Here is a 144179-nt window from a genome sequence, read left to right on the forward strand (position 1 = left end):
CTTCCAAATATGTTGCCATTTGTTTTTTGATTATGATCTTTAGCTTTGTTTTTTCCAACATGGACCTCTAAACACTTTTTTTTCTATTTATTTATTTTTGTAGAGACCACTGTAAGATAGTTTTTTTTTTTTTTCAGCAAATGGAGAACCTGAAGCAATGCATTTAAGATATTTATGTCACAATCAATACATTATAAGAATCTTAAAGGATAGGGAAGGGGACTAGTTCTATTTTGTAACCAGTTTCTCATGGCACCTAAGATTGGGTAGGCATTCAGTCCATGTTGAAAGAATTATTGAATGACTCTCAGCTTGAGCCAGAGGTGCCTTTCTTGGAGTCAAAGGAGTTTCTGTTTCATCATTTATTCTCTAGGACAAATGAGGCCAGATTTCTCTGTGGGCCTTCTTCTTCCAGAAGGGAATATGCTTGGTGAGAGAATCTGGAAGCTCTGTGTTGTTCTGGTGGATTCCTTTAATAATCAGCTGGCGTGGATGAGAAGGTCTTTTGTGGTGGTGGTAATTAATGATGATTTGCACATTTTAGTGATTTACAATTCCGTAGGCACTCTGCACAACATAAGAAACACCTCTCTTTTGTGAACCACAAAATCTAGTGCCCTGGCTATTTAAATACATGGCCTTTTATGCACGTGTCAGCCCTAGAGACAACTGGCACTGAGTGATTGCTCTACTGAAAAGAATTCGGTTTGGGTGATTTTAATGATTTTAATGCAGTTCTATTTTTTTTTTTTTTTTTTTTTGCAGGTTGTTCTTCAGGAAAAAAAAATGATTATTTCTTTGAATTCATGCCTGAGCCTTGTCTGTTTACTGCTGTGCCACTGGATTAAGACAGCATTGCCTCTGAATCTTGAAGACCCTAATGTGTGCAGCCATTGGGAAAGGTAACCATTCTCAAAGCAGCCTGAGGAATAATTGCCCAGAAGTTCCTCTGTATATTATCATTATCACTCTGACATATAAAATTAGAATTCAAGGAGACTGTGAAATTGCTTTTCTGTAAAAATCATTAGGCATATCTAATAGGTTGAGTAGTATTACTCACTTTGGTCTTATAGAATATATATTGTGTAGAAAAAAAAACCCTTGATAGATCTGATTCTAATACAGGTGCAATTGAAGACCCGGGGAAAACATTAATACCTCAATTAGAATGAAGTCCCTAAGGTCTTGCCTGCTCTGAATCTATTTTGCAGTAATTTTGGAGAGCTGGGCCTATGCTTGGGAACAATGAGGGAGCAGCGTGAGGCAGCAGGGAACAAAACACTACAGTGTTGGAATGTATGAGATAAAAAAATTGTGCCTTTGATGGCTTAAAAAGAGAGACCCCAGTTTTGGAGGATGGGGCAAGGCTCATGGAGGTAGTTTCCCCTGAGATGGTTCTTGAAGAGCTGAAAGATGAGTGGATAGCAATGGTTGGGAGAGATCTAGGAATCAAAGATAGCTTGAAACCCGTAGCTGTGGACCATTAGGACTGTGCCCAGAGCAAGTACAGTGCTGGAGGAGGGGGAGATTGGATGCATTGTGGGAAAAGCAGCTTATAGGTACAAAATTTGTACTGATTCCTTGCTCAACATTTGCCCAACATTTGCAGTGTCCAGGTTTCTGCAATTTGCAGTAGGAAACACAGAAGAGTGAAAAAACAAAAATTAAAACAAAAACAAACAAACAACAACAACACAAAAACCAGTCAACCTCAGGGATCTTGCCTTCCTTTTGGAACCAAAAATAACACAAGTGATTGGTGATATGTAGGACAAACATGATTGGTAGCACAAATCGAGTCTGCTCTGTTCTTATATGTTACTTTTATTCCCAAGAAATTATTTTTATTTAAAAATAACAATGTGAATGCAAGCATTTCAAACAAATTGAAGGTGCAAAGTACTAAAGGGTAAAATGTATTTGACTAGCTGGGAGTACAATTACATCAAACACTTGGTCTGGTTTTCATGTTACCCTCAGTACCATAATTAGCAAACCAGAGCTCACCTGTTGTCATGCTGTTAGGAAGCCCAAAGTCCATGCTGTTAGGAAGCCCAAAGTCCAGAAGTTCTTCTAGCACTTCAGTGGTGGTTCTTCTTTGGGATCTCTGGTTCCTTCCTCATAGCATTACTCTTTGGTAAGGCCTGGTCCTCCTCTCATTGATAGTGTTACAATAAGGACAACAAAAACAAAATTACTCATTCCATCAATGAAGTCATATATCACTATGAAATGTTAAGCTGTAAATATGTGTATAACATATTTGTAATATTAACTATTTTATGTAGAACTGAAGAGGAAAACAGCCTATTAATTATCTTTATGATTTTTACAGAACCTCCCCTAAGACATCTCACGAAGAGAGTATGCAATTAATATTAAAATAATAGAAATGAGTTTATGAATACACAAGTGGGTACATATCAAATTAGAAAAAGGAAAGACTACTGGTTGTTTAATTTCATAGAGGATGATAGCAGGAAAAGTCAAGTTTGTGAGATGTTCTGAAATAAGAATCAACAGATCTTGATGATGCATTGACTACAGGATGTGCAAGAGGTCTGCCGGAATTCAGCACCTACTGTGTGAAAGAGTAGAGGTTCATTGCACATAGGGAAAACTAAAAGGAGAGCGTGTTTGAGAGGGAAGAGAGTGTGTTTTTGCCATATTGTGTTCATAAAAAACAGCTTGAGTCATGGGCCTGGAAGTGTTTGGGATAGTAGATATGGGAGCAGCCAACATGATAAGATATGAACAAATAGGTTCTGAAGGAAAGAGTATTGGAGGGAAAAAATCCAAGGCTTCAAATAATCTAGTACCTGTTTATAGGTACAAAATGTGTACTGATTCCTTGCTCAACATTTGCCCAAGGCTGTCAATACATAAGAACTGTTTACCACTGATCCTTCCCTCTCTCCAGAACATATAATTACCATGTGAGTGAGTCTACTTCCTAGTAGTGTATGAGATGACCAAATACAAACATCCATTGGGATGGGGTATAGAGATCATGACAGATAGACAAGGGGCACAGTAATCTTTAAACTTCATATAATTCTGCAGTTGCACAACTGACTAAGGCAAACTCTCTCTTTGAGTGGGGAGAAATAGGGAAATGAGTTTTTAAAACGACTGCTAGAAAGGATTCAAATTGTAGTCTTATTGATAAGGTTCCTCTTTTAAGACTAATGATTTCTAGAGAAAAGGTAAAAGAAAGTGGAATTGTTTCTAAAGGAATGAAAAAGGTATACAAAGGTAAATTAAAATGATCAAATAAAGGTGCAGGTGATAGGCTCTGTATTTTCAAAATGGGCTTGAATTAAAATGAGGAGAGAAAATTAGCTCCAAGAATACAATTCTTGATAGTAGGGGGTCATTGTAGCCTTTTTTATTTAAAAGTCACCTGTACCCCATGGTTCAGAGCCATGGAATCACCCGGATCCTTGCTTCTCAGTGTGATCTGTGGACCTGGGTCCTGAGCTCATGAGAAACTCACTCTGGGCCCCACCCCAGCTCCATGGAGTCACAATCTGAATTTTAACAAGCTCCCCTGGGGATTTGTCTGCACATTAAATTTGAGAAGCATCAAACAAAAATGCTTCTATTAGTGCCCTTTAGTTGCACCCCCACTGATATCTGAATATTTATTTTCAAATAGAGTTGTGCCTTGTTTGAATGTGGCAATCGTGAGTCTAAGAAATTGTGCATAAAATGAAAAGAAAGAAAATGAAATCATTAAAAATACACAGGCATTTTTGTGATTAAAGGAATTCTGCACAACATCCTTTTGGAAAATGAATAATTGTGTGAAATTCTCTGTTCCTCCTTCCCATCCTCTTTTTCTATTCTGTGAATTGGAGCTCCTCTATCTAGTGAGGATTCTTCTCAAAAAAGCACTAAGAAAGAGAAACCACTCTTTGCCCAAACGTTCAATTACTAATACAGAAGTGGTAATAATAGAATCAGCAGTACTGAAGTGAGCTAAGAAATGATGATTATTACCATATCTGATTAAAGTAACAAGATAATTTAGGCAGATAACATGTAATTAACCACTTTGGAATGTGTCCAAGTGGTAATGGCTTCTCCCCACCCCCATTTTTTGACCTTAAATTAAATCTTGCTGGGGTTTCTCCTGGATAACACTTAATAGGTTAAAATCATGATGATGATATGTTTTCAGTGTGTTTGAGAAGATTCAACAAACAGCCAGGAGATAAGGAGTTTTGCATTCTAATGCTGAAAATAGTGCTGAATTGGGATCAGATTCCTTTTGCACCAGTTTGCTCCACACTGTCTGCTTTAGAGACTCTAAGTGTTTTACATGGTGACATTTGAGAGGTGATAGAGGTAGGATGGTGCCTGGTTATTCTGGTGTTAGTGTTGAATCTAGGCTGACTCACTAGCGCTGGGAGCTCATTTACCACAAAAACCAGAGTAGACTAGACAGTGGGAAGGTGTCTTCCCACTTTATGACTTGAGGAGCAGCTGCTGGAGAACATGGAGTTCCCTGCACTGTCAGCAGAGGAGCTAATTCAGTTCAAATAGTAGCCGGGCACTGGCCAGAGCAGTGATGATCAGAGGAGGTCAGCCTGCATCAAAGACATTTGTCTTCATGCTGCAAACTTAGGGCCTCCAGCAAGTGGGCCCATGAACAATGACAAACTAATTACCTGATGATAGGTGGGTATTGAGCAAATTAGATAAAGTCACTTACAGAACACTTGGCAATCATCATTTGAAGACCATATTTACTAACATGAAAAATGCTTATGATGTAGCCAAGTTTCAAAAATATAGGCATGGCATGATTACAATATGGAAAAAAATGTAAGTAAAACCCTCAAACTAAAAACTGAAAAACCCTAGAGAAGAAGAAGCAGAGCAAAACAGTATTGGTGGTTATTTAAAAGTTATAGAGTTCTCCGCTTCTTAAATTTTTTTTCCAAATTTTGCAGTATAATACCCTTAAAAATGAAGAAAGGGAGAGAGATAGAGATAGAGAAAGAGAAAGAAAAGAATTCTATACAGAAAAGAATGTATGAAAAAGTAACAGAAATGAAATTTAAGTTGGAGAGACTTGGCACACTTCTCCTACAAACTTAAGTGGAAGTTTCAGTTCCTGATTAATATGTTAAGTAATTTCTATCCAGTCAGTTCTGAATTTATTTTAGTGAAAAAAGTCAAAAATAAGGAGAAATGCTCAAAGCATAGTAAATTTTATACTTCTATTTTCCCAAACTTTATATATTTCTCTATGAAAACCATATCATATTACATTTAGCTTTTATGTGTTGACCTCTTTAAGATGGAGAGCGCACAGAGGGCAGGAACTGCATAGAAGTTGTCCAATAAATATTTGTTGAATTGGAATCCTAAATACTTTGACCACATTTTATAGAGAAGAGCTGTTTATGTCCTACACCAGAGAGGCATCCTGTGAAATGTGTGTTGTTAGTGAGCAACAAGTGGCAAGATGAGGAAATTAATGTACCTGAACATTTCCCCTTATTTAAGGAATCTTCATGGCTGGTAGAAGGGAAATGTTTTTCATGTTTGATTATGGAATCAGTTCCCCCACCCATCTCAAATGGAACTGGCCAGCATGCATTTGTTAATGATTACTTTTGCTTTCCAAGACATACAGACCTGAACATAATAATATAGTCTTTGGAACTTTCTGGGAATGTTCTATCTGGTCTAGATCCAACAAACTGATTGAGTTCAGCTCAATCACAGCCTGGTGGAAGAAGTGCTTTTCACCAGATTCATTCAGAGTGGTGGGAAGTCTCTTTCCTGCTGGTAGGACTGCACCTATACATCAGGTCCAGACATAGAAGACATTTGTTCACTCACCACTACTAATGCAAAAGAGGTTGATACAATTAGTCTGAAGATTCAGTTATCTATAAGTAGCTGGCCAGGTCAGAAAAAACTATTGACATGCAAGGCTTAGAATTGCACCAACTGGAACTTCAGGACACTGCTTTGGATCTGAGGAAAATATCAATAGCTTCTTGTGAGAAACAATTACAAGAACATTAATATTTTAGCAGAGGTCTCCTGTTTTACCCCAAATGAGTTATATCACAGTATACAGGCAGTTGTACGAACTATTCTCGTGTGAATCTATGTTTACAGGTAGCAACAAAGATCTTTTGGTGGGGTAGAAATATAGGTTGTATGTTAGAAATTTAGGATTCCAAATGGGAAGGGATCTTCAACACTGTCTGACCTCTTTATGTCAAGATGAGATAATTAAGACCCAGGGAAGTGAGGTTTTCTGTTGAAGGTCATCCAGTTCCTAGTGTCAGGTCAGATTATGACCTCACCTTCCAAGCCAGTGATCTTTTTAATAAGATCTTTTCTTTTGCCTAACATTTGTGAAAGATTCATGAATTTATCTAGAAATCAAATTGCATTATCCCCCAAAATGAAATATATACAAACATGTATAGTATGATTATTTCATATATCTCCTACTGAAGCCTAACTATATAAAAACTACCAGAAACCAGTTTCAGAAAGAAGACCCATTGTTTGTGAGGCCAGCACCACAGAGCTTTTTAAATCACAAGTTTCTGTCATTTGTCTAACCTGAACTCTTCATGCTGAAATCTCAACCTCATTCCCCCCATACCTTCTCTAGTGGATAGTTCCTATTAATGAACTTGAGCTATTGATTTGCTGCAAGTGGGTGTGTAATTGTGGCCCATTTTGTTTGTTAGCATGAAGACTTTAGTGGAAATCTTTAAGAAACTTAAAGCGAATAGAATAAATTGTTTACAAAAATAAAATTCTCCTGGTTTTCTTGTAGGGAGACATTAAGCTCTTGAGTATGTAGTAAACTTTAAAATTAAGAAGTATGGGACCAAGTATTGAATGTTCTTTGTATTTCATGGAAATAATCCACTCACATTTTGGAGCTGACAAGACTGTATGTTTTCACTCTAACAAGAAGCTGTTAGTGAAAACGTGTCAGAAAACAGAATGTTTAAGTAGCAACAAGCTGTTGGTATGATTGTTTCAGATTAATTGTCTCAGACATATGTTTAGAGCCAAGTTTAAAGAATTTTTTTTGTAGTTTTTATTTAGATGTTGTATATTCTCTTCTGCTGCCTGAGAAATAGAAGTAGGACAGGAACATGAAAGCAAATTATTCCAAATTCCCACCAGAGAAAAATGTTCTTTCTGATTTTTCAGAATCAGTAGCAAATATACTCTGTTATGAATACTTGAATTGTCTCTTTGCTGATTAACCTTATTATCTGCATGCAGAAGTAAATCAAAAACTTTTTTGTCGAAGGCCTTTGCTATCCCTGGAGCCCTGGGATAAGGGGAGGGAATTAAATACAAAAAAAAAAAAAAAAAAAATACAGTGAAATTCTTTAAATTGGTGAATATTCGGGTTTATAGTGAATAGTAAAAGTTGATTTCCTTTGAAATGTACAGAATGAAATCTTGTCATTGAAAGATATTGTTAATATTGGTCTTTGGGGGCTTCTTGTTCAAATAAAAACCTAAGAAAATATAGAGTTTCTCTGTTAAAAGTCAGTATGGAGTTGCAAACAATTTAGCCTACAATTGTTTTATAGTGTGGCTTATGTCATTATTGTAAAAAGGAAAAAATATGGATACTTTATTTTCCTTTTTTTTCCCCCCCAGCTATTCAGTAACTGTGCAAGAGTCATACCCGCATCCCTTTGATCAGATTTACTACACCAGCTGCACTGACATCCTAAACTGGTTTAAATGCACACGGCACAGGTAATGAAGACTCAGATATGCTTATGAGTTTGGCTATCTGGCAATGGAGTCAGATACCATCTAAGGTATCAGTTACTTGAGAACGTACAGCAATGCGTTCAGTGGCTAGTTATGGAGGGCTTACTATTGTCCTAGCCTTGCTCCTGATACAGGAAGACAGAGAGGTGGCCCATGCCACCAGGTTGACTTAAGGAATCACAACATAATCTCAGAAAATTTTCTGGAGTCAGCATAAAATAGGTTAAGACAAATTTTCTATGTTTCTTCTAATTTTTAAAAAATGTTTTGTTTTTTAGTTGTAGTTGGACACAATACCTTTATTTTATTTTATGTGGTGCTAAGGATTGAATGAGCTAGGTGCGCGCTCTACCGCTGAGCCACAAACCCAGCCCCCCTTCTTATTTTTTGAAAGTACTTTTTTTTGCCTACTTTTATTATACTTAAGAGCTCTTTTTATTAAAATAGAAATTTATTCTGACAAAATTGTGGGTCAAAAGAACTAACGTGTGATTTTTTTTTTTTTCTCTTTATATAGAATCAGTTATCGGACTGCCTATCGACATGGGGAAAAAACTATGTATAGGCGCAAATCCCAGTGTTGTCCTGGATTTTATGAAAGCAGGGACATGTGTGTCCGTAAGTAAGACGTTCATTCCTTATGAGATGCCCTTGCTTTTCTCAGTGCTGGTTTGCTTCTGTCAGTGACAGTGAGATGGAGGCCTGGGGAGATGGGGCATTGGGAACATTCCCTTTCACTCTTGATTGCTACTTTCTTGGCTTCTCTAAGGAGTGAAGCATCGACTGTATCCCCCTGTGGTATCAAAAGCCTTCAAATAAATATTGCTTGGAGAGAAAACAGCTCTTGCAGAAAGATGATTCAAGGTTGGATGTGGCCTTGCAGTTCTTCCATAAATGTTTCTTTGGAAATTGGTCAGAAGTCACTGCACTTAGGTCACAGAAGAGAACGGAGACTTAATTTTGCTGCTGCTGACCCCAGTTAACTTCTGGGAGGCTGATGTATTCTTTTCTGGTGCATAGAATGATGGGGGTTATTAAATGTAGGGGAGTGTTCACATTAAGAAATAACTAAGTATGAGTGACAAAGTACAACCTCATTTTTGGGGTCATTTCCCCTCATTTCTCCACTCTGCATCTCACCAATTTATTCTGAGATGTCCTGAGAGAGGTTTGGTATTTTATGACACATGTGGAAAATCCTAGAAGATTATAAAGGATGCAGTTTGCAGTTGAGGTTTCTTATTATTGTGCACAGGTCTCTTAGAGATCCTCAAGAACTATTTTACTCAAATTTTTTGGCTTGACATATAGCGAGAGGGCTACCTCCACTTTCTGAGTGGAGACACTAACGTTGATTAGCATAGAGACAAGGTTCTACTGTAATTTGCAGGCAACAGAAATGTCTGGACAGATCTGAGTTTGTGGAACTGGCTCTGCCATCACTCAGCTGGGTGGCCTCAGATAAATCATTTGGACCTTTTGTGTCTCATAGAAGACTTGGGTTCAGTACATACCTCAATTTCCTTCCAACTTTTAGATTCTATTCTTTGTGCAGATAAGGGCAGCTCCTCAACTTTGATTTAGAACCTATAGAGCTATACATGATAATAAGTGTACAAAACAATAACACCCCCCCCCAAAACCCAGAACGTGTAATTTGATAAAAAGAAGAAAATTTAAAAATACATTGTGAATGGCTTTCTGGGTCAGAAAATGTACTTTTGAAACATATTGCAATGCCAGTATATTATTGCATTATAGCTATTTATTTAACTTATTTCAACATTTAAATATTTATATAATTCCAAGTTAGACCTATTATGAACTACTCTGAAACCCATCATTGTGGTTATATACTTGTTCATGTTTTTAATTGAGAAAGGCTAAATTCCTGTAAGGAGAATTGCTGGGTCAGAAGCGTACATATTTCTAAGACTTTTGAATATTTCCAGTTTATATACACACTGACAGCAAATGAGAATGCCTTTTAGCTTTTACCGGGTGCCAATTTTCCCTTTGCAATTTTTTCTTAATTTGCATGTCTTTGATTAATAATGATGCTGAGTAAGAAAAATTACATGTTTATATCAAACATCTTAGAGAATAATCATGAACTGATCTCAGTTGGCCCTGGGCTTATGTGAAACTTTGAAAAGAAAGCAAAACTTAGCACACAGTGCTGAGGTGTGGAGACCTGGCTGGCCAGGCTGGCCCATTTCTAGAATCCTCTGTTGTTGTTATTTTGATGTCTGTAAAGCATACTTGTCAATACACAGAGACACTACTTTTGTCTTCCAGGATGCATTTATATTAACTCAGATCATAGGACCTATTCAGAAAGCCAAGATGCTATGTCACACCTTACACAGAGTTGGAGGGGTTTTCTTCCCTCTATCTTTTGGCCCTGCATCATCTTCTTGAAGGCCGGCAGGCAGGTGGGAAGCAGATTTTATTGGCCACCTGTTACAGGGAGTGTGGATCCAAGCAAGGTCAGTTAGAGTTTCAGAGTTTCAGAGCCAGAGCCTTTCATAGCTCAGCCTCTCTGTTATTTGATTCAATAGTGCAGCCATTCTTGGAAAGTTAAGGAAGTTCATATAGTGCCTGGAATTTTATTGGTCAAAATAAATCTTTGTCTTCTATCAGACAGATTGCAAGGTGACCCCTGGACTGCTTGGATGGACACCTTTGGCATTTTCCATTGGAATTCTCTTTTTCTTAGGCCTCCCAGCTGACCAGCTGCCCCTGGAGACTAAAACATTTTCCCTTTAGATATGTTAATATATTTAATCAGCTTACTTTCTCCTCTCACAGCCTGGGAGCTATTTGGTCTCTTTAAGAGTATTTTGCATCTCTTGACTGTGATATCTTGATTTCTTTACTGAACCCCCAGAGATAGATTGCCTTCTTCTCTCACTTCCCTGTTTTTGGGGGTGCCTGGTAGTCACTCTTCTGTGCTCTCACAGCTGGCTCTAGTGAAGCACCCTTGTGAATGGAGAAGGAAGAGCAAACACAGGATTTTGGGTCGTGTTTTTTATCAGCTCTTTTTCAACCAGGTTTTGCTGGCAGGAGGATAGCACAGTCACCATGTTTAACTGTTTCCAGTTCCCAAAGGAATGGAAATGCAGGAGTCAGTCCTTGTTTTAGTTTAATGTTTGGTACTCAGTTTACCTGCAAGGCAAAAAAGGATGCTTTTATACAAATAAATGCCTGTATTTGAAGAGAGTTTCTTTTGTGTAGCCCCTTCAGGGGAGCTGAATCCCATCCTCCTGTTCCTCCACACAGCCTGGGCACAGTAGATGGCACTGCTGAGGGCTATTCTGGAGGCTTGACCTGGGCTTACCTTCTGCCCTTTCCTGTGGGGACCTGGCTGGCCCACCCAGCTCTACTGTAAGCAACCTGTACTTTTGGTTCTTACCTTTCCCTATCCTCCTTCCTAGCTTCAAAGATTAGAAAGCTTTACAAATATTAAAACTGAATGGGAATAGGAAAGACAGTAGAATGAATCAGACAACTTTCCTGTGTTCATATATGAATACACAACCAGTGTAACTCCACATCATGTACAACCACATGAATGGGAAATTAGGCTCCATGTATGTATAATATGTCAAAATACATATTTTACTGTCCTGTATAGCTAAAACAAACAAACAAACAAATAAATAAATAAATAAATAAATATTCTGTCTACTTGAAAACAAAACAAAAAACCCTAGCTCTTCATCAGGAAATTGTTAAGGACATGCATGCTAAAGTGTCATCTTTTCTAGTCCTCCTCCTCTGGAGAGTTGCCTAATATTTCAGAGCTGGCCATTGTTACAGGGCAGAGGCCTGCTGTGAAAGTGAGGCAGCGTGGAGACCCATTCTTACATCAAGCCAAAAAAATTTCAGACATGTTGCTCAGAGAAACAGGTACAAGTGTATCCAAAGGATAGGCAAGGGGAAAAGGGGATACCCTCAAAGGAGAGAGTGGGTTCTTTCAGATGGGAGAGGGACAGCGTGCCCTTCCTGCCCTCCAGTTTTATTGGGGATCTCAGGGAAGTTTCGAGAAAGTCCTGCCCAGGTCCACCTTTTGACTGTCAGTATGGCATCAGACTTTCAAGTCCCTACCCCACATGACAGCTCTAGATTAGTTTGGCTCATGCTGCTAGTTCTAATTGGAACCTGTTCAAAGATTTTGAAGTTAGGGGGAATTACTTATCAGGAGGGCTGAAGGTAAATTGCCTTTCCTTTCTTTCTTTCTTTCTTTTTTTTTTTTTTTTTTTTTTTTTTTTTTTGTGGTGCTGGGGATTGAACCAGGGCTTTGGGCATGCGAGGCAAGCATTCTACCACCTGAGCTATGTCCCCAGCCATAAATTGCTGTTTTAAATTGGGCGCAGTGGCACATGCCTGTAATCCCAGTGGTTTGGGAGGCTGAAGCAGGAGGATCAAGTGTTCAAAGCCAGCTTCCTTTCCTTTTAAAAAAAGAAAGTATGTGGGGGCTAGCACAGTGGGCTCTGTTTATAGAATTATTCCTTTAAACTCATGTTCCCACCACTCAAGTCTGTTCTCTATCAGCAGGGACAATGGAGGGGTGGCCTCAGAAAACACCTAGCCAGGCTCACCTTGGTGAAGGGTCTATTAATAGTGTCTCAGAACTGTAAGAATAGTGTACAGAGACCACAGAATAGGGTGCTAGGGCCATGCGGTTTAGTGGAACTTCTGCTTGGGAAGAATGCAGGTTTCTAGTCTACTTTTCCATGTAAGAGAATTCATTGTTTCTTATAACAAGTCATTTCTTCCCCTTCTTCATAGGAAAAATCAGATTCAGCACAATGGATTCAACTCAATCAATTTTAACATTCATTGATTTGGTATCTATAATGTAAAAACCAATGGGCTGAGCTCTGGAGATTATAAAGGTATCTGAGTCAGATATACTTCCTGATCCTAAAGTGCTTCTCCTAAGCTCTTTTAAAATGTATTTAAGGCAACAACAAAGTTATAGTTAATCCTACTGAGTGCTTTCTATGGGGCGGACACACGTATTATCTTATTTAATTCCTAGAAGATCACTTTGAGGCAGATATAATTATACTCATTTTATAGATGAGGAAGCTGAGCCTTTGAGACATTAAATAACTTTTCCAGTTTGATCAATTGGTGGTGAATGGTGGGGGATGGTGCTGATATATGCTCTAAATGGAAAATGAGATGCTTAACCAAAATAAAAGAAATGAAAGTGACAGAACATTTGTATGAACCAAGGGTTATCTAACACCTGTGTATATTTTGTTAATAATTTCTTAGTTCCATTATGGTTACCTGACTTCATAGATTAAAACAAACAAACAAATAAACAAAGACTTTTATTAGCTAATTTGAAAAGCAGTCAATAAATTTACTTTTATTCACAAATTCAATTCTATGTACTCTACATTCAAGTCTTTCTTTTTTTTGATATGGAATGCACATCTTTTAAAAAAACTTATGTTTTTATTAGTGAGTTATAGTTATATAATTATAAATGCACCTAACATAATTTACTCCATTTCAATCCCCACTACTTGTTCTTTTTTATCCCTTGTTTTCCTTGATTCCCTTTTTTTTACTCCTCTCTTCTCCCTTTGATTTTTATGAGATCGCCCTTTTTTAATCCTTATTTCTCTCTAGCTTCTGCATATGAGAAAAAACATTTGACCCATGACTTTCTGAATCTGGTTTATTTTACTCAGCATGATGAGCTCCAGTTTCATCCCTCTACCAGCAAATGACATAATTTCATTCTTCATGACTGGGTAAACTCCATTGTGTATATATAGTACATTTTCCTTACCCATTTTTATTGATGGGCACCTACACTGGTTCTGTAACTAGGCTATTGTGAATTGTGCTGCCATAAACATTGGTATGCATGTATCACTATAGTATGCTGATTTTAGTTCTTTTGGATAGAAACCAAGGGGTAAGATGGTTGGGTCATTTGGTGGTTCCATTCCTAATCTTTTGAGGAGTCTCCATACTGCTTTCTAGAGGGATTGCACTAATTTGCAGCCCCACCAACAAGGTGTAAGTGTATCTTTTCTCCCACATCCTCACCAGCAATCATTGTTATTTGTATTCTTTCTTTTTAAAGTAACTATAATCAATGAAATAGTGTTCTTTTGAAACTGGATTTTTAAAAGTTCTCTAAAAACAAAGAACTTTAGAGAAACTAAATAAATAGATCACAAATGTGTTGATTGAGGCCAACCAACCTCATAGGTGTACTTGGTGGGTGTTCAGGATAGTGCTTACTGCTACATAAGTACCTTCCAGAAATCTAGCACAGGAGCCTAGGCAGGTGCTTCCTCCTTCTCCGTACTTTCAGTAAGAAGGGTAGCTCAGAAAGATCTTGAAATTTCTTCACTTACACTTTCATGGCTGGGGTGGCCTGGGGTTTATGGAAACTGTCTCAAGATATGGCTCCTTTTCCATGTTCACATACAACAGGCAGCTGGTACCCACTGAAGTGGTAGTTCATTTCATCAGCTGTGGGGTTTCTTGGAGGGAAAAAATCTAGTTTTCTTATGTATGAAGCACAATGAAGAGACCAGCTCTGCTTCTGACTGAAATGTGCCAGCGGAATATCTGGGAGGCTGTTAAAATTCAGGTTCTATTTTTGTAGGTCTTGTCTGGGGCCCAAATATATGTATTTCTATTGAATTTTGAGGCTGTGCAGAAGCTGCTGGTCCACAGAGCACACTTTGAGGAACAGGCTTTTTTTCTTGCAGATAAAGGCCTGTTATCAGGCATGAAGAACAAACAAGAGAGTGGTGTATGGCAAGGCAAGAAGCCTTTTCTAAGAAACTGGTTGACAAAGAGAATGGGTTGGAAAAATTTTCATAAAGAAGACTACTAGGACATAAAGAAATCTGTGATTGAGGAGATTTTACTCTGGTCATAAATTTAATTAAACCCTAATTTAATTCATCCTTGGATTAGTATTCTTGCCTAATCTGTGTTAAGAAGCACTATGGATGTGTTTGTTTATTTTTTATTTGGAGAACTTTAAGTATTAATGAGGAAATGTTTTTAATGTATATGTGTATGTGTACATGTATATATGTGTATGTGTTTTCATATGTGTGTGTGTGTGTGTGTGTGTATACAGATACATGTTTTTTAATGCCACAAAAATGACCTCTTAAAAAGTGCTATCAATTAAAATCTCAGGTACCTAAATAAATATTGACTCAGACATGCTCCAATATATTTTTATTAACATAATCAGTTTTATAATAAATATTCCTGTTGTGTACATTGCTATTTTCTGTGGTTCTTCATGAGATGGCTGCGAGTTAGCCAATACTTTTTGTTACCTACATCGATCCTAATGAATATATAGATCTACAGTTATGTTAAGGAGAGAGGGAAGTAAGAAGTGTGATAGTTTAAAAGTTTGTGGTTGAGAAACCTCTGGATACTGTTCTCCTCTTTCCATATACTCATCATCTGACCATAAATGCACATTCAAGCACCTAAGCATCATGTGCATGGCCACATATAGTTTTCCAAGGAAAACTGTTACATTTATTACTTAATCTTCCTGGCTTCCTAGAAAAAAAAGGCTCAGATTCTCAACCTAGAATGGAAGAAACAGGCAAATTAAACACAGAACAAATCCCAAAGCTACCTTGTATGTACAGTATCCTTGAATACTGGGTTTAATTTCTATGAACATTACTTTCTTATGTGTAAGGTGTGTTTTAACAGCTATTAATCACATGGACTTACTGTTAGGATCAAGTAAGACATGAAAGTGTTTTGAACATTGTGAGACACTTGCATGTATAGTATTACAAACTGAAAGTGAGGGTTCTTGCTTTGGTTTCAATAGTGTTTGGATATCAGTTAAAAATACTCTGGAATCATTCTACCATAGCTCTAAGTTATATAAACATTAAGTTGAAAGATTTTCATGAAATTAAATAATTCCATGAAATTTCTTTTTGTTCTTTATTATTATTACTATTTCAGCAATGAGTTGAACCCAGGGCCTTGCACATGCTAGGCAAGTCCTCTGCACTGAGCTACATACCAGTCCTGTTTTAGTATATTTTGAGACAGGGCATCCCTAAGATGCACAGGCTGGCCTTGAACTTGTGATTCTCTTGCCTCAACCTCCCAAATTCAGATTACAGGCATGTGCTACTGTGCCCAGCTTCACAGCAATTCTTTATCATGAATATCAAGCTGACTTGCCAAAACTTGAAGTGTGCATCTCAATTAATTAATTTATTTCCATGTGTTTGTGATTACTGTGATTAGAGATAATTAATATAATCAGTTCCTGTCTAGTCATATAAAATGCATTTTCATTTGCTTTTTCTCTGAATAGACAGCGTGTTCTTGAAATGAAAAAGCCCATTTTTGTTTTTTGATTCTAAATCTGTAATACACACATAGCCATTTTAAATTTGAAATGCAATCAAGTTTAAATGTGGAATTAATTTTTATAACAAAAATACTTTGAAAAAATTTTGCTTCAAAATTATAAAGGCAATGATTTCTTGGTACAATAAGCCAGACCACCTGGGTATTCTAATTGCTATTTAGTATTGTTAAATGTTTAGTTTTTGGTGTGTGTGTGTGTGTGTGTGTGTGTGTGTGTTGGTGTGCCTATGTACATGAGCATGTGCAATGTAGGAAAGCCTACCTAGAAATTCACTTTGAATTTATAATTAATATTTGACTTACTAGCATTATACATCCAAAAATCTAGTTGCTTTTTATGCAAAATTCAGCTTATAGATGTTTTTCATTCATCAGACTCACAAATTTTAATAAAATATGGAGGACTTTGTCTACTGCTTTACAAACTTAAACACCTTGAAGTTTTTAAAATGGAGTTTACACATTTTATAAGTTTGATTTTCATTTTAATTAACTCATCTTCCAAACTGACAGAACTTCCTGTGTATTTAAATAAATTTTATAAATCTTATAAGGCTTAATTGTAAATAAAATGAAATCTTAGATTTTTAAAAATGTTTTAATATTTAGTATTCAACTCTAAAGTAGCATTGTACATCAATTGTTTTATAACATATTTAAAAACTGAAATTAGAAGGCTGACCTTTTATTCTACAGACATATTTTCTTAAATATTACAAATAATTTTTTAAAAGTAAAACTATGAACACTATACATTTTGATTATACATATAAGTAGATTTCTGTACATAATTCAAAATCTTAACAAGGTCAAAAGATAGTTACCCTTTAAGCAAATAATCATGCATCTTATGTTTTTTAGTTTATTTTTTAATATAATTTGGTAATCTCCTTTTTTACTTGTTGACTTTTTCTGGATACCTACCTTTATTGTGGTAAAAAATGACATTACATTTATCATCTTAACCATCCTAAAGTGCACGGTCTAGTAGTGGTAATATATTCACATTGTTGCGCAACAGATCTCTGGATTTTTCATCTTGTGAGACTAAAACTCTGTACCCATTTAACTCTTCCTCCCTCTCTTTGCCCTGCTCTTGGCATCCATTCTTTCTACTTTCTATGAGTCTGACACTTTAAACACTTCATGAGTAGTCATATGGTATTCATCCTTTCATGATTGGCATATTTCACTTAGCATAATGCCCTGAGGTTCATCCATGTTGTCACATGTGTCAGGATTTCCTGCTTTCTTAAGGCTGCCTGGTCTTCCTTTGTATTGTTGCTGACTTTTTAAAGAACGTATCTTTGATTACTATCTAGATGCAGCATTCAGAGCCCATCTTCTATTCCAGATGGCCTATCTTGTATTCTTTAATGGAGACATTATTTCTTAGTATGTTTCAAGTTCAATAAGAATGTTCAACCCAGTTGACTACCTCAGTTTATTGAATTTTGCATATCTTTGTTAAAATAAATAAATGTACTGTTTTTTTTTGCCTAGCTACCATGATAGCCAACATAGTCATGTATTCTTTTCATATAATTCTTACCTTTTATAAATGTTATAAATTTTGTAAATGTTAAATAATATTAATTGCATTTCTCAAATCTCATGGTTATTTTGGAAGTGAAATCACAACCTTTCAGGTCATCTTGTGTGCTCTTTCCCTTCTTGGTCTTTGGCTCATCCCACCTATTGTCTGAAGTTATGAGAGTAGCAGCTGTGGGGCTCTTTCTGCAGGATATTAATTTCCTCTACAAATATCAGCTATCTCTTATCTTCTCATTGTCCTCATTCTGCATTTTGCCCGAGACTCCATATAGTTGTCTAATTTAGAATTTTGATTGGGTTCTTAACATGAAAAGAGGAAAAGCACAAACAGGTCAAGTGTGTCCCCAAATCTGTAGTGTCTGTTCTGTCTTTTTTTTTCTTGCTCACTTCCCTTTTCTGTTTTCTTCCTTCATCCTTCCTTCCTCATCCTTTCTCCTTTCCCCTTTCTTTCCTTCTGTCCTCTTGCTCCCCCCTCCCTCTTCCAGTTCTTTCCCTTTCTTATAGCTGGGTCACATGGTGGTTCCCTTCTAAGTTTTTTAAGGAATCTCCATACTGCATCATTTTGCAATCCCACCAGCAATGAATCAGTGTACCTTTTTCCTTACATCCTTGCCAGCTCTTATTATTGCTTGAATTCTTGATATTTGCCATTCTATTTAGTCTACTTTTAAACAGAGAGGAATTTATTGTGTTTTTAAAAAATTTTCATAAAATTATCTTTCACACGGAAGCCATTTTTTCTTTTGGCCCGTGGAAAACAGAGGGGGAAAATAATTAACTCATTGTCCTGTCATTTTGGTGTATAGTTTTATAAATATTTTTCCATTTCTTTAAATCCAAAACAAATATATAGATTGTATCATGCATACTTACATTTTTTTCAACAAACTGTTTAGTTCATTAGACATTATATTGTGGATATATTTCCTTATAAATAAATTACATCTGATAAATTAATTCTTAATTTACATGACTAATAAATTAATCATTTTGTGGCTGGGTATTACTATATTGACGTATCTTAATGCTAGTCACTTAAATAATTTATTTATTACAGTGAGCATCATTTTATATATTTCTTTGCACACCTAAGTGATTCATAAGATAAATTATTTTAAGTAGAACTTCTGGTACAAAGGGTATAGTAGTCTGTTTTGTGTTACTATAATGAAATACCTGAAGCAGTCTAACTTTATAAAGAACAGAGGTTCATTTAGCTCACAGTTCTGGTGGTTCATAGGCATAGTTATCACTGGCATTGGCTCAGCTATGATGAGGACTCTCTCGATTGTATCACATGGTGGTGGGAGTATGAGTGGAAACGAGATCACATCATCAGACAGGAAGCCAGAGAGGATGGGGAGGGCAGGCTTAAAACTTTTATAATTACCCTTTTATGAGAACTAGCCAGGGTCCCAGGAGAACTACCTCAACCCCTTTTAAAGAGCATACCACCACCAATCCAAAATTCCCACCCAACCCCATTTCCTAAAGGTTTATACATACTACTTCCCAACACCACCATCCTGGGGACCAAGCCTCTAATACATGAACCCTTTTTTGGGGGACACACTAACCAAAACCAAACTATTGGGAGGGCCAAACCACAGCGAAGAGTTGCCCGGAGGTGGGGAAGCCAGTGAGGGACATGGGCCATTTGTAATCTATCTGTTCCACCATCTCTGGGTCTTTATTTTCATATGCCATTATTGACCTTCACACCTCAATCTAGGTCCCAAGTAGCAGATGAAAAAGGTGGGAGAAGGAAGCAAGTAACAATTCCAGCTGTTTCCTAAGGAAGGTTCCTAGAAGTGATCACATTCCATTTCCTCTTATATCACATGGTCACAATTTAGTTACATGGCCTAACCAGGCTACAAGAGCATCTGTATAATATATTTCTGTGGGAAGGGGATATTGCATATTGAGAGACAAGAACAACCCTAACCATGTATTAATGTGTTTTGATACAAATTCCTAAATTACTGTTCAGACAGGTTGCAACAATTTACCTGCCCTCCCCCTTCTGCCCATTTCCCCACATCTCTGTCAGCAGTATTATTATTACTTCTGATCTGTTGGGTGGAAAAAAAAAATAGTATCTTGTTTTATTTTGAATTTCTCTAATTACTAGTGATACTGTTCTTCTTAAAAATTTTGTATTTTTTTTTTAAGCCATTTTTACTTGGCTTAAAGATAAGAGCAGGGCGGGAGATCAAAGGGGACAACTTATCCTTCAGAAAGCAACAGAAAGGCTTGAGTAGAAAGAACAGGTGAGAGCAGAAAAGGAAAACAAAAGCAAAAACATAAAAAGCCTGTTTTGGCAGCTGGTATAGGAGATAGCTTGAGACTGAGACTTGATTAACGAAGGCCCCGGGATCCAAACCGGCAGGAAGGCCAAGCCCCTACCCTCAGCAACAGCATGGGTGCCTGTTCTCTTCTCCTCTCAAAGTCCCACAGGGCTCCTTTCCCAAGACTTCCACTATTGGCAGGCCTAGGGGAGCTTGGGAGCCAGAGGGGTCTCATGGTCTCCCACTGTCCCCAACCACAAGCTCCATAGGGAGAGGAGGAACCTCTCATCCCATGGCAGGGAGGGGAGCTCTCGGACAAACTGAAATGCACACGTGCTGACCCGTGGGGAGGAGTGGACAGTCATGATCCCCACACGACCGTGGTTCATTTAGGAGCATTTTGAAGTAAGTGAGCTTCGGAGGCTGCCTTGGGGATGTCACAATCACTGACAACACTCTCATGTGCTTGGAGCTAAATGCAGATCTTTGGAAACGGACTCTTACCAAGTTGGAGATCGCCTGGATATTTGGTTACATGGGACTTGGAAAAGCTCACAGGAAATACGGCAGAGTGGGAAGTTGGCAACTACCCCTGTGTGGGATGGATTGGTAAATCCAGACACAAAGCCAGCCATACATTCTCCCTTGGATGTCCTTGGCTTCATCTTGGCTGATGGCAGACAAAGAAGATCATTGTAAGCAGGGCTGCCTGTAGCGGAATCATGAATGGACAGAGGAGATGGTCAGGGGTCCCTTCTCCAGTCTAGCTCCCATTCTCTTTGCCCCAGATGCCTTGTCTTCCCCTGCTGGATGCTGCTGTGAAGGAAGCGACCATTTGACAATTGTTTTCCTTGGGGTAGACTTAAGCATGTTACCCTATTTTTTTGTTCAATGGAAGTCAAATGCCCACTCAGAGTTAAAACTCTAATGGGGCATTCAGGCTATGTGACTTGCAAGGAAGACTGTGGGAAGAGGTTTGGGAACTGGGTCGCCCTCCCTACTGCCTTGCAGGCTATCTCTGATGGTGAGAGATCAGTTCCCATGGAAGTGCCCAGTCTGTCTTTGGCACTCGTTAAGAGAACTTTGGGACCGTAAATAAGAAGCCTTAACTCCCACACACTGAACTCTATATGATTTCCTGTTCTTAGCAGAGAAGAGTGTGACAATTGATTACCAGAGCAGTGAATAAATATTCACAGCTGATTATTAACTTGGCTAACTTTATGCAAAACTGAACTGGCTGTAGGCAAATAAGGAGCTGGAACTGTGGTTGGTGTTTATATGAAAAGATGTTCTGCAGATGAACTCTGCTCTTGTTTGAATGTCATGGTTCAGAAAGCAGCGAGTTTAAACCCACACGCTGGGGAGAGGGCTTGCAAACACCTGCAGCCTATTTACCAGGCCCCCTTTCCTTCTAGGAGACAGATAGGCCACACATTAGGCTAGTTGCCCTCTATCCCATACCTCTTGCCCTATTTCTTCTTTTTATATTGAAATATTAAGTTATATTATGCTGGAATTAACAAGAAAAAAACACCTTTCTTTTTGAGAGAGCCACTCTTAGAAATGGCTTCCTAAACATTGTGTTTAAAGAATTCTGAGGCTTCGTCAGGATTAAGAGAGGAAGGGCAAGTGATGTAGAGTGACACTGTAGTGGCAGTGGGTGGTTAGAGTGCCCCCCCCACACCCAATACCTGGAGTGTTACCTTTGTAATGACTGTCTGGCATTCTGAGGCATTTTGGACCTCCAGAATCATGGAGATACAAATTGTGGCTCCTAAATCACTTACCAGGTTGTAGACTTCTATTGTACTTAGCTTTATCATTTAATGGAGAAATCATGTTTACTGTGCCTGCTATATTGTCCCCAGGAAAGATTAACTTCCTCTTTGTAAGCCCGAATACTTGTTAAACTAACCGTTGCCCACAGTTTTGATTGGGGATTGAAAATGATTGTCAGTAGTCACATGTGTCAGCCACAGGGGGTGTCTATTTAGGAGCAGGATGGACAGGCTTGAACAATTGGCCAACCAAGCAAGGCTTTGGGGCAAAGCTGCACAGAGGTCTTTTCTTTCCCGCCCGGCGATGATGTAAGGACACATTTCAGGCTTTGTGCATTTTGGAATTTTCCTGCTAAAAATCTTTGGGCCCGGACTGGGAGTTGCTGAATGCCAGACAAGATCCCTGTTTTGAGCCATGAAGATTCAGCCTATGGCAGAGGATTGTTTAAGGGAAAGCTTGTGGATTTAGAGAGCCAGGTGAGGGCTGTAGGAAAGCAGAAGCACTTCTCTTTCAAGTTCAAGGCAGGCAGGACCTTCTGTTCTGGGTTTGTTTGATTCTCACAGGCTTGTTTAATAATAAAGTTGTGATCTTATCAAGTATTTCCAAAAAAAAAAAAAAAAAAAACTTGAGTGTACAGGCTCTTTTTAGTAGACCCTTTTGAATAGAGATAAAAGTGAGGTAATCCTGTTAGGCCAGCCAGAGACCCTGAAGTGACAACAATCAGATGGCATGCCCCTAAGTATACCTACCCATGATGCCCTTCCTGCCACCGACAGTGGATTTTTTCACGTTTCCATAGGGACCCTGCACTCTGTTGCTATGGAGTCCGACTTGGTTCAGAGGAACCTACCAGTAAATGCAGGGAAAGGCCCTTTGTCCACAAACTGCAACAAGCAGAAATGCCAATTTTCCCACACATCTACTGGAACTTAAACTTATGTTTTCTGGTTTGGGTTGTTGGACTCTGCTAGTAATGAAGATAGGATCTAATAAATAATGCAGGAAACCTTTGTTGTTTCACTGATTGCCAACGCTTGCTTGCTACTTAAAATTTTATATATAGAAGCTATGAGTTTAATTAAAAAATCCTCTATGAATTCAAGATAGTCCCAGTTTAATCAGATGGAAATAAGGTCTGCTGCCTGTTTTTTTTTTTTTTTTTTTTTTTTTCTTGCTAAAGCAAGCCTGACTATAGAGCACCATGAAGACTGGACAAAGAGAAACAATGAGGAATCCTGCTTTATCTCTGGAAAGTGAGTTCCTGAAATTGCAGTCTTTGTAGGACAGGTAGAATTTTTACAGGCTTAATAATTTATGCAATATCCTTGCAGGAACAGATAATAGCTAATATAAAAGCCCAGAACTGAGAAGCAATTTTTATTGTACTACGGTTCAATCTTTTTAGGGCAAAGTAATTTAAAAATAATGGGAAAAAACACATTTTGATCTGAATGAACCACCACAAAGCATTGACATGACCAGGTGGTGACAGACTTGCTTGTTTTCAGCCTGGGATAGCGACTGCCAGCATTTTTTACAGATAATCTGGTGGTAAACGTAGGGCATCCATCTGGGCCACACACAGAGATGCCAAGGGGAGTGAGAGACTGATGTGCTGGTAGAATCAATGCTACATTGACCCTGGTTTTTTCTCAGCTGTAGCTTTATCCTAAGTTCCAGAACTATATTTTTTTTTTCCTTGATAAATAATTCTAAAATAAGCCCTGGGGGAAATCAGCTAGAATGCCTAGAGAGTGAAAAGAAGACTTCTTTTTTAGGTCACAGAGGGCAGCATCATCTGGAGGTAGGCTTCCATGAAAGCCCAGCTGGATACATTGCAGTGGAAAAGGCAGTTACAACTGGTTTAAAGATATGGTAGTCAAACTAATGACTGTTTAAGCTTAAAAACAATAACTAAGTTAGTTTATTGCTTAGCACGGAACTAAGGGACTTAAAAGGAAATGTACCCCACCTCCCCGACCCCACCCCAAGAAACCTGTTTGTTGATCCCAGATCATAGCTTTCCAGAAAGTTGAATCCTGGGCATTGCCTGTAGTTTCTTGTCCCTGGCATGAGCTATGGGATACTCATCCTGCAGGGTTCACTGTTGCATTATTCAGTTAGGCTGTAAAGTGCCACGTTCTGGATCCAGTTCTTAGAGATTACTTTTGCCTGTTAAAGGCTCCCAGAATGCCTGCAGTAAAGGAGTGTCTTAAATTTATTTGACCATGAAATTTTTTCCCTCCTCCCTCCCCCTTTTCTCCTTAGAGTCTGATGAAACAGCTAGTTTCATCAGAATCTACTTATTTGCAAAACATTGCTTTAAGGGATTTAGTTTTCTTTTCTATAAATTTAGAAATAAAAAATTTACATTTGACTAGAGATTCTTTCTTTGGGTCTTTACTTTCCTGTAAGGACAATCATCTGTTTTAACAACCCAAGAGAGGGAAGATGGTAGTTAAGTCTTGAGAGGATATAACAGACACTTCCTTATTTTTGCTGGGGCAGGGAGGGAGACCCTGATGGGAACAGTGTCAGCTGGACCGCTCCTCCAAATTTTGAACTATTACCAATAGAAGTATTTCATGGCCAATTGTTCCAAGTAAAGTTGTCAATATGTATGGTATAAAGTGGCTCTTGATGTGAAATTTAGAATAGCTATGTAAATAACAGATTTGGCAGGGTCAAACACTAAAAATCAAGGAAAAAGGACAGTTAAGTTTAAAATGTGACCTCAGAAGAACTTGAAGGCCTTTTATCACATGTTCTTTCAGGAACTTCCCTGATATTTTTGTAAATAGTTGTAAATGAGTCTGTGTTTCAGTTTTCCCACTAGCAGCTAGATGATCTGACATATAATCATGTTTTAGATTTTTTTTTTTTTTTTGAGACAGTCTCTTGCCATGTTGCCCAGGCTGACCTTGAACTCCCAGGTTCAAACAGTCTTCCTGCCTCAACCCTTTGAATAGCTGGGACTGTCAGTGCACACTATCATGCCCATCTTATGATGTAGGATCATGTTTTGTTTGGTCCATACAATGTCTTGTATTTTAACATATTTTACCATAAAACTTAGAACTTTCATCTTCCAACTTTCATCAGGCCACTTGGACACCGTCTTTGATGTTCCCATGTGACACTAGACAGGAGACTGAGGACAACTCAGCTTGCTGATAAGCAAGCTCTGTGAGTTTTCCTGGGCCTCACTGATGTATAGTACTCCCCTGATTCATCCAACCCTCTGGTTCCTGAAGGCACTTGAGTTTATATTCTCTGGATTTTGGTAGGGCATCCAAGTAGCAAAAACACTGAAGCCTGCTTTTGCTCTTCTTTCTGAAGAAATTCTATAGCTTAACTAATACATTTGGCTTAAACTTTCTATACTGAAAAGCAAATGTTTCGGACGAGGGGAATAATATTAGCTGTCATTATTAGGTATTGCGCCTTGGGCAAGAAGACTCCATGTATTCTCAAACTGGTGTAGACATGAAAGGAGAGGGGAAAGAATATGAGATGTCCACAAGGAAATGTTCAAAGGCCACCATAGGGGAGACAGGAAGGTGAGGAGACTGAGTGGGAAAGTGGTAGCTCCAACTGTGACCTCCCTTACCTCTTAGCTCTGTCTAATGCTGGTCTTTTTTTTTTTTTTTTTTTTTTTTTATCATGTGATTCAGATGTAGTGGGCAAAATGTCTGGAGACAAGTTCCAGCAAGACCACGTAGGCCAGACCAGGGGAAATACCATGTGGCAGAAAACATGCTGTGGGAAAGGGTATTTCTGAAAGAATTTTGTGCCTGCACAGAGAGTGGTCAGACCAAGAGAAATGCCATTCTAAAATCAGAAGTGCCTGGTATGGCACTTCCTGTAGGATTCTTATGCATTTTTTACAGACAGAACAGGCCAAGCAGGAGATAATTTGTCTCAAATGTAAGCCCTTTCATTCTGGTGTCTTTTCTGAACTGTTTGTGGATGATTTTTAAATCTTTCTCAGATTGAATTAATTTACAGTTGTATCATCCGACTGTTGTAGGCTGAATTGTTAGTAATTTCTACTAAGCAAACTAGAGCCTATTTCAGTACTTGTCACCATTTTGAAACTGTGGTTCATTAGGATCATGTTACTTATGTTTCTTAAATCTGATTCAACTCAGAGACCCAGTGTGAGAGTTATGGCCAAAATAGATAATGCCTATGTCAGTGTGGAATTAGACAAAAACTCTTTCCATTTTCAAATAAGTGAATAGGATTATGTGCTCCACAGATGGTATTTCAATCCCTTGTGCAGGATCCATTACAAGTCTATTTCAACACAAACTTTTTTTTTTTTTTTTTCAGTACAAGTAATTTAGTTTGTAGAGGAAAAGCTTGGTAGGAATTCACATTGTGATTTTTTTTAATGTATTAGCATTTCCCCAAACATATTTCTTGAGAGAGTTTCAAGTCAATGCTTCATAGGCTTTTGAAGACTCCCCATACCCATAACTGTGGACTCTTACTGAAACTGCAGTGTGTGCAGCGTTTTAATGTTAGCTTAAATTTTCCTCCCTGACAATTTTCCTATATTGAGAGAGCTCTTTGCTCCTCTCTGGACGTTCTATTCACACTCTAGTTACTTAAAAACAACAAACAAACAGTTTTATTGAGATAAAATTTACACAAAATAAAGTGCTCATATTGAAGTGTACAATTTGGCAAGTATTGACATACATATACAGCTGTGAAGCTCTCAATCATGGTAGTGAACCTGCTCATCACATAACAAATGTTTCCTCGCAACCTCTTTGTAATTCCTCTGTCTCCTCCTCTCTTTTCTGTCTACCATAGGCAACCATGGATCTGCTTTCTGTCACTCTAGATTATTGTGTATGTTCTAAAGCTTTATATAAATTAAATAATACAGTATGTTCTATTTTGTGCCTGGTCTCTTTCATTCAGAATGGTCCCCTTGAGATTCATCTGTACTGTCCTGAGCATCATTAGTTCATTCCTTTTTATCACCAAGTAGTTTGCTATCATGGATATACCACAATTTATTTATCCTTTCATATTGTTATGCACATCTTGAGAAGATCCTGGAGATTGAACCTTGGGCACTTTACTACTAAGCTACATCTGTAGCCTTTTAATTATTATTGCTTTTTAAAAAATTTGAGGTAAGGTCCTGCTTAGTTGCTTAGTGCCTCACTAAGTTGCTGAGACTGATCCCCCTGCCTCATCCTCCAGAGTTACTGTGATTACAGGTGTGTACCACTGCACCCAACTTGCATATTTGGATAGTTTCTAGTTTTTGATAATTATAAAAGAGCTGTTTTGAAAATTTAAGTACAAGTTTTTGCATGGACATATGTTTTCATTTCTCTTGAGTGATACCTGGGATGGTATGGCTGAATCACTTGGTGTTTGTACACAGGTGTTCAGAGCTGCTTTATTTATGACAGCCAAAATCTAGAGACAACCCAAAAGTCTATCAGTTTTTTAAGAAACTGACAAACTTTTCCAAAGTGGTCGTTCATTTACATTTTCACTAGTCATATGTAAAGAGTTCAAGTTTTTCTGCATCCTTTCCAGCACTTGATACACAATCCTTTTAATTGCTATCATTCAAATACATGTCTATTAATGTCTTGCTGTGTTTTTATATTGAACCGTTGTAGTGACTAATGGTGTTGAACATCTTTTCATGAGCTTTACTTATCCTTATTGTGTCTTCTTTAGTGAAAGGTCAAATCCTGTGCCCATTTATTTATTGTTCTGTTAACAGAACTTTTTTAAAAAAATTATCTGTTTATTTTTTTCTTAATTGTTCTTTGTTTATTCTGAATGCAAGTTCTATATCAGATATGTATTTTTGAAAATACTTTTTCCAGTTTGTCACTAGTCTGTTCATTCACTTAGTGGTGTTTTTTGAAGGGCAGAAGTCCTTTAATTTTGATTAATAAATTTATTAGTTTGTTCTTTTGCAGATTGTATTTTGTTGCTATATGTAAGAATTCTTTGCTCAAATCAAGATCAGAAAGGTTTTCTGCTCTATTTTCTTTAAGAGATTAAAAAATCCCATTTTTATTTAGATCTATAATTCACTTTGAGTTAATTTTTGTATGTGTTATAAGATTGTATATTCAAGTTATTTGTACATGGATATTCAATTTTCCCAGCATTGTTGAAAAGACTTCTTTCTTCCCTGAATTGCCTCTGTGCCTTTGTCAAAAGGTAATTATCTAAATTTGTGTGGACTTATTTCTGGATTATCTATTTTGTTCCATTGATTTATTTGTCTATGTTTATATCAACATTACACTGTCTTGATAATTTTAGCTTTGTAACAAATCTTTAACTCTGGTGATGTTAGTCCTTCAATTTTGTTTTTTGTTTTTCCTTTTCTGTAGTGACTTTTACTACTCTAAGAAATTCATATTTATATAGGAATTTTAAGATCAGCTTGTCAGTTTCTAAAAAAATGTTTCTGGAATTTTGATTGGTATCATATTGAATCTATATATCTATTTGGAAAAGAATTGACATCTTAATAATATCAAGTCATCTGACTAGTAAGCAAGGTCTACCTCACTATTTAATATGCATATTCTGCTGTTTGGTGGAGTGTTCTGTAAATATCAAATAGGTCAAATTGTTTGATAGTTTTGTTTTATACTTTAATTTTTCACAGCACTCTTGTTAGTTTTTAGTGTGTGGATCTTTCACATCTTTGGTTAGATTTATCCCCAAGCATTGCACATATTTGATATTATTATGAATTGCTTTTAAAAGTTCATTTTTGATGATTTATTACTAGTATAAAGAATGTAGGTTTTATATATATTGATTTTTTATGTGAAACCTTATTAAAACTTTCTTGTTATTCTTAGTACTTTTTTGTTGATTCCATCAGATTTTTTTAATAAACACAGATATTTACAAAAAGTCTGTAAATTAAGACAGTTTTACTTCTTCCTTCTCAATGTGGCTAACATTTATTTCTTTTTCTTGCCTTATTATACTTGCTGAGCCCTTCAGGCTAGTTTCAAATACTATTAAGAGCAGACTTTTTTTTTTTTTTTTTTTTGCCTTTTCTTCTAATCTTAGGGGAAAGCATTCATTCTCTTACCCCTGAGTATAATATTAGTAGCAGGCTTTTTGTATTTGTCCTTTGTCAGGTTGAGGAAACTCCATTCTGTTTATATTTACAGAGAATTTTCATATTTGTTTGTAGTTTTCTTTTACTATAAATGCCTTTATTTTGTCTAGTTGAGAAATATTCCCTGTTCTACAATTTTCTAAAAGAAGTTTTGTAGAATGGGTACTGTTTCTTTTTTAATATTTGGTAAAATTCACCATTAAAGCCATTTGGAACTTGGGTTTTCTTTATGGGAAGATTTTAAACTATATTTTAAAATATGTAAATCTATTCATATTATTTATTTCCACTATAATAAGCTTTGTAGTTTCTTCATTTCATTTGGGTTATCAAATTTATTGGTATAAAATTACTAATGATATCCCTTTATTTTATTTTTAATATCAGGAGATTCTATAATAATATCACTTCTCTCATTTCTGATACTGGTATTATTTGTATTTTCTCCTGATATGTCTCTCTGAAAGCTGATCCATTTTACTGATAAGTATCATATTTTGTTTATTAATTTTTCTTTTGCCTCTATTTTTGTTTCATTGCTTTCTTCTGTGATTTGTATTATTTTCTTTCTCATAAGGAAAGAAGCCCCTCCTTTGGGTTTAGTTTGGTCTTTGTTTTCTAGTTTCTTAAGATAGAGACTGCAATAATTAATTTGATAACTTTCTTCTTTTGTAATGTAGGCATTTAGTCCCACAAGCTGCTTCAACAGCATTTCACAAATTTTGACATGTGATTTCATATTCATTCACTTTAAGATATGTTTTAATTTCTTTTTTTATTTCTTCAATGACTTATGAGTTATTTAGGATCTTGTTGTTTAGTTTTTAAGTATTTAAGGGATTTCTCAGATGTCTGTTATTGATTTGTAGATTACATTGTGATCAGTAGGTATTTTTATGCCTTAATTTTTAAAATATTTATTATTGCTTTATTTCTCAGAATATGATATAACCATGTAAATGTTCTATATGCACTTGAATATGTATTTTTCTGCCATTGGGTGGAGTGATAGTTATGTGAAAATCTAATATATCTCTTCTGATTTTCTGTCTAGTTGTTCCATCAATTATTGGGACTAGTGATTCAAGTTTCCCAGTTTAATTTTGTCTGTTTCTAATTGAAGTTTCCAAAACTATGTTATTCAATGGACAAATGTTTAGGATTATTATCCTATTTTGATGAGTTAAACATTTTATAATTATAAACTGACTTGCATTCTCTATGATAATAGTCTTTGTTCTAAAATCTTCTTTGATGTTAATTTAACTACTTCAGCTTTTTTGATTAGTGTCAGTATGATATATCTTTTAAAATCATTTTACATTTAACTTGTTTATGTTTTTATATCTAAAGTGTACTTCTTATAAGTAGCATATCTTGAAACTTGCTTTTTAAAAAAAATCCAATATGATAATCTCTTGTCTTTTAAATGAGATATTTAGACCATTTACAATTAATGTGATTATTGATGTAGTTAAGTTTATTTTCTGCTTGTCCCATCTGTATTTTTTCCTCATTTTCCTTTTTTATGGCTTCTTTTTAAGTTAAATATTATTTATGACTTGATTTTATATTTTTGTTGATTTATTAGCTATAAATTAGTTTAGTTGTTTCTGTCATTGTTTTAGGGTTTATAGTGTCCATATTTAACTCTTCTCACATTGTAATTTGAGTTAAATGGTGTTCAGGGAAAAGATAGGATATATATATCTAATGGTAGGATTTTAATTTTTCTCACATTTTTCATCCATCCCACTTAGATTTAGGTTTTGACACCTTTACTGCAAAGGTCTGGTAGAAATTCTGAATGCTTTTATCTTCTCCTCAGACAGATGCGTCTTCAATTTATTCTTTTAGTATAGTTGCTTATTTAGTTTAGTAATGGACTCAACTGAAAGATCTCTCAAAACAGTAGTGTATTAGGAATTATGTTTGGCTGCAAGAAATAGACATCTGAAACAGAAATCTCTACATACTAGGGTTTATTATCATCATGTAAGGAGAAGTCTGGAAGTGTTTTATGACATTCATTCATCCATGGAAGGAATTCAGAGTACAGAGTTCCATAGTTCTCTTGTCCCGTTTTAAAGGGTCATCAATGGATTTTGAATTCAGTCATTTGTCCATATACCAGGTATCAGAAAGGAAGAAGAGTAGGGGACCTGGAATTACCAACTGAATCTTTTACCCTGCACCATTTTCCACATGGACACTTCAGTCTAGAAAGAGAGCCAAGAAATGTAGTTCATTGCTGGTCACATGGCCATCACTGGTAAAAGTGGGATTCTGTTAATAAGGATAGAGGGAACATTGGATGAAGAATTAGCAATGTCTGCAAAAGATACTGTTAATATTAGTCCTTTGTACTTGTCCTTAAGAGACATAGAAGCCTTTTAAGGAATGGACAGAAAAGGGATTTTAGATATAGAAATTTTTTTCATTGCTTTTACTATATGTAAACTTCTAGGATCCTAGTGTTCTCTTGCTCTCTCCATGACTGATTATTCATCTATGTACAATCAGCCACTAGTGGTTGAGAGGTAAGAGCCCATAACCCCAAGCGATGTTATGCAACTTTGGAAGGGTGCAAGGAGGATGAAGTGTGAAGCAGTTGTCATAGGCCACTTTTCCTTGAAACTTTGTTAAAAGGTATCCACTTCCTCAGATCAGGTGTTCTCTCTTTCATGAGATCCTCCTTGATCTCACCCCAGTGATAATTAATTATTCCCCTCCCTCAAATCCCATAGTATTTTTATGACAATTTAAAAAATATATAATTGACATATCTTGCATCTGAACAATTTATATCATTTAATGGGTTCTAGTGTATTCACAGAGTTGTACAATCATTGCATGAAACATTTTCATCATATAAAACAAATGTATCCATCAGCTATCACTCCACATTTACCAAGTCCTTGATAACCAACTAATATATTTTCTGTTTATATAGAGTTGCCTGTTCAGCCATTTCATACTTGTGGAATCATTCACTGTACTCCCACATTATTTTGCTCATATCTCTGTTATTACCCCTGCATCATGTATTGTGTTTGTTGGATTTGGTGATCCTATATTTGATTTCCTCTGCAGACTAAGAGTTCCTAATCTGCCATCTTTGAATCCACAGCAGTGCTTAACAATGTGCCTGCTACATTAGTAAATATTAAGCAGAAGAAAAAGAATCCCCATTCCTTTTCACAAATACAATAGTGTAGTCTATAATATTATGTTTGAAAACATGAAAACAGATGACTCCTGTCTGCACTGAACCTTATAGTACCAATGAAATTATGTAAAGACTTTGCACATAATTGACCTTTGACAAAAGTATGAGGGCATGAAGTTTACCTTGGAAGTCCACTTTCTTTGCTTTTTCGCTCTTCATCCTTTGAATCTTCTGACTCCTGGTTCCTAGCCTTGTGGTACACCTGTCTTAGTAGCTGGTCCAGCACACCTTATACCATCTTTTTATCGGTGCTCCTCTCCCACCACCATTAAAACCATCATAAGGTTTTGGACTCCCCAAAATTAGAGATCCAGTTTTAATCCTACTTCTTTTTTAAACACTAGCTACATATATTGTTGAAATTATTCACTTTCCCTGAAAAATACAAGGATGGTATTCAGTAAAGCTACCTTTAATTCTAAAAATTTATGTTCTTTTATAGCAACTCACTGAATAAATTCAAAAAATAAGATTTGTGACTCATCCTCTTTATTTATAATATCAGAATAAAAGGACCTTATGAGAAAACATAGATTAGCTGTAAGGTTGTGTCTATTATATAGTGACTTTCAGGAAATACTTTAACCTTAGAAACATTTTCCAAATTAATGTAAATGGATTTATTACATTATATCCTTTAGGACAATGGCTTGTATTTTCTTTAGAGATATAATTGGGTTTTAAAGGAGTTTTTATTTTGCTCACTCTTCCTTTCACATATATTCCATTCCTAGGTGTAAATCCAAAGAAAAATATATGTGGTAGAGGAAAAAACAATTGACTATAGTTAATGGCTTTCGGTATTAAAGCCAAGTATTTACAAGTGAAACAATGAGGTTCATGGCATTGGTAATGGGATTTAGATGGATTTAGGAACTAAGGCTGAAACAGGAGCCTAATTAGAGAAGATTCCAGGGTCATCATGTCAGTCCTCACCTGTCCACCAAGCAGACAGACTGTCCACAGCTTTTACTTCAAAGACATGGCCTGCTCTTCTCATTAGTGCCTGTTGTCTCCCAGTTCTTGAGGGAGAGGAGACCTCTGCCTCCTGCAGTTTGATGTGTCTACAGCACGGTACTAAGTGTGGGCGGAGATTCAGCTTCCAGCTTCTATCTGGCCTCAAAAAACAAACAAACAAAAAGTCACCGAAAATTTATTATAAAATATTTAGTGATTTTCTTAAAGAGAGATAGGATAAAATAAATTATATTGGATAGAACATCTTTAAAATATTTGAAAGAAAGGACATGGATAAGGAATCTCTCAGGCATGAAAAAAACCACAATTATGAGGGTCCTTTGTACCTGTGCTGGAGAGCCAAGCTTTGAACATTTGCTAAAGGGGACCTCTGTTTCCTTTGTTCCTTTCTAGTTCCCTTTGGTATGTCACAGGATTCTATGTCTGAAGCTTGTTTTGATTTTCCATGTGGATTCTGTTGGAAGCTCAGCACTTAAGCTTGGCATCTAAAGCTGAATAAGGAAAGATGAGCCTGGGGTAGGATCTAACTCTGCTGAGTCCCAAGGGGGTCAGTGTTATCACATATTTCACAGTGTTTCTGTAGCTTGGTGAGTTGGGACATCAGAGAACATACAGTTCCATGGCTCTCTTCTCTCTTGCTTCCCTTTTCTTCTGACCATTGTGTGAGGACTTGGTAATAGTCCAGAGATGGCAGAAGAAGAGAATGGGGCAGAGATGGCACTTGAATGACAGAGTCTAATGCTGCATGAAGTTACTATATCACAGAAGTAGAATTTTGTGTTCCTTTCTTTTAGAGTGGATCCCAACAATCTTTCCCATCATTAAGGCCATTATTTGACTACAGGACTCAATTTTTAAAGGTGATTCCATTGACTTGAGCTGTAATTGAGAAAAAGGAAATCACTAGGAAAGCAGATTCTCCCTTTCAATTCTTAAGTAACTTTCAGGAAATTTCTTTTCTGCTAATGACCTACCCAATTGTGTTCCAAATTTTGCCAAATGCTAGCCCAAGTTTTTATTAAAAATACCCCAGTTTCTTTTATAGAAATAATCTATATTTTAAAAATTCTGTCTTTTTTATTTATTGCACATGATTAGACTTTAAATTTCTTTCATAAAAACACAAAGTTTGCACTATCAGGAACACAAGAAAATTTGTATAATTACCGAACAATCTAAAAGCATTCCAAAGCAGGTCTATTTTAATTATGTATATAAAAATATACTTATTGTCCTTTTTCAGAATTAAAACAATAAGAACAACAAAAGAAAACAATGGATTGAGATCCACGAATATGCAATTCTGATTCCTAACTCTCTAGAACATAGGCTTAATTTATATACATTTATTTGCTCATTTTAATAAATGTTATCTTGATGTTGGAGCAAAAGTACTAGGCCTTCTTGCTCAATCTTCCTTAATAATTTTTACCCCTCTCCTTTTAACCCAATATTACCTTTCACGTGGTGCAGGGGAAATCATTTGGGGTCACCCTGGGGTTAAGACTGAACCCAACTACAACTGAAATCAAATTTTAATTTGTAGCCTCTATGATAACTGTGTATATCAAAGAAATAGTTTGTGGTGAGAGAAAGATGAGTGATAGAAAATAAAAAAGAGGGTAAAGAAAGAAAAAATGAAAAAAAAAAGGGAGAGCAGAAATTGAGACCAGTCTATAGAATATTCTAAACATTTTCCCTTCATAGCCAGCCCCAACACTTATGAAACCTAGGCGGTTCCCCCCAGATCCAGCTTCATGGGAACCCAGAGATTTCCAGATTTTCAAGTGCTTGAATTTTTTTGGTGATATGGAATCTTGTATAGATTTCCAAGATATAAACACAAATAAAGGAAAATTTTTACCAATATAAATTTACTTTAGAGATTAACTTTATAACATTCCTTAGTAAAAAATTAATTAGAGAGGACTATACTATTATATTAAACAGACACAAAGATTTGAACTTTGAAGATTTAGATGACACTTTTTTCTTTTTTTTTATTGGTACATTATGCCATATTCTTACAGGCACATAACAAAAATTTAATAATCTCATTCCCCAGTACTTCCCCTGTTCCTCCCCTCTTCCCACCCCCACCCACTTGCTCTGTTCTATTGACTGCCTTCTGTCATTTAAATTAGAGCATTATAATTATACATGTGTGTATACACATGCAGACACACACGCATGCATGTGCATGATCTGTTGTGTCATATTTGTACATGGACATAGCATAGTTTGGCAAATTTCATTCCCCAGTACTTTTCTATGCCCACCTTCTCTTCCTCCCTCTTTCCTCTACTCTATTGGTTTCCCTTCTATTATCCCGAGACCTTGCTTCCCTTTTTTTCATTACTTTTTTCCCCGTTTCTCTCTCTAGCTTCTGTACCTGACAGGAAGCATTCAACCCTTGATTTTCTGAGTCTGGCTTATTTCACTTAGCATGATGTTCTCCAGTTTGTATGGCATTTTTTTTTTTAATCATCCACCACATACAATTTCTGTTTTGGTTTAAAGGTAAACTAAATTACTTTCCCTTAGATCTCTTCACGTCAAAGATCAAGATTTTAGAATTGACCATCATTTTGGATCATCATCTTTTATATATATATATTATATACATACATATATATACATTACATATACATTATATATATACTACACATATATAGTGGATAAAATATATAAAAGAATATTTCATGACATGAAAATATTTTCCCCATTGTATTGAGTAGAAAATCAATTTTAAAGTTTTATTTTTATTTTTTATGAAGAGAAAAATATAGAGGAAAAACAATTCCTGCAGGATTCTACAACCCGGAGAATGTTACTAGTTTGTGGAACTGAGATGAGGTCTATTTTACTTATTGGTATTTCATGTTTGGGCAGGAAACCTATTCTACTTTTGTAATAAGAATATTTTAATGAGACACATCTAGAGCACAGGGTGTCTTACCTCACCCTTAAATAAAATTTTGAATTATCTGAACCCCAAACTCTTCCAAGTTGCCCTCATAATTGCTCATCTACTCAGATATTTTGAATAGGGTCTAACCAATGTGAGAGGGATAAGGTGGAAGATAATGTCAGTATTCACTCAGAGTATTTTGATCCCTTTCTTGTCATCCAGCTGAATTCTCTTTTTGGAAATCAATCTTCAGACCATTCACTCGTGTTTGCAGTGATGTCCCCTTGCCTCCAAGTTCTGGTCATGGCTGAGACAGTCACTTATGGAAGAGAATTGAGATTTAGTATTTTCTGAAGACCCAGGTGACATTTGTCAAGTATTTTCCTCAACAGATAAAGACTGTGCAATTCTGCCATGTCAGAGTTGTGAACAGGGTCTTCACAATGGAAGGTGACTTGTTTGTGGTGAATGCTTTGTGGAGGCAATCACCTCTTGGTCTGCTGTGCTGCTGTGGTCCTGGTGTTTTGCTTTTTGGTTTGTTTCTCCACATACACTCCTCCCCAAACAGGATACATTTGGTGGTCTTTTATAAATTTTCTTTTTTTAAAAAAAAAGTGGATTAGGCAATTTTCCTTGAAACTTCTTTCCTAATTTAGCATGAAGTAGAATTAAGCAAGTAGAACTGGAGGAATTTATTTGGAGATATCAAAATAAGAAGGGAAATTGTTTAGTTGTACCAGCGGACTATAAGAGGACTGAGGAATGGATTGAAGAAAATTATCAAGCATGCATGTTGTTTTTAAGTGACACTTGAGCCTAGGATGTGCAACAGCTGTGTTGTTGGCTTTTTTTTTTTTTTTTCTTGTGCCAACTTTCTTTATTTGATTGATTTTCTCTCTGACAGCTCACTGTGCTGATAAATGTGTCCATGGGCGCTGCATTGCTCCAAACACCTGTCAGTGCGAGCCTGGCTGGGGTGGGACCAACTGCTCCAGTGGTAAGTTTCCACCTGCTGTTGTCTGTCTTGGGGATGTTTTTGCTGTATGAGCCCCTTGTCTGCAGATTACCCAGAGCTACAGTTTCCCTCTTCATCCCAAACAGAGCATGGTGTGGATTCCAAATCCAATTCATTCCAATGAGTTCCTTTTAAACACGTTCATGTATTACATACAGAACTGTTGTTAATTAGGTATAAAGAAAAGTATGTATAAAGGAGATTTTAATGATCCGATACTCATACTTTCATGAGTAAATTAATGTGTTTTCTAGAGTAGGGTCCAAAATTTATATTCTTTACTTTAAGGCAGTTGGATAATACTCTAACTTTTGTTTTTAACTTGGTTTATCTAAGATGCTTTCCTAGTGATTAAAATTTATCACCCGTTGGTTTTAACTTAGAAGTAAAATTGATATTTCTGATAGTAATATATCAATTTGTCTTTGAATTCTGAGATGGAAATAATGAGCGTATGTCCAGTTAATTTTGGGGAGAAAAATTTGTAATATATGAAAATTCGAGAATGTTTTGATACTTGCTAAATGAAATCATAACATGGTGTACAATGTGTCTTCATTATGCTAGAGTTGTAACTCTAAAATGATACGAGCAGGCTATATCTAAAATCCTATATTCATTGTTGTGCAGATTAAATAATGGAATGTCATGGAATACAGTTGTTTTTCTAAATTTCATAGTTAAAATTTAAGTCTTCTGGCTAATTCATTCTGCCCACTTAATTGTGTCCACTTCCTGCTCTTCCTTTTTGACCTTGAAAAATGTAAGAGGAAATTGAAGTGCAACTAAGCTGTAGTGCACAGAACATTACATACATAAAAAGGAAATAATAGTTTTTAAAAATTAGCATGTTCCTGTGATAGCACAAATTTTTCTTCATTGCTACTAAATGATTTTCTGAGATTAGTTTGAAAGGACTTTAAGCTGTCTAGATAAACTGGTTTTAAGAATTTTAGTTGCTTACTTTGGAGTATGGGAAGCTACTCTTGACCTTGTTGGGACTGCTGGTTTTGAACTTGTGATCTCTTGGCTTTCTCTGAAGCAGCATCTCCAGGGGAAGCCCTTGTGCTGCCTGTGCACAGAACTCTTGGTGTGAAAGAGCCCTGCTATTGTACCTTGGACAGGGAGTGTGTGTGTGTGTGTGTGTGTGTGTGTCTTTCTGCTCCTGACAGGCATCTCAATTCCAGTGGGTAACTGTCTTGCAGGGCTTTGTTTTGCTTCTGTTGGGAAGCAGGAGGAGAGTGGGCATTTTGTTCACATGCCATTGAGGCAGAATGTTTGGGATGTGGGATTTGGCTCATGTCCATCTTTCTGGCCGACTGACCTCAAATGCAATATTGCTTTCATTAACTTTTCCAACTTAAAAATCAGTCGAGTCCAGACATTTTAGAGAAAAATAACATTATTATAAACCAGTGGGAAAGGAGAGAGTGGATGTATTCTTTGTTTGAAAAATGAGGTTTGTTACTACTTCCAGGGCAAAGAATGCCGTGGAATAATTTCAGTTCTACTCATACTTTGCTAAAAACTGTAGCCTACCTCAAGTTAATAGATCAGACTGAATAGTGTTTGTGTGCAAAACAAAAGCCTACATTGGTTTTGGACTATAGAACTGATTTGGGCCCTCTAGTTTTAAAAAAAAAAAAAAATCATTGCTTTGTTTTAGAGTTTACTGACTTTTGAATGAAGACTCCAGAACTCTGAGGACATATGCTCTTTTAATACTGGAAAATGGTAATTAATACTACTTGCGATGTATTCTCTACAACTCATGTTTTGGGTTTATAATGAACAAAAGCATAAATAAGCATTAACAGATGTCTAAAGTCTTTAAAGATGTTCAGAAAAAAATCATTTCTAACACTTTTCTTAAGCACAAGAAAGTGCTATACTGGGTTTTGTTACCTGGATTTTTGTCTGTGGCAGTTACCCCTATCTCAAAAACTGTGCTGAGTTGTTTACTCTTGTCCAGGTAACTCTGGAAACAAAATGTATGTTCTAGTCATCTATTATATGTCAGAATTAAAACTGCCTAATTTCCAATGATTCTATTTCCATTTTTCCTTCTCTATGGTTACTCCTCTGCATAACTTTGATGATGTATGTTAGATTCATAAAATGACTGCTTTTATAATTAGATGGACTCTTGATACCTGGTAAGGTTCAATCAGGAGACAGAAACCACAGTCATTTTTTTTGAGTAAAGTTTTTATTTTGAAAGAATTTTAGATTTACAGAATTGTTGCAAAGATAGTACAGAAAGTTTCTATATCTCCATATCCAATGTCCTCTATCATTAACTTCTTAAATTACCATCAGTTTATAAAAATTGAGAAACTGACATTAGCACATTGGTAGTAAATAAGTTCCAGAAGTTGTTGGAATCTCATCAGTTTTTCCACAAATGTCCTCTTTCTGTTCCAGATTCCGACCCAGAGCCCCATACCATGTTCACATCTCCCCAGTATCCTCTCTCTGTGACCGTTTCTCAATCTTCCCTTGTTTTTCATGGCCTTGAGAGTGTGGAGGAGGACTGCACAGGACCCCAGTCTGTGCTTGTCTGGCATTTTTCATGATGAGGGTGATGAATTTTGAAAAGAACAATGCAGAGGGCTGGGGATGTGGCTCAAGCGGTAGCATGCTCGCCTGGCTTGCGTGCGGCCCAGGTTTGATCCTCAGCATCACATACAAACAAAGATGTTGTGTCCACCGAAAACTAAAAAATAAATATTAAAAAACTCTCCCTTTCTCTCTCTCTCAAAAAAAAAAAAAAAAAAAAAAAACCATCAACAGTGCAGAGTTGAAGTGTCTTTCTCATCACATGAAATCAGAGAGTCACAGGAGATTCACCCATGATGCCATCACCTGGTTAGCCTTCACTGCTTGATGAAGTTGTGTTGGCCAGATTTCTCCATCTAAACATAGAATTTTCCCCCTTTCCTATGCTATTCTGTGAAAGCAAGCCACATAATCTACCCATTTATTGAGGAAGGAACATCTACCTATAGTGTCTGGAATTCTTTAAAAAAAAAGACATGTTTCTTTTCCTTCATTTACTTAATAATTTATATCAGTTTGGACTCATGTACATTGGGTTATATGACAATATTACATTATTTATTTTGTTGTTTGAATAGTTTCAGCCTTGGCCATTGTGTCCTTTGGACATGCCTGTCCTTGTGAATTTGAGCACTGCATTCCTTTCTGTTACTATAAGATACTCCAGGCCCCTGGTGTATTTTTTCCTGTCTTAGCCTTGGAATGGGCCATTTCTGAAAGAAGCCCTGGTTCTTTCTATTAGAGAATGGTATTTGCAAACCAAGATCTGGGTGCTGGGTGTGCCCATTGCTACTAGGACTCACAGGGAATTGAAAAGAGAAAGTTTGATAAAAAGAATTATTAACTGTGGTTGGAATGATGAGGGATTGAATGATGAGGTAGATTGAGCTATAGAAGCTCAGAAATAGTAGATATAAGGAACAGTCACTACCCTTACAGTGTAGATGGATTGTCCAGAAAGGAAGTTCCAGAGATATGTGGGCTAGACCTCACTGGAAAGGGCACAGCCACAGCTCACTGGCAGGGAGGTCGCTGTGGTACTGCTCTAGCAGAACTTGCTGGAAATCTGTCCTAAATGATGCCCGAGGAAGCTCTTCATGGAGTGGTATCTCACCAGAACTCTGTTTTAAAAAAAAAAAGGCAGAGGGATAGGGAGGGCAGGTGTTGGCTGATGGTTGCTGCTGGCCAGTGTACTACAGGATTTGGATGCTAAAGAAGCTGCCCATGCTTCAAGATCTTGGTGCTGGAGCAGCTCCTTGTGCTGCAGAAATAGAGCACTGTAGAAGCTGTAGGTGCTGGGGAGCAGGTCCTAGATAAGCCTTTGGCATTGTACTTAGACTGTAGGAGTTGGCTGCAGAGCAAACTCACTGGGACTAGAATAGACAACTCCTTATCTGCAGTGTCCCTCCTGCGCCCTCTACTGAAAATGCTTAACATTCAACTAGCAGGCAAAGAAAAAAAGATTTAAAGGGCCCATATACACTTTTGTAGAACAGGCAATGAAGGATAAATTTAGAGCTAGAAGGCAATCAATCGATAGCTGTTGCAGTCTACACCTTTGGTTACTTGGCTCCTATATGCATTATTCTATATCCCCTTGAATTCCTACACACCAACAAAACAACTCTGCATTCCCACTTAATATGAAATAGTTATTCATTTTACAAGGTGTTTTTACTCTCTTATCAGTATAAGGAGATGCAAATCCCAATAATTTTTGTATCCATTACTGGATACATTAATTTTTTTCAAATCCAATCACAGTTTGACTGAATATTCTGTTTCCAAAATACTAAAGTTAACTTCCAATAATTTGTATATAAGATAAAATAAAAATGGAAAGAAAGAGAAAATAGAAAATAAAATAAATACATACATATAACAAGCAAATGGAAAAAATATTAAAAGCTACTATATCCCTCCTCTCTGCAATCAGTAACAAGGCTATAAGTATGGTTTCTATGGCCTCCTTCTTCTACTCTCCATTCAGTATTTCCCCTGTACTTAAGAAGAACCTTAGACGCTTGAAGTTCTTTACCTGGTGGATTGGCTCAAACCTTCATCCAGAAAGGTTTCAGTTCCCACCTATCCTGCCTCTTTTGGGTTGTTGATGTTTTCTATTAACCTTTACTACTGAGTATGGAAGCATTAGGGGTACTCCCCAGGATCCCTGAGGTCCAGATGTGGTTCTCCTTCCCCTATGTGCAGCAGCCACCCAATCTCCCCTTGATAATCAGAATCACTCAGCCAGAAGAGTGACCTAGTTATTGACATTTAGAATCCCAAATGGTCAGATGACAATAAATTAATAACTATTACACTATTTTCCTTTCTAAAATACATGGAAGATTAAGAGATTGGAAAACATTTTCAAAGGTTTGGTTTTATAAAGATTTCCATTTGAGACTTTACCATGCCAATAAAAAAGATTTCTTACCTATGAGATAGTTGGTGTTCCTAGGTCTCAGTGTATTCTCTGTATAAAAAACCAGATGTGCCAGAGAGCTGTACAAAGTTTTCTCCCCTGGAATGAAATCATGATTTACTTGACTACAGTCAGACATATTGCCTCTTTTTAAATTTGATTAAAATCATTTTTTTTGAAAAAGCACACACATATTTTTACTTTTATTGGCATCCTAATGTATACCCTCACCTATACGAATGAATGACATTCATCTATTTTACCTGTCTCCTTCTTCCCTCCCCTCTTTCCTCCTCTCTCTCTCTGTTTTTACCCCCATAAATCTATCTGTCCAAGCATAAACCTCCATTCCTCTTCCTCTCTCACGGGATGATAAACAACTCCAGGAGGGCAGGGGCCGTGTGTTATTAATCTCTTTAGCTTCTATCATGCCTGGCATATGGTAGAGCACAGAAATGTTTGTTCCATTTAATTAGATTGATTTGAAGGGCATGATCCTGTACAATTCAGAGGTCATTCGTGTGTTCATTTTGTGAACTTCCATCAAGTGATTACTATGTTCAGAGTATCATGTTGGATGCTGGGGATGAAAGAGCAAATAAGGGATAGTTCCTGGTCTTACAGAGCTCATACCTAGGGAGAAAGGTAACAAAGTATGACCAAGAGAATGGCTCCAGGTAAAGAGGTGGATAGGAGAAAAAGTACATGGAGTTGGGTAATGAAGTATGAGGTTTTGTGAGGCCATGAGAGCAAGAAGGGCTTAGTATAATGCTAGGGGATAAAAGCAGGTTGCTATGAGGTGGGAGGCTATGAAAAGAGGATGATAAGGTATAAAATACCTCTCCAGAAACTTCTCTGAGAAGCCAAGAAGAGGGAGAAATAAAGAAGTAAATGTAAGAAGTAAATGTAAGGTCAAGAAAAATTTTTCTTTTTTTTTCTTTTATTTGTGTTTTAAGATGAAAATGACTCAGACAATGAAAGGATGGTGAAAGAAAAGAGGGAGATACTGGTGACTCATTTCGAGAGAGGGTCATTTAATAAGGGAACAGGGCTCCTGAGAAAAGAGCTGGCAGATGAGTGTGGATCCCTGCCATTGATGAAGGCATTAGCAAGGAGCACTTCCTGTCCCCAGAGAACAAGGATGGAAAGAGTGGCTGGAGTGGATGCAGAGGGTTCCTGGGTGTGTGGGGCGTGAAGGCAATGGAGAAGAGGACCTGAGGGAGTGTGTAGTCAATGACCTTTCTTCTCTTGGTAAACTGGCAGGAGAGGTCATCTGTTGACACCAAGGGTGTAGAAGTTGGGTCACATTGTTGATGATATTGCAAGTGGAAGTTCATCTTTACTGAACCTTTGGTGGTTGGTCAAGCATCATTGTAGGAGTACAAGAATCACCTCAGTTAATATTCACAACATACTATGAGATGGTTAGAATTATAGTTCCTAGTTTACAGCTAATGAAATGGAGGGGAAGGTGTGCTGAAAAATTGACTTACCTGAGTTATATATCTAGCAAATGGTAGAGCCAGACTCACATCTCATGCAGAACCACTAACTTTAACCACAGTGGCACACTGTATTCTGATTTGGAGAGGAGGATGAGTGAAAGCAACCAGAGTCAGCAACCACAAGAGGAATAAGAGCAGGAGGCAGGGGTGGACACACAAGACAAGTATGAAAACCAACTGGCCGGTGTATTTCCCAGAATGTACAACCAAAAGAAAGAGAGGTTATACCTCATTTATATATGATGTGTCAAAATGCATCCTATTGTCACGTATAACTAATTGTAACAAATAAAACAAATTTAAAATCAAGGGCAAAATAAAAAATAATAACAATGTCACATGTTTGTAAAGATGCAGAGAACCGTTTCTCGTTGTTAAGGGGACATAAAATGATATAGTCATGCTGGAAAAAAAAATCAACCTTCTGAGAGACACTAGAGATGATGAACTAATAATAGCACCAATCTGGAGTTCCCTCATTTATAATATTAAGAATGTTGAGCCAGATTACAATCACAATTTGTTTCAAGGAAGTGGTTTTATGTGTGACTTACTTTAATGGATATGTATATATAATTCCTGAGACCTTTATCTGTTTTGGAAACCCTTTGGACCTTTTATATGAGTAGTAATAACATATTTGTTTTCTTAACCTATATAATCCTATTTATAATGTTCTAAGTGTCTATAGAGAAATTTATTTCTCCTCTGGCTATAGGGCAGGGATGGGGGAGTCCCAAATCCTCTAGCAGTCAGAAGTCAGCAAATGGTTTTCAAATGCTTATTCCCCAGGCATTTTGTTTTTGACATTAGTACCAAATAGAGGCAAAGAGGGAAATTAATTTTGGTCTAGCAAATCCAAACTGGGTTTTTATTTGGTCACTAACAGCATTTCTGGTCCTTCTAAGTGGTGAAAATATGCCTCAGAGGCAAGACTATCTCCAGCTTTTTCAGGTGCAACATCAGGAACACTGATAACCTTTTGTATAAAGAAGGCATGCTGTGCGTTGTGCAGTCAGTAATAAGACTTTGCCTGCAGGGTATTAGGGTAAAGGAATCCATTTGAAATGTATTACAAGTCAGAAATTGTAAGGCACCAAGAGCTGACATTCCCTAGTAAGGTCTGCTGTATAGATCTAGTGCTTGGACACAATAGTGGGATCGATGTCGTCTGAGGAGAAAAGACCCTGGAAGTCATGTCCCCACAGCTACCCCTTAACATGCCCAAAGCCCTGTCAAAATGACTTTAGAAATCAGCTTATTGGAGCATCAAAGAGTAGGAAATCATTTGGGTTCCCTGGTGTGGTGGGGAGGGGGCAGACACTGATGATAGGTTTGGAAGAATGGAGCTAAGAATGGTTCATCAGAACCACCCTGAAGGTCATTTCAATGATGGATTGTCCAAATAGTTTGAAAGTCATAGACAGAAAGCTCTGGCTTTGTCTTTCTACTACCTGGAAGGGCAGAAAAAGGCCCCACCCCATTCCTTCAACCCTATCTTTGCTGCTCTCCTTTCTGTGATATTTCTGTGCCTCTCTTCTCACATGCTTAAGACTGGGACATCATTGTGGATCTCTGTCTTCGGCAGGACACACCCACCATTAGCTGGTACTTCTTTGTCCACAGGTGTTTGCCAAGAGGTTCTCCAGATAGAAATGTTTTTTTCTTTTTTCATTATTTCCAACCTCTGGTCATGGATATCCAAGCCCGATGAATTCATGTCTGGCTTATACTGCTTCTGGCACAGTGAAAATACTATAGACGTTTACATTACTCACGCTAGTGATTTTGTAGGCAGTGGCTGGACTGTCAAGCCATTTAACTCCACTCCACATCATTTATTGATTTGTTTTTAACTTTGTGCAATATTCATTTATCAGCACATCTTTTTGGTTTAACTCTAAATTCTGACCAAATCTAAATCCCTTCTCGCCATGTCTACTGCTGCCACTCCAACCAAGACATCATCTCATCATCTCTCCACAGGTGATGATGATAGTCTCCTTGCTGGGCTCCCTGCTTCTTCCTCAGATCCCACTAGAGTCAGTTTTCTGTATTGAGACCTGAGTGATCTTGTTAAAATATGCACCAGAGCATGATGCTTTTCCTCCTTGAACTCCCCAGTATTTCCCATAAGGTTAGAATAATCTCCATGATCCACCAAGCCCTGCATGATCTTACTCCTTCCCATCCTCCTTCCTTTGAGGATGTCACATTGCTTTACAGCCTCTGACTCCCTCCTCTGGAACACGTGAGTTTCATTTTTGCCTTTGTTCTTGATCTTTCTTCTGCCCCAAATGCTGTTCTCCTTAGAGCCTTGCATGGCTTCCTTTGGTCAATTAGAGCTTAGCCTAAGGTTCACCATGATAGATTTCCTTGACCTCTACTTACAGTGAGCATCCTGTGACTCTATCACATCTCCTCTTTAATCTTGTTCCAAATGGCTCTCTGAAAATATTTGTTTCTTTTTGGTTTGTCTTCTCCTCCAGGATGTAAGCCACATAAAAACATGAATTTTGTCTGTTTTGTTCACTGTGGTGTAGCTATCTCAATGTCTAGCATGGTGTGAGGCATGCAGTAATGTTCAGTAAATATTTACAGATGGAAAGAATGAAGGTATAAATGTGCCAGGAACAGTAATGAACATAAAAACGAGATATGAGAAATGTGTAAGATTGCTTCTTCTTTCAAGGGGCTTTCTTTCAGCTTAATCAAGGAACTGAAGGTTGGAAACAAACTGGCCAAGCCTTTGCAGGAGTCATGGACCAAGGAGCCCAAGGTCTTCTAGAAAAAGGGCAGAAGAAGATTTATACACAATGGAGTATTACTCTGCATTAAAAAATGACAAAATCATAGAATTTGGAGGGAAATGGATGGCATTAGAGCAGATTATGCTAAGTGAAGCTAGCCAATCCCTTAAAAACAAATGCCAAATGTCTTCTTTGATATAAGGAGAGTAACTAAGAACAGAGTAGGGACGAAGAGCATGAGAAGAAGATTAACATTAAACAGGGATGAGAGGTGGGAGGAAAAGGGAGAGAGAAGGGAAATTGCATGTAAATGGAAGGAGACCCTCAGGGGTATACAAAATTACATACAAGAGGAAGTGAGGGGAAAGGGGGAAAATATAAGGGGGAGAAATGAATTACAGTAGAGGGGGTAGAGAGAGAAGAGGGGAGGGGAGAGGGGAGGGGGGGAGTATAGGATAGGAAAGGCAGCAGAATACAACAGACACCAGAATGGCAATATGTAAATCAATGGTTGTGCAACTGATGTGATTCTGCAATCTGTATACGGGGTAAAAATGGGAGTTCATATCCCACTTGAATCAAAGTGTGAAATATGATATATCAAGAACTATGTAATGTTTTGAACAACCAACAATAAAAATTAATTTAAAAAAAAACTAAATAAAAAAAAAGAAAGAAAAAGGGCAGAAGAGGAAGCCTTTCATCTGTGGGTTTAAGAAGCGCGGCCTCCTTGGCTTTGGGATTCACCCCGGTTCTGTGCAAAGTAGGCTCAATCATCCTGGGGACTTAGCAGGAGAGTCCTTGCCCACAAACTGACAGCTGAAATAAAACTGTAGAAGCTAAGCCAAATATAACAGATAGTTTTCATGAATGTGGAGGAAAATGTGAAATCGGAGCTCCTCACATATAGGAGAGAATACATGGTAGAGTAAGCATCAAGGATATTACTCATGCAGAGTGTGACTTCTGAAATGGTGATCACAGGATGAAGAAGTTTGTTTGAAAGTCAACTATTATGTGAATGGAGAAAGCTTAACATTTTGCCATCTAAACATTTGCATATTCCTTTTCAAGATGAGGATTTTGTGTGACAATGTAGAACTTAGTTGTTCATTTGTACCCAAATGCAGTATGAACAGTGAGAAATTAGGCAAGGAAATTCAGGCTACAAATTATTCCAAATCACATAGCAATGACTAGAATTTCATTAACATTTTTAGACTCTCCTTTTTATCAAATAAATAGCAGGGAATAACTTAGCCCACTTTTTTAAAAAATGTTCATACAAAGAACAGAAATATTAGATCATAAATCTTAATAATTTCTTGCATATAAACATGTAAGAACCATTTTCTGGCTGTGGTGATGTGCTTCTTGGCTCCTCTGTTTAGAATGAGATAATGATGCTCTTCAGATGATCCTGTCGACCCTCTTTTTCCCATCTCATATTGTTTAGGCTACAGCTGATTCTAATGGATGCACGTTCATCTTGTCATAGAGGTTTATATTGTCAGCTGACTGAAATTAAATTTTCTAGATTATTTGTAATTCATTCTCTTTCATGGCTATAGCTGATACCTTATTGTGTGTGATTGTGACAAAGAATTTTTTTTTAATACTTGAAGATTTCCTTAGAGGCAATTTTTTTGTTGTTGTTTAAAAAAACTAATCATCCATTATTTTTCTATAGTCAGAGCATCTTTTAATTCTTAGAAAATCTACTTGATTTCAAAGAGTTTGAACATTTGTTCCTGGAGCCTGGAGCAAATTAAATGTGCTTAAGATGCATGAAACTAATAAAGGATAGAAAATAATAAAATGGTAATATTTAATCTTACTTATAAAGACTAATCTATTAGGTTAAATGGTAGAGGTTATAAGAGCATACCTCTTGGTCCCTGAACTAATGTGTGAAAATTGTGTGAAAACTGAATGATTTTGTCATTGCACAAAACTAGTGGAGGGAACTTTCAAAGAAAGTTCACATTTTAATGGAATTGATTTGAACCCTAGCCTAGTATTTAATCCAAATATTCTATTCATACATTCAAGAAAATCAGCCACTTAAAAAATAACCTTACTTTGTAAAATTAGTACTACATAAACAGATTTATTCATGCTGTAAGTCAGTTCTTAGACTATTCAGACCACATCAAATTTTAAAATTTCTTTAAGAGAGAAGGATTTTTTTTTAAAGATAGAAGCAAGAGACTGGGAATAGAATTTTGTACTACATAAAATAACTAACTAGTATACAGAAAATGTGAAAAAAAAACTCCTGCAAATTAATAAGAAAAAAATCCCTTTTATTTTTGAATAGGCCAAGGATATAAGAAGACAATTCAGAGGCTAGAAAACCTGATTAGCTAATAAACATATACATGGTTGTGTTTGTAATAACCAGGGAAATGCAGATTAAAGGAACAGATACTATTTCTCACCATCTAGTTGGCAAAGGCTAAGAAGTCTAAAAATATCAAGAGTTAGTAAGGTTGTGAAAGGAAGTTTTCATATAGCACTCCCATGAAAGTAGATTGTCTGAGGAACTTTAGATGTCAGTTTGGCTTTCTTCTGGGTAAATTTTAGTATGTGTGCACCATACAATCCAGCAATTTTATTTCTAACTCTTTATAATTCTTTAAAACTTTTTTTTGTAGTTGTAGATGGACAGAATGACTTTGTTTTTATTTTAATGTGGTCCTAAGGAATGAATCCAGTGACTCCCATGTGGTAGGCAAGCCTCTGCCATGGAGCTATAGACCCAGCCCTCTTTATAATTCTTGTATATACTTTAGGGAAATCCTTGCATACATGTATGGAGGAGGATATAATCTTTGCATGTTTGTAATAAGGAAGACATAGAATAACATGACCAAGTATGGGTAATAGCTAAATGTATTGTGAGGCTGTTAATATGGTGACATGCTGTACAGTGGGCAATAGTTGTGGAGTAGAGGGAGTGCGGGCTTCCCAGAGGAGATGGGGTTCAGGTGAGTATTGAAGGCTAAGTATCTAGGACCACCATTATGCAAATACTTACTATCTTTATTTTGGACATGAGAGACTAAAGGCAGAGACCTTAAATGATTTGCCTAAAATCCCACAGTAAGAAAACAAAACCCTCAATGCCAACAGGTTGATTTGAAAAATTAAAGGTAATATTCCATTATAGTGAACTGCTATCTAACATTCTACTATATTAGTAGATGTGTCAGTATTGGGAGATGAAAAAGCACAGTGATGTGCTTTTTCCCGTATGTATTTTAGGTAAAAACTAATAAATACATAGGCAATTCCATGTATTATTTCTGAACCCATGCTCAGATACACACCCTCAGACTAGAAGGAAACAGACTAAAGCCATGACATTGTTACCTTTAGAGAAGGGATTAAGAAGGAACTGGAAGCCAGGCCTGCTTTCTCTACAGTGTGTTATTTCTGGCAATCAGTGATGCAGTGATGCTCATAACAGTTAATTTTCAGTGGTGGATGCCTGGGCCTTTGTCATGATATTATATATAGTCTCCTGTATTCAGGAGACTAATTTTTTCTTAAAAAAACTATGTTAAAAGTTTCAAATCATCCTTTTAGCATTGAGGGCCTCCTTTACTTACCGTGGGATTTTAGGCAAATCGTTATGAAGGTGGTAAGTATGTGCACCACAGTGGTCTCGAATCCTTATACCTCAATACTCACCTCAAGCCCTACCTCCTCTAGGAAACCCTCTCTCCCTTTCTTCTCCCTCCTCTGTGTCCAAGGGTGCTATAGACATAGGTCCTCTGTGTTCTTCAAATCATGTGCACTTGAACCCTGAGCATGTTATTAAATGATAGATCTCACTGTGAAAATCCTAGTTAGTCTCTGTTACAGTGACAAGTAGTGCATGCTCAGTAAATATGATTAGTAGCCAGAGGAGATGCTTACAACAATAAGAGAAAAATGAAACAATAAACAAGCAAAATAATACAAATAGGATAAGACTTCATAAAACAAGTCATCCTGTAACAACTCCCAAGGTTGTTGTTATTCTTTTGATGTCAATGAATAAATGTAATACCCCAAATCCTTACTTAATCTTAGCTCATAATTTATATCCTTGAGAATTTTATGTACCACTGGTAGGATCTAGGGTCATCAATATGCTTTCATAGAGAGACACCCACATATATATTTAGGTGCTGTAAACCACAAGCATCTCACATCCTTTTTTTTCTGGTTCGTAATTTGAGCTAAACCTACACTGATGTTATAAAATGACAGTTCATGCTTTGAAATTCATTTAACAAACATTTTTTTTAACAAAGAATAAAGATTCTTTTTCAGCCAATGAATGAAATTAACCTAAATGGCACTGGGTGGTTGTCCGTGGTGATTGCTGGCACTCTGTCAGCTCTTGGAGGGTTTTGACATGTGAAGGACATGGGGTTTTAGTGCTTTCAGGGGATCTGGAAAATACATTTTTATTGTTCTTCTTCATGGATGGAGAAGCTTTACAAAGTTGTTTTATTTTTAAAGCGCTTGATGTTTTGAATGAGGGTCTTTTCTTCTGTGTTAACAAAGGGAAGGACACACCACAGCCTTGTTAGCCTGAAGCACGAGGAATGAAATCATAGGGAGATAAAAGACCCTGAGGATGGAGGCTTAAGAAGAAAGGGTGTGTGTTTCAGGAAGAACCCTGGTTTCCTATCTTCTGAGACAGCAGAAAACTATTTTGTTCTCTTCTTAAAAAAAAAAAAAAAAAAAACCCACTCTGTAGAAGTAATTTTTAAAGTAACTTATTTGTGCTTTGCCTGGATCTTAGAAGATTAAGGGCTGAATTTTCTCTCCTATTAATTTCTCTTGTAGTCATGGATTTTCCTGTTAAAGTCAATGGAGAGCATCCATGGCCAAACTTCATGTAAACAATTTTCAAGTCAGTATGCAGACATTGATATGTCCTGAGAGATACTTGAGATTTGCATGGTTAGGGCACCCATGACCTTAGTTATGTAAAACAGCAACCCTGGTGAGGGTAGTCATATATTGTAAGCTGACATCTCTTTCTCCAGATAAGCCTGAGTTCTAAGATTCAGTATGTCATCCACCTGTAAGGTCATGGTGAAAATGTATCCCCAAGGTTGCTGATCCCCAGGTAATTTTACATTTAGGCTTAGATTTCAGAATTATTAAAACTAAATCCTGACCTATTCACTTCATCTAGATTTGTTTAGATCTAACACAACAATACAGAACTAGGCACTTTTGTTTTGCTCTCTGTAATTCAGAATGAGTTACTTAAATGAAGCATCATGTAGTTCAGAACATGTTTCAAGGTTGCCTCTGAGGCCTTACTTGGTAAACCAGGGCACAGATAAGCTGAGGCAAAATCAAGGCAGTTTAAAGTTTGGTGAACACTAATTTGGTAGAATTTCCCAAATTTTATTTATGACAACCTATTCTTTACACTAAGGTGGGGGGTTACTAAGAAATTCATGTGTTTGGTTTTCTCCTCCTTTTTCATATATGGGCCCCATGTCTAAGCCTATACTGCTGGACATACAGTCATCAGTAAGTGGAGTATTTCCAAACCCAATTTTTAATTGGAAATTATAAAAAGGATGTGAGGTAGTGCTAAGTTTCATTGCAGATCTGAGCTTTTTCTGGTTGCCTTTATAAAAGTAAATGAGGGGTCCAGGGATTGCTTTTTTACTTAGTAACTCTATTTTTGAAATTTGCATTGTGAGAAACAAGTTATTCTTTTTGGCATGAATGACTGATGCAAGACAAACAAATAATAAAAGCCAATGTCAGACTTCTTGTTCCAGCTTCATCTACAGCTGGTGGAAATTGTCCTAGGAGTAGAATGTTTTAATATGCAAACCACAGAATAAAATTTCTGCTGCTACTGGATCAGTGCTGTGCCACACACAACAACAAGGGCAATTTGTATCATTAGTGTGTTCCACCAGTCTTATTTTATAAAAATAAAGTTAGTTATAACAAGGGTCAGAGCCTTGCCCGTGTTTCCATAGTTGTGAAGTGCATGTGGCCTGGCCTGCCCTGGGTCTGTCTGATGTTCAGTGGTTATACCCTCTCCTTGAGCCAGAGAGTGATTGAGGGATTTTATAACAAGGTGAATTTGGAGGTAGACATCACCTAAGGCCAAAATGATTTCATCCCCTGGAGCTGAAGGAATCCTTGGATGATGAGACAATGCATTAGCGTGCCCTTATTCCTTCCTCCAGAGCGCCTCTCAGTTTGGCATTTCTGTTTCTCTCTCATTATGCTTCTTTCATTGCCCTTTGTCTACATGAAGGCAGGAGACTTAATAGATTATTTACATGTGTTCAAAGACTACCCAATGCCTGTTTTTTGTTTATTTGTTTTTATGTCAAATGTGATTGTGGACTTGTTGGTATATTTTTTTGTCATAACTATTCTCATTAACATACCTTAAAGCCTGGGAATTGTCATTTTAGTCAACCAAGTATTAAGTCTCAGCTGTGAGGCTTTTGTTCTAGAATCTTCCCCTTTGGAAATCAGCAGAAACTATCAATCTATACTAATTTTAATTTTGCATTTGGTGTCCACCATTTGTTTGGGATGGCCAGCATGGTGTGGGGGCAGATGGCAACTTTGGAGGCACCACACTGATAGGATTGGGTTGAACTCTCACTTTGCCACTTGAATACTATGGGGCTTTGAGCAAATTACCATCTGAGTTTATTTTGCACATGGAAATATTGTAATACTTATGCCTGTCTCATTGAGTTTATTGTAAGATTTAAATAACATAGCTTTGTAGTGTCTTCAATAATGCGTGGTGCACATTAGAAACTTGATATCTCTCAGAAATTCTCTCCCCAACTCACGTACCTCCATATACCCCCTCCCCATATTCTTTACATGGAATTGGGCTCAGGGTTTGAGATAGGTTAGGAGAGGAAAATATACCTGGAATCTTTATTAATGATTTTATGGACTTCTCTGCTTAGAAAAGTTGCAGTTCTCTACATTCACAATCACTTTTATTCACTTACCAAGTATTTCTTGAGTACTGCTCGTGTGTCAGGTGTTACATGGGCCTAGTTTTCAGGTCTGTATGCTCCTAAAACTAAGAGCTTCAGTAATATTTTCACAGTGCACTTTCAGGTGTTTTGTTTGTTTGTTTGCATAAAATTCTTACCAACTTGAAGAAGCTCTTCAGATATGACCATATCCTGAATCTTATTTTTCCTTTGATAAATGTTCAATGTTCTCACTTCTAAAGTAACTTTCTATTTTCAGTCCTCTTAAACTCTTCCTAAACTCCTAAAGTCAATTGTTAATCACAGAGTCTTGCTCAGTATCATCTGCTGCTCTGCCTTAATGGATCATGTTGGGCAAAAACATAATTGTAGGATATTCTATCTACACAAAATGTAATTTCAGTATTCCCATTATAGAAGAGCCTCATGAAAAGAACTTGTTATTTTGTGATCAGAAAGTCTTGTGTTTAGGTACTGATAACACCACTTGCTAGTTGGGCATTTTGGGACATTTTATCTAAATGTTCTAATCCTAAATATTCTCTTTGTGTTATATGTGATGAAGAGTCTCATCTTGCTTTAAATGTCAGGAAGACTAGAAAGAGGTGTGTAAAGCATGAAGCACTGATCTTGTCATGATATAAATGTTCAGCACATAGAATCATTTAAAAAAAAACAACTTCTTGATGGTTGTTCTGGTTTGAGTCTTAAATGTCCCCCACAGTTCATGTGTTAAAGGCTTAGTCCACAACTGATGGCTTTAATGGGAGGTGATGGAAATGAGGAGCTAAGGTCTAGAGGAAGGAGGTGAGAATCCTGGGGGTATGCCCTTGAGGGAGATATTGTTATTCTGGCCCTTCTTCCTCTTTCTCTCTCTTCCATGAGGTGAGCATCTTTCCTCTGCCTCACATTTCTGCCATGATGCTCTGCCATACTCACAAAAGCAACAGGTCAGTGTCCATAGACTGAAATCTCTGAAACTGTGTACCAAAAATAAATCCTTCTTCCTTTTAAGTTTTTTGTCTCAGGTAAGTCTTTTATCTCAGGTCAAAGAAATGGAAAGCTGATTAGTACAGTTGTTTTTCTTCTACATACTTATTGTAGAACATTTAGAAGATAGTTAAACTAAGTGAATGAAAGAAAATGCAAGCATAATCTCAAGACACAGAGATACCCAGTAGTACCATTTTACTGTGCAAATGTTCAGTGTCCCACTGTTTCCCTGTCTTAGTCATTTTTTTCCTTTTCTCCCATCCTCCGCATATCAGGTCCAACCATATGTAATTACTGTATTTGGCCATTTTTAACCTAAATTAGTGACAGTTTTATCTGGCTCGTTCTAATACATTGCTAAAATTGAATATTTTCCATACAAATTTTAATCTACTTTGTATAATTATGATGTTGCAAACATTCTTCCAGTTCATTAAATATTCTTCTGAAATGAAATAGAACCAAAGTAACACCATTTTGTTCTGACCTAACTCCATTGTATGCTTACTTAAAATGTTTTCTTTTCAGTCTCCTGACAGCTGTATTTATGTTTACAGTACAGGAGGATCTTCCCTTGTCCCTGACTATGGCCCTGAAGTATAACAAAATGACTCTGAAATGTGTAATCAAAACATTCTCTTATGTAATCAAAATATTTGTCTGAACAGATATTTCTAACCTATATGTACCTCAATAGTTCTTATGGTTTTTGTCTTTATAAACTCTGGACTTACCAAATTCAGGTACTGGGGAGTTTCTTTGAGGCACGAGTCTGCTCCTAGCCTGGCATGCTCATTAAAAGACCTTTTTTTTCCCTTGTAATTTGGCTCAATATGCATGGTTGTCAGTAACTCTTGTGCACTCTATAACACTTCTATAATATAACTTTTAATTGTGTAAAGTATTCTGTTGCACGATCATGTAATTTTTTCAAAGGCCCCCTCTTACTGGAAAATTAGGTTGCTTCCTGTTTGTTTTTTTGTTATTAACAGTGCTGAGATAAACATCCTTACAACTTTGGAGAGAGTAAAATATAGTAGCTTCATTCATAGACTCTGGAGACAATATGTCTGTATTCAATCTTTTATTATCTGTAAAATTTTGAGCAAGTCACCTGGTTCTTGATTTTTAAATTTTTATTTTTATCTGACACAGGGAAAACAATGGTACCTATTCCATGTAGGCCCCTGAGACTTATTTCATCTCAAGTGCTCAGAATAGAGTCTGTGGAAACACTTCAGTACTATTAATGAGTTAGATATTCAGCTATTATGAGTTGTTAGTGTCTTTACATATGTATATACTCATTTCTTTGAGAAAAATTCCCCAAAGAGGAATTGCTAGACAGAAGGCTTTTGAAATACTTTGCCAGAGTAAAGTATATAAAAGTCTCTAAAAAGGATGTGGTTATTTACTCTCCTGTAGTACTGTTTAAGAGTGCTGGTTTCTACATGGTGGGAAAGGTTAGCATTGTCACTGTATTGGTCTTGACATTATAATTATCCTACTTATGACTCAGGTTGCACAAATTTTCACAGTTCATCATCCTTGAAGTCAGAAAGCATCCAATCATCATTGTCAACCAGGTGACTTTCATGAAGTGTTTGTACAAAACCTTCTGTTGACAACTACTAAGATCAAGAAACAGTGTCAGTGTGTCTTTTTTTTTTTAAAGAGAGAGAGAGAGAGAGAGAGAGAGAGAGAGAGAGAGAAGAGAGAGAGAATTTTAATATTTATTTTTCTTAGTTTTTGGTGGACATAACATCTCTGTTTGTATGTGGTGCTGAGGATCGAACCCGGGCCGCACGCATGCCAGGTGAGCGCGCTACCGCTTGAGCCACATCCCCAGCCCCGTCAGTGTGTCTTAACATCTATGAAATTCAATTTCACTGGGAAGATATGAAACAGGCAAACGTAAATAAAAATTGTGATCTAAGTACAAAATAAGTAGGGGAAAATATATTACATCTTAAATTGGATTTCAAAAATGTGCCTAAAGGATAGAGGTTGATGGACTATTTTTGGAACACTGGGAAGGATTGACAGAGGGAGAGGACAGGTCTACTATCTCTACTTAATACAGTTCTACTTCTTTCTTTTTGTTATGCATACAGGTATAAAAGATGATAATTATTGCAATTGCATACAAGTCCATGATGATATTCACGGACATTATGGCTGTTACATGCATTATTTTCTCTGAGCGTAATGCCTTCAGCAGACCTCATCCCGTCACACCCCTACTTCCTTTATCTAAATATGGTACACTCAGCATTTAGGACTCAGCTTAGGCATCGTTTTAGCTGAGAAGGCTTTCCTGATGCACCAACAGTGGTTAAGTATCATTGCTGTGTCTCACCCATATCCTTCCCTTACTAATTATTACACAGTATTTTATTACCTAACAATGTAATGTCTGTTCCATTAAACTGAAAGCTTCTAGAGATGTAGTGTATCCTTGTCTGTTGAACCATAGGTGAAGCTCCTTATCTGGCACATTGCAGGTACTTAATAGATTTCAGCTGAATAAATCTCAGCTCAGCCAATGAATGTGACCTGTGTTTTCTGGGGTCTTTGGAAGTTGCAGCCCTAAGGGTTCCAGTGTGAGTTCATTGTTTTGGCAGAATCCAATGCTTTACAAATTTTCACTAAGGGTTGGAGCGTGGATTATGTAGTTCTGATTCTACACAGTAGTTTAAAATTCCTTTTATTTCTGACCTATTATGAGAGCTTATTAGAGCAAGCTGTCTGTGCCTGTCTGAGACCCTCATTAAGTTGTCTCTAGAAACATCTGCATGAATCTGGGCATATTGCATCTGAGAGCCCATTTCCAGCTGTTAGCACAGTAAGAGCTGAAACCAGAAGCTGAAAATGAGTCATCATTCACTAGCATTTAGGCTCCTTTCAACTTAATGTGAAACAAAATTTTGTTCCTTTACTTCTTTTTCCCTTTAGGATCTTCCAGCTCTTTCCTTGTTATCTAAGTTTTTCTAGCTGTCTGAGAGTAACCAGCCAGTCACTTTCTCTTGTAGAACGGAGAAGATCCTGCCCCTTGAGATTAAAGTCTTAACAAAAAGATGTCAGATTGTTTGAATTTAGACTTTCTCTAAACTCTCTGTTCAAACATAGTGTGTGAACTTAGGATAATTGGCCAAATTCTGAACTAACATAAAGAGCAAATTCTGCTTCTTGTCTAGACAAAGTCAGCACACCCTGGAACTATTAGGAATTAGGGAAGAAAGCTGGCTTTTTATGCTGAAGACTGTGAAACTCACTGGAATACATTTAAGAATGAGTGTTTTGAAGTAGTTAACTACAACAACTGAAGAAAGGAAAGGAAGTCACAGAGATGCCTGAATCCAACCCAGGCTTCTGTGTCCTCCCTGCTTTACTTCCTGACTATTTGTCTGTAAACTTCTCGGTGTGGATTTTCACCCTCAGAATAGCTCATATTGATGTACAGTATTCACATTGTGAGGTCTGTGTATCAGTGGCTTTTCAGGAAAACACAGCCCAAAGCAGGGAAGCTGTCACTTCAAAGCATGCCAGAGTGCTTAGATATAGCCGAGAAATTAACCATGTCGGCGTGATAATATTTCTTTAAAAGGCCCGGACTCTTTTTTCTATGCTGATAATTATCAATTGCTGCTATAAACTCATTTCTATCATGAGGACATGTCTTAAGGAAGTGTGTGTGTGTGTGTGTGTGTGTGTGTGTGTGTGTGTGTAATCCCAAGAAAATAAAGCTGGAACTGGTCTCCGTCTGACTGCCTTTCTGGGAAATTGTTGAATGGGACGTAGAAAAGAGTCATGAAGCAGAGGAGAGACAAGTTCTGTCCCCTCACTGCTTCTTTCTACCACTCTGCTGTTATAAAACATTCTATAAAATGTGTGTGTCCAGAGCTCACTCTTATCGTAATGTCACAGTGGAAAATAACTAGACTCAACTAATACAATTTTTTAAAGTGCTTTTGACATGATCTTGGTATTCTTACCAAGGTAATTTTATTGGCTAACATTGTCTTTTATGTCAACCAACAAATTTTTCTTGAACATGGGGAGCAGTTGGGTACGAATTCAGTATCTCAGGTTCTAAAACTTGGAATATGGGATATGAAACCCTTGGGAAGGGTTTAGCACAGAAGAATAGCAAAAAATAAACAAACCTTTGGAAAATAAGTAGAAGTACTGGAGTAACAGTATTTACTCTAGAAAAGAACAGGGTCAAGGTTACACTCATGCATCGGGAATAAGATCCTTTATGATACACACATTGGTGATCAACTGGGTCAACTCTATTGTGAGGAAGACAGGGGGAAAAGATTACAAGATGGGATAATAGATTTGTCTTCATGGAAGAAAGATTTCCCCCATACTCTTAAGGATTGATGAACCAGGAAATGGGTTATAAAAGACTATGGAATTTACTGTGGGGGACCTATTTTTTCCCTACTTGGGAAAGCTAAGAGGACCTAAAGGAACATACCATGTAACTTTTTTAAATATACATTTTTTTTCCTTTAAGATCTCAGATTAAAAGTGTTACAATTTAAAAACCAAGTTCTGTTTCCCTATCCAGAGGCAATAAAAGAAACAACTGATATGAATGACAATGGGCTTAAAGCTCATTTTGGAATTATTACCTAATCTTATTTAGTGAAAGAAGATTGTGAGTTCTTAGGTAATTGCTTTCTTGATCTGCTTTAGGTTCAATAATTCTCTCTCATTGTTTTAAATTGTGTTAAAGTGTGTTTATTAAAATACTAATGAGACCAAAGCCATACTGATTAACAATAGAATTATTCATTTAAACCTTTTGATACTATGAAATCAAAGGTGTACTCTAGTATTGGAAGATGGATCCTGCAATTCTAAAGAGTTGTTTGCTGTGTACCTAGAGTTATTGTTTTAAAATAATAGTTCATTCTAGATCTGTTGAAGTTACAAAATTTTTATGGAATGAAACAACTTTTTAAATCATAAAACAATTTATCCTAAGAGCTCTAGATAGGGTGCCTCTCTTCTAGTGATTTTTATAGCATCTAATTAATAAATAAATGCAACGCTGGCTGGGCAACACATACTGAGTAGGTTTTGTTTATCAACTCCCTTTGTAATTTTTTAGAATATTTGCAACTGAGGTTTTCCCCCTTTCCCACTCCTCCTTTTGTGCTCATTGACTTTGTCTTGTAGCCTGTGTCTTACCTGTTTTATTTTTATTTGCTCTCCATTTTCAGTTTCAGGTTTGTCCTAATTTTTTTAATAGGTCAGTATAATTAAAGACATTAGTCCATTATTTTTCTGTGTTTCTTTGGAAGGTAGCTGGTGTTACCCAATCACACACATGTTGACTGATACCTTGAAAGCAGATTGGCAGTTTCCTCCTTAGAGAAACCCAGAATGCAGCAGAGTCACTCTGCTCCCCAGTAGCTGCCCTGGGTCCCTTCTCCTTCTTCACTGTCATCTAAGGATCAGGCTTCCTCACTGATCTGAACTATCGAAGTTCTCCCTGCTCCATCTGTCTGCCTCTCATTGTTAGTCCCTTCCTGCCCTTTCTCCCATTTAGCAGGAAGCATATCTGTACCATCTCTCCATGTTTAAAATCCTTGATTACTGGTTTGCTTTTACTCGAGATGCAATCCACATCCCAATCTAACATGTATAAAAGCCACCATCTGAGATCAATCCCCGATGTCTGGCCAGCCTGCTCTCGCTGCCACACCCCTAGCCTCCTCAGCTTATTCATTCATTACTGTGGCCACATCAAACTCCGCGCTCTGGGTAAAGGAAACAGCCTGGGCAAAGAAGTGGTACTGGAAAATGTGATGATCCTTAAGCAATGGAGTGATAGGATGTAGCTCAATTGGTGCTAGGCATGTTTGTGCAATATTGCCAAGAGTTGGTGCCAGGACTCTGGTGCCCAGCTAAGGAATGGTGACGGGGTTAGCCAGTCATTCTCTCTAAGGAGAAATATATCTGATAGATATATATCTGATAGATAGAAACTGTCTGCAGAGTTTGTGACGATCCCCATCTGTACTCTGATGCCCCCCTCTGTTTTTCTCCCCAACCTCAGCCTGTGATGGTGATCACTGGGGGCCTCACTGCAGCAGCCGGTGCCAGTGCAAAAACAAGGCTCTGTGCAACCCCATCACAGGGGCCTGCCACTGTGCTGCAGGATTCCGGGGCTGGCGCTGTGAGGACCGCTGCGAGCAGGGCACCTATGGTAACGATTGTCACCAGAAATGCCAGTGCCAGAATGGAGCTACCTGTGATCATGTCACTGGGGAATGCCGTTGCTCACCGGGATACACTGGAGCCTTGTAAGTGACACACTGCTCAGCAGAACCCACCCACTCTCTCCATTCCTGCTGTGCCACCATCATATTCCTTGTGCCTGGTTTCTCTTGCTGCCTGAATAGCTACTGACCAGTCTGGACTTCAGGCCTGGATAAGGAGATAACCACTAGGTAATCCTGCTGCTTGGCTTTGAATATCAGAGCTTAGTTGAAGTCCTAAGGCCAGCTTCCCAGCTTCCCTTTCGGTGAGGTGAAAGTAGGGTGTTGTTAGAATGGCAATGTTTGTGAGCGTTTGTAGCAGATTTGTGTTTCTGTTCTGAATCTCTCATAGTTGTATTCACTTTATACTGATGACTGTTAGTGGTCCAGGTTGTCCTGCTCTTTGTGGCAATTAATGAGCTGGATAAAGCTGGGTGGATTTATTATCTTAGAAAAGAGGAAAGGAGGACTTTCTATGACAAATAGTTCATAATAAAAAGATTAACTTGGTTATTTAATACCCACAGAAACATGTTGCTTTGTGGATATAAAGATATATGTATCACATCCATGTAGAATAAATGCAAATACTTTATTTTTTTCTGGAGAACATTGAAATAACTACTTAACCTCCCATTACTTTCTTTATTTTGTGGGAAAGGCATTTTTCAGTTTGCTTCCATTAGCAAACAGAATAAGAGAATTTGCCACAAAAAAAAAAAAAAGAAAAGAAAAAGAAAAAAAAAATGAGAGAGAAAAACCTTGTTTCCTTACTGAGAAAATTACACTTGTAAATCACTAAACCAAACACTTGGAAAAAATGCAGCTGATTAGGTAAATACTTCCTGCCAGCAGTGGCAATGTCTATGAAACAGGACTAAAGAAAAAAAACTGCAATAACCTGGAGAGCCCTGATTTTCAGAAGAATGGACGATCAGCTCACACTATTTAATTGGTAACATTGCTTTTATGGATTTTCATGAAGGTCACAGTTGAATAGGGGTGTATGAAACTTGGAGTGGTTTCACAGGAGAGCAAAAAAAGCAAAGGCTTGGAGAAGAAGGTCCTTATGACATAGGTTAAAAGAATGGACACTTGTCAGTCTGGAGAAGAGAAAGTTGAATATTGATTATGAACAATATGTGCCCAAAGAGGTCGATGGGTAAATATTTCTACAATCTTTGAGGTTAGAACAAACACACTAACAAAAGTAGACTTACCTGTAGTGCAAGTTCTTTGTAAGAGTTTCATGGACAGTTCCTGTCACCAATGCATGTTTGGCCATTTTACTTCCAGGTGCTCTCAGGACAGATTTCCCTCGAACTGAACAGGTTTCATTAGAAAGTATCCCCAAATAAGAGAAGGACTGGGTGGCCCCTCAAAGATATGTCAGCCAATATGATTAATGTTGTTGGAATGAATTAATGAATAATAATTGAATGGAGAAAGTTTGTAGGTTTTAGGGTCCTGGATGCTGTTATATCTGTGAACCTGAGGATGATGTTGTTGGGTAAATAATGTTGTCTTCTGTTATACTTTAATCCCTCAGCTGTGAAGATCTCTGTCCTCCTGGCAAACATGGCCCACAGTGTGAGCAGAGATGCCCCTGTCAAAATGGAGGAGTGTGCCATCACGTCACTGGAGAATGCTCTTGCCCTTCTGGCTGGATGGTGAGCTTCCTTTCAACCCCCGCACCACCCCCCAAAGTCACCCGACCCAGAACACTCAAGCAAACACCCTGTGGAGGACATTAGTGCAAAAGAAAGTAGCAATGATGGTTAAAGGTTCCAGAATTGGAATTACTTATTCATTTAAAAACTCAAATTCTTTAGTCCAGAGAAGGCAGAAGGTGATTTAGTCCTAGACTTGAAGCACATTAAGGATCCTTAGGGAAAAAAATAACAGCCATCTGTCCTGTATTTCCCCTAAGGATAAAAAGGAGACAAATACCTGGTCTCACACACAATAGTGAGAGCTGATAAACACTGGAGTTATTTAATAGTCATTTCCATAATTAGGTTTGTGGATTGCTGTTGTTCTTTGAGAACATTATTCTAAATGTTATGTGATAAAGTGTTACATAATTTGGTTATGTAAGTCTGGAGACACCCAAGGGTAAAGCAAGTGTACCTCCAGATACCAAGTACTATAGAACTTCTCAGAGCCTTTGGTATAATAATACAGGGGGAAGCTATGCTTCAAGACACTTCCCAAACTTTGACCATGACCCTGTTTTCGCATAGCAATTTCACAGGCTTAGTGCTAGGTGGAAGACACAACATCAGAGCATTGCCAATTAGACTCATCTGAGATCTGGAATAACATTTGTTCTCATCTCTATGGGGTGCTTTGTGCATATACCTGCTCGAAGGCAGAAGTATGAATGACCAATGTATGTTTCCTTCATTAATCATTGAGTAAAAAGAGCACTTTGCTTTCCTATCATTGACAAGGGTCCCAGAAGCTTGCAAAGATCTTTGTTCTTGCAAAGATCTCAAGTGACTTCTTAATTGCCAGATCCACTGAGGACTCTTCTGTTCCCACCCTGCTTCACTTCTCAGAGCTTTGACTCGTGGATCACACGTCTTCCTTCCTTAACCTCTTCACCCTCCCCTTCCTACTTCTCTTACTAATGGTCTCTTAGTTCCTCTTCTTTTATATACCACTTATTTACAGCATTTCCTAGATTTCAGTCTTCTCTTTCTTCTCTTACTATGAACCCTATCCAAAAATCTCATATAGACCCAAAACTTTAAAAATTAGATACTGATTTCCCCAAATCTTGATCTCCCTGCCCTGAGCCCAGATATGTATTTGTCACTCTCATGTTAGACACCTGAGGCTTGATAATTGAAAATTTTCTTTATTGTGGGCATAGAACAGAGAACAGGCAGTCTACTCCCAAGGAAGGTCTTGGAGAGCTCAAGATGTCAAGACCACGGGGGCAAGTATACATGGCTACCAGACCCCAGGTAGGGTCAGAAATGGTGAATAGGCCAGACCAAGTCTGATTCTGGAAGCTCAGGGTAGAGAAACTTCATAAGGAAATGAGTCAGAATAAAGGGGGCTTTCACTGAGAGCCTGAGGATGAGGTTAAGAGGGGGGCCCCTGGAGGAATATGGGGCTCATTCCAGCCGGCCCTGCAAAGTTAATGAAAATAATCTCAAACTGGTCATGTGCCCATGAAGGCTTCCTTAAGACTACTCCACCTCTAATTTTTTTTTTTTAAATCTGAGTGAAACCCACCACTTTTTTCTCAGTTGTCCACGGTAGAAATGCTAGATGATCTTTGGCTCCTTCTATTCTTTCCTCTCCTGTATTTGGCCTTTTGCCAACACTGGTTCTTGGTGAGGGAAGGATTTTGCTGGAGCGTCAGTGTCCCAAGAGTTCTGTGGATAAGGAACTGCAGGCATTCTGCTCCTAGGACTTTTGTGTAAATACTGTTTGTGGGGTTGCTTCATCTTGAAGAAGAGAAAATTGAATATTGATTATGAACAATATGTGCACAAAGGGCACAATATGCGAATGTTTCTACATTTGGAGCTTTTTCTTTTCAGTTGGGGTGGTCTTGATGTGGGATTGTGGTAACCATAACCTTGCATTGTGTACCACAGGTGAACAGGTGGGCCCTGTCTCAGGGTCCCCTCCAGCCTGCCCTCCACCACTTCCTCTAGGCTCTGGGCTGCCTCCCTTAACAACTTTCTTACTCCTCTGTATGGGGCTGGGCTTCCAACTTTATACTTTATTCGTTCTATCATTTTAGGTATCTTTCAAAGGTAAGCACATAACTCCTATTATCCCCACATACACATATATTTCAACTAATAAAAATAATGTTCTTCTTAAAGCTGCTGGCTCACATTAGTCCTTATTCATAAACAAGATTTCAACAGGGTCCCTGGAGCTTATGTGGAACCATGATGGGTAGTGAGGATTTACACCAGCACACCTGCTCACCGTGTGCAGACCCTCCACCCTCAGCATGGTCCTTCAGTCATGTTTCCAATATACACTAAGTATAGTGTGTTGTGTTAGAATAGAAGGATTAGAATGATTTTTACACCTGTCTGTGAATTAATTAGGGGTTGTGAACTTTTCTTTGATTTTCGGTGCTTAGCACTATGCCCAGCACATAGATGATTCTCAGTTAAGCACTAATTTGAATCATCTCTCAAAGGATTTTTCGGTTCCAAGTGTCTGTAGGAGAACTTTCCCTGTTTGTAGATAGCTAGAAACCACCAGAGGAGACTTAATTAGCACACCAACTGCCTTTGTGGGTAGCCAGTAGTTAGAGGAAATGTATTTTCTTATGCTATCCAGAATAAACATTTACAAAACCATCTGGTGTTTGCTAGGCTCCAATTTCAGAGTGTTCACAGTCTGCCTTTTTTTTTTTTTTTTTTTAAGAGAAAGAGAGAGGACAAAGCAGCTTCTGACCATTAAAACTATTGAAAAATCCCTGTTATGGGGGATATGATATTAAAGCTAATTATAACTCCAATAAATACCCTCACCAGCTGTAACCCCAGGAAATTAGGAGCTCCAAGACCAAGTTATGTAGTTAAGTGGAGTATAAATATTAGAGTATTTCTTTGACTTCTCAGTAGAGTATCACTCATATCCAAACAGATTTGGAATAAATACAAGGATTGTACTTGACAAGATGGATTTTCTCTAGGGTAAGGAGAAATGTCCAATTTACTTTCTCAGTTTTTCTTCCTGGGAATAAGTTTTCCTATTGATCTTGGCTCAGAAGTACCCATTGAACCTACTGAAAATAAAAGCTTTTTTCTTCTGAAATAAATGCCAAGGTTCATTCCTGTGCAAGTATTTCTTATGCCATGTGGCTGTTAATTCAGGTACATAAAATTTCAGACTTATGTTTTGTTAGATTTTAAGAAATACAGCCGGTGAGGATGTGTATTTTCTCTGGAACATATGGTAAAACATTTGGATATTCCATTTGCACCAGATGTTGCCTTTTATGTAACGGATGCTCAATAAGTATTGTTGACTTATTGTGCATGTAAGACACAAGGAAGAACACTTAGGAGGATTTATAAATTCCTTAGGTTGTCATAATAATTTGACGTAACTTTATCTGAGGCTTCAGTTTTAAATATGGATTTTTCTTAGGATTACTATTCTGCTGTCTTACAATGTACCTTGAGATTTGAGCTTACCAAGAAATAAGCCCACTTAAAATTTCTAACATTTATGAGATGATGATCAGTTTATGTGTTTTAATATTCTTTAATTTTCTTGCAGCCCGGTTCCTATCTCCTTCCTTCCCATTCTGTTTCTTCTCTTTCCTTCTCCCTCCTTCCATCCTTCTCTGGCTGGAAGCCCATTTAATTTTCCAAGTCTCTTTGAATACAGGGCACAGTGTGTGGTCAGCCTTGCCCTGAGGGTCGCTTTGGAAAGAACTGCTCCCAAGAATGTCAGTGCCACAACGGAGGGACATGTGATGCTGCCACAGGCCAATGTCATTGCAGTCCAGGATACACAGGGGAACGGTAAGGGACACTCTTGTATTTCTCCAACTATTCATAATGGCATGGAGGAAAAGTTTGGAGTGTCTGGGAAGCATCTTCAGAACCATGTGTCCCTAACTGTTACATAAGATTCCAGAAGCATCTGTTGAGTATTCATGTGTTTGAAAGATTTTATCCTAATTCAACATGCAGAAACTGAATCACAGTTAATGAGCTGAAGATAATGGAGAAGATGGGCTTAGTGGCTCGTGACTATAATCCCAGTGACTCAGGAGGCTGAGGGAGGATGATCACAAGTTTGAGGTCAACCTCATCAACTTAGGGGGGACCCTGTTTCAAAATTAAAAGTAAAAAGATTGCTCAGTGGTAAAGCACCCCTGGGATCAATCTCTAGTACAAGACAAAACAAAATAACAATAACAATAACAATGAAACCCAGAGAGAAATATGGAGAAAGGAGACAGAGAGAGAGAGAGAGAGAGAGAGAGAGAGAGAGAGAGATCATAAAATATCAGCTATTCAGAACTCAAGATGAATGTGTTATTCTGAAAAATTGAGTGTTCAGGATGCCATTTACATTTTAAGTATTTTTGGATCAATTGATTTAAAAATGGAATGTATACTTAGGTACCTTTAAAAAGCATAAAGTTTACCTTTCCATGATATGCCATTCTGTTAAGAATATTAGTCATCATACTATGTGATACCATGTGGTGGTGATAGAGTAAGACCCCTGGGACTCCAGGGTTCTCTGACCCACATGAAATAGGAGCAAGGGCTAGCTCAGGTGTTTCTTGCACCATGGTTTGTCATTTCCTGTGTAGGTGCTAAACTGTTACCTCAGGGTTTTGCTCACCCTACTTCTGATTTGCTCTTGGTCTGTTTTATCCTGGAAGACTGGGAACTCAAGCTTACTGGATATGTATGTAAATTGGAGAAAAGACTCGACAGGCAGAAGGGTATAATGATTAAGAACAAAAGTGGAACCTGGGTTTAGGCCAGTGTGTCCTTGGACATGACTCTATCTGTAATGTTCAAGTCGTAATCATACTTTACCCTAAGGGTATCATAAGAATGAAATTAGAAGTTAGTACATTAAAGCCTTCAGGCCTCAGGACAGTCCTGCAGTTGATACATACAATTGTTGTTATAATTAAGTGATGTCTGTGAACTGTATAAAATTAGCTGTCACGGGTTTTGTGATGCCTGTGAATTAAAAATCCCTTTTGCCTCTCCCCACCCTCTTTTTTTCTAACATTCTATTTCATGACTTTTTTAGTAAGTAGGGTTTATTTGTTTTTTTTTTCCCTTCCCACATACACCCTGAAATTTCTGATTAAGTATATTTCTAAGAACTGTATAATTTTTAAAAATTCCAATTCAGTTTTTAATTGAATATTTCTAGATAAAGAAAAACACTTGTGAATATTTACTTTATAATTTAGTCACCCTGCCAAACTTCTAAATTAATTTTAATGTTATTTTTAGTAAACACTAAAATTATTTGGTTGTATAATTTGGTCATCTGCAGATTAAGTTGGCCTTTTACAATATTTATAGTGATTCATTTCATTTTCTGGAATTATTGCATGAATTTGAGCCTCTGAATTAGCATTGACAAATAGGGGTCAACTTGGGAATTCTCATCTTCTTCCTAATTTTACTAGAAATGGCTTCAGTGTAATTGCATGTTTGCTATTGGTTGTTAGTAAATTGTCTTCTTTGTGCTTACATATTTTTTTTCCTTAGTCCCTATTTTTGTTAAGTATTCTTGCTAGTAGTATCAACTTAATTTTATTAAAAGCTTTTAAAAAACCTTTTGTTAGTATAAATTATATATTTCCTTTAATTATTTGATGTTATGAATTATTGACACCTAGTACATAGTTATTTTATAACCTGTAATTGGTCTACTCAGAATGTTTTTTTTGTGACCAACAGCCTAGTTCTAGGAAATATTTTAGGCAGATGAAGTTGTTGGGTAATTTCTGGACCTGGGTAACATTTTATTATAGAAAAATGAGGGAGGACACAAGACCAAGCTGAACCCTAAGTAATATTTTATGTCACATTTTTTGGTCATTAAAAATTCCAATGTAGGGGCTGGAGATGTGGCTCAAGCGGTAGCGCGCTCGCCTGGTGTGGGTGCGGCCCGGGTTCGAAGATGTTGTGTCCGCCAAGAACTAAAAAATAAATATTAAAAAATTCTCTCTCTCTCTCTCTCTCTCTCTCTCTCTCTCTCTCTCTCCCACTCTCTCTTTAAAAAAAAAATTCCAATGTAACTGTTTTATTGTCCTTTAAGGATTTAAATTTAAAATTAAAGACAAGCAAAAACAGTACACATACAAAATCAGTGAGCTCACACTCATTTGGAATATAGGGGAAGGAAGTAATAGCTAAGTGTTAGGTAAATTTTAAAAGCAAGGAAGACAAAAGTTAGAGAGAAAGGAATGATGATAGAGCTTGCTTCTTGAATTATTGCCCTTATAACTACTGTTTTCTAAGGCACCTCGGCTGATGATGGTGTGATTCCTGTTTTCTTTTCTTTTCTTTTCTTTTTTTTTTTAAAGATAGAGAGGAGGGGGGGGGGCTACCCCCACCTGGGTTCTAGAGTGAACATACATACCCACCACAATGACAACAAGCATATTTGTCATTGTGAAAGAAAAACAATGAGTGGCTATGGGGCAGTTTGTGACAGGAGGTGTGGGGGAGGAGACCTCAAGGGGCTTGACTTGAGAAGTCAGTGTAACTTGACCACTGAGGTTAGGACAGATGGCTGCTGCTCCAGGGGCAGATCCCACCACAGGCAGTGGCCAGCAAAGCATTCTCAGGATGTGGGGACAGGCTCCTAGCCACAGGGAAGCAAAATACCGCCAAACAGGCACCTTGCAGTTGGTAGAGCTGCATGGGGCATACCCAAATGGAGGCTTTGGGGATTGTGGAAAGGTCGGGAGGATATTGTGGTGAGGGAATGTAATGTGGGGGAGTCAGTTAAGAGTGAAGGAGAGGATGTTTGCAGATCCTCTCAGAAGTTCTTCTGAAGATGTTAAGAAAGTGTGCCTCATGTTAATGGTTTTATCACAGAATTGCTCTGGGGCCTTTGATACCCTAGCAATCACATAGGCACATAATGGGTGCTTAGTAAGGGTTGGATGGATGAAGGAATCTGTGATTCAATAGTGGACTCTGTTAAGGTAGAGCCCCAAGGCAGTTCTGCCAAGCCTGTTCCATTTGACCCTAAACATGAAGATAAATGTGGATGAAAGGAGGTAGTCAGACATGGAAGCCAGGCATCAGGGAAGGCAGGTCTTCAGTGGAGGAGCTCTTTCCGGTCACTAAAACTATGGAAGAGTTGGCTCCTTCCCAGAGCTTTTGATGTCCTCCCAGAGCAGCAGTTCCAGATGTCAGAAAAGCAGGCAGCTGACCCTCTAAGTCTAGGTTAAACGAGGAACATGATTCTCTCACACTAAATCATGATTGTCCCAACTATTCTGGTCACTCTAGGGAGGAGTGTGCTCAAAAGGACAAGGGAGGAAGGAGGATCTGCCACCCCTCACACAAACTCACTTCCTTTTCTTCAAGTTACAATGAGAAGCGACACAATTATCAAAATGGCATCAAGACAAGTCCGTGACTCCACTGGTTTGGGAATTGGTGTCATGTTTTATTAGTGTAATTCTACTGAGGGCTTATTCATCCCTCCCAATTCCAGGGCATTATTTGAGATAAATAAAAGTAGATATCAAAAATTTCTATATTTCTATTTTGGTCAGTATTTATTAGTTCTCTTTCATTTCTCTTAAGAAAATGTATTCCCCTTTTCATTGTTTCCTGAGAGAGTTTTTCTCATTCTGTTTGGGGCCACAAGAGCAGTATGAAGGCCTTAAAACATGTTGAGCTTAAGATAAAGGAACCATTCAGAAATGCTACTCCATGATTATGTTTATTTTCATGATGAAAAAAGTCCCATATACATGTAAAGGATTATTAGACTGTGCCCTTTGAACTGGTGCAATTAAAATAGTAAGTTTTTAAAAGATGGAAAGTGTCTACTTCTAGAAAGACCTCCCGCCATCTTGGTGGGGTAGATGGCCTGAGTATTATTAACAGATGCTGTCACAAGTACAGACTGACAAAAAAAAAAAAAAAGAACCAAGTTGACATGATGGCTGCTTTTGAAAGTAAAATTCAAATGACTGTGTTATGTATTTATAATACAAATTAGTAGTGTGTTTAATCACAGATGAAAACATAAATATGGGTCAGAACCTGTTATTATGCATTTTGTTTTCCCAGAGAAAAGGAAATCTCTGCCAAGATATGATAAAATATGCACACTGGTTCCCTGTAATTTGGTGGCAGATACTTTTCAGGCTTTATATCTTTACCACTTTCAACCACTTCTAGAACTGTGCTTTTTTTTTTTAAACAAAGCTGGAGTCATGCAGATAATCCAAAGCTTAATATTTTGGTTTGTCTTCAAATTCATGTAAGAAGAGAAAGCAATATTATTTCACATTGTTTATCTTTCTCCTTTTGTTACTGATTTGCAAGGAAATAAAAACCAACAGGTTGTCAAGTTATTTTGCCAGCTTTCAGTGGAAACCCTGATGGGGTCACAGCATTGAATCTCAATATTTCTTTCTTTACAGTTTATATCTTTAAGGAATAAACTAGATGACTTGGCTCATTAAAATTCCTTACATGTTAAAAATAATGAGAACCTTCGAAAGCCTGGAGCAGTGGCGCACACATATAATCCCAGCCGCTTGGGAGGCTGATACAGGAGAATTGCAAGTTCAAAGCCAGCCTTGGCAATTTAGCGAGGTCCTTAGCAACTTAGTGAAATCCTGTCTCTAGGTGAAAAATAAAAAGGGCGAGGGATGTGACTGAGTGTTTGAGCACCCCTGGGTTCAATCCTCAGTACAAGAGAAAACAAAACAAAACAAAAAACCTCTGGTCTAAAAATAGGTGTACTCCTGGGTAAATTTAAAGCATACATTGGATTTTACACCAAGTGTTATCTCAGTTTCTCCAGAACTTCTCTAATGGTCTAGGAGTGAAGACTTTAGCTGTTGACAGGTGTACCTAAAGATGTCTAGAACCAACAAAGCCAAACTTACAAGAGGAGGCCCTTTTCCTTGTCTCCATCACATTCAATATATGCTAGAGCCAGAGGTAACCGGAGAATTCCCAACATTTGTCCTCTGCTCTGAGAATCGTGGTTCTAGCAATCATACCCTGTTCAGGATATGCGAAACCTTGTAGAAAGACTGTTTTGAGAATGTTTCTTTACTGTTTCTTTCCAGCATTCTGGAATTTGTTATCATGGTTTGTTGCTCGCATCTGAAAAATGCAATGCTGACCTACATTTTGACTCTGGGTCTGGCATGACTTGAGAGCCACATGGAAAGTGGCTGCTGAGACAAAGTGTACCCTCCTTGTGGTGAATGCTCAGCTAGATGAAACCCTGTCTTCCTCTCCCTTGGCAGAGAGCTCTCCTTCTGTTGTGGAGAGCCCCGTCACCATCACCTCATCTCGCCAAGAGGAAACTTGGCTAACCCAAGAGCCACTGGCACTTTCTGTGGAGCAGCGATGAATAATTTTCTCTTTTTTGTCATGGTTTCCTCCAGCAACTCAGCTTCCCATCTCACTCACCTTACCTACAGTGAGTCTGTCCACCAGGATGGAGCTCCAATGCCATTAAACAAACAAACAAACAACAACAACAAAAAAAAAAAAAAACAATGAAGTAAAGTTTTGAGGTCTGATATTTTTTCCTTGACCTTTGGCAGCCCTTCTTCATAACAGAGGACAATATCCCACTTGCCAAAAATATTGTTAGGAAACTCCAAGCTCCCTATGATCTCCTGGCTGGGCTTCCCAGGTTGGAATAGAGGACACCTGAGCTCAGAATCCCCCAAACTTAAAAAGGGCGTCCTCATGAGTTATATAGCTTTCTAAATGAGATACAGTGATTCAACTTTGAAGAGAGTGGAGACATGGTTCAGGTTAAAAATTAATTTCTTTTTTTTTTCTACATGGAAAGCCAAGAAAATTAAAATTTACTATCAAAATTGCTACCAAGTTTCCCCGCCCCCCTTCAGAACAGGGGCCGCATGCTTTTAAATTTCTTAATTATGGACTGTGACTAACATTTGGGCGATTGCTTTTCTCCCTTTTTTGGTACCTACTAAAGCACTATGTATGCCTTTGGCAATCATTAAGTATGAAACCTGCTTCATGTCGTGAGCTCATCATTTTATTTTGCTTTGGTTTATTTCTTCGTTCAACAGTCATACTGTTGTGTGGCGGAGTAATTCACCTCAATGCTTTTCTACCTATAATGGGAGAATTGCTATATAAGAAGTTCAAAAAGCAATTTTAATTTTTACATCATAAAACCATTTTGAATGGATACTCCCCCAGCCCACCCCAGTATTGGGATCAAACCCAGAGGCACTATACCACTGAACTACACCCCCAACGCATTTTCAAATTTTTATTTTGAGACAGAGTCTCACTAAATTGCTGAGGCTGGCCTTGAATTTGCAATCCTTCTGTCTCAGCCTTCAGAGTTGCTGGGATTACAGTGGTGTGCTTCTGCACCATGAGACGATTCTTTTATTTTCACCTGGCACTGACTAATCTATCTACCGTCCCCATTTCTTGCTTGATAGGTGTCAGGATGAGTGCCCTGTTGGAACCTATGGGGTTCGCTGTGCTGAGACCTGCCGGTGTGTCAATGGAGGGAAGTGTTACCATGTGAGTGGCGCATGCCTCTGTGAAGCTGGCTTTGCTGGTGAGCTCTGTGAGGCTCGCCTGTGTCCAGAGGGGCTCTATGGCATTAAATGCGACAAGCGATGTCCCTGCCATCTGGACAACACTCACAGGTGAGTGTTGGCTGCCCCTGGAAGAATGTGTCCTCTCAAAGTTTTAAATTCAGTTGTCCAGGATTTGGAAACAGGGATTGATAGAGTTTGGCACCCTAAGACCTTTCCTGCCTCTGGGTTGTCCTGGGTAGGAATTAACAAATCCAAGGAGAACGTTTTCACTTAGTGATTGATGACCCATGTCAGAAGTACTAAAATTGTTAGATGGCCATTGGTAGACATTAAATTCTTTTATCTATTAATGGCCCCTGGCAAAAATTAAATTTGCTGAGAATAGTAGAACTCTTCCCTGAGAGAGGAATTCTGTGACATGCCCTTAGAAACAAAGATTCAGTGGAGGAACAAGGGCTTATGCCAAGGTTAGGATGCAAAAGATCATAAACCCAATCTCAGTGCAACATCTTTTCCTTAACAACAAATCTATGCAAGCAAAAGGGGCTACAGAGAGGAAGTGGGAGTGTAGAAATTTTTTGCAAGTGTTTCACATGTGGTTGTCACCTGGGAAATACCTTTCCAGGATTGATTACTTTGACACACAACCCACAGGGGTCTGTTAGCTCAAAAATCTCTTGAAGAATTTGAGAACAGGAAACCACAAACCCACCCACCCTACTATATCTAGTCTGCCCCTGAAAATATCTCCCCACCAATTCTCTTCTTTTTCTTCCTCTAAGGACCAGAAACACATAACTTAGAATTTGGGGCCTTGTTTGCAGACTTCTGGAAAAGCTGCATGTGACTGGAATGTAGTACATTATATAGAAGTTCAGATGTTACTAGAATTACTTTTATTTGCATTCAGCACAGATGTTGCTTCATTTATACAGTTGAAGATAACTCATGGCTGCATGGAATCCCAAAAGCACAAGAGTTAAAAGTAAACAGAAATATGTGGACAGTCTCTCTTCCTTAATCCATTGTTAGGAACCAAAAAACAAAAACCAAGCAATAACAACAACAAAACAACAACAACAACAAAACCCTTGTAGTGTGTGTGTGTGTGTGTGTGTGTGTGTGTGTGTGTGTTTATGGTGGAATATGTTTAAGTGTGACATATCAAAGAATTGTATTCTTAATGTGATTCAAGTAACTTTTTGTAAGCCGCATTAGTCAACTTCTGGTTTTGCTCATTGGAAAATGTTGTCATTCTTTACATGACAGGCTTAGGTAAACATTTGGGAGGGTAAAAGTGAATAATCTCTGAAAGGTTTTATTTGTTTTTCAACTCTAATATTTAAGAAGGTAGTTGGATTAAAGAAAAGTCATAAGTTTGACTTCCTTTCCTACAGTATAAGATTTGTTGCAGTGAGAGGTAAGTGACCTGTAGTATTAGCCAAGAGCATTGTCCATTGTGCTTTGCTGTATGTAGATACAGCTGAAGCATATAGAACAATAAACCTATAGAAAGAGCTCTGCTATGAGAACAGTTGGAGAAACCGAGATAATATTGATAGTGGCAAGATGCAGGTGGAGAGTTATTTGATTGATGCCAATCCTGTGATAATTGTGACACAGGTCATGTGTAACTAAGTATGTTTGCTTTAACAAAGTGTGTGAGATTATCTACAATCATATAGATCAAACAACATGAAAATCTGTCTAATATATATAAATCTGTGTATAAAATAAATTTTAAAAGTCTATTATTTCCCTAAATCATGAAAGCTGTTTTTGAAGATTAGCTTTTACACATTTCTATTAAGACACATTGAATATTGATTTATATCCTTCTATTTTTTTGAACTCACAGTTGTAGCCATTTGTTAATTCTTGTATCTTGACTATTCATTAGTTCTTTTTCTTGTGGTTCTAGGGATTTAACAAAGGGTCTCACACCATGCTAGGCAAGCAGTCTTCCACAGAGCTATATCTTGAGCCCTTGCTAATTCCTTGTATGTTGAACTTCCATTTAAAATTCTTGGAAACACAATTTCCCTTCAAACCAAAGGCATGAAATTCTTGTTTTAATTGAAAGTCTAACTTGTTCACTTACCACTTAATCAAGCAAGCTGAGCTGTGCTGTTACATAATTCATGATATATATTTATCCTAAAGCCTTACATTATAACTATTGAGAAAGCTAATGCAATTTAAATTAATAGTTTACATTGTCTTTAGGTAAATTTTGATTTCTATGAATCTACATATTGATATATATTGTGGCCATATACTTGGGTAGGGGTTTGTATTGATTATCTTTTGCTGCATGGTGAGAAAACAAACTCCCTAAACTTAGCACAAAACAACATTTGCTGATGATTTTCTGATTGGCTATTTGGACTGAGCTCAGCTTTGTGGTTCTTCTGCTGGTCCCCCTGCAGCTGGCAGGTTGACTGGAAGCTGATTGGTCCTGGATATTCTTACTCACATGTCTGACATTTGGCTGGGTGATTGCAGTGACTGATCCATACATCTCCAGCATCTAGCAGGCTAGCCTGGGCTTTTCTACATCATGACTGGCTTCTAAAAACGGCACTAGACAGGGCAAGCACCAACATGCAAACATATTTCAAGCCTTGGTTTGTTATGTTTGCTAATGTTTGTTTATAAGACAAAGCAAGTCCAAATTCAATATGCTCCACTTCTTGATGGAAGAAGTTACAAAGAATTTGTAACTATTTTTATTTTGCAATCAATTATAAAACTGAAATGACTTTGAGTCATTTATAACTAATATTGCTACTTTGAATTTTAGCACTATTATTGAACCTAAAGACATTTCACTGTGACTTTTCAACTTAAAACTAACTTTTGTGGTGGAAATGATTTTTAACAATAAAATAAAATTTGATATTTAATCAAAAGCCTTGTGGGATATGTATATTAGCTCTTATTAATAAGGACATTCAATAGCCATTGGCAATCAGGATGTGCCTCTTAGTAAATGCCACCTAATTGCCATTGCCTTTGAGCATTAATAACATCTAAGGAAGTGAATTAAAGGAAGTTCAATGACTCATTCTGTTTAAGCCAGGATTATACAGTCTAATACTAGGACTCTTGCTATAATTTAGCTATTAAATTGAAAACTTACTAGAAAATGTGTATTAAGTTATATCTGTATATGAAATGACAAATATTCCCCTATGTGTATAATCCTATTTTTGTATACGCAAAGCAATCTGTTCTTCAGATGGAAAACAGATATTGAGTGTATCACCCTTCAACCTCTAGTCTGCTGCTCCTACATAAACACGTAAATCTCATTACCAATTAAGCTGCCTGCATGAGAACACATCAAATGCCTCCAAAGTGCTCTGGCTTCCTACATCTAATTACAAATTGCAGAATACTAATTTTGGTGTCAATCAATCTGAGAACCAGTGTGCTGCATTCCTACTCACTGGGGGGCATTGAATATCAATTTCTCTGTCTGCCTCTTTCTCAGTTCAATTCTGTGTCCCCAGATTATCTATTTTGTTTAATATTGATGCCTAAGTTGTGAATGTAAACCAATTTTTCTCACCAAAAATGTCCTTTTTTATAGTATAAGGTAAACTACCTAATCCATCACTTGAAATATTTCTGTTCCTCTTTTTAAATGTAGGGCCTTATTGAAGTAAATTTAAATTTGTCTGTGTTTGCTTGCAGGGGTTGATGACCTCTTATCAGTGCAAAAGCCAGAACTTTAGCTATTCTCTTTCATATCTAGTTCCCCATGCAGGCTGCTTAGTGAACTTGCTTTCTTTGGTATAAAAACCGAACAAACCTGAGTTTAAATTTGATTCTGTCACTACCTGTTCGAACAAATCTTATACTTTCTAGGCCTCTATTTCCTTATTTATAAAATGGGATCATGCGTTATGTCCCTGGAGAAAAGATATATCTGAAGGAGGGTCCGAGGAGTTCCTAGAGAAAAGGAGAAACTTGACTTAGGGCCAGCGGGGTTCTTGGCATTCCCGACAAGAAAGAATTCAGCATGGGCCAGTCAAAGGTATAGACAGAGCTTTCTTTAGGACATATTTAAGGGAGAATGGGAACAATCTCAAGAGATACCTTTTGGGTAAAGCAAGGAATACATATTCAAAGGAGAATGCAGACCCATCTGCAGAGGAAGAGACAGCAACCCACTGGTGTGAGTGTTCACATTTATAGAGTTGCTAGGAGCTGGTTTAGAGGTGACGCCAGGGAAGAGCTCTACAATTTCACACCAGTTTTCCCTATTTTTGCAGATTGCCCTCATATTACAAAGGCATGTCACTCAGGAGTTGCAGGTGTTTATAGGCCCTATCTGAATTTCAGTGATTCATGGGCACTTCCGTTGAGACCCAGTCTCTCTCTCACACTCTTTATTCCCAAATTATTATTTCAGTCATGAGGATGGGATTAAATAATGCACATGGAGTGTTTATCAGAGTGGCACCCATTCAGAGCTCCATAAATAGTAGCTGCTGGTCTGTGCATTCACATATGGTATCATCATAGATACCACCGAAGCATGTTCTACAATAAGTAGCAATTCCTTTTAATACTAACTTTAGGGGAAGCCTCACTTTATATGCAGGTATGTTGATTATTATTTAGCATTGCTCAATGGCAGAGATGTCAGAGAGGAGCAGATCTATGTCTGAAAGTTAGATCTGGAGTCAGATCTGCTATACATCAACTGTCATTTTCATTTATTCACTCAGACTTTATGATACGCTGAGGACAGGGAGAAAAATAGACTGAATTCTTGCCCTCATAGAACTCATATTGTAGAGGGGGAAGGAAGTTGTAAAAGTAAACATAAGATTACCAATTGTGAAAAGGGGAGATGAAGAGAAAGATCAGAGTGCAATAAAGGGGAAGAACCAGAGGGACTTCATTAAAATTTTGGGTGGGGGTGGGGGTGATGATGGTTGGAGCAGACCGCTCTGAAGAAGAGATGTGTAAGGACAAGATGGAGAGAGATAGGCAAAGAGTAGGGAAATTCCCTTCCAGCAAAACAGACTAGCCCATGGGAGGCCCTTAAGTTGACAATATTTGATGCTTTTATAAGCTAAAAGGAACCTAGTGTGGTCAAACATAGTAATAAAGGGGGAACAATGATGAAAGGAGAGGTGGAGAAGAGACAGTGGCCTGATGCTGAGTGTCACGGCTACATTTAGGGGACCATGTATCTGTTTTGACAGGATGGGATGTAAGTATGAGCTCCCTATTCACTCTTCAAAATGTCCTGGTTTAAATAATAATTAAATAGTTACACTAGCTGTATTAAACCATGTGGATCTTGTTCTAAGTGAAACTTTGAAGAGTTTTCAGGAGAATGGCATGTTTTCCTGTTTAGGGAATGAGTCTGTGTACAGCAGGGAGAAAGGATATTGGGCTGATCAGAAGCTGGGGAGGTCTGGCACTGGCATGGAGTAGAATAGTGACATTAAAGAGGAAGAGATTCAAAATGCATTTTGGCATTGGAATGGATAAGTTCCAGTGATGAACTTTTTCTACTCCCAAGAAAGCATCTCAATTACAGAATTGCTTTTGAATGTTTCTTTAGGCCATATTTTATGAGGATGTTTATGATGGATGCCCAGGTTTATGCCTATGGGCCTTTAGTTGAAGGGGGGTCTAAAATTTAAACAAATTTCTGAAATTTAGGATGAAACCATCCAACCTATAGGCTTTTTCTGAAGAAGGAGGAGGAGGAGGAGGAGGAGAAAAATAAAAGTAGAACATGAGATTATGGGTTGTGGCTGAGACCCTTGTTTGACAGATGAGTCATTGGGCCAGGGGAGGTTATGTGCCTTCACTGAGGTTACTGAGGCAGTGCAAGAAGTGGAATTACATCCTCAGCCTTCACCCCTTCTAGGCCATCACTCTTTCCAGGAGTAGAGAGTCCATGAGCAGTCCTGTGATGAGAGGTCATTTAGCAAATTCTGGATGCCACTCAGGACTTCGCAGTTTGCCTTAGTTAAAGGGAGGGCTTGAGTTCCGTCAGGGGAGGAAGGTCATCTTTGAACAGGCTTCCAGTTGTCCATAGAGCTAGTGTGACTGTTAAGGTTTTCCTCTGGGGGGAAGCACATGTGTTTTGGTCCAGTGTGCCACAGACTGCTCTATTGTGTCAGACTCATGTCCACGTGCATCTTAGCACAGCTGATGTGTCCATTTGCTCTGGAGCAGCAGCTGGCCGCCTGGCCTGGCAATGTGGCTGCTGTTTCAGGTAGCAACAGCTGCTCTGCTATCAGGTAGAGGGAGCTGAGTGGAAAAACAGATTCACAAGGCCACGGTTTCTGGAGATCCTTGGACTTCACACTGGTTAACTGATGAGGTATTGTCATTGGGATGGAGTTCGTCAGTGTTTCTCATAGAGATGGCTTCTTACTGAATTGTTGCGTTCAATTTTAGAAACTTTAAAGAATTTCAGATGAACAGATGGAGTTGTAATAGTCATCATTCTAGAGCATGATGTTGATTTCATACATTTCTGCAGTATCAATTAGGTTTCAGTCAATTAATTACATCACACCAAGCCTGGGAATGAAGTTTAAATTAGTGTGTATGGAATTACCCACACATCCTTTAGTGATCTTGGCTAAAGCAACATTTGCATGGGCCTTGGGTGTCATGTTTACCCCAGAGTGATTTGTTTCTTTTATCCACGTCTTTCAGCTGTCACCCCATGTCTGGAGAGTGTGCCTGCAAGCCGGGCTGGTCGGGACTCTACTGTAATGAGACATGCTCTCCTGGATTCTACGGGGAAGCTTGCCAACAAATCTGCAGCTGCCAAAATGGGGCTGACTGTGACAGTGTGACTGGGAAGTGCACCTGTGCCCCAGGATTCAAAGTGAGTGACTTGGGCTCTAGAGGCGAGAGAAGAGGGATGTGGAGCATAACAACAGCATGATTTGTACAACCTGCTGTAAAGAACAGTGAATGTGCTCCAGTCATTCACATCATGAATAAGAAGAGAATAAGGATAAAGTATGAATAGAGACATAAGTAATGACCTTGGAATGATGATGGGAAAGCCAGAAAAACTCTCAACATGTCATTAATATTTAATATATGAATGTACCAGGAAATATAATGCATTATAATTATTCTTTAAGTAATTATTTTGCTGTGCTTTTATAGGCAACAAAGAAGTTACTTTTCCAAGTAGGTTAGTTATTATTGTTGACAGTTATTCTTTTAATTCAATGAAATTTGAAGACACAACATATATCAAGTTATCATTTATTATGTATTAACATTCTTTTTTTTCTATTTTTTTATTTGTTTTAATTAATTACACATGACAGTACAATGATCTTGAATGTATTAACATTCTTTAGTTAGTTGCACATAGTAGTTAGGTTCCTTTTTCCTTTGAGAACCAAGACTCTACAAATATACCTGTATGCTAACACAGCAGAATTTTGTCTATAGTTTCTAAGGTTTTCTTACCTATAGTTTAGGGATCTTTGTTTTAAAGGAAAATGTGTTGTTTGGAATTATTTCCTCCCATTTTAAAGAAGAGAACATGGGTGTGACGAATGTTTATGGTATTCCTGAACTCATCATGTGGAACTGGCAGGTCATGCAGTCACAGAGCTGAAAAGATCTTTTCAGGGTTTGCTAACCTATGTCCCAATTCTTTGAGCCCTTAATTAACCTTAAGAGTCCCTACTTTATTTTAATTTTTTTAAAGATATGCCCTTCAGTCACCTTGGTAGTAAGCCAATTCTGTGTTTAATGCTGTCAGATAAATTGAATTGCCCTGCTAGCTGAGTGTGTTCTATTTCTTTGTTTCACCCACTACAAACATTACATATTATACAAGGATGTCTAGGAAGCATTGGGAACTAATGGATAGTTCATATTTATGCTTGTATATTTACTAGTGGTAATTTTACAGCTACAATTTGTTTTTATTTATCGACTTGTCTGAACAAGGACAAAAGGTTTATTTTTTAGTTATGCTCTGAAGGCAAATCTCATGAAGGCAGCAGACTTTTGGATCCCATTTGATATTCTATCCTAAACAGAGCACGAATAGTATTACCCTTGCATCTCTAAAATTTATATAGTGGTGACATTATAGCAACTTTTAAAAAATGCGATGTGTTAAAATTAGAAAGGAAGCATAATTAGCACCACCATGATGTACTTTTGTTTATTTGTGTTGTCCTGATTTCAGTCAGCAAAATTGCCTGCCTTTTGCTATTTGTGCCTGTTTAGGGAAGTGACTGCTCTACCCCATGCCGGCAGGGCACCTATGGGATAAACTGTTCCTCTCGCTGTGGCTGTAAGAACGATGCTGTCTGTTCTCCTGTGGATGGGTCTTGTACTTGCAAGGCAGGTAAGAGTGGATGAATGAGTTTTTTACTTAATCCTGGTCCTGTTATCATCTAAAGTCATGGGATAGAAATCTTGAAGAGGGTTCTAGCTGTAGTTGCATCAAAATTCAGTGGCTGACCTCAGCAAGCCCCTCATCCCATGTAGGTCTAACGCCTTCATGAGTCAATGAAAAGAGGCTTACATTAGATGGTCTCTGAAATTGCTGCCAGCTTTAGAAGTCTGCGAGTCTTTGCTTTGGGCAAGAGTAAACAAGCAGACGTGTGTCTGTGTCCCAAAATTGACTGACCTGGAATCATGACAAGAAATGCAGCCAAGCACAGATTCTATGTGAGGCCCAGAACATGTCCATCCGTAGATGGAGCCAGGATCTTGGATACACATTGTTCATGGTTAATGGAAACCCGCTTCAAAGATGGGGTTGTTTTTTTTTTTTTCCAAGCACAAACTTTCCTCTTCACCCACATAGTTTCTTTTCTGAATGAAATTCAGCTTCCACAGTGGGCATCACTGCTTGTCGAAGGAGCTCCACTCCATAGCTCTTCTCCAGTGGCTCAGTGGCGCTCCTCAGTGTTGGCATCCTTGACGGCACACACGGCTGTTTGGGTCCTCAGGGGTGCCTTTTGTTCCTTTCTGATGGAGGACTTCTGTAGCAGAGCCATGGCTCGGTATGGCTGGGGCTGGGGCGGAGAGGCACTGTGATGGATCTCCAAGATGCTTCTGGAGGAAAACTTGGCTTGTAAAGTCACCACAAGTCCCTGCTGCCTTTGTTTCCTCATTACTCTGGCATTCTTGTTGTGCAGGCTGGCACGGGGTGGACTGCTCCATCCGCTGCCCCAGTGGCACCTGGGGCTATGGCTGTAACTTAACATGCCAGTGTCTCAACGGGGGAGCCTGCAACACCCTGGATGGGACCTGCACGTGTGCACCTGGATGGCACGGGGAGAAATGTGAACTCCCCTGTCAGGTATGCCAGCTCTGCCTGGGAACTCCTAGGAGGAGCTGATGCCAAAGGGTTGGCTTCTATCTGCAGTTTTCCTGATTTAAATTGGCTGAATGTGAACCGACCTTCAGTAATTATTAGAAGAATCAAAGTGTTTGCATTCAAATTGGACACAGGATTGGGAAAAGATAGGAAAGACAATTGGTTAGGTAGGCTGTATGAGAATTCTTTCTTCTTTTCTCTTATCTGCACCCTGTTTTCCCACTGTTACACAAAGAATTTTCTCTGTTTCTTAAAACACTCATCTCATGGTGGCAGCCAGTTAGCAACACTGGTCAAACACCCAGTGTATGCTTGTCATTCTCCAGATATTTTGTTTGCATTATAATGGAAATCCCCTAGCCTTTGGGATGAGAAGTGACAGGGGGGCTGAAAAGGGGTGGTAACTGGTGTCACAGAAATGCTCATTGAAGTGATGAAAGAAGGCTTGGAAAAGGCATGGTTTAATGTAAATATCTCTGTAGTTGCAAGAATCTCCTGAGATTTTCCAAGTTCAACACTCACCCACTTCATTCCCTTGACCTACTTTGAAGATGTGCATCATTAGAAATTATATCCACCCCGGCTGACAGAGGGTGCCGATGGGAAGTGTTTTCTGTAGTAACCTGCCGATTTCTTTCTTTCCAAAGCACTTGGCTGGTTCCTTTCCCTGGCTTCCATCACTCTTTCTTCCTGTCACAATTCTTTTCTCCTGAGCCATTAAGCATTCTCTCAGTGGTGTGTGTTCTCTGCCTCCAGGACATCATCAGATGGCAAGATAGCAATGTGACCCCTTGAACTGGGCCCCTTGAGAAGGGACTTCCAGGAGGAGGCTCTTCTCTCTCTGGGCTTCCTCCTCATTAAGTCCAACCCACTTCCCAAAGTAGAGAGGATTCCCAGCCTGGGCTTTTCCCTGCCCTACAAAGCCCCAGGACAGAGTTAAGTTAGCTTTGTTGATTCTCAGAACAATAAACAAATAATCAGTACTTGGAAACAGGCTGGAAGGTCACCCATGTTGCTTGTGGATGAAGCAAAGCCCCAGGCATAACCTTGTCCTTTTTTTTTTTTTTTTTTTGGATGTTAGATGCATTAGTAAATCAGAGAAGGATGATAGTTTAGGGGTTCATAACATGGTAGAGCTAAATCCTATATAGCTCTATCAAATATTAGTGGGGTCTAAAAAAGGGTTTAGTTTGTTTTAACCAATTCTAAACAAATAATTATGCCATCTAACACCCACTGACTGTTCATGCTGGTTCTCATGTTCCCCTCTGGTGACAGTGTGTGCTCTCTGTTCTCCTTAGTGCCTGTATGGTATGGGGAGGTTTGTACATCTTCCCTCAGTTCCCAGGTATAGAAGTGAAAGAGCAAGGTTTTCCCTGCAAATGCAAAGCTTTCCATTTTTCCCCCCAAAATGAAATGATCATGTCCACCAAGAGTTGCCCACACGGACACACATTTACGAACCCACCTAACTGGGACGGGCGGGAAGAGGAGGAGGGTGTGCCATCACGTCCTTAGGACTTTAAATTAGAATATTTCATGAGACTTTGACTTTTTATTGGAAAAGAGGATATTAGACAAAGTAACAAAAGATTTTTATTTTTCTATACCATGCATCTCGTTGACAACTTAGGGAAATAAATATAATGCAATTAGAACTATAATTATTTTTAATGTTATAGCTTATTTATGTGGGCCAGAGTTCTCCTTTTCTGCTTAAGAAAGGAATGCATTGTAGGGAGCACTGAACTATGTTATAAAAATCTTTTTAGGAACAACAAAAAAAAATTTTTATGAGTTGTGGCTTATGATTTTTTTAAATTAACCAACATATTTACATATATTGCACACATGCCCACCAGCATATTGGTAAACTTGATTTTACCATTCATCTGTCCCAACCATGATGTCAGTTATCAACCAGAATTTGAAAGATTTTTGAACACTGATGTTCTGAAACCTACATTCTGGAAACCAAGAAGATCTGGGACTAGGTGACCGTAATGTACACTCCTGAGAGGTGTTAGGGGAATGGAGTACTGTATACAAAATGTCTGGCCGTGGTCCTTTGGCCTCCAGGTTCTCATTGCTGTCTTTGGTGCTGTCTTCCTTGCAGGATGGTACGTATGGGCTCAGCTGTGCTGAGCGCTGTGACTGCAGCCATGCAGATGGCTGCCACCCCACCACGGGACATTGCCGTTGCCTCCCTGGATGGTCAGGTGAGAGCCCAGAGTCCTTACTTTGAAGGGGAAACCTGCCAACTTAATGACTTATTCCATTCCTTACTCTTTCAGAGAAATACACAAGTCGACTTTTCAGATAATATAGTAAAATCTTCAATAAGCCAACACATTTGTACTCATGGAATATAATCACTAGGTGTAATTAATCTGCAGCCCCACCCTCGTGCCGTTTTTTTTGTTGTTGTTGTTGTTGTTGTTGTTGTTGCTTTGTGCAGGTCAGTTTTCTTGATCATACATGTAGGTTCCAATTGCTGGAATTTAGGCAATAAGATGGGAGAATGTGAGTTGCTATGAAGAGCTCAGAAGGAACTCTAATGGTATAATTGGGCTTTGAGAGGAAGAAAGGTTGAAATAAACCCTAAGAATATAACTAGGTCAACCTAGTGAGATGAAAATATTAATATTAATAAGGTTACTAGGCAAATACTTAAGTATTCTTTCCTAGAAATAAAAGTCTTAAAAACTTTCTTTTTTTCACAATTATGTTGGAATAGTGACAAATTTATGATATGGTTGAGTACAAATTTTCTAACCACAGCATGGGAATTTCTCTTTATTTATGTGGCTTCCTGATTTTAGCTAGGAAGTTTATCAAGCTAACAGTGGTCCCAGAAGAAGGATGATGATTTTGCTCATGATCTACAGACTTGTTTGTACATTTAGTGCCATCTTCTGAGTCTGTAAATCATGAGCAAAAACACCGTTCTTCTTCCAGGACCACTTTATATTCCCACCAGCAATGAATGAGGGGTCTAGCTTTTCCACAACCTTACCACATCTGTCTTTTCTATTACAGCCATGTTGGCGGGGATGCAGCGGTGTCTCATTGTGGATTATGTCTGTGTTTCCCTGATGGCTCATGATGTTGAGAATCTTTCCATGCATTTATTAGCCATCTGGATATCTTCTTTGTAAAAACATTTATTTACATCATTTGCTCATTTTTAATTTTCTTTATTATTGAGTTGAAACAATTCTTTGTATATTTTAGATCAATATTCTTTATTATTTATGATTTGCAAGTGTTTTCTCTTGTGAGGGTGTGTGTGTTTTTACTTTCTCAGTGGTGTCCTTTGTATCAGAAAAGTTTTTAATCTGAGAAAATACATTTTCTCTCTTTTGTAAATTTTGTTACTTATGCTTTGGTGTCGAATTTAAGAAATCATTGCCTAATCCAAGGTCAAAAAGGTTTGTGGCTTTCTTGTAAAAATTTTGTAGGTGTAGCTTTAGGTTCATTTTGAGTTAGGTTTTTTTTTTTTTTTTTTTGATGTGATATGCTGAGGGGATCAAACTTTTTTCTTCTGCATGTGACTATCCAGTTGTCCAAGCACCATTTGTGGAAAAGGCAAATTCTTTCCTCATTGAATCTTCTTGACATCCTTTGTCAAAAATTCCATAAAAAGCACATGAATGTAAGAAGGGGTTTTCTAGATTCTCTATTTTATCCCATTGGTCTATATATTCATCCTTATGCCAGTACCACACTGTTTTGATTACTATAGCTCTTTAGGAAGTTTTAAAATTGAGAAATGTGAGTCCTCCTGCTTTTTTCTTTTTTTTTTTTGAGGTGGGGGGCAGGTACCTGGGATTGAACTCAGGGGCACTCAACCACTGAGCCACATCCCCAGCCCTATTTTGTATTTTATTTAGAGACAGAGTCTCACAGAGTTGCTTAGTGCCTCTCTTTTGCTGAGGCTGGCTTTGAACTCACAATCCTCCTGCCTCAGCCTCCTAAGCTGTTGGGATTATAGGTGTGTGCCATTGTGCCCGGCCCTATAGCTTCTTTTTTTTTGATGTTGTTGTTGTTGTTTTTCAGGTTTGTTTTGATTGTTCTGGTTCCTTTGAATTTCCATATTGAATTTTTGGATCAACATGCCAATTTTTACAAAGGAGCAAGGTGGAAATTTAGTGGGGATTCAATGTATAGATCAATTTGGGGAGTATTGCCAACTTGGCCATGTTCAGACTTCAGATGCATAAGCATGGAATATTACAGGCAGTCTTTTCAGGGTTATCTGTCAGATCCTTAGGATTTGTTGAGAGTTTCTTTACTTTGTGATAGGAGTAAATTGAGATGAATTGTCATGAGCTTGATTTCTAGTGTCCGAGAGCCACCTTGGGAAAGAGGCCCCCAGGCTGGTGCAGTGAACTTCATTTTCTGTTGGTAGGAGACCACAGAAGACTTCCTAATCTCATGGTTCCTTCTTGACTTGCAAAACTCGAACTTTACAATATGAAAATTCTACCTTCCAGTTTCTGTTGACTCTCTATTTACCCCATGTTAAAACTGAATTACACCAGGGATTAAACTGGATTTTGTTACCCGGGTTCTTGAAGTTCTCAAATGGACTGACCGGTACTAATTTCTCAATGACCACCGTTAAACAAAACAACATTTTGAACTTTCTGGCCAATTCAGAAGTTTTCTAACTGAGAAGCCACATCATTTGTTTTGGGTCATATGCTACCAAATCCACATTTGTCTTATGAATATATAGAAGTGTAAGGTATCCTGGAATACCTCATCAGCACTCAGGTGTCCACCTGCTTTGATTTAGACTGAGCCTATGAAAGGCACACACTAGTAGACATGGGAAAAGCAAGAGATGATTTGGCCTGAAGCCAGGCGGAAAATGTGTTGGTTGCATTCCACAGTCTGGGTCATGGGGTAAGACAAATGATCGCATCTGGCCTTAGACCTATCAAGCTCCTGCGGGAATGCAGTGGCTTTGTCACACAGCGTAATCTTGTAATCCTCTGTCCATCTGTGACTGGCTTGCTTCTCTAAAAGGCACAGGGCTCTATCTCTTATTGCCCACTGTGTCTTTGCTTCATGGCCTGTGTGTCTGTATTGTTCCTAGGCCAGCTCAGTTGTCCCAGTGCCTCATTTCTTTGGGACCTCTGTGTGGGCTGTTGATGTGCAAACATCTGTCAGTATCTAAGCCTGCATGAGTTTGTCTGCCACACTCACAGAACCCAGTTGGTACAAGCAAACATATGTAGAGGAAAAGAAAATTCCAAAGCTTCAGAAACACCCCTGGATTTGGCTTATTTTTCTAAGAGGAAAGAGCAGCTTGTGTGTATTATTTACACAGGACATCATTTTGTGGTCGACACTGGACAGACTCATGACCTTTTGTTGATAAACTTGTCTTCAGTATTTTCCTTGTTAGGGCCTTTGTCAATAGAGAGAAGGCTCACTTTTCATCTAGGCATCAGATGGGGCCACACTGTGAACAGAAGCCCAAGGAAACAAGTAGTTCTACTTCTTCTCCTCTTGCCGCCAAGATGGCTCTAGGTGACACACTGAGCATCGCCAGATAGGGTGGCAGTGTGGGTATAGCGGTGAGACTTCTTAAAGAAGTCAGTGAAATCAACACAGGGGCCTGGGCTCTACCACTGGCCATGTGCAGATGGCGTGAAGTGCTTGTTTCATGATCAGCTGGTTTGGAGCCATGGTAAGGGTGAGAGAAATCAACCAGCCTGTGTCTAACCACGTGGTCATCACCACTCATAGCTTCATCCTGTCATCAACTGGCTGTTTTCCTCCTCAAGGACAGTGGCCAGAGGCATTTATTTATTTATTTTATTTGACTATAATTGATAGTCCCTACTCACAAAAAGTCTTCAAAATGTGCTATGATGAAGATAACCAAAACAAAAGCTGCATGATACCCCAGCAACTGTTTCCAAAAGAAGATCACCAATTTTTTTTTAAATAAGGATGTGTACTTTTATGATATATGGTTATTTGAAGCCCCAATTTATTAACATTTTTAGCTATTGGGCTATTTTTTACTGATTTTTAATTTTTGTACTGGGGATTAGACCCAGTGGTGCTTTACCACTGAGATATATTCCTAGTTGTTTTTTTTTTTTTTTCTATTTCATTTAAAACAGGGTCTCACTAAGTTTCTGAGGCCTCACTAAATCGCACAGACTGGCCTTGAACTTGGATCCTCTGCCTCAGCCTCCTGAGCCACTAGGATTACAGGCCTGTACCCCTGCTCTTGGCCCCAACAGAATATTTTTGTTTCTTTTTTTAAAGAGGCAGACTGCAGTAGAAAAACAGGGGAAAAGGAAATAACGTCAAGGACATGGGCTATGTCCTGAATTCCTCCTATACCATTGCTACACACACACACACATTCCACATGCATACATACACATAACATACCCATGTGTAAGCACACATATATACACACTGCTATAAAATGAGACTGGCTTTTCCAAAGTCATTCTGAAATTCTAGTTGTCAATATTAGTTTTATATAGATAGATATATAGATGTATATGTGCATTCCCAAAGTAATGGATTGATATGCTCTATAAAATATTTCCTGAAAGTGATAGAAATACATTCAGTCAGACAGAACACCTATTTGCTGAGTACTACAGCTAATCACGATTTCATTCCAGCTGTCTGGGGACACGTGTAATCTGTAGCCTGGTCTCCAGTTCTGGCTAAAATCACCATCACCTGGGGACTCTTTTCACTTGCATATTCTCAGTCACCACCTCACACCAACTGAGTGAGAATTTGTGGAGTGGGAAAGAGGAGAAGATAAAAGGGGAGGAGGATGGAGTCCCCACAGGTGCAATTTTGTACAAATTTGGAAACAACCTGGAAATCCCTCAGGATGTACTCTTTAGCACAGGGGGTGAGGGCTGGATGTCTGCCTGATTTAGCTCCTTGGCTGGGCTCTTCTGTTGCATACAACCTGCACAGCCTTACTTGACAGCCCAGTCTGTTGTGTTAAAAGTCATCCGGTAGCCTAAGCAGTACAGTTACCAGTATGCAGAGTGGATTTGCTGCTCCTTGTTACTAATTATTGAAGAACTTGGGGTGCAGAGGGCATTTCTGTGACACAAGAAAAAACCAATGGTAAAGAGAAGGTTTCAGTATGCATTTACACTAGAATAAAAGTTGAATTCTGAACTGTCAGAAAAGAGGTCAGGACACCAAAGCAACCTCTTGGCCTCTTGGGAATGAGAGACTAGCAAGGCAGGGTATCATGCTAAGGAGGGGAATGGAGAATAGCAGCTTAGGAAGAGGAGAATTGGGAGCAGTAGCCCCTGAGCGAAGTTGAGAAGAATCCAGCTTCCTCACTCTTCCCAGCAAGCAGAACAAGACTTGTTGTGGTCCAGCCCCTCTTTGCAGCTCTCCTTTCCAAGTGTCCCCCAATCACCACAAGTAAACTGCTGCTTCAGGGACTGATTTGTCCCCAGGATCTCCCATGAGGCTAGTGATACCTGAATTGTTACAATAAGGGAAGATCTCCCTTCCTCTGTCCAGTGACACATACCTGCAAATCCAAGTTGGAGGCAATAACGTTGTCAAGGGTTAATGAGCATGCACCCAGTCAGCCACAGTGAAAAGGACTCACTATCTGACCCTTTGGGCACTCAGTGGTGAATAACATGTCTGCTGGTGTCTGTGTGATTTTAGGAGAGGAAGTCATATTTAAGCAGAAGTTTGAGTCCCTAAAGTGATGATGGAAGGAGATGCTCATCCTCTGCACCCCACACCTAAAGGAAAGAGGCTGTGGAAAAAAAATCCAAAGCTTCCTGATGACTCCAGCTGCCCAGCAGTCCACTCTGTTCTATTTTATCTGGGCCCAGACACAGACAGGCAGTACTCTTCAGTGCTTTGGTCTTGCATCTACATATGCAGACATCGCTAACTTATATGACCAAGACTTTATCTCAGCTTGGTTACCTATGTGAAGAAATTCTGTTTTAGTGGATCTTTAAAATCCATAGTATCCACATAGGAAGATTTAGCAGCCATCTGTCAATTGTCTTGAAGTTCTCTGCCACCATACTGTGTGGGGGCTGGGAATGGGAGATAGAGGTTGTCAATCCCCATCCTGCACAAAGCTCACCTTCTAGCAGGGCAGACACTACAGATAGAGGTGGAGACAGGGTGAATCACTTCTCATGCCACAGAAAAGCAGAAGAAGTGTTATGTCTAAATGCTAGGGTACTTCCCTTCTACAATTATCAAACACAATTATTATTAACACATCTCTCCCTTTAATATATGATTAAAAGTTTTTTGGCCAGGATCAACACCCCAAATACTTCAATACTGGCCTAGGGAATATAAACAATTAAGCAATATAAAACAATATAAACAATTAAGGACTAGGGGTTGTATGTCTAAGAGGGGAAATAATGACATCCCAGATGATCTATTTACTGCATTCATACCATAAGCAATGCCTGCTGAATGCTGGTTTCACATTGAGGCCCCCCAGCATAATGCATCAGGCATTAAATGCACGGACATTTCTTTAGAGCTGCTTAGCTGAAGTTTATCACGATCACTCAGCCATCGCCTAGCAACTCATGAGGGCTATCAAAGAGCTCTTTGTCCTCAGTCCTGGCAAAAACAGTTCCTCACAGATCTCCTTATCAGCATTGGAACATTTATCAGGGAAAAAAAGATGCTTCTGTTGAACCATAGGTCTCCACAAATTTAAAGCTACCCCCTTCCCGTTTTGCTGCTGCTTCTAAATATTTTGGGAAGTTATTTCCTAAGGTAATTAGTGTTAATGTTTTTGTAAAAAAAACATCCCAAGGAAATTTTGTTAAGGTATCTCATAATTTTTCATTGCTCTAATCTGGTTCAACATGAAAAACACACAGGCCTGAGCTCCTGGAAGTTTATCTACTCAAAAACAAGGAAGTCAGCCATTTCTACCTCCGTAGCTGGAAAGGGCGACCACTTAGGTACTTACTCTGGAAGATGTTGGGCTTCCTGATTTGAATAAAAACTTCTTCAGGGAAGCATAACATGCTATGGTTGCTCCCCTAATTGGAAAGGAGTCCTGAATATCACGTAGAGAAGAGGAACTCGGCTTATTGATGGATTCAAATATTAATGTAACACAATCCATGTACAGGCACCAACCTCTCTTACAGAGTTCTCAGATCCCCTCTGCACACCATCTTCTGCCCTCCTATACAGCACAAATGTAGTTACGCTCTATCCTTCTTAAAAATTGTTTTTTTTGGTAACACCAGGAGGAGGCTCACAGTCCACAGCATGGCCTTCTTAGTTCACCTCAATGTGGCCGCGGCCTGACCGCTCACCCGCCTCACCTGCTCTTCCCAGCCTCTGAGTTTCAGTTGTAATTTGCAATTCCTAAAGGTTAGACACATCCTTCTTCGGGCCTCTAAACCTTGTACCCTCTATTCCCTTAGCCCAGAGTCCTCTTCCCACTTTGACAAGCCACCTCCTTCCCTGGCCATTGTCCCTAGACAAGGCTAGATATCTCTGTGGCCATTATTGCCCTGGAGTTACTGTTCCTAAAGAACGTCTCACCAGCAAGCCAGCATCTGGTTGGACCTCTGGAATATTTATTAACTTAAATTCTATTCTCCATCTTTGGTAATCAAGGAAACAAAAAGATGTCTTATAAGACTTTAGCAAAATTGGCCAAAAATAAGATGAGACCCATAGAAATAATTAAGGAATAAGAGACACATGTACACACAGAACCAAAACTTTATGGTTAAAACAGACTTACAACTATTTATCCTGGAACACACATCACCGCAGCATTGTCCTGACATGGAGGCCAAATCAGCAGCCTTATACTTAGGTATATTGTAGAGAAGCACTTACCAAAGACTTCACCATGAACCTCATCGCCCGAAATTCCACAATTAGATATTTATTTCTTAGGCTCCTAAAATGTGTGCTCTCTTAAAATATTCATATTCTCCAGACCAGGCACACCTCAGCAATAATAGATTTATCTTGTCCTTCCCAGAACATAAAATGGAAGGCAAGGTGGCAGAGGTAGGGAGGGACCATGAGGGAGGAGTAGCTGTGGGAGAAAGGATGAAGAAGAAGTCGGCTTTCCATCTTTTGCTGGACTTGACCCTTGGAGAGACATACCTGATATTTGTTTTCAAAGAAATTAAGCATTAATATCTGCAAAATGATGACTTATTTTTACTGATGCTAGATTAAAAGGGTTTGAATTTTTAAGAAGTGTTTGATTAGTAGAATGTTTATAATTTATATCCAAAGGAAAGATTTATTTGCAGCCTAAAAATAAAAGTTATTTAAAAGTAAGCTTGGTTCTGCTGAAATATGCTGATATGATTGGAGGCTAAAGGTTGATAGATGACCCCTAGACTTGAGTCTCTGGGAAAGAAATGATGGGTAAATCACTGAGACAAGCTTACCTTTGCAATAGATCTCCTTGCCTTGTTGCATATCTGGAAATTACCTTGATAAAGTTGATTGTGACTGATGATTATGCTAACTAGCTGGACAAACCTCTTAAGGGAAGAGGAAGCAGATATGAGATAAAGCATCACTCTATTCAGAGTGCCAGTCTGGCCTGTTGTCATTATTCCTAACATGCTTTGACTGAGAGTGTGCTAAGCTGTGTGTGAATCATGATGTCTATAATGTAAAAGAGCAGCAGATGCCTCTGACCAGCAATGTACTCTACCCCATAAGAATGGAATGTATAAGTAATGATTTGGCAAGTAGTAGACAAACTAAATGGCTAAATCTCAATCTCCCAAATGCCACTCCACTAAAAAAGTATCAAAAATCAGTACTAATTTTCAGGATTATTATCAGATTAACTGGATTATCCAGTTAACTTCTATATCTTCAAACTTATTTTTTTCTTTTGAAAAAATTAATTTGTTCTTTTAGCTATACATGACAGTAGAATGTATTTTGACATATCATACATATATGAAGTATAACTTCCAATTTTTGTGGTTGTACATGATGTGGAGTTAAACTGGTCATGTATTCATATAAGAATATAGGAAAGTTATGTCCAATTCAGTCTTTCCTATTCCCATCCTCCTTTCCCTTACCTCTGCTTACTGTGAGTTAGCATCTGCATATCAGAACATTTGGCCTTTGGCTTTTTGGGATTGGCTTATTTCACTTAGCATAACAGTCTCTAGTTCCATCCATTTACTGGAAACGCCATAATTTCATTCTTCTTTAAGGCTGAGTAGTATTCCATTGTGTATATATACCACATTTTCTTTAACCATTCATCTGTTGAAGGGCACCTAGGTTAATTCCAGAGCTTGGCTATTGTCAATTGAGCTGTTATAAATTTTGATGTGGCAGCATCATTATACTTCTTTAAACTTTTTACTGAGATTTCCCTTAATGGTTCCAGACTAAAATGCCCAGGGTTGTCTGAATCTATGTGAAGCAGTGGTCTCCATCTTAGCTGTTGTTAAACAGGAGCCTGGTTATAGTCAGAGATTAGGACCTGAATTCCTGGAACTAAGAATAAAGCCCAGAACCTGTTGGTACTTTCTTTACATTCACAAAACAAAGCTTAGGTTTGCAGCTTCCTTATGAGGTGGACTATCACTCAGTGTATTTGGTGCTTCTGCTAGAATAAATGGCTTAAGATCCCATTGCTAGTGTATCACATTTGGAGAGGGTAGAGTTTGCAGTTCCCTCACAGCATTCTCCAAGAGACTTGAAAGATAATATATTTTTTGAACATGAGGGAAAAATAACCCAGTGGGGCCAGATCACATATTTTATTTTATGGGGAACATTTAAATCCCAATCAGCTTTACAAAGGGACCCGGTCTCCTTTCTTCAGCCAGCATTCCAAGCTGAAATGAAGTCTATTGTTGATTCAAGTTAGACACAACGAGGTCTGTGCGCTTTCATGCCTACTTAACAGACTTTACCACGTGGGAGACTTTCAGAAGGAGCAAAGCAGGAACAGTAAAAAGTGGGAAACTATTATTCAGAAGAAATGGCTGTGTACCAACTAGCAGCACCCACTTTGGAGTGTTGAAGTGCTCCGTGTTAAGGTTCTGGCCACAATGACTTTTCTCTTAATTGCTTTTGAAGCAAAAACCAGAATGCAGAAGAACATGGCCTGCTCAGCACCCTTAGAGCTGATCGTGTTCTGGAATCCTGGAGGGTGTGCGTGCTTGTTCTTCCCGTGTTTCCCTTTGGTCTGAGGCCAGCAGTTCCCAGTTCACTACTAATTGTAACTCATTGCTTTTCAATGGGGAGGGCATTTCTCTGAGTTGTGGAGAATTCTGACTTAAAAAAAAAAAAAAAAAAAAACAAGAGGCCCTGGTTTTACTTCAAGTGCAATCTTGTGAGAGACTTCCATGAACTTTAAATAAAACCAGTTTTATTCTCCTTTTTGAAATCTTGGTTTTCCTTGATATTTCCTTTGCACGTCTGTATATTCATTCATGATTGATGCTAAAGTTTTTCTATTTCCAACAAAAGAGTTCAACCTCTGTGACCATTGCATAATTATCAATAGCTTAGCCAATAGCTATAAGTAATAATTGTGAAAATGTGAAACTTTGCCTCTACTCAATGTGAGATTAAATTTATAAAGAGGAATTTGGTGAAAAGTGTTAGCGTATTTTTTCTGTTCTGCACAATCTATCCACAAAATATTTTAAGACCGTGTTTATTTGTTTACTCCACAATACGGTTTTCTCGAGGTAGAACAATTTAGCTACTGTGTGCTATGCCTTATCATTGTACACTTTGTTCATGTCTCCGTGAAAACAAAAAATAGGGGAAAGAAGGAAATCAATAGTATTTTTGATAAATTTTACCTTCAATAGACAGAGCCCTGGGCTTCCCTGTTTCTCCTTCCTATTAAAGAAGAAAAATCGATAAAGCAAAGGTGTTCTATTCCTTCCTTGTGACTGCATAGAGAAGACTTCTGGGTGTTATTTTAACATTGGATGTTTCTGTGTTTGGGTGTTGATAAGATGATAATCTGTTGCCCAGGATACTCAGTTTTAATACTGTGCACTTAGTCCTCCTCTTTAATTAGCGTCTGCAGAAGCCCCCACGTGGTCTCTCCCTCAGCCCTGCCCCCTGTGCGTTGTTTCAGGTGTACACTGCGATAGCGTGTGTGCTGAGGGACGCTGGGGTCCCAACTGCTCCCTGCCTTGCTACTGTAAAAACGGGGCTTCGTGCTCCCCAGATGACGGCATCTGTGAGTGTGCGCCAGGATTCCGAGGTACCACTTGTCAGCGAAGTAAGTGTCTCATTAGAGGGATAATTTCCATCTGTCCTTCCCTGGGCACTAGATACAAAATAATGGCCTCTCTTTCTCCTCTCAGTGCATAGTGATGTTCTGTTGCAGCCAAGGGCAGAGGAGGGTGTAACAGTCCCCTTTCCTTTGCAGAATTGTCCCCAATAAAACTTTCCCCACAACTTTATTCTCTTCACCCTTCAGGACTAACCTAACAGATGGGGCTTTAACCATTTCTTCCCAGTCATGATTTCATTGCCACATTGGCACCAGAAACCGGATATGATTCTTGATTTTTTTTTTCCTGAGAGCTTGCAAATGGTGTTCCAGAAATCCACTGACCTGTAAATATTTTATTCAGCAATTTGGCATTGGCCTTACCTCAATTACCAGAAGTCAACATCAGCCAAACCTTGAGGCAAATCATACATCTGCTAGTAATCTTAACGTCAGTGCTACAGGGAAAAGAGAATTGCAAAGTTAAAAATTGGGACTTTTGACATTGGTTGATAGAGTTTTTGAGTTAGGAAATGATCTATAAAATTTTACTATATTTACTAATTTTTAAGTTAAGAATTGATCTATAACATTTTACTACATCTTTCAGTAAAGGTTATCAGGAAAGAATCTATACCTAATTAGAAGATACACTGTTCTAACATTTTAAGTTGCTTCTTTTGTTACCATTAAGAGTCCATGCAGTTACCCTCTGTTTAAATCTGATTAAAGCCTTGGGAAGCACCTAAGAACGTAGCATTTTGCTTACTTGATTTCCAGTACAATCATGGACCTGGGTCATTCTGAGGAGGAAAGATCTAATTTTGTCTATAGATCTATGTATTACCAATACTGATTCCTAAAGAATAAAAGAATCAGCAGCTTATTTAGAACTTACTAGTATCTAATTTTTTTTTCATTTCTTTATTTGTTCAACAAAAATTATTTGTGTCCCTGCTCCCTGCCCTGCCTAGAACTAATGATAGAAAATAAATAGAAAAATAAAAAGGACTAAGCCATTCGCTTGCCCTGGAGCAGTTCAGTTTATTGGCTTCTTTTCCTTACTCAAAAGTTACATCATTCTTGTCCTTGTTCTTTTTTTATACTTGGAAAATTCTCAGTATCATTGTTTCATTGAAGTTTTTAAACCTCAAAGTCTTTAACTAGCTCCTGATGTAGAATATGAGGTAAATGCATCTCAGAAAGGTAACTATTTCTATTGTGTTTTCAGTCTGTTCCCCTGGTTTTTACGGGCATCGCTGCAGCCAGACATGTCCCCAGTGTGTCCACAGTAGCGGGCCATGCCACCACATCACAGGCCTCTGTGACTGCTTGCCTGGCTTCACGGGTGCCCTCTGCAATGAAGGTGAGGCATGGAGGTTTTGGAAAGAGATGCGTGGAGTTGAGCAAGCCCCATGCTCTGTTCTCAGACTTCCTGAAGGATACTGTTGCAGCTGTCAGCCATTGAAGCCTTCTAGGATGCAGTGTCTGCAGCTTCTGAAATGCCTTGGAGCTTTGGAAACATGGGCTTGCCATGCCAGCCAAAGCTCTTTATTCTCTGAACTATGATACTCTCCAGTTTTAATTGGAAACACTCTCCCACGAAAAATCAATATGAGGAAGGATGTTGACTCCCTGAGCGAGAAGCCATGAAATCAGATTTCTAGAAATGAGATGAGGTCTCCTGGTTCGTGATGCCTTAATGAGAGTCTTTGGCTCATGTGTTTGTAAAAACAAGCCCATTCAAGATGAGGGATGCTGGCTAGCAGAGGCAGCTACTAAATGGGCAGCTGGGTTGGTGACCTTTGAAGTCGTTTCTTGTCCTTAAGGGCTTAGGATTCTGTGAGATGGGTTGTGATGTGAATTACTAACATGTGGCTTTTTCACAGTGTGTCCCAGTGGCAGATTTGGGAAGAACTGTGCAGGGATTTGTACTTGCACCAACAACGGTACCTGCAACCCCATTGACAGATCTTGTCAGTGCTACCCAGGTTGGATTGGCAGTGATTGCTCTCAACGTAAGTCTTGTTGGAGAACAACTGATTACCCATTGTTTGTTTTCAGGTGTCTTAGGATTTACTTATGACTGTTTATACAATCAAAAAAGAATATGTGACCAGTTATAAAATGCATTCTAGTTTTTGAATTCCTTTCTTCCTATTAAGAATTCTCTGCAATGATTCTATATCTAAATCCAAATGATGTCTTGGGAAAAACCTAAATATGTAATAATTTACCTATTTGCTTTTCAATGACTCACCATCCATTGATTTTTTTTAAATAAGCATGTTTAGAAGTCTCTTTATTTTGTTTTGATATGGAGAGTTAATCATGGACACATGAAGAAGAATTTAAATGAGGTGAACCTTAGAAACCTGTTGGGCTCATGAGCAGACCACCCACCTCACTGTAGCTCATATGCTCAACTTCACCTTTGCTACCCCTACCCCCTCACCCTACCCCATACCACTGCATTTCAGACAGGGATTGTGTGACCCTAGGAGGAACTGTTTAGATGACTTTTAAATCATCAATGTCATGAAAATGTGCCATTGACCATAAATGGTTAATGCTTTGAAAGGGTCAGTGCAACTTTTAGTTCTCAACTTTTGACCAAGGATAACATATGTGCAGCTGTACCCTGATTCCATTCACTATAAATTTCATAGCACATACTCAGTTTATGTTGAACCCACTCACCATGCACATAAAGCAAATCAAACAATGACTGGGTACTTATTTTACATGGTGGTTTTTTGGCTACTTATTTCAGATTCCATAGTTATAATCTGCAAATATTAATTGATGAGCAATATATTTTGTCTGAAGATTTTCTTCTCATTGTTATTTTTTCCCTGAGTAGGGCAGGCTGTTTCCATTTCTGAAGAGTAGGGAGGCAGAGCCCACTGTAGCTCTTTGGTGAAGTGTTATCAGATATAACTCCTTGGTGTGTGCTTCACTGTTTGGTGGGGGAGGGAGCACTTCAGAAATAACAGCATACTATTCAAATAAACATTTAAAATTTACCATCAGTTGCAGGAATCCAACTCAGAATGACACAGGGACGGGTAGAGGAACAGATAGTGAAACTGAATGACACAGTTAGGGAGAAAAACAAGCCCCAATATCATTGCCATTGCATGATGGGTATACTGTGCTCCATTTAGAGTACTCTTTATTTTGGAAGTTGGTCACTTCCTCATTTGGAGGAGGAATGTACTAGAGGGAACAAAAATGGGAACACCACTATGAATGGAGACAATCGTGTCTCCTGTTCCCATAATTACTCTAGAGGATGCTGATTTATTTGGCAAAAGCCTTTGCTTCTCATGGGGATCATTGACTTCATTGATTCCCTTATGGACTCTGAGGAACCATCTAATATTTCTTCTTGGCTGATTTTCAACCTGTCTAGAAAGAGAAAAGTCCACACAGTGAAAACAGAGACTTTGAAAAATTAAAGGGATGCATTTAAAGGGACAGGTGTCCTTGGTAAAATGATTTTTTTCAAGCCCTTTCTCTCCATTTACTTTTTAAAATATAAAAATTCTGGTTCTTATTCCCATTCTCTGATTATAACCACTACGGGGAGTAAAGCCTAATGCAAGTAGTTTACCTTAAAAAAAAATCTATTATGAGGGGCTGGGGTTGTGGCTCAGCTGTAGAGTGCTTGCCTAGGACATGTAAGATGCTGGGTTTGATCCTCAGCACCACATAAAAATAAGTAAATACAATAAAGGTATTGTGTCTGACTACAAGTAAAATTTTTTAAAATCTATTATGAACATAAAAGGGTTTACAAAATGTATTAAGTATCATCTAAGGAATTGGTTATTTCAGGTAAAGAATGCTGCATCAAATGTCAGATGAGCTACAGGCGTAATCATTTCCACCCTGAGTTTTTCTATGGCCTTAGAAGAAAAGAACTGTATTAACCAAACAAATAGTGGATATTATTATTAATCTGTGTGACCTTGGATAAGTCACTATTAACTTTATTAGACCTTAGACTAACCCTCTGTAAATAAGAAAGTGTTGTCCTCAAAAATCTACTCTAGTATTCACACTAGATATTGAGGATCAGCTATGAAATTTTTCCCTTACTCTTGAACACAAATGATTTACACAATTATGGGAGGTTTTTTTTCATTTAAAATTACTTCAGACTATTTATTGTTTTTATTGGTCCATATTCCCTATGGAGTAGCCCTATATAAATTACATGTAATCCTTGTAAGAAATTATGTTCCTGAAGCATTTGTATGAATAAAAATCTGGGGGGATGTAAATCAAATTATTTTACCTCATGATCTTCCATTATCTGACTTATTGATTGCTGTTCCATTGGCAGTGACCCCTAATGATTCTGAGTTATTATTTTCTGCTTCTTCCAGTTAAGAGTTTAATTGCAGCCTTAGGGTGGAAAACCAACCTATAGCCACAACCCTGGAACACACTGACAAATGCAGGATTTCGAAGTCAGAGACATGCATGGCATGACCTGGGGTCTCCAAATCAAACATTCCCCATCTGATCTCTGCTGGAATGGCCTCTCCTTGGACAGGCTTCTCTTAAAGAAGTAGTTCCAACCTTCTTGTCCTCCTTGCGATTTTATTTCCTTCATGACGCTTACCATCATTTTTTTTTTTTCAGTTGGTTGAGTAGTGGGCTGGTTTGCTGCCTCCTCTACTCAAATATAAGCATCCAGAGGGTGGTTTGCCTTGGACTTAGTCTTGTGCTCTGCTATCTCCCTGTGCCCAGAACAGTCTTGCCACATAATAGATGTGGAATGTGTGTTTGTTTAATAACTGAATCTGTATATTTGAGATGATTCTTGCCATCACTACATTCTGTGGTTTTGAATGAATGTGTCTGTCAGGAATGATGGTCATGGCTACAGTCAGTATTGCCTTTTGAGTTTTAGTGCAGAATTTGGACCTTCTTCACTAAATTGTGAAAGTTTTGTTTTTTTTTTTTTTTTGGGTGGGGGGAGGAGTACTGGAGATTGAACCCAGTATGCTTTACCACTGAGTCACATCCACAGCTCTTTTTATTTTTTTATTTTGAGATAGCGTCTTGCTAAGTTGTTAAGGCTGACCTCAAACTTTCGATTCTCCTGCCTCAGCCTCAGGTTACTAGGATGAGCCATCATGTACAACTAAATTGTGGGTTTAACATGTTATTTTAGTCCTCTGTATACCTCTAATTTTCACATGTGAGGAACTGTGCAGGGGTGAATGGAATTCCTTCTGCTTGGTGCTGGTCTCAACTCTAACATGCCTCTCTATGCTTTTTATGGTTTTAGCATGTCCACCTGCCCACTGGGGCCCAAACTGCATCCACACTTGCAACTGCCACAACGGGGCTTTCTGCAGTGCCTATGATGGGGAATGTAAATGCACTCCTGGCTGGACAGGACTCTACTGCACTCAGAGTAAGCAATGAGCCTTCTGAGGCCCACTAAGGGGAGCCATATCCAGGAGTAAACAGCCTCACCCTTTGTACCACCTAAGCTCACCAAGGGTCTTTTCTTGGAACACTTCATCTTCCCAATGACCTCTAGATATCTGAATTTCTCTAAGCAGTTAAGAGATACCACTTTCCAAGTATTCTGCCTCTAGGTTATATCAGGACATCAGGTAAAATAATGCTATGTGGAATGGTATATAATTTCTTTCTCTTTTCTCCTTCAGCCAGACCCTATTTATATCATGCAAATTCCCTATCATTTATTCTAATAGTGCATGCCAGGGTAAGTGATAAGAGGTTGGAAAGGTAGGGAAGACAACAAGCCTCACTTCCTAATTTACTTTGTGCCATTGGAGAAGAGGGAATTTGGTGGTTCTTAAACTTTAGTGAGATTCACAGTTGCTCAGAGGAGTGGCCAAATAGCATTCTGGTCTCTCCCCCAGAGTGAATGGTTCAGTAGGTCTGTGCTGGGATCTGAGCATTTGCCTGTCTGCGACTGGTGATAGTGCCATTCCAAGACCATGTTTTGAGGACACTGCTCTAGTTCTTTTTCACATTCGGTGTCCTATACTGTCTTAGCCATTTTTTCTTCCATGAGACTTTTTAGCATCTATTTTAGTGAGCTTTGTGACACTGTGACCAAAATACTTGACAAGAATACCTTAAAAGAAGAAAAGTTTATTTTGGCTCACAGTTTCAGAGGTTCAATCTATGGCTGGCCAACTCCATAGCTCTGGGCCTGAGATAAGGCAGAAAACATCATGACAGAAGGGCATGGTGGAGGAAAGCAACTCAGGACATGGCACCAGGAAGCAGAGAGAGCTCCATTGACCAGGGACAAAGGCCCCAAAGGCACAGTCCTAGTGATCTACCTCCTCCAGCTACACCCTACCTGCCTACAGTTACCACCCAATTAATCCATATCAGTGGATTAATCCACTGATTAGTCACAATATTCATAATCTAATCATTTTGCCTCTGAATTTCATTGTCTTACACATGGACTTTGGGGGGATACCACATATCAACACCATAACAGCATAATCGACTATTCTGTACAAAGTGTTCCGTAGCTGAGAATCATTGGAAAAAACTTTTTTGCCTTATTATTTTCAATGGAATGAAGGAGACAAGAGAGGAACATTATTACTTTATAATTATAGTTTTATAGTTATTATTAATAACATATGATTTAAAATTCCAGCAATGAACTGAGAAGGAAAGACAGGTCAGAAATTGGGCAATTCTTATTTAATACTAATTAGTGAACATAATTAGACAATAGTCTGAACAAGACTTTTCAAATTTTCTAGAAGGGAGAGTAGCCATTTAACCAAGATTTGAAAGGGATAAATGGCAAGGAAAGAGGTTGTCCCAAACATATTCTCCAGAGATTGTACATCTATATTTTTTAATTCCTTAAAGTACTTATATGCTATAATTTATAATTCTAAAAATCGGGGTCTGCTTCAAACAGAGGACCTTTTTACGTGGACATAACGTGATATATTGGGAGCCCCATAGGATCTAGAGACAGACCTCCCTGTGTTTGTATCATGGTCCTGCTGTTCTGCCATTTGCTACCTATGTGACAGAATACTTGGGACTTGGTTCTTATTGTAAGATGGGAACATCATCCCTGCATTTCTGGGCTGCTGTAAACATTAAGTGAGAGAATGGGTGAAAAGAATCTAGTACATAGTAGGTGCTAAATTAACACATGACACGGGGGAATGTCTCACAGGCTGGCATCTGTGTGCTGTCTCTGTTCTTGAAAGTCAGGCTTTCATTAGATCTCACCATAAGAAAACAGGAAAATAAAAGGCAGATGTAACATTTGGGAACAGCCATTGAATCAGCCTGTACTGAAGCATCTTGTGTGTCAGAGAGCCCCCAAACCTCCTGCAGGGCAGCTGCCAGCCCATGTGAGCCAACAGAGCTTGTGCGTGTCTTTAGCCCAAGGGTCCTGGTGTTCTAAGCCTTGGAAATTGGGGAGCAGTGTGAAGACTTATTGGTTTTTTCAAAGTACCAGTGAAACACAGTTGTTTTTAAGTGAAGCATTCAACCATGCCTCTTTGGTGAAGATGATAATATTGCCTAAATTAATTACAGATACAGTGGACAAAACTAGTAGCAGAATTGGAGGCTTTCTGTACTACAAGTAAAAGCGTGGAGATAATTTTAATATAATTAAAATAATTATATGATTAATTATTGTGACATAATAATTAATAATTTAGTCCATGGAATTTGAGACCAGGATTAAAAGTAGTTGAGTGAAGAATGAGAAGAAATGGCATAGGTCACATAGCTAGTATGTAGAATACTCCACAGCTTCGATGCACAGGCTTCAAGGGATGCTATTAGAAAACACAAGTCTTGCATTCAGGGGTACCAGGGATAGTCACACTGATAGGTATGGAACTCTTCTGCCTCCTGTTTGTGAATTACAACCTACTTGCAAGACCCCTTCTTAGAACTTCTAAGAAGCCCTGTGACAAGCTGACATATGTACTACTGTCTTTATTCTCAAATGGTTCAGTAGCCTTGAAGTTTAAACACAACTGTGTTGGAGGCAGGAGCTGTGTTTTTCCTCAGCAGCCTTCAGACCCCAGCTATCTTCCCTCCTTGCACAGGATGTCCTTTGGGGTTTTATGGCAAGGACTGTGCAATGATATGCCAGTGTCAAAATGGAGCCGACTGCGACCACATCTCTGGACAGTGTACCTGCCGCACGGGATTCATGGGGAGGCACTGTGAGCAGAGTGAGTATGAGAGCATGAGGTCACTAGACAGGAATTCTTTCCCTTGGAATCAACTTTCCTACATGTTTGGAAATATTAAAGTGCAGAATCATTGCAATTTTTATGTGGTGTGAGCTGATGGCTGGTTACTTCCCCTCCCTGGGATCCTTGCTGTTGTCTTTCCCTGTAAATACTTCTTCTGAGCAAATTACTCAGTACTCTGGGTGGAGGAGGTGTGACTGCAAGGATGAGGACAGAATTCAAATTTTTCATTCTATTCTTTCTGGTTCTCCCTTCCTCTCTCTTTTATTTTTGAAATGTGGCTGCTCAGAGGCAGTCAAGCTCGCTTCATGGCTGAGGCAAGGCCAGGATCGAATTGGAGGTGAGGATGTTAGATGGGGAGCGGGACTGAGGGCTCAGGACCAGCCCCAGGACCTGGTTCAGGAACAAGGCTATGCAAATGTTGCATCCTTTGGACTGCTTTTTCTACATGGTTCTTTTATACTGTTTCCACTAACAACTTCTCATCATAGTCTTAACCTTCAAGATGACATATTACCTTATTTTTTTAAAATCCCACTCAGAACATATTCTATTGGAATTCCTTATCCTTGTTTTTCCATTTTTACCCCCCAGCTATGCATCTGCTCACAGGTTTAGCCTTGAACGGAGTATTTCAAATGAGCTTATCATTCCTTTGCTCTATAACTTTCATTTGGTATTTAAGATGAGTAAATAAGGACTGAGAACTATAGGGGGCACACTCATATATGGTACAAGACCTAGGAGGTAGGAAGAGGTGCAGGAGAATTCCTGCTCACCAGAGAGTACACTCTTAGCAAGGGCGCAGCAAGGAAGACATGATTATAGAGGCAGTGTGACCTGGAGAGGTAGATCAGCAGAGCAGGACTTTGGCAATAAACTATCGCTTCCCTCCACTCCACCAGCACCTACTATCCTCTGGGCAACAAGGTGGTCTCAGTCACCTGTGCTTAATCCCAGCACATCTTTGTACACCTTCCCTCTAGCAAATGCTACAGGAGTGATATAAGGGTTCAGCTCAAGACAGTGAGAGCCCAGTTTTAGTTTATCTATGTTTCATTTAATCATAAAGCAGATACTGAGTCACATGGTGGCATGTACACCCCTCTTTGTGTATGTGTGTATATGTGTAAATTTTTAAACATAGGCATAGAAACCAGAATGGGCTCTAAACTGACCACCACTTGAATGCCAGATGACTGACTAATTAAGGTCTTATTAAATAAAAGCCTCTAAATGCTTCCACGATGACTGTGAACATCAAATTTAAATGTCTGTATTTTTGAAGACTTTTCCCAGTGCTCATTTGTAAACAGAATCCCAGTGTTTGCAAAGCCCTCAGCGAATAATAACACATTGCCCCCTGCTGCTCACTCTATGAAAAACACCAGTATTTTGTCATGAAGATTTTTAGGTTTGACTTATCTATGCTATTCTTTGAAATTCATGTATATAATAATTCTTATTATATACATCATAAGACTCTTACTATTTTAGTCTGACTGCAACTTGCAGAGTCAAAGTCTGAACCATTCTTTGACAAACGAAGTTCTTATCAAGAAAATTAACAAACTGTCCTCCTCTACTTCTACTCCCTCTGATCCAAGTGAGTATGTGTATTTAGAAGGATCTTTAAATCTCCAATAAAATACAGGTGTTCTTAAGGAAGCTTCTCTAGTTGGCTTCTCAGTCTAGGCCCCTTCCAGCCATAATTTTGCCTACTAGAGTCATCTCAAATTCCTCTTTATAATTACATTTATCTGTTTCATGGGAGTTTCACAGACTCTTTCTGTATGCATCAGGGAAGTATGTGTACAGCAGCCGGAAGTGGCAGGAGCTGTAATTTTGAGTAATTCAGTCTCTAGCCCTATGCAGCCTGGGCTGTGAGACCCACCAAGACTCAGGTCTGCTGTCCAGCTCTGGGACACCCTGGGCAGTACAAGTCTGCCTGAACAAAAGCTTGCTAATATGCAGGGACATTCAGTAAGAGATAGTCTTGCTTCAGATCCCCAAGACTGGAGAGCCACACTGATTTTATCTCCTTTTCCAGAGTGCCCTGCAGGAACCTATGGCTATGGCTGTCGCCAGATATGTGACTGTATGAACAACTCCACCTGCGACCACATCACTGGGACCTGTTACTGCAGCCCAGGATGGAAAGGGGCACGATGTGATCAAGGTAAGGATACTAGTAAATAATAACTGCTACCTTGTATTGCATGACCACCAGGTGTGCACAATGGCAAGTATTTTCACTTATGATCCAGTGTAATCCTCACTGGCTATGTATTTACTCACTAGGATGGATGCTGTATTGTTGATGTCCTACAGATTAAGAAACTAAATCTTAAAGGGGTTGAGTAATTTCCCCAAGGACACATAACTGGTATGTAGAAAATGTCACAGTTTTGATACCAGGTTCTGTTATTCTTCAAATATTCTGTCAGGACTATGATTTTTTTTTCAGTTTTATTGAGGTATAACTAATATATGAAAAGACACACATATGTAAAGCATACAATTTGATAAAATCTAGAACATGTTTATACCCACAAAACCATCCCCATAATAATGACAAGTTCCATAGCTCAATAAGTTTCCTTGTGCTCCTTTCTGCCACTAGTTCTTGGGCCCCAGGCAATCACTAATCTACTTTCTGTTATTATAAATAAGTTTTCATTTTCTAGAATTTTATATAAATGGAATCATACTGTCCTCTATGTTTGTCAGCATAACTATTTTCAAATAAACCATGTTCTTTTATTCTCAATAGTTCCATTCTTTTTGTTGTCGAGTAGCATTTCATTGTGTGGATAGACCATAATTTGGTGACCATTTTCCTGTCGGTAGACATTTGGATTGCTTCCAGTTTAGGGGGCTATTACAGATAAAGTTACTGTGAACAACAGCGTACCAGCCTTTGTATAGAACTTCATTTTTCTTGGATGAATAGCTAGGAGTAGAATGACCAAGTCACTGTAGGCATATGTTGAACACTTTAAGAAACTTGTGTCTGTGGTTTTTAGCTAGGATGTATCACCTGGGAACATTTCTTATATACATAGTATCACCTGGGCAGTTCTTACTCTGGGTGGATGGGGCCCTCTAAGAAGGAGCTTCCAATGGTTCTGGAGCTGCCTTCTAGGAGCAGAGTTGGGGCCTCTGCTCCTACTGCACATAGTGCTGTCTGGTGGCAATAAGCAGGTGGGTGGTGAAAGGCCACAAACATGGATGTGTCCAGTTGGTCATCTTAAACTGCAGACCATATAAGTTCTCATATTTGAAATTTTTAATTTCTTTCATAAAATAACATACATGTTCACAGTTTACCTTTGATTGTAATCACAGCTGGATGTTATATCTCATTGTCATATCATGATTACAAATATACTGTAATCTCACTAGAATAGCCTTAGTCCTCTATGTTTCAGGGAAAATAGTTTATCAGAGGTTCTTCTAGTGTTAGGAGTCATAAAGTCACAGGAGCATTTATCTAAGCGGAAAGCAGCTATACAAAGGCCACTTTCCTTATTTTAGATGATGAAACTGCAGCCTTGGAGCTAAAGGGAAAGTTCCTAACACCTGAGTCACTTTTTCAGATGTCCAATTTCTCGACTCTCAAATTGGAACCCTTAGCTTTCTCACTTGATAGAAGAACTAAGTAAAACTGAATTTTGAGTTGAATGAGTAAGGGTGATGTTATAGCGTGATGTTATCAGGTTTTATCAGGAGAAATCTTAATGTCATAGAAAATAACTTTTCACAGAATGGGATCTCTTCTAAGGTAAAAGGCTCTGGAATTAGGTCTTGGACTAGATTTATAATGGAGTTATGCTACCTTGGAAAGAAAATTATTCTTGGAAACACCAAGGATAAATGTAATATTAAGTTAGAGAGTTGGGCATTTGTAATTTATCTCTGTATAAGGCCCATACTGAATAATAAGTAAAACAAAGCAACAATTAGATAAATTATTAATCACCAGTTTAAGGTTTAATTTGAAATTAAATTAAATGTAAGAAGTTCCCAAACCCTACTGCTAAATCTTTGGGTTCAACTCCTGTCTCTTTGAGGCTTAGAGCAGCCCTTCTCTGGGAACAGATAAACCAACAACATCTAAAAATGAAGAATGTTTTTCTTTTCCTGCTCTGTTTCCAGAAGTTTCCAAATTAACATTTCATGAACTGAAAATATCCAGGCATTAGCACAGTAGGAGATTTTTGTAAATAGAAACCAAGCACTTATCCTGCACATTGTCCTCTTTACCCGATTCTTTTTTCTGTTTTTCCCTAGCTGGTGTTATAATCGTTGGGAATTTGAACAGCCTAAGCCGAACCAGCACTGCCCTCCCTGCTGACTCCTACCAGATCGGGGCCATCGCGGGCATCATCATTCTTGTCCTCGTTGTTCTCTTCCTACTGGCGTTGTTCATTATTTATAGACACAAGCAGAAGGGGAAGGAGTCAAGCATGCCAGCGGTGACCTACACTCCTGCCATGCGGGTCATCAATGCAGACTATACCATCTCAGGCAAGACTGGAGTCATGAGAGGCCTTTTACTCCTTGAAAAGTTAGGCTTCTGTCCTGGGTCTTTGAAACTGGGTGTTTGGTTGTCCACTGTTTCTGTCCATTCTCTTTAGGAGGACTGCATGTTCAAAACAGGTGTAAATTGCTAGAGATGTGTTTTACATTTCAACAGCAGTGAAGTCACCACTCCATCATTTTCTATGAGGCTTTTTAAATTGGGCTTATTGTGTGGTTGCTTTGGATTTAGGGAATTGAGGCTTTGCTGGGCACCCAGTCCAAAGCTCTTGTCTTGTATGAGAAGGGAGAGAAGGAGTCAGGAGACAAGTTTACCAATGTCATGGAGCAGCTCAGGGAAGTGGACCAGGTCTTGTGTCTCTGGCCTTCAGTCTTTTCTACAGTGATTTCGAGTCTCTCTGAGTTCACATAAGCCATTAACTGAAAACAACAACAACAAAAAACAAGTTGTATCTGAAACCATTGTTTGGTATCAGCAATAATCAAGGCAGTGCTTTAGAAAGCTCTTCTGAATCTTCCTTTATATATATATATAAAATTGACCCATTCAATCATCAAAAGAAGTAAGCGTTTAAACTGAGAAATTTGAAAATGTAAAATCCTTATTAATTTTGGAGCAATTAATTAGTGAAGGATTTCAGGCTGGTTACATATTTATAAATATGATTCTGGGGGAATATGTAAAGTACCTGATTTACATAGTAGTGCATTTTCAGTACAGAATGATCATATCAAAATATCAAGTATTTAATGAAGTTGACCAACTTATGTTAGATGCATGTACAACACAATGAATTTTAACCATAATGCCCCAATTTTAAAAAATCAAGTGTTTAAAAATTAAAAGAGGACAGTTGGAGCAGAAGTAGCTTCAAATTATGCTGTCCCAGCTCTTACTAGCCCCAGAGCTAAAAGCAGCTGTCTCTGGATGCTTTCACACTTTGTGCACAGAGGCAGGTAGAAGGGCAGATGCCTGCTCCGGCTAGGAGCCTTGCTGAGTGGGCTGGGCAGGAGGGGATGCTGCCCAGCCTGCAATATGGAAGCAGTCCACATATTTGCTCTGTCATTTTGGTTATCTTTTCTCCCACAGATGCAAGGGAGCCTTCCATCTTTACCATTTCTTTCTCTTCTTGCAGAAACCCTGCCCCACAGCAACGGTGGAAATCCCAACAGCCACTACTTCACCAATCCCAGTTACCACACCCTTACCCAGTGTGCCACATCCCCTCATGTCAACAACAGGGACAGGATGACCATTGCCAAGGTAAGAGGAAGGGGCTCAAGTTGGAAGGCAGGCAGGGAGAGAGGAAAGGAGCAAGTTTAGTAAGGGCTGTGGTTGCACAATGTGCTCTGCTTTATATACAGCCCTCTGAGCATGGCATGGCATCTCAGGTTTACCTACAAAATCCTGTATAACAGGGAGCTTCACACCATTCCAAATGGCTGCCCAGCTACTGGGTGAGGCAGCTGTTATATGAGTCAGTCTCCCTGTCTGTCCTGTTTCCATTACATCTCCTGGAAAAAAATCTTTCCAATTTTAAATGATATTTTAAAATAGTGTCTCACAATGATATTAATAAAAACATAAAGCCCTATAGCAAAACCAAGTCTGAGTAAAATCACCAACATTTTTTCCCCAACTGATTTCCTTTCAGTACCCTTTTCTAGCCCCCTTCTATTTTAGTAACAGCAATATTCATTTATTTGGGTGGGTCATATGGAATTGTTAATTTTGTAAGTCAAAAAGAGTCACATTGCAACAAGCTAATACTATGTGCCAAGCATTTCTAACCACTTTATAAATATAAACTCAGTTAGTCTTCACACCAATCCCATAAATCAATAGTGATTGCTATCCCCATTTTATAGATAAAGAAACTCATGTGTGCAAAAGCTGAATCCCCAAACTCCCCTAAATGCTCCTAACTGTAAACATTTCTCTGGTGAGACCTGGGCTTGCTTTTCCTCAGATAGGCAACATTATGTTGTGCCACATTATATCTTGTCTTTAAATGTTTTATTGTTTATGTTTTTAACAGTCAAAAAACAATCAGTTGTTTGTGAATCTTAAAAACGTGAATCCTGGGAAGAGAGGCCCCGTGGTGGACTGCACAGGGACCCTGCCCGCGGACTGGAAACACGGTGGCTACCTCAACGAGCTTGGTGCGTTCACCCCACACTTCAGCAAGCTCCTTTAGCTTCTGTCATCTGAAATAGTGTCAGATCTGTGTCTGTACCACAGTGATATATTAGAAACACATTAGAGAAACCACATAATTATGCCCAGCACCTGTATAGGACTTACTTCCATCCTAAGTCTTCTATTTGTTCAACAAAGTTTATTAAGTTCATACTGTGTGCCAGGAATTGATAAAGAGACAAATACTCTGAAAGTACTCTGACAGGTAGAACTGAGAGTAAGAAGTACTGGTAGTCAGATGACAGTGTTATCATCATCTCCATGTGAAAGTTGAGAAACTGAGTCATAAAGGGGTTGAGGAACTTGCACAAGGCCTGGTGGCCTGTTAAAAAGTTAGAGCTGGTTTTTCAATACTGTTCCCTTGGTGCCAGGCCATGTGCTCCTCTTTGTTCTCTTTTAATACTGGGCATCATGATCAACATCCCTTCCTCTTTCAGGCGAGGAAACAGATATAGAAATAGAATCAATAGTTTTCAAATTTTTGCAATTAGGCCCCTTTATATTCTTAAAGATTATTGAGACCCCCCAAAGTGCTACCATTGAATATGGGTAATCCATGGTTGACCAGATCCATTGCTGAGGCTGAACATCATGGTGGAAGGGTGGTGGCAGAGAAAAGCTGCCAGCTCAAGGCAGCCAGGAAAGGCAGGGGGGTGGGGGTTAGAGCCATGGACAAGGACAAGATAGAGGGCAAAGTCATGCCTTCAGTGACCTACTTCCTCCAGCCACACTCCACTTGCCTACGGTTACTAGCCAGTAGTCCATTCAAATTTTTATTTCATCAAAGGGCTTAACCCACTGATGAGGTTTTAGCTCTCATAATCTAAGCATTTCACCTCACCTCTGAATATTCCTTCATTGCCTAACATGAGCTTTTCAGGACACATTAAGATGTATACCAAAACATTAACTTATTTAAAATAATAATATCTCTTTTTATGATTATGTAAAGCATGTTTTTAGGAAAAATAGCATTTTCAAAAACCCCTCAAATTAGAAAACTAGCAGTGTTTTACATTTTATAAATCTCCTAGATGTCTGGTTTAACTGAAAAATACCTAGATTCTCATAATTTTCTACATTTGGTCAGCAGTGATCTCACACCTTGCATAGCTTCTGGAAAACTCCATTGTACACTTGAAAGAGAATTGGAGTGAAAAGGGCAAATAAGATCATTATTTTATTATAAAAATCATTTTCATCAAGTGAAAACTTTCATCAAGTTTTCATCATCTGAAAAGAAGTTGGGAGTACCTGATCCACACTTAAAGAACCGAGATTCACCATTAGCTATGTGGTACAGTTTCCAATATGTGTGTACATTCCTTAGTGGTAACAAACTTTTTTTCATGTATTTATTTGGTGGTAGGGTTGCCAGAAAGCCCAGATGAACAACAAATATTTTTTTAGGACAAATGCATCAGAAAGATTGTCTGAAACATGCTTGTTGTTTTGTCAAAACTCAAATTTAACTAATTTATATAGTAGTGCATTTTCAGTACAGAATGATTATATCAAAATATCAAGTGTTTAATGAAGCTGACCAACTTTATGTTAGGTGCATGTACATCACAATGTGATGTACATCACCTTGCACTTCACCTGGCACAAATCTGGCAATCTTACTGGGCATGCACTCCATAAACCTTGTTCTAAAGAGGCATGAATTAGGAAGCACAGAGGGGTTGACTCTATTGTCCAAAGTTTCAAAGAAGGTAAGGAAGAAAGCTAGGGCTCAAAGTTGGTCATTGCTTCTCTGTGAACACTGAATGTAGGAACCAATCTCTGTGGGCTCAAAGATGCCTCTTACTGTAGAAATAGAAATGTTTCAGTAGAAAAGTGGGTGCAAATTTTTAACTTTCATCTGCATTCTATACCAATATTATCAATAGCTTTGTATTTCTAGACACAGTACAATTATACATATACCACATTTATATCATGCTTATTGGTAAAAATCATTTATCATTAAAAGAGATTTTTAAATGTCTAGATTATAATTTAGTCCAAAGAATTGATATTGATATTCAGTAAGATGCCAACCAATGGCAATGAGGAAAAAGGTCCTTTTGTTCTGTTTAATTACTGTAATAACTTCACTGGTCCTATAAACATCTCTCCTTTCTGTCTCAGTAACACCTTAGGGACTAATTGTTGGGAACATACTGTCTTCACTGAAAATTCTGGATCTATGGAGCACGTACCTGTGGGATTGGTACATGTAGGTGTTTATGAAGAAGCCTACCTGCTCCATTGTAAAACAGCTCAAGGTCATACAAGTCAGTGGAGAGAGAATCTTGCTGGGTGGCTGGTCTCACAGCTTCAACTTATTCCCTTGTTTTCTGTCCACTCTATGCTGCTCTTCTGTCTCACTTCTTGGGAAAGTCTAGCCACTGTACAGCTCAGACCAAGATGGACAGCTAGTAAGACTTTCCATAGTTTGGAGATGGTCAGGGAATTAGGGAAAGAATAACAGAGCTCCCTGTTATGGCAGCTCTCAGAGGCCACAGGCCCTGCGCCTTCCATGGGGGTCTCTCTACAAAGTCTGGAAGCCCCCAAGATCACCCCCACTTCTAAATCCAACTGCAAGTTTAAAGGTCAATAATTTGCTGGAAGTATTCACAGAACTCACTGGATGCTCTTATACTCAGTTATAGTTTATCACAGAATATGGATTAAAATCAGCCAAGAGAAGAGACCCCTGGAGGAGAGTTCAGGAAAGGGCAAAGCAAGATGCTATCATTTCTTCTTTCCCAGAGGAGTCATGGACAGGTCTAACTTTTCCTGGCAAAAATATGTGATCATATACACAGAGTATGGCCAAGCAGGGAAGCTCAACCCAGTTCTGGTATCCAGAGATTTGGGGGGCTTGGTCCTGTGGATATGATCACCTGCGCATGTGACTGATCTTTTAGTTTTCACCCCTCCAGAGGTCAAGCTGATGTCACCTGATCCAACCATATATTACTTTGTTAGGCTATCTAGTGTAATCCCCATGTAAGCAGAGACACTTTTATTGGGCAGGATAATCCAAAGACATAGGCATCACCTCCCAGGAGTTAAAGGCAGAGGTCAGACCTCTCTTTTGGTAAGGCTAATTCTTTACTATAAATCCTTCTAAACTATCTTCCTGTTTAACCCTGTAAGTCTCCCACCAACCAGGAGCCAGGCTAGACTCTTTATAGCCTAGAAAAGAAAGTGTTCCCTTGTCTTATCCTACAGTCATTGAAATTACACATACCCTCTTCCTTAAGGGAAGCCTCCCTCTTTCTTTACAGAAGCATGCCTTGCTCAGTAGCCATTACCATCAGAACTTGAGTTTAACATCACACTAAGAGACGTGTGCACAAGCATCATTTTCTTAAAACTCTCAATACTTATGTGTAATGCTCATCACAAGTCATTATTCTCTGCTTTTAACCTAAGTCCATAACATTCTTTAAGAGATTATAGTGGAAACAATGATATAGCTGAATAATGGTTACTGGGAAAACAATTTGAAAACTATCAGAGCCTTGAAAGAGCTGCCCTTGGGAGTGAATTCTCATGTTTTAGTCTTGGCTGTGTCTCTACTATGCAACCTTGAATCAAGAATATTGGATCATCTCTGTGCCTCAGATTCTGCTGAATCAACAGCTTTTCCCTTAGTCCTTATAAATAAACAGGTGAATGTCAGATATAGGTGCATACCCTGCACCTTGTGTTTGGAACATTAGATGGGTTTTTTTTTTTTTCTTCCTTTCAGTGTTTTTTTGTTTTCTTCCTTCATCATAGGTGCTTTTGGACTTGATAGAAGCTATATGGGAAAATCCTTAAAAGGTATGGTATATATTTGGGAAAGATATATATATATATATATCAACCACAATTTAAAACACCACTTATCTCAAAGACTGAAATCCTTTTCCAGACAAGTAATAGGGTAGAGATAATCTAGGATTGTCACTATGTAAATGATTACACCACCTGTTTTACTCAGTTTTGCATCACTGTGACCAGAAGAGCTGACAAGAACAACATAAAGAGGATAAGTTTCTTTTTGGCTTAGGGTTTCAGAGGTCACAGTTCACAGATGGCCAGCTCCATAGCTCTGGGCCCAAGGTGAACATCATGGCAGAAGGGCGTAGTGAAGGAAAGTAGCTCAGAACATGGCCATCAAGAAACAGAGAGAGCTTAGCTCACCAGGGACAAAAGAACCCCAGAGGCATAGTCCCAGTGACCTATCTCCTCCAGCCATACCCTAACTAGAGTTACCACCCACTTAATCCAAATCAGTGGATCAATTCACTGAAATAGGTTACACCTCTCATAATCAAATCACTTGATCTCTGAGTGTTCCTGTGTCATCTCACACATGAGCGTTTGAGGAACACCTGATATCTAACCAATAACACCAAAACTCAAACACGTTTGAATGACATCAAAAGGTGATAATAGCTGAATCTTATTAAAGTCTTAGGGAACAAAGTTTTCAGTTTGCTGAGGAAATACTCATTTTTCCTTTGGAAAAAAAATATGAATGATTGGGAAAGAGATGTAAAATAGGAAATATCCAGGAAAATAAGAAGAGTTCAGAATGGTTATATGTTGACTAAGATCTGCTCTTCAGGATGAGCTTGGGAAATATGGTGCCCAGTACTGAAGTCTTAACAGGGCATCTTCACAACACGAATCCCTTTCTCATCATGATAACAGAACCTTCTCATACTCCTGTGGTCTTTCTAGAGTGAAGCTTTTGAAAATTCCTTTTGAAAAATCCAAAGGCTTTAATCAGTAAATTTTCTTTTAGTGAATCAGAATGGGATTGATAATATTTAATTGTGACCATCAAAATGAAATCCAGTCCGTGGCATTTTTATTGGTACTCTGCTTGGAGATGAACCATATTACTTTATAGATGGGTAATGTTTTAACAAATCATCTCAAAAAACAAGTGGAAAATGTATACCATTATTTTCAGTAGATAGAATTTTAGAAACCTCACCTTAAAGAAGAAAAAATAATCTGCCCAAGTAAATTATCACCTAGAAATGATGTTGTCCAAAAAACAGAATTTACTTTTTTTTCCTTTCATTTCTCTTCATAGATCTGGGAAAGAATTCTGAATATAATTCAAGTAACTGTTCCTTAAGCAGTTCTGAAAACCCTTATGCCACTATTAAAGACCCACCTGTACTTCTCCCTAAAAACTCCGAGTGTGGCTATGTGGAGATGAAGTCACCAGCACGAAGAGATTCCCCGTATGCAGAGATCAATAACTCAACTTCAGCCAATAAGAATGTCTATGAAGTTGGTGAGTTCTCCCAACCATTGAAAGAACTGCGTGCATAAGAATTTGGGGAAAAATTGTAAGTGGCCAATATTTTAGATGCAACCTGTGTTTGCAGTGATCATATTAATTGATGTCAAATGAATCTTTCCAGGAAAAAAACATTTAGCACATTTAAAGTAATTTTCCTTATCTTCCAACTGGTCATCCATCTTGTGTTTTGTAACCAGGGTAAATATTTTACCACATATGTGAAATAGAATATGTATCATATTAACTAGTGTATAGAGTTAGCCAAAACAAATAGTTCAAATGGATTAAGATAGAGGCTTCTATTTCCTGGTTTTATTCTTTATAATAATATAATGATTTTAGCAGGATTGCAACATTTTATTTTAAACTTGTCTGATTTATCAGTAATATTCTCAGATGTGACTGATACAAATTAGTAGGAATTCAATTTAAAATTATAAGCTATTTGGATTCCCCTTTGTGAATACCATTTGGAAAAAGATAAAACAACACAGCCACCACTGGCTACATAGTAAAGCTATATATTTTAATTTTTTCCTTTTTCTTTCTCTCTTTCATGGTATTTATGACTTTGAAATAATTTTTTATTACTTGCAAATGAATTGTCCAATTTGAGACTAATAATTGATTTTATGTCATAGACATATCATCAAAAAAGAAAAACAATTTGTTTTTAAGTAATAACACAACTTTTTAAAATAGAAACTGTAATGAACTGATTTTATTTTTAAGTCAATAATAATTCCCCTTTAAATGATCCCAAAAGCCCACCACAGTAGGCTATGAACTCATCTCAGAGGTTGAGTCTTGAGGCCTAAAGTTGTGAATATATTGACTGTTTCCTTGAATTGAGTTAAACTCCAAGGACCTTGGTCTTCTCACCTGTAGAATCAGGGGTTGGAACTAGATTATTCTCAAGGTAGATTTTCAGACAATGGCTTATATCCAAGATTTCTTTGTATTCTGTCTATACCTTCACCCCAACCACATCCTCATCCTTTTGTTCTGAACACCATTTGTATTTGTCAGTTGATCCAACAACTACAGAGCTGTTACCCTACGTGATTATAAAAGATCAGATTTTTAAAGCTAGTATTTTCTTATACTTTTATGAAAGTATCTTGTGTGTTTGATATTTGCAAGAAGTGCTATATTTTTTAAATGCCCCTTGCTAATAAATTAATGTTATTGCAGAACCCACAGTGAGTGTTGTCCAAGGAATATTCAACAATAATGGGCATCTCACCCAGGATCCATATGACCTCCCAAAGAACAGTCACATCCCTTGCCATTATGACCTGCTACCAGTCCGGGACAGTTCATCTTCTCCCAAGCAAGAGGACAGTGGCAGCAGCAGCAGCAGCAGCAGCAGCAGTGAATGACACCACAGGACCACTGAGCAACTGCTGGAACCCTTTCCAGAACTGCAGTTCAGTTCTCCATCCTCAAGTTTGCCACCTTTGGTGCATGTTAATGAACTTGGTAGGCAGTTGTTGGACATGAACCAGAAAGCTCAAGCTGAGGCTGATACCAATCGTAGGTACTTTCTGTACAGGTGGCTTGGAAGGAGATAGTAACATGATAAGAACTGCCATTAGTTTTAGAACTGCACTCACGAGGCATGGATTATTGTAAGGCATTGGCTAAAAGCATGAACTTACAGAACTCCTTTGACACATGGGTTGCAATGGACAGTGGTATTATTGCTTGGAAATTTTAAATATGTTTTCTCATTTGCATTATAAAACGGTTCCTAGGATTGTGCAGTTTATCATTAATTTACTTCAGAAAAGTGGGAATCACTAAACATACAGAAGACAAGGGGCATATGATTGAGTCTTATTGCTTATTTTTTTTCTGCTGGACTCAGAATTGTAGGGATTGTATGAATGGAGTAGGAAAGCTCTGTCATGTGGCATGACTGTATACATTTTGAACACTAGAAGAGGATAGCAAATGTAAGTGTGAAAGCTTTAGCTTTTTTGGAATGAGAATTATTTTAGAAATAGTAGAAGTATTGACAGAAGTCAACATACAGATATTCCAGGTGGAGGTGGTCTCTTTGACCCTTGACCCACTTTAGATCCATGACATTATTCTGATCACTATCTCCATCATACATAGTCACCACCTGGCATTCATAACATATCAGTAATTATTTCATAAACATAGGAATGAAATAATTTTATTTTTGACAGACTGGATTGAATGAGTGTGTAATGATTGGTAAAGGTTGTAAATTTTAAGTGTAAGAAGATGCTTAAGTTTTATAAACCATTAGTAATACGTGCTGTAATATAGAATTAGCAGAAAGTTTTGATTAATTTTTCCCCAGAAGTGACCGAAATATTTTTGTGCATATTTGAAAAACGGGCACTTTCCTTTTATTAATTTTTGATTTAGATAAACTATGCTTAAGCTGGTCTTTTGCATTGCTAATGTGATATGTACCCCATTTTTCATTAATTTTGTATTTTCATTAAGTTGTATATTCCATGTTTTGTAGTGTTTGGATTGTTAATGAAAAAAAATATTATATGTTCATTGTTTTTTGTATCATTGCCATTCATCTTTTGCTTGATAAAGTGTATTGCTTTTTTCTTTTGGAGAAAGGAAATGAGAATATATCATTTCAATCTATTAAAACTGGTCATTACTAAAAGTATAGTAAACTTAGGTGAATGGTTTTTAATGGAAATAGAGAAGCTTTTAAATATTACAAATGGAGTTCCTTTTGATCGGTTGGTTCTCTGAGTCTTAGTTAAACCAGGGGGAAGGGGAGCAGTGAATGCTACAGACTAGTCTTACTAAAGACCTCCATTGTGGTCATCATATAATTTACCATCCAAAATGGGACACTTGAGAGTAAATTAAGGTATTATTAGAAATGCGTCTGTGTTAGACTTAAATCTGAACTGTTCCAGGCAAACCAGAATAGATTTTCATCTTGTGCAAAATTACTCAGTAACACTTTTTACTCCAAGGTAGTTGTCTTGTAAGAGTGCCTATATGATGCAGGAAGTCCAGTTTCTCTTTTATTAACCTATAGGAGTAAGTAGATGGGATGAAAGGCTGAATGAGGAAGCAACTTCATAAGAGGAATTCAGTGGTCTTCAATCCTTTAAGACATGACACTCTGTTTAAGTCACTTGATTATTATATATTATGCACCCCTTCCACCAGTAGTGTCCTTAGGCATTGTCCCTGACAGTTTTGGAGTTGAAATATCAGCTATTGCACGCCACACACCTGCATCTGGGATGGTAGTTTGGTCAGATGGATAACACAACAAGCACACGTAGGACACTCTCTCCTTTGATTGCTGTTTCCTTTAAGGAACCCTGAAATTAATTCATGGAAATAAGAAATTGCCTGGAAAATGACTTAGAAACTATTTGTTCCAATTGTTTATCGCTGGCTGATCTTTGACTCTGGGGATAGGCATCAAATCAAAACACATGTAGGTCAATAGCCACAAGGAATCCTTTTTGCTAAATAAAAAATAAATAAATAAGATATTTCCCCCTTCTTTTTCTTAAGGATTGTCTCTTCAGAGTTGTAAATTTCAGTTTCCCCATTATTCCCCCTGGAGATAGATAAAACAAAACCCTACTTCTTTTCTCATCCCACTACTAAGAAAGGAAAGCTTCATGTGCAAAGGTAACGGCAACTTACGTAGAGACTGGACAACAGGTGTGTACTCTAAAGGCTGTCTGGTGCCTGAAGTGTTGTACTGCAGCAGTTCTCATTCATCAGAGTTCACTCAGAAATTTTCAAACATCAGAACACTTAGCACTTTGGATATTACAAAATTATAAATAATATTTGGAGTGGTTGAGAAGTAAAATTTCTAGATATTTTGTTATAATTTCTCTCCTATATTCTGTGGCAGTCAAAGCACTGAGTAAGTTTGGAGATACTTTGCAAAGCCCAACCATATAAGAATGTGAGCCAAACTATTATTCTTTCCCTAGAAGTTGATATCTCAGACAATTTGTAAATTATTTATGTGTATGTATAAATACATCAAAACTTTCCCAAATGATAACTCATATGCTTTCTTTAATAAGGAAAATATGTTATTTGTGGTTAATTTTATGATGATAAGGAAAATCTCACATTTATTTACAGTGTTTGATATCAATTCCTCTCTCACGTCATAGTAATAATGTTAACAAGAGTTAATGTGTTTAGCATTTTCTTTATGATACCTATATTCACCAATTTTAGGCCAACCAATCATATGCTTTCATAATAGAGTAGTATAACCTGTCTCAACTAAATTCCTGAGTGGTATGCATGTTGTGAGAAATGCAAACAACTTGACGAAAATGTGGTCATTTGACCTCAATGTAGACATTTGACCTCAATGACACAGGAGTAGTCTGTTCTTGGGATTTTTTTAAACTTAAACATTCAAAAAGTTGAACAAGAGTATTACAACTCCTTTTATAATTCCTATATATTACAAGTCCACTTACAAGACAAAATAATTTTAAAAGTTGCATTTTCGGTTTGTGTTATTTAAAATAGCAAAGTTTCAACCTCTGGGTAATGTGTCTATTATTCAAAGTAAATATTGAAGAGATATTTTGCTCATAAAGGCTCTATGTCATGGAAGTGTACATAGATATACAAGTGTGAATCACGAGGTGTGATGGACACCTGTTTATTAATTAAAGATGAACAGCAAGCTACCCATTTAGAGTCTCCTTGTTATTGGTATCTTGAAACTGAGTCTACTTACTCTAGTTCTATATTTAGTCTAGGCTTCATTTTGATATGACCAAATTACAATATGTATTTTTAAAAGGAAAATAAAACAAAACAAAAATACATTAGAATTTACTTGATAACAGCAAACAAAATGCTTTCAGTATTGAAATATATCTATTTTCCAAAGATGATAAGCTTTCATCAGAATTAGTTTGCATCATCATTTATATCACCAAATGAGTTTATAGATTAATTCAATAAACATTCTATAAAAAACTGTGAAGTAGTGTTTATTTCTATATATGATTCTATTATTGATTAATGAGATGAAAAGATTTATGATCTTCCTGGAAAAGTTAATATTTTTTTCATTTGTGGCCCCATAGCACTTTACATATTTATTTTTTAAAAAAACAGTAGTCATTTATTGTACTTAATTTCTAATGTGTATGCTTTTCCTTTAGATTACTTGTTCCTTAAGGACAGAAGTAATTTTTATTAAACTATGGATCCCTGGTTAGTGGCTGAGTCAGGTCTTTTGTAAATAGCTTTAGGTTATCTTATGTGAATTTGTGTTTGAAACCTCAGTGCCTGTCAATACTTTCATTAATAATTAAAATACTTTGAAGCATTCACTTACAGCATTGTGTTCTAGGGACCAAATATGAGTAAAACATTGTTTCTTCCCTGAAGAGCTGTTTATTTACTCAGGACCTGAGTGCTAAGCACATTTGGAGATTCAGGGAGAGATATATAGGAGCTATGTTTAAGCCACCCATTATTCAGTCAGGAAAACAGAGCATCTTACTAAGCTCATGGCTCTGGTAAGTTGCTTAATATCTGAAGGCCTTGGTTTATATATTACAAACAATAATACCTATTTCATAGGATTTTTGTGGGGATTCAATAAATTTGTACCTTCAAAATACTTGTTTCAGCACCTTGCACATAGTTGACACCTAGTAAATGTTAGCTAATATTACTTTTATGAAAAATTATCTAATAATATGAGCCAGTTCGCCAAAATTAGATGAATGATGAGACTGGTAAGTCAGAAGCGAGCATTTAATGAATATTAAAAAATATATAATGTGTTCATATGACCCCATCCTAATCTATTTTTGTACTATTACAAAATTCCACATATATTTTATTGCTACAGAAGCAATAATAGTATGATTTCATCTTGTAATAACACATTATCTTTCTAATGCTATTAAAACATATGGATGTGGTTTCTGGGAAGATGGTGACCTGGATTCACATACCTATCCTTGCACATACAACCATCCAGAAAAAGTTGAGGGCTGATCTTGGCAACCTGAAGACTTTCCATATACAGTGAGACATTAAGTCCTTGAAAGAGGATGCTAGTGGGAAGTAAGAGGGTACCAATTGCTGGCAGCTGATGTAAGGTGGATTACGGAGGCAGTATGTGGGGAGAGCCAGTTGACTTGGGTGGAGAAAGTAAGGGAGGAATGTCTCTGCCATTTGCGTTCTGCAGCAATTTCAGAGGCTAACTGTCCTTTGGGTTATCTTAGACATCTTAGGAGGGGTAGTTCCCACCTGGACTGGAGGTCAGCTTATCCTTACTGGATATGTGAATGGAGAAGCCTTCTTCCACTTACAAAGACAAAGGAACTAAGCTGATCATGCCTACCCTGATTGTTGATACATAAGAATCGGAGGATCCACAGAGGGTTTGAAATCCACAATGCTATCCCTATGAATAGGCTGAGAAGGATCAGAAGACAATGTGAATGTGGCAGCTAGACAGAAGAAAGAAAAGAGAATCAACTAGAAAGCCATAAAGGGTCTCTATTATGGAGCAAATACAGAAAATGGAAGAAAATCTAGATTAAATGTGATTTAAAACTCGAATAAAGGGATTGAATTATAGGACCAGAGTTTCCTGGAATTAAAACATAATGATTTCCCATTTTAAATAGTCATTAGAGGAATGTAAATGCAAAAATAGCATGTTAACTGCTGAGACTGAATTTGTGCTTTAGAAGATGAAATGTAATTAGGAGTTAACTTTCAAAAAGGGAAATCATGGGCAGATAAAAAGACTAGTTCAAGAGTACCCATATACAAATAATTGCGGATCCAGAAGAAGAAAAAGGGAAACATAGAGAAGTAGTAATGAAAGAAAAATAGAAGAAACCTTTCCTTATGTGCATCTCAGATTTTTAGATATAAAAGGATCTACTAGGAAAGATACGAAAGAAAGATACATCCTGGTGAAATTTCTAAATTCTAAGGATAGAAAAACTTAAACTCATACAAGCAGAATCAACATATTTCTTAAAAAGGAAAGAAAGTTAGATCAAAAGGAGAAAGTATAGAGTTGGAGCATGAATGGGGAGGAGATACTGGTAGGGAAGGGAAATGACTGCCTGAAAAATTGAGTTGTTGCTGCTCTCCTGTTGCACATCAGCTGTCCCTCTTCCCAAGACAGCCTGGCCACCTGTCAGCAAGTGGTTTAACAGCTCCCACTCAGTTTTGCTTTAAATCTTTGACTCAACTAGTATAGACCAGGCAGAGGCCAGGCCCACATGAAAAGGGGAAAAGGAGCCAGTGAGGTGGACTGGCATGGGATAAGAAGCTAAAAAAGCAGAAGCACCTATTTATCATGCTTTGCTGAATTGCTATTAGGGAGATAGCAAAAAGGGGGGGGGGAATCAAGCACAAAATTGGTGGAAGTCCTACACAGCTCTTGGCTTATGACCCGTTATATTTCCTCTGATGTTGATAACTTGAACTTCTTACTGACCAATATGCATCAGAAAAATCAAATAGTCGACAAAGCATCTACTCTGTCAGGGTATATTTGATGATTAGGAGATGATGTTCAGGTGTATAAGATAAGTGATCTTTAAATGCCTGAAAGCAGAACTTTTTCCATTAATATCTTGTAACCTCCACTGAACACTCCATAACCAGAGAATATACCACTCAGCTATCATTGAGCCTCTATTTCTTAGCCTTCTAGCTAGCTGTACTGGTCAGTTTTGCTTTAGCTGCAACTTGGACATTAGGACAAATGGGAGAAGTGACTGGAACAGTGTCCTCTCTCAAGGTCCAACCATGATCAGGGCCTTGAGACATTGCTTCCCAACTGTTTGGAAGAGAACACTGCAATGTTGAAATTAAGGTGAAGAATTGGGAGACTTTAGACTATTGCCAAATTCCATGGACAGACACAATAGCCATTACATATTACATGCAGGTTTGGAAGCTCAGCACTGGCTTCCATGCTTAGAGTTTTGCCAGACATGGTACACCACAAAGGCCTGGGAACAAAGCTGAGTGAGTACTTGTCATCACATCCCAATTTTGGGAATCATGTTGTAAGACTGATTTGATTGTTAATGGGAAAGAGATCATCTTTCTTAGCACCTATTTTTTGTGTATGGCTGATAAGCCTGGCATGTAGTCTGGTTTGTGTAGCTCAGTGGTAGAACTCTTGCCTAGCATTTGAGAGGACTTTCAAAAGCAGAATGAAACCAAGTAAAAAAGAAACCTGTCTTGACAATAAGAAGACTAAATACAATAATGAAATTAGCATATCAACATACAAATGTAGAAGAAAGCCAAAAGCATTAAGTGTTGGCCTTAGAATAAATACTTGAGTTTTCTGTGTAACAACAACAAAAAAAGGGGTTTTGGTTCTTTCGGGACGCTAATTGTTTTATATATTAATAAATATTCCAAAATTGATTAGAATTTAATAATTCAAGATAATTCTTGAGTGGTACACATCTAAAGGTACAAGAACTATTTATGTTTCACATTTATACTTAGAAGGGGACATATAAAATAACTACTATTGTTTTTAAAATCAAAGTAAAAAATATAAAATTTAAAAAATCCCCATGTCTTGCTTATACAACCATGAGTTCTAGTTATTATCATTTAAAATTTTTTTCTTTTATTCTCTCCCAAAATATTGCCTTTGAAATTAAGAAACTAGTAGAGACCAATGCACTTCAATGTGTATATCTATAACTTACGAACTCTTGAGGTGGTAGTAAACAGAGAATAGGGTCCATATAAAGTGAAGGTGGGGGTAACTGGTACCCAGGTGGGAGTTGAACTATAGTCTCCCTCTTTTTTTTTTTTCCGGGGGGTTTTGAACTCAGTGGCACACAACCACTGAGCCACATCCCCAGCCCTATTTTATATTTTATTTAGAGACAGGGTCTCACTGAATTGCTTAGCGTCTCGCTTTTGCTGAGACTGGCTTTGAACTCAAGATGCTCCTGCCTCAGCCTCCTGAGCCAGTGGAATTACAAGTGTATGCCACCATGTCTGGCTTGAATTATAGTCTTTTGTGTGTGTGTGTGTATGTGTGGTGTTGGGGATTGAACCCAGGGCCTTGTGAAAGCGAGGCAAGCACTTTACCAACTGAGCTATATCCCCAGCCCTTGAACTACAGTTTTTAATATGAAAAAGAAAACCATCAATCTTGGATTGCGTTTTATCATCCCTTCTTGAGAAGTCTTCCCTTGTGTGGTATAAACACCCTCCTTTCCTCTACTACCTGCTTGATCATCTATCTTCATGAGCTTTAGTATCTGAAGTCATATTATTTCATTATTTTATTCATTTTTTGTTTATCTTGACAACTAGACTAAAAGCTCCACAAGTGAAAGATTTTTCTTATGTAAGGCTCACTGCGTTTCATTCCACCAGAGTACTCAATAGTGTCTGGCACATCAGTTACTCATTAAATGCTGATTGAATGAGTGAAGAGTGCCTTCCATCTACTTCACCAGTGCCAAGTTGGCTTTGCTCTTCCTCAGCATCCTTAAGTGACTTGAAAATTGTGTTCCTTCCTGCTCATCCTACAATTGTAATAATTCATGATGATAGCAGCAAGTGGAGAAAACTGGGAATCTAAGGGGTGTAAAATAACAAAAACCAATTAGTCTAAGCAAAATGTTTTCTTCTTTTACTTAAAAGCTTAAGTCAGGTCTTTGATACTTAACTACAAAGTATACATTTATTTACTAAGAAAAGATGATAGAAACTAGATCCCTCTTTTTTCTTCTTTTTCCCCCCTAAATATAACAGTATGTTTTTCTTTTTTCTTTTCTTTTTTTTTTAATTGAGATTCCAGACTAAAAATTATTTGGCCCTGGAGGAATCCTCCTCTTCAGTGGCTTTCCTGAGAAATATTGAATTGGAGGGTGACTTTATTCAAGGTCCCTAGGCTGCATTTAATATAGAAAAACTCTTAGCACAAGAATTTATGAATTGCCATTCAGAAAAAAATGCACTTATGCGCAAAACTATTTAATCATGTCATTGTTTATAACTATACGCAGTGTTCCTTAACTTTGTAATGGTACCCACTTGAGACTTTTTCCAGGATAGATGCCCAATTATTACAGGCCATTAAAAATAGATTACTGTGTTTCAAGAGCTAGGCCAACTGCTTGCTTCCTTTATAATATACTACTTTTTAAAAGATTCACTTTAATCCTTCTACTCACTAATTAGCTGGGTATTGATAAATAGCAATGGTTGGTCTTTGTGCTTGATTATAACTTTATTTAAAGTAAAATAAAAATGTCCTAAGTATTTTATTTGCATTGCAGGTAGATTTTAATTCAGATGGAAAACAGACTAGAGCTAAGTCATGTGCCAAAGATGATTTTAAAACACTAGAATGAAAGGAAAGATTTTTCTTACTTGCCTGAGATGTTGAAAGAAAACTTTGTCAGACTAAGTTGAAATGTTCATCTTCAGAAACAATATATTATTTTAAAAGCATAGAAGAGGAGGAAAAGAATCAAGAAAAAAGATTCAGAGGCTCAACATATTGCTCTTTTCCTCTTAGAGGAAAAAAGATTGTCAATGGATATCCTTGAACCTAGAATGAAGAACTACATGGCTATATTAATTACTCGAAAATGCCTTTTGGTTATTAAAAGAGTGTGTATCCTTAATGGGGTAACTGATTCTTCTCTGAGCTCAGCACCTGGTACACATAAATAAGTTCCCATTAAATGTTTCTGATTGAATGAACAAATACAAGAATATTATGGTCAGGCATGGTGGCACATGCCTATAATCCCAACTACTTGGGAGGCAGAGGGAGGAGGGTGGCTAATTTGAGGATAGCATGAGCAACAGAGTAAGATTCTTTCTCAAAAATAATAGTAGTAATAATAACAATTGTTAGTAAATAAAACTTTAAAATAAAATTTAAAAGGACATTGTATATGTCATTAAATGCTGTAGATTCTTCTAAGGCAAAAGTCAGTATTCAATACAATGAATGTTTAAAAGGCACAGTGCCATTAAACAAGCTTAAAAACTAAACATAATCCATTACAACATTGTCATGCAACTCCATCTATTGCATACTATGAGGCAAATTTCCTTTATAACTGTTTTTGGCAGGCAAATATCTCTTAGATTAAGTGTCACCACCCAAAATAATAACTTCAAGGAAAGTTTTTGCATGGCTATTTATATCTTAAATTATGCATTTTTAAAAACTAGATTCACCACTTTCATGGTCAGAGTTCTTACACTGTTAGAAATTGCCTAGACACTAAGGGAGAAGAAACTCTCCAAGGGAACCTCAGGGGAATCTAAGAAATTCACCAATGGCTCAGAGAGGCAGTGTATGTGGGATCACTTTAACCAATGACAGAGCTGGCTGGAGAACTCGGCCCCTGTAGGACTGGTTAGCCAGCACCCAATTCCTTGGCTCGTAGTGGCTTGACATTTTACTCACAGCTGTTCTCAGCATCTTATTACCTACAAGCATGCAAACGTGGAGAACAATACTTGTACAAGCCATTACTCTGTTGATTAGAGTAGGCAGTGCACAGCATTCCTAAGAAGGATGTAATGACGATGATTTGACTTCTCTGTAGAGCAGCATTTCATCTCTCTTGAACTCCTCCCATACTCTCCTCTCATCCTACCACACAGGGACCACACCACCTCTTCCAAATAACATTGCTTTTGATGAAGAGATTTTGCCATTTTATTTAAAGAATATTCATCTCCATGTAAGGGTTAGTCACAGTCATTAATCCTTTGTATTTATTAAGTTTATCTTCTCCAATTTTGTAGTACTGTAGAAGTGAGTTTTATTGCATCATCTTTAAATTCTCTCTAGGATTAAGAGGTATATATTCTAAGTTCATAACTCATGTTAAGGATGATAGAAATAGGGGGGAACGTAGGATTGGAAGAATTGTTGACACATTTCCACTTATGATACCTTGTGTGCCCCTATCAAGATAATTCATCTCATTCAACTTGAGATATTCACTTGAAATGAAAATGACATTGTTCTTCCTCACAGAAATGGCATGATGTATACGGTGTATAATATCTTAAAACTCCAAATGAACGAGTTACCTACTGGAAATAGCTTTAAGAAATATTTTGAGATTTTCTGTTAAAGCTACAAGCTATCAAATTTATCATTAGAGAATGATGAAGAAAGAAAAGACAAATGTTATTTTCTAGAATTGAAAGAATGGTATAAAGGAGATTACAGAGCTGACTTACCACTTGGTAGATTCTTACAGCATAGAGTCAAGGGTGTAAGCCTGCAAAGGTTAAGATTAGTATGCCCCCATCTTGATTTAATCTGCTCAGCTCTAAGATGAAGTTTCTGGGTAGCTCTGTTTAGATGCTTTTACTTTTACTTACTGACGACAACTGGTTTTTGCAGTAGCCAATCATATCAGAGAAATTATGGATGGAAAAGCTGAATGTCTGTGAGATAATTCTGGAAAGATTCCAACATTTTTTTTTTGAATAATACTGCTATAAAAGTGAATATTATTTCTAATTCAAAGACAATCTTATGTAAGTGAAGCACCATTTTAAAATAAATTAATGAACTTTAATGTTTAAGATTTTAGGCTCACAGCAAAAATTGAGTAGAAAGTAGAGTTCCCATACAACTATCCCGTCCTCACACAGGCACAGTCTGTTAACATTCCCTCTGGAGTGACACATTATATATAATCAGTTAGTCTACGCTGCCATACCATTATCACCCAAAGTCCATACTTCACATTAGAGTTCCCCCTTGTTGCAGTCCATTCTATGGGTTTTGAGAAATGTATAAATCAAATACATCCATGATGGTAGTATCATACAGAATAGTTTCACTGCTCTAAAAAGTCCTCTGTACTTCATTTATTTATCACCCCCGCTTCCACCAAACACCTGACCCTTTTTCTGGCTTGATGGTCTTGCCTTCTTAAAAAATGTTGTGTAGTTGGAATCAGACAGTATGCATCTTTTCCATTTAAGTTTACTCCATATTTTTATGGATTGATAGTTCTTTTCCTTTTAGTACTGAATAATATTCCATTGCCTGCATGTACCACAGTTCACTTGTTCATCCACCCATCAAAGGACATTTCAATTGCTTCCATGTTTGGCAATTATAAAGCTGTTGCAAACACCTGTGTGCATGTTTTTGTGTGGACATAAGCTTCCCATTTATTTGGGAGAATATCAAGAAGTATGTTGGTTCCTTACATGCCTGATTAGAAACTGGACATCTGAAATATTGCTTTGCAGTCAATTAATAATGACATTCTAAGATGGTGGTTATGAAATTGCTTTGTATTACTGTAAAATTTCAATGATTAACATTTCAGCTGTCTTTTCCTTTTAATAAGAATAAATTTGTATTTTGAAAAGTTTCATTTTTATAATCTCATGTAGAGGTTTTCACATATGTGGTACTATTTAGAATATTGTATGTAAAAACATATACATCCCTTACCTTTTTTGGAGCTCCGATTGGAAATTGAATTCTCTTCCCTTTTGCAGCAACCATTCTTCCTGGGGTATAATGATGAAGCCAGGAGAAAAAATGTTAATGTTCTTCATCTATACTAGGCATTTGCTAGTCTCAGATTTCATTAAAAGTTCTAAAATATTAAAATGCTACTTGGGCAGCTTACGAGTAAGACTCACAATATTTATTCAAATAGTCATTAAAACAAATGTATGGATGTGTTCTTTCACTGCCTAAGTCAGACTGTTGCTTATTTGCTTGAAAAAGTCTAAAATTCAAACGGGCCAACTTTATACTTTTTTTTTCCCTTCTGGAATAACGGCTGAATCTTTTCATGTCAAGACATTTCTGGGCAATAAATCACTTTCTATTTTAAGCAATAAGTGATTTCATTTATCTCTGATCAAAGCATTCAAATACTTGCTTAAACTGGTAAGACAAATCCAAGAGAAAAAAAGGGCTGGTTAACCTTTTATTTCTTTGCAATTATTTTCAGATACCTTGTTCAATGGTCTCATTACTTTTTTATACTTGCTATCACCTCTATTTTTTACTATCGAAGAATGTTTTACACAAATTCAGCATCATATATGATCTATCCTGAGTTGTTCTTTCAAATGTATTTCCATGGCTTAAATTAAAATGGAGTACAGCCATTTATCACTTTTGAAAGCTGAAGATTTTTTCACAATCCTTCAACACATCAGTGAGAAGAGGATAGGCTTTTTTACAGCTATTCCACAATTGAAAGCTTACACTAGAGTGCAACGCATCATCATATCACATAGACACAATGCCCTGTGGTTTGGCTGTTTGTTTGTTTGAGGGGTTTTTTTTTGTTTGTTTTTTGTTTTTTGTTTTTTTTGCATCATAAAGCTCTTCATATAGAATGCAGAAAGTCCAAGCTTATGATAAGTTGGTAGTTTTGCTGGTCAAAGATATACTTAGAAACCAAAGGAGTTTTGCAAAAGGTGGACTTCTACCCCTATACAAAGTCAGGAAGAAGCAGATATCCTTCAAGGTTGGAATGAAGAAACCAAAGCTCCTGCTATAGATTTATGTTCAACCAGAGGATAAACTCAGCGGAGATTAATAACCCAATTTGCACAGTTATCCCATGAACATCTGTTGAGTGCTCTCTGACCCAGCAGAGGTCTATTTGTGTGGACATCCAAGTCAGAGAAGACTCAAAGAGCTAAGCAACAGTTTGATTTGAGCCTTACCCCTAATACCAAGAGCACAGTTTAATTTTGGGTTAGCATCAGGCATGAATGTCTCAACTGGAATGTGTTTTAAATACTTGAATCTGAAGAATTCCTTAGACTTCTGGCCTTAAGATATTATCAAATTTTTAATAAAGTATAATTGATTTGAAAGATTCTAACACTTCCTTTTTAGAAACCAAGTTGGAGCAACTGTTTTACTGTTTGTCAATGGGAATCTAAAAGTTAACTTTCATCCCTAAACCTACTAAACTATTCTCATCATCAGGGAAATAACCCAGTAGACCTGAATGGAGGTTCTCTAAAAAGGTCTGAGACATTCATTTTATGGGTTTGACAAAGAATTTAATTCAATTCTCAAGAAGACAATTATAGGGTCAACTGAAAACAGAATCTTACAACATTAAGCTAGAGGTAATAGCTCCCAAGAGCTTACATGAAATGGGTTCTGTGTTCCCATAATGTTAAAACTAGGGATGCTTTATAGGAGTTACGGTTTAAAAGCACACACTCTCAAATCAATCACTGTAAGACTGATAAATATTTGTTGGGGGTGATAAACTGGTAAAAACAAAAATCATAGAAAATAATTTACCTGTGCTTAGGATGTTTTTAGTCCAACTCATTCATCTTATTTAAAAAATATTTTAGTATTATTTACTAATTCATTGTGAATTGCTTTTATTCTGGAAAAGAAAATTAAATCACCTTTCAGTGATAGATACTATTAACATTTTGTTCTTAAACACATAACACAAAGAATCATACTGTACATGTTTTGAATCTTTTTTCATTGAACATTTATATCACTAAATGCTATTAATATTCTTCTATAGTATATTTTAATAGTTTTTGTTAGCTTGTTCTATTTATTCACTATTACAATTTAATTTAATTATTTGTCCTTATATGTTTATGTTATTTCTAGTTTTTCAGTATTAATAAGACAGTATTATAACACACATCTTTTGGGACACATAAATGTCAAAAACATCTCATGCTAAATTAATCTCTGGAAGAGGTAGCAATAATTCATTCATGTTTTAGCCAAACAACAACAACAATAACAATAAAAGGTGTAGTAGATTCCAATTCCAATCAATGAAAAAATGCCTAGTTTTCTTATTTGGAAAGTTCAGAGATTGATACAAGTTTAAGTAGAACAGTTTAAATGTCTGGTAACAGACATCAATATGTAGGCAATGTGGTTAATGAAAGGTACCAGTTTCTCTCTCCCAGACACACACCCCTTTATTTTTCCTTCAATGAGAGATAAATGAATGAGAGAGATTTCCTTACGAGTAAGACAAATACCTGAATCTAAATCTCTTGCTAGTAAGGAATCTAAACTAGTAACTAATCTCTTTGCTACAAAGTCTCTGCTAGTGTCTAGGAACATAAGAAATTAATGATGTCTGTGTGGGAGCATGTGTGTTAATTAGAAGAAAGTAAAATAATAATAAGGAAAAAAGCATGTCTAAAAGATCTGGAGTAGAAAAATAAGAGTGGTGCCCTTCAGACTCAAAATACCTTTTTACTGGTCCACTTTAATCAAGACCACATGTGACTAAAGGACTAGATGTATTAAGGAAAATATGTCTGTAGGTAGGGGTGGAGATGAAAGATGTGTGGGAATTATGTGATTATATTAAAAAACAAACAAAACTATTTTAAATAAGCTCTTCCCTGTGTTACTGCAATTTTCTAAGTCTTTTAAAACAGTTGTTAATGTATCATAAACCATGATTTTAATTTGATAACTAAGGTTGTGAGAAAGATAATTGAAAAAAAAATTTATTCTTTCCTTAATCAAGAAGTTTTTATCTATATTAAATCCATGTTATTTTGGCTCTGAACTTAAAGCTATAAGAAAGATAATTTCAGAAACAACAAAAGGAGTCCTGGGTACAGAAGGGACATTTACTTATTTGCAAAGTACATTTTATGTTGGAATTACTTATTTGCAAAGTACATTTTAGAGTATAAATAAACCCCTCTACAAAATCTCTACAAATAATCCCTTTTCTTCTTAACTTAATATGTTGACTAAGAATTAACCTTGTATCAGGCATTGTGCTAGGCACCAAGAGTAGACAAATAGACTTGGCAAACTACATCTGCTCCCTTGTTCACTTGATGCACTTAGAAGACAGCTATAACCCAGGTCTTCCATCTGTGGGGAAGTGTTGCTGAAAGTAGTGAAAATTGGCCATGGTCAAGGAAGGAAGTCAAGAGAATAGATTTTTCTTCTGATTATTTTTTGCAATGAATTCTCCAAAACCCAGATTTTTCCAAAGATATGTTGAGTTTCCTAGAAGGTCTACTCAACACTTCTTGTTTAGAAAATCAAAATGAATTTGAACATGTGGGGGAGCCAGAGCATCCTGGATCCCACTGATACCATCTAAGGGCAAGTGAGATGGTTACATTCAGATATACTATCTTTGCAAGAAGTGAGTGGGAATCCATCTCTCAAGATGATAATCTAGGTTACCAACTTTCATGAAAACCAAAGACATGTTCAAATATGCAACAATTCAGATACCAAGAAGCTATTTTCCAATACTGAAAAACTCTTTAGAAGATGGACTTAAAAATAAAATATAACCATTCAATATGAAAGAAGAAAAAAGAGTTGATTATTAAAATAACTTCAGAATAAAATAAATACAAAGTAAAAGTTATAATTAAAGCTTAATTAATTAGAATATAAATTTTACACACAACCACTACATACAAGTAACAATATAACAACAAAATCAGACTGATGGAACTAGAAGGAAAATGTGAGACAAAACACACTTAACTGTCATGTCTTTCATAGTGGGAGGGCATTAAGAAGATACTTCCTCAATGTAATAGATCAAGAAAGAAAAATTACAATATTTTAGTTAAAAATACAAGTAGGAAGAACTGAAAATAATAATACCAGCAAAAATTGCTTGCAGTTAAGTGAATGTCTCATCTTAGTAGAGATGAGAAATCATATGTTAGTTCTTCATAGTATAAATGAATTGATGCTGTTTACAGGTGATAGATCAAAATAGTAAGAGTTTAAGTAAACAAAGTTGTAATGGTTATCATTCACTAATAGAAAAGCAAATTTCCAAATTATTAGAAGGAAAACATAGACATATAAAAGTTTAAAAAAACAAATTTCATAGAGTAAAAGATGAAAATCTAAAGAAGTATTAAAAGCCAAAGGTATAAAACAAAATCGCAGAGACAAGATCAAGCATATATGTTATATACAAATGTAAATATATAAACCTAAAAATGTAAATGTAAATACTACATGGATAATGTAAGTGGCATACTCAACTATATTTGATATGTAAAGTACCTATCAACAATAAAGTGGCTGAAATATATTACAATTAAAGGGATGAGCAAATATACCAGTAAAATACTACAAAATTTGGAAACTTTGATGTTAATATCAAACAATGCTAAATTTAGTAGTGATATAATTAAATAGGAAGAAAATTTATATAAATATGTGTTTCAACAAACTATCAGAATATGCCATCAGAATTTATAGATCAAAACAAGAAATACAAGAAGAAAAGGAGAAGAACACAATTGTAGTGGGAAACTTTGATTCTTTTTTATTTCTATATTTTAAATTTTTAATTTATTTATTTAAAATAGGTATATAGGACAGCAGAATGCATTTTGATTTATTGTACACAATTGCAGCACAACTTTTCATTTCTCTGATTATGCACGATGTAGCATCACACCATAAGTGTACCTGGGGTAATAATATCCATCACATTCCACCATCTTTTCTGCCCCCATATGCTCTCTCTTCCCCTCCCTCCTCTTTGCCCAATCTGAAGTTTCTCCATTTTTCCCATGCCCTCCCCCATTATGAATCAGCATCCACTTATCAGAAAGAAAATTCTATCAGAGAGAAAATTCAGCCTTTGGATTTTGAAGATTGACTTACTTTGCTTAGCATGATATTCTTCAATTCCATCCATTTAACTTCAAATGCCATAACTTTATTCTCTTTTTTTGCTGAGTATTATTCTATTGTGTATATATACCACAGTTTCTTTGTCCACTCATCTATTGAAGGACATCTAGGTTGCTTCCACACTTTTAGCTATTGTAAATTGAGTTGCTATAAACATTGATGTGGCTGCATTATTATAATATGCTGATTTTAAGTCTTTGGGGTATAGACCAAGGAGTGGGATACCTGGGTCAATGGGTGGTTTCATTCCAAGTTTTCTAAGGAATCTCCACACTGCTTTCCAGATTGGTTGCACAAATTCGCAGTCCCACTAACTCAGCTATGAATCCACCTGGTCCTGGGCTTTTCTTTGTTAGTAGGCTTTTGATGGCATCTTCTATTTTCTTGCTTGAAATTGATCTATTTAGATTGTGTATGTCCTCTTGACTCAGTTTGAATTGATCATATATCTCTAGAAATCTGTCAGTGTCTTTGAGGTTTTCTATTTTACTGGAATATAAATTTTCAAAATAGTTTTTAATTGTCTTCTGTATTTCAATAGTGTCTGTTGTGATATTTCCTTTTTCATCAAAATTTTTAGTAATTTGAGTTTTCACTCTCCTTCTTTTCATTAGGGTGGCTAAGGGTTTGTCTATTATATTTATTTTTCAAAGAACCAGCTTTTTGTTTTGTCAATTTGTTAAAACTGTTTCTGTTGTTTCAATTTCATTGATTTCTGCCCTGATTTTAATTAATTCTTGTCTTCTACTACTTTGGGTATTGGTTTGTTCCTTTTTTTTCTAGGGCTTTGAGCTGTAATGTCGAGTCATTTATTTATTGACTTTTTCTTCTTTTAATGAATGAACTCCATGCAATGAACTTTCCTTTTAGCACTGCCTTGTAGTGTCCCAAAAATCTTGATAAATTGTATCAGAATTCTCATCTATCTGTAAGAGTTGTTTTATCTCCTCCCTGATGTCTTATGTTATCTATGCATCATTCAATAGCATATTGTTTAGTCTCCAGGTGTTGGAGTAGCTTCTATTTTTTATTTTATCATTGATTTCTAATTTCATTCCATTATGGTCAGATATAATGCAGTATCTCTATTTTTCATATTTTCTAAGACTTGCTTTGTGGCATAACATATCTATTTTGGAGAAGGATACATGTGCTGTGAGAAGAAAGTGTATTCACTTGTTGATGGATAGAATATTCTATAAATTTCTGTTAAGTCTGACTTATTGATTGTACTATTGAGTTCTATAGTTTCTTTGTTTAGCTTTTGTTTGGAAGATCTAACCAGTGGTAATAGAGGTGTATTAAAGTCACCCAGCATTATTGTGCTGTGGTCTATTTGGTTCTTGTAGTTGAGGAGGATTTATTTGAGATACATAGCTGCCCCATTGTTTGAGGCATAGCTATTTATGATTGTTATGTCTTGTTGTTGTATGAATCCCTTAAGCAGTATGAAATGTCCTTCTTTATTTCTTTTCATTAGCTTTGGTTTGAAGTCCACTTTTTTGATATGAAGATGGAAATCCCTGCTTGTTTATGTGGTCCATGTGAGTGGTATCGTTTCCCCATCCTTTCACCTTCAATCTGTGGATATCTTTGCTGTGAGTCTCTTGAAGGCAGCATATTGTTGGGTCTTTTTTTTTTAAATCCAATCTGTAAATCTATGTCTTTTAATTTATGAGTTTAGGTCATTCGCATTAGTGTTTTTGTTAAAATATTATTTGTATTCCCAGTCATTTTGGTTTATTTTTTGTTTTTAACTTGACTTGGCTTCTCCTTTGATCAGCCTCTCCTTTAGGGTAGTTTCTCCCTTTGCTGATTTTCATTGTTTTTCATTTCTACCTCCTGGAATATTTTGCTAAAAATGCTCTGTAATGCAGGCTTTCTCCATGTAAATTCTTTGAGTTTTTGTTTATCATGAAAGGTTTTTATTTTGTCATCAAATCTGAACCTTAATTTTGGTGGATATAAGATTTTTAGTTGGCATCCATTTTTTTTTTTTTTTTCAGAGCTTGGTATATGTTGTTCCAGGATCTCCTGGCTTTGAGGGTCTGCGTTGAAAAATCTGCTGAGATACAAACTGGTCTCCCCCTATATGTGATCTAATTCTTCTCTCTTGCAGCCTTTAAGATTCTATCCTTATTTTATATGGTGGTAGGCATTTTCACGATAATGTACCTTGGTGTAGATCTATTGTGATTTTGTACATTTGGTGTCCAGTAAGCCTCTTGTATTTCATTTTCCATTTCATTCTTAATGTTTGGGAAATTTCCAAATATTATCTCATTGAAGAGATTATGTGTTCCTTTGGTTTGCATATCTATGCCTTCCTCTCTCCCAATAAATCTTAGATTTGGTCTTTTGTGTTATCCCATAATTCTTGGATGTTTTGTTCATACCATCTTCTTCAAGATTGTATATTTTGTCTTCATTATCTGATGTTTTGTTTTCCAAGTGATCTAGTCTGTTGGTGATGCTTTCTATTGAATTTTTAAAATTTGGTTTATTGTTTCCTTCATTTCAAGGATTTCTGATTTTTTTTCAGAATCTCTCTTTCTTGAAGTAATCTTTTGCTACCTATGTTTTCTTTCTTATCTCTTTCTTGGTGTGATCAATGGTTGCCTGTACTTGCTCACTTAGGTCATTCTTTAATTTGTAGATCTTTTTAGTTATGTACATTATGAACTCTTTCTCTGACATTTCATCAACTGCACTGTCCATGAATTCTATTATTGTAGTAACTCGGGCACTTTGTTTGGGGCACTTTCCTCCTTTGTTTTTTCATGTTGTCTATGTGTCTTCCTTTCTTGAAGTGCAGATCTGAGATGTTACAGTTTCTGCCCTATAATTTTATAGTGTCCCTGCCAATTACCTGGACCTCACCTTGGTATTGGTCTTCTAGACCTCAGCTGGTGTCCCAGAATAAATGACACTGCAACTAAAGGTGGTAGTGGCAATAGCGGAGATAACTCAAAATAGCAGGGGGAGTGTCCCAAGATGAATGCAAACACTTTCAGAAGTGGGGCTGAAAGGGTGTGCTGCCTGTTCACAGATGCAGCTGCCTCCATACCCTATCTGTTGTCCCAAGGTGGAGGTTACTGCGTGGGGAGGGCTATGGTGATGGCTGCAATGTACCTAAATGGAGGTGGGGTGGGCCTGGAATCCTGCGTGGGTCTGCCAGTTGGTAGGGCAGTCCTGGACCATGGCTCCTGCATAGGACCAGGCTCTGGTGTGGACCTGCCAGTCGGCTGGGCGTCCTGGGACTAACCTTGGCCTTGGATCCCATGTGGGTCGGCAGGGTGGTCCTAGGCCTGGGGCTGGGCTCCTGTGTGGATCAGCCAGTAAGTAGGTGGGGCAGTCCTGGGCCAGAGCCTGGAGGACCAATATATAAACATTTGTATGTGCACAGAAAAATTCTTGGAGAAAACACACACACAAAAAAAATGGCAGTTACTTCTAATGACAAAATTAGACTAGCCATTCTAGAGTGGGAGGGAAAGTTGTTTTCCATTGTAAGTACATCTGTACTAATTTTTGTTAGCCATGGCAAATATTGAATTTGCCAACTTTTTTTGAGTACAAAACAATGCATGAGAGAGACATCATATATGCCCATGAGGAGCTTGCAGGATAATGAAGTACACAAGCATTTATATAAAAAAATTGCAATGCAGTACAAGAAAAATAAAATAGATCTGTGCAGACGGAATACAGAGGAAATGACTTATTGCAACAGCTATTTTCTTATAAAAGTGAGAGAAAATGTTACACAGCGGTGCTGCCTTTTTATTCTTTCTACTATTACCATTCAACTTTTTGGAAAATGAACCTCATTTACTAATTTAAAACATCAAATTCAATTCTGCTTAAAACTGACAGATTCTCATGAAAGAAAGCATAGGCAAGCAAAAAGCTCAAGAGGAATTGTTTCTAAATAGAATACGCCATTCTCACTGTGGGGAAGCATAATTCTTTAGCAGAGTCTTATCTGATGATTTTTGTCCATTCTCTCCTTTTATTTCTAGTCATCTTTTACACAGGGGTGAGAATGAGTTTCATGATTTTCTTCTATCAATAATTAAAGTAAAAATTCCATGAATAAGGTCATGGACTGGATTTGCATGTTAAGTGAACTCTCCGGTCCAGGGTGATGGTCTGGCCCAATAGCTCTGCACCATCCGTGGCACTGGCTTTCCTGCTCATGGGACACAATAGTGACTGTGCCATGGCAGTCAAGCTGAAGGCCATTTGCACAGTGTGACATGCCTCCTTGCTTTGTGCACTTCCAGTGGCTTTGATGATGTGATCATCAAACAGTCCATTGTTAGAAACAAGAGACCACTTCATCCTGACATGGACAAAGGGGTGAATTACTGAAAAGCTCGAAAGAGTTAAGTTTCTCACAATAAATAAACAGTCTGGGAAGTATTGGCAGCAATCTAATCCTTTAGAAACACGTTGATCTTTTGGTTTCTGTGCATTGTCCGCTGGAAATCTGAATTCCACGCTTCTGCTAGAAAAAATAATGGAATGTTTAAATGTACGAAACATAATAGCTTATTATGAGGGTGAAAGTACTGTGTTAGTAGGTCTCCATTTGACAGATTCCCCTCAAAAGTTTCAGAAATCTCATGTTGAGCTTTGATGTCTTTAATTCTAAAATGTACTTGGACTCCAACATCATTGCATTCCCGCACTTTCACAGACAGATTCTTGGTTGAATTTGGTGTCACTACACATCACTACTTTTTTTCCCCTTTACAGTCTATTGTTTAGTATCATGAGAAATATTGAAAATAAATTTAATTTCTATATTTAGAATCTGTTGTTATTAAGAAAATTAATCCAGGAATTAATATAGGAAAAAAATTCAGTTATTAAATGAATTCTCTGGTGACCACTTTAAGTTTCTAGTTGGTAATTGTAGAAAATACCTTTGCAGGCAATTCACATAACATTTCACTGTTAGTTCAAACTAGCTGTAACAAAAGCCAAAGGAAAAAGAAAATTAAAATAGCTAAGATAAATAGGGATGCACAAAATCTTCTGAAGGGAGGGCAGAATTAGATCAACATTAAATTCTACATTTCCAAAAAAGATTTTTAATTAAATGTAAAAAATGGCAATTAAACTAGGTGTGATGGTGTGTGCTTGGTTGAGGATCAGATATCAAGTTCAAGGCCAGCTAAGGCACCTAAGCAAGACCCTGTCTTAAAATAAAAATTAAAAAGTTTTGGGGTTGTAGCTCAGTGGCAGAGTGCTTGCCTTGCCTAGCATGTATGAGGTCCTGGGTTCAATCCCCAGTATTGGAAAGAAAGAAAGAGGTATGTGTATGTGTGTGTGGGATGAACAAAGAAAGAGAGAGAGAGAAAAGAGAATTGCTGTTTGTTGGAGATTTCACTAACATTTATTTTCCTCTTACTATATTATATATCTTGTAAATTATCTGCAACCAAATAACGATTCAGCTTGGCTTTCCCTTGCCAAGTTGTGCTTTACTTTCTTCTACCATGGACTGTTGTCTTCATACAATAAAAAATCATTTTAATATTGACTTTATAAGGCACACTAAGACAAATTGACCCTGGATGATAATATCTTGTTTTTCAAAGTTGAATGGAAATGAACTTCAGGTCATCTTCTGTTTGTGATTATCTGCACCACTGTTCCTTTCATTACTACATGTAATAAGAATTGAATCTACTTTCCCTTAAATGCATCAAAAGCAATTTGATGGTTTACATCAGGTTCTTGCCAAGTTCTCTGTTCCTACCTAATCATTAGTTTACACCCTTTGAAAGATGTTTATTTAGCTTAAGATCAGTTTCCTATTTTTCTGTTCTAAGAATTCTGTTTAGTATTCCCAACACCAAATCCAGTGCTCTGACAGTAGTAAATGTACAGCTGGCCTTCTGAACCATTGGGTTGACACCCACAGAGTCAACCAAATCTGCACTGATCAAAAGTATTTGGGAAAAAAGTGTATTCATACTGAATATGTATAGATCTTTTTTCTTATTATTATTCCCTAAACAATAACGTATTACAACTATTTATAACATTTACATAGTATTATTTATTATAAGTAATCTAGAGATGATTTAAAGCATACAGGAGGATGTGCATAGGTCATATGAATATATTAAGCCATATTATATAAGGGACTTGAGCATCCATAGATTTTTGTATCCATGGAGGTCCTGGAATCAATTCTTGGTGGACATAGGGACAACTATGCATCTGTTTACTACTGGTACACATACCAGATGATAGCCTAAGCTCTAAACATATTAATTCATTTATACAACGAAGGCAATTAATGTTAAAATCTGTTATTATTCCTAATTTACACATAACAAAACAGAATATTTAATAACTTGTCCGAGGTTGCATAGCCAGTAAGGGAAGGGGCAGCCATTAATCCAGGTAGCCTGGGTTCTTACTGCTGAGCTATGCATACTAAGAATAATAATTTTATAGAACTTACAGATTTTCTTGAGTATTTTCACAGATATTGTGATCATAATACTGAAGAGGGGAGGAAACATGCTTGGCTCATGAGATAAGATAGTGAAACGTGAGGCAGCTAGATTATTCTTTTACCTTCTGATTGGTTCTGTGCTCCTTTAAATATAAAGAAATTTTTGTATGTGTGTAAAATATTCTCACTTTACAAGTTCTAAAATATCATGTGCACTTCAGATTTGCTGTTTTCATCATGTAAGTCTTATTTCTCCTTAAATGTAGCAGTCATTTTAATTAACATGCAAGTCACATCCTCTTCAAATGTTCTTTTTTGCATTTCCATGAAATAACAAAAGTCTACCTTTTCAAAAATTTTAGAGGCTCAACAAACATTGATGGAATGTGAAATAATAATATCTTAGGTTTCTCTAATTTACTGAAATTAATAAAGTTTTCTATGTAAATAATTTTTAAGTTTTGATCTCCCTAAAAGTCTACAAGGTAGGTAGGGTGGGTTGGTCATCATTTTATGGATAAGTGAAGTGAAAAGAAGTTAAGGTACATAACAGGTTTGTGATACTTCATGTAGCATTTTTTTCCACCACAGTGTGTGCTTATAGCTAATACTGTGTTAGGTGCTTGGCTGTGGGTACTGTCCTTTTTTTGACTCAAATTGTAGGAAATCCAAAGCTAATATGAAAGGCAGCCATGCCATTCCACAGGCAGATATAAAATAATGATATATTGTTTTCAGAGAAGGGTTTGATTATTTATGGCTGAGGGAAATTATGGAAAGCAAGACCTGGAACAACAGCTCCAAAGGTGGGTATCAAAATATTAGTAGAACATTGACTAAATAGATATAATATATCTAATAGATGCAAGCAATCATTCCATGAAGAAGGAATAATCACAGCAGGACTTCTTTGGTTCCTAAAATATCATAGACTCAGTTAACACAGCCTCTCTCCTGTTACATTTATCTGAAAGTTTTGAAGAAAAAAAAATAATGTAAATGCATAGTGAATGTTGTAGGAGATAAAAAATTGAAGAGGTGAGTGAAGACACTCTTGAGGTCAGAAAAAGAGTGAATTGAAAGTCAGAGGAGAAGTAGACTAACAATGCTGCAAACTGGAGGTAGAAGATCAACCACAAAATGTAATAAAACTAATGGGATTTTTAAAACTACCCCCAAATACTTGGTCATAATAATGTGAAATACAGAGTTAAATCATGCTATGGAATTTATATTATTCAGGTAGATAGATTTGAGCAAAGTTATCCTTTTAAAGTCAAATAAGCATGTTAAAAATATAAAGGTAGAATTCCTTATCAACTTACCAGATTGAACAAGTGCATTTACTACCATATATTCTCCAAATATCATTAAAATGGAAGTGAATGAATATGAAATAAATAAGCCTAGAATTAAAAAGCAGCAGAAGAGGAAATGATGGCAGACAGCATGTGTTAAAAACGTTGGACAGAATTAAGTTTATGAACTAGAAGAAGAGCAGGAAGAAATGGAATGAAGGGACCTGGCCTGGTGAAATCAATAAAAAACAATCATGTTACAGAATCCAGCAAAGGCCAAAGAATGGGAAGCAACAGGTATTTCTAAAGTTGGGGGTTAAGATAGGAGGATTGATGAAAGACAGTATAAAACACAGTGTGGATCTTGAACCTCCTCCTCCACAAGAGACTGCCTTTCATCTCCCATAGCATGATGTAGAAAGCGTACCTCAGAAGGAGTTGAACATAACTACAATGCTGGACATACTTAAGAGCAGAGGTAAGGAGCTAAACTAACAGAAGAAGCTAAGTGAACTCATTCAGACTTCTTCTGTCTCTTGGCTCCCTGAATGCTAGAAGTCAGCCTTGTTCTCTAGACAGAGGAAACTGACCAGCCCAAGAAAAAAAAAACAGAAGAACAGTTGTGGATCCTCGTACATTTGGGGTATCAGCAACTGACAGCCATTAGGTTGATGTTAAAAAATAGATTAGAAGGCAAAGATTTGCTAGGGACAACTAAGTTCTTACATGTGGCTGAAATAATTTTCCTGGAGGCCATAATTCATAACTCTGAATTCATGTGAATCTGATGAGGTAGATTCAAACTATATAAAGAAGAAATTGGGACAAGTTCAATTTAAAAAATGTAAAATGTTAAAAATTAGGAAAAGAATAACATGTTTCAAAATGTAATTAACAATTGGCCTAGCATTTGTGTGTTTGTAGGTATATAGGTATAATACAGTTATAATTATAGATATATAATATAGATAATATAGATATAGATACATAGTTTAGAAATACACATACATATAATATAGATATTGTTTGTGTCTATATACAGTGTACTGAACTATGAAGTTGGCTGTTGTAAAAGGCAAGGAGCAGCTATCACATCTTTTAGTTTCTAATAACTTTTCTCTTGAATAAAATTTTGGGAAGTTTTTATAGCTCTTCTAATCACTTTCAGGTAGGAAAAACCTGAGTCTAGTCCAATATAAACACCTTTGCATTCTCATCCAGTTTCAGATGTCCATCCTTCCCAGATCAACGTTGGTTCAAAAATCCACAAGGAAGCAGGATGTGGGTGGCTTTTTTCCTCTTCCTTGGAACATTCCTTCTTCATCTCCTAGATGTGCTTTTGACTCATGTGGTACAAAAAGGAGGTTTAAGAGAGAAGAACAATTTTTCAAGGCTCTCAAGTGTTATAATCTGGTAAGAAGCTTTGCTCTGGATTCCATACCCAAATTCTGGTTCTTTCTTTTAAGACGCACTCTGTGTAATTTTTAAAGAGGTCCTTATTGTTGTTTATGAATACAGCTTTCAAATTCTCAACCTAGCCACTGTCTTCTAGAAACCCACCTTTCTGTCATGGTCACTTTGTCCCTGATTAGCCATGCTCTTTGTAAGGTCTCCCTCCCAAGTATTCACAAAATCTTGAGAGAGCTATGCATCTACTTTTGCTCTAACAGACTCTGGAAGTACAGCCCCCTTTTAGGCAGACCATGTCCAACAGCCTCTCAGCTTCAGGACATTATGAGTCAGATACCAATAACTATGTCCCTAAATTTTAGGGAGCATCTCTGTCTAGCCCTCTGATTTTTTTCCCCCTCAAATGTGCTCCCTTGATTTGATTAAATGAAAGCAGCATTAGCTCCATATCTGGAG

The 144179-nt window shown here is 37.6% G+C and overlaps 1 protein-coding gene across 1 annotated transcript; it reads left to right on the forward strand.

Moving 5' to 3' along the window:
- The first annotated feature begins 771 nt into the window (after nt 1–771).
- On the forward strand, nt 772–117204 carry Megf10 (multiple EGF like domains 10). The gene is made up of 24 exons (XM_076855908.1): nt 772–902; nt 7669–7770; nt 8306–8406; nt 36988–37080; nt 60414–60660; nt 62165–62285; nt 65995–66131; nt 72794–73006; nt 79598–79772; nt 81149–81269; nt 82069–82232; nt 84367–84469; nt 95383–95529; nt 96755–96889; nt 97413–97541; nt 100829–100957; nt 103629–103757; nt 105829–105957; nt 108072–108308; nt 109457–109584; nt 110360–110483; nt 114295–114339; nt 115607–115813; nt 117017–117204. The coding sequence occupies exons 1-24, from the start codon at nt 787–789 to the stop codon at nt 117202–117204; spliced, it is 3420 nt and encodes a 1139-aa protein (XP_076712023.1). The 5' UTR covers nt 772–786.
- The last annotated feature ends 26975 nt before the right edge of the window (nt 117205–144179 follow it).

This window comes from Callospermophilus lateralis, chromosome 5 (assembly GCF_048772815.1).
Source record: "Callospermophilus lateralis isolate mCalLat2 chromosome 5, mCalLat2.hap1, whole genome shotgun sequence".
NCBI lineage: Eukaryota > Metazoa > Chordata > Mammalia > Rodentia > Sciuridae > Callospermophilus > Callospermophilus lateralis.

What these genes read in the sequence shown, in the direction of transcription:
- Megf10 (XM_076855908.1), top strand. Translation starts at nt 787, where the DNA reads ATGATTATTTCTTTGAATTCATGCCTGAGCCTTGTCTGTTTACTGCTG. An exon ending in CATCTGGACAACACTCACAG is followed by an intron (nt 73,007 to 79,597) that starts GTGAGTGTTGGC and finishes CACGTCTTTCAG; the next exon opens with CTGTCACCCCATGTCTGGAG. An exon ending in GTCTTGTACTTGCAAGGCAG is followed by an intron (nt 81,270 to 82,068) that starts GTAAGAGTGGAT and finishes CTTGTTGTGCAG; the next exon opens with GCTGGCACGGGGTGGACTGC.